The sequence below is a fragment of the Falco biarmicus genome, chromosome 4 (genome assembly GCF_023638135.1).
Source record: "Falco biarmicus isolate bFalBia1 chromosome 4, bFalBia1.pri, whole genome shotgun sequence".
NCBI lineage: Eukaryota > Metazoa > Chordata > Aves > Falconiformes > Falconidae > Falco > Falco biarmicus.
In genome coordinates, this window is record NC_079291.1 from 94,121,214 (window position 1) to 94,261,537 (window position 140,324).

The following is a 140,324-nucleotide window of genomic DNA, read 5'->3' on the forward strand; positions in this document are numbered from 1 at the left end:
GATCTTCAGTTTACCTGAAATTCTTTTCTCGATTCAATAGACACAAGTTGTATGACTGTTTTATACCCATTACTAAAAAGGAAATAGCTTGCAAGACATTTGCCTTCGATGGGGCTTGAATCTCTCTCATCTAGCTCATTTCTAAGGGGTATCTTTTGGCTAGATGAGTTGGGCTACAACAGGAAAATGAAGGTTTTATAGCCCCCAAGAGCTTTGATTCTTGTTCATAAATATGGCAGCAGCAACATTTAACATTTTCAATCAGTCATTTTCTTGGGAGCTAGGGAAGTGTTTATATATATATTCTCAGCCACTGCTGGTTCATTCAAGATTTTTCACAACGTGTATTATTCTCATGGGATAAGTAGCTGAATAAGTGGCCACAAGGCTTCTGAATTATCACCCCCATGCACAATACATTTTGTTTAAGTTATAACCACATAATTTAAACTGCTTACTTAAATTATAAAATATTCCCAACCCCAAACCCCATACATTTGCATTAAGTAACATTAATGCAGGACTGGCTTACACATTCCAAGTTTTTGTGGTTTCCCAATTAGTTCTCCAGTAATAGTATCACATTATCATAATTTTAAGGTGCTACAAATATGATATTCAAATTAGAGATCAAATTCCCTATATTATATGCCTCTTCCTCGAGGGCTTACCAACCAAACACAGAGTCAGCAAAGACAGAGATGTGCTAAAAATGTTTGCTTTTCATATTTGGTCCCTAGTTTCATAGCAGTAAACTGTGACTCTAAGAAATGCAGGTTATGAATAGCCCTTAGATGAACACTTCACAAGGTTATTCCTGAAGAGCAGGGGAACCTCTAGAAGCAATCTTTAATTACCAGAAGTTCTCAAGTGGTAAATTTTCAATAATTTCACTAATGTCGGCGTATACAACTGAGATTTGCTCAAATTCATTACTGGCTTACATACGATACCGATTACCCGTGCAAACTAACCCCCAGTGCAAAGCCTAAGTCAATGGAAACTGTGGAGTTTCATTTACTTTCAGACTGGAAATGAGATGCTGTGACACAGAGCCATACAAGTAAGCCTTCTTCACCTCAAGATTGGAGAATATTACTGAAACTTTCATCAAATGGAATAATGATTTCCATCTGTAACCTAATTCATCTAGTGCCTCTCCAAGTTCCTGGTAACTTGCTTTCAAGACACAGAATACTGTAAATGTTTGGATATTTTGGCTGCCCAAACTTTAAAAGAAAGAGAAAAGAGCTTGAATTACCATGTCAGCCCCAAATAGGATAGGTTGGGGTTTTCAAAAGATACGTAGCAAATCACTGAAATGAAATAGAATACTGCTGTATGCTAGAAAAATATACATATATTGGGTGATTAAAAACTCGAATGAAGAATCAAGCTGCACTCACAGCAGAGGTCATCTCAAAATGCCCCCAGTCATGCTCCAACATGTATGTGCTGCACAGGTGAAAAAGGAAAATGATATAATCCTTTCTGCAGAACCAGCACCCATCTCTGCAGTGAGATTTCTTGTACACAGAGGCAGTCAGCTCAAAATTCTAAGTAGCAACGTATCCAAACACCAAACTTCTTCCTCTGGACATTCCTCCCTTGCACCAAATTATTAAGTAACAAGTACCAGCCTCATCTGACAATCTTTAATCAAACTTAGCATTGGTTTAAAGATGGATTATGTATACAGGACATCAAAGAATGTCAGGGAATGAAAATTAACAACGACATTATTTTCTTGCAGTGGGTTTGAGAATAAGTTGTATTTAGAGAATATTTATGACTCTTATATAGCCACCTACTTTGCTCACACCTCAAAATAGCCCAGAAATATGAATGGATCAATATTAAAGATTATAAGAATGATTATGTGCTTTAATAAAACCACAGGAAACTAAATCTTCTAGATTTTTAGAAGGGCATCCAAATAAAGTGTTTTGTGTCCATAATCTAAAGTTAAAAAACATGGTGAAGTCTATAATAAAGTCAAGAGGAAAATGTCGGCAAAATTTCACACTGAAACTATTCCATTAAGCTCAGTTCCAGAAATGTATTTTTACTCTTATTTTTTTTCCTCAGATACACACATAATCTACAAACAGCCTAATGTTTCCCTATATATATATCTTCAGAATAACTGAAGAAAAATATCCATGCAAAATTAAAAGAAATGATAATGATACTTTAGAGGAAATTCCTTTTCTCTCCCTTAGAAAAAGAAGATTCAGCCCAACAGACTATGGAATTCAGGATCATACAGGCTCCTGCAGCTCCCCAAAGCATTAACAGCATCAGCCTCAAACCGTCTGGCACAAACACACAGCATTTTTAAGATGGCACAGTTTAAGGGGGGAAACAACTTTGCAAAAGTGCTGGTCTCTGAGAAAAACGCCATGGTTTCCCAGTGATATCTGAGTTTACAAGTTGTCAAAATACAGGTTCTACTACAAAATGATCTTTTCGATGGTTTGCCTGCCAAGTTCCCGCAAGTAGGTTTGAACTGGTCATTTCAAGACAGTCACGATAGACTTTGCCCCTGCAGACTCTCAAACACGTTTTTTTTAATTCAGTAGGCATACAGAGAAAAAAGAAAGCTTTTTTTTCCCCCTGACCTCTTGCTCCTTTTGCTTTTTATTATGTATTAATATTATCATTAAATACCAATCATTCCGGTTAACCTGTACATTGCGGGAAGCTAACCTGTATTTGAAACGTCAGTCAACAAATGGCATGGCTGATGCCACAAACCCATTACAGATAACTCATTACAAAGCTCCCTCCTTTCTTTGCTCTTAGGTGATGCGTTTCTACAAACCCCACCCAGGCTACCAGGTCCGTGTGGATCCACCACACCTTTCACCTTCTCAACGGAAACAGCGGCTGCATGAGAAGCGGGATCAGCAGCCCCAGGCGCTGCCAGCAGAAGCCCAGCACCGACGAGGACCATGAACCCCGCCTCTGCTACCAGTTAAGCAGGATGCCGGCTACATGCATCACCCTCTTCCCTGTCTGCACCAGGACCAGAGATGACTCCTGCGGGAAACTCAGCAGCTGAAGGACCAGGTGCTCACTGCTCGGATAATTATTTTGTAGCTGTCACAACTGGCTGTTAACACTTCTCTCCTGGCCTTCCAGCCCTGTGTACAGTTGACTGCACTGTTTTATTCTCTTAGATGTAATTTTTTTTTCTTCCAGTTGATTCCTGGTGCATGGTTCTCCATGGTGGGAAATACCAGTTCTTGGAGGGCTGTATATACAATGCTCTTTTAAGATTCAGAAAGCCTCCCCTGATGGCTGCATGATATTTGAAGATTGTATGAAAACACATATAAGATGAAAACCAGCATGCACCTTTTTTTTACATTCAGTTTATCTCAAGGTCAGGGAGATTTTGCAGGTGATTCTCTTATGGAGAATCTTTTCATCAGCTCACATGCCTAAACAGGGGACCTAAAACATTCGGCCCCACAATGTCCCATTCTATTCCCTGTGCAATCAGTAGCACTGCTAATATCAAGGCAATCACTTGTGTATTTAATATTGAACTCAGGGTTAATTTTTTGTCAGGTAGCAGACTGAAATGACATGGTAGTTATTAGCCAGCTCCAAGAGTGAGTTATGGATGTGAAAAACAAAAACAAAAAATCAGATAGAAAAAGAAGATTCGGAAAACTAATGATTCTGAACAAAATTAATACCAGCCAACCCACAAAATACAGAATATTTGCTTTGCTGTTTTTCCAGCATTTTCCACACAGACTTGCATGAATAAGTCAAACTGACAGCTGCAAGTTGTCAGCCGGAAGGAGATCATCGACTTTTGATAGATCCTCTGTAATCAACAGGTTTAGGGTTGGGGTTTTTTTTAAACATGAAGAAATATTGGCTCCAGTTGCTTTTCAGTATAACTCAAGCATCTTTCAGTTTGGTCGTATAAGAAGGTTTAGCAAATTCAACGCTCAGGCAGTGACGGTTTTCTGCAATGCCCCAACATAATGTCATTAAGTGCTCAACAATGACTTTAAATAAGTAGCTTTTGGAAGTTATATGTCTTTGAAGTTTCATTAATTAGTCATATCATCGGGAATGTATGGCTAAAGTAAATTACAGTGTTTAAAATACCTACTCTTTCAATGTGAAAAATGAAAGGATCCAGCTACCTTGTCTTTATACTAATGAAGATATTATTAATTGGTTTAGCAAAAACATAGATCTAACCATAATGTGCAACAGTTATTAAAGATAATTAACTACAGATCATTGGTTTGAAACATCTAGTCCAAAATGATTTCTGAAGGGCACATTATTCTATGAGATAAAATAATTAAATTTCTAACAGCTGCATAAGACAACTGTGGCATATCTAGTGTTTTAATTTCTTTTGTTCTATCCTCATGGTACTCCTCTGTTTTAGATTTTGAAAATGCTACCAGTGTTTCACCGTGAACAGTCTGTACAGCATGTTAGACTGAAATATTTCATGTCTGAGGAAAAATGATGATTGAAAGAAAAGGATTAAAAATGACAGCACAGCTAATAATACACACACGCATGTGTGCACGTGCACACACACATAAAGTCAGCTACTTCTCTTCGAAGGAGAAAAGGAGACGATAGGAATCAAACAAAGCAGAGGGTTAAATATGTTTCCATTCTAACATTAGCTACACAAGTCCTGCTCAAACTAAAACAGAATATCTGCAAATTAAAGAAAATCTCAGAGATGAAGCAATGCCAAATACTTGTAGATTAATTAATAATGGAATCGTACACAGCCACATAAAATTAAGCAAGTACAGTAAAAAAAAAAAAAAAGAAAGGGTGGGGGGGAGCAACTGAGGAGCTGGAACAGAAGTCTGTTTATTAAAACCCATATGTTCCAGGTCCAGAATTTCCGAGCTTGTGTCTGCTTCAGTACCGTTCCCAAAAATGTTTTTGTGGTCAGTATTTATTATACATGCCAGTACTGGGTTCATCATCAATTTCTTGATCTTTTTTTTTTGGTAACAGTAAACCTACAAATGCTTTCAATAGCCTAGATCTGCATTAATTAGAGCGCTGTTTGCTTACAGCATTAGATTTCTCCCCATGTTTTGTAAGAAAATTTGTGTCCCAAAATATTCCTCATTTGCAGCAAATTTAGCTGCTTCAGCAGAGAGTGAGATTTAGACAGGAAAGGCAGGGAGGCAGGAAATAACACAGTTCAGTCAAGATTAGGTGTGTTGCTCGCTAATGTTGATTTAGTGAAAGAAAGACTGAAAAAAAGGTATTACCCAGTGCCCCAGAATTCATACAGTGCAAACAACAACAGTAAGATTTAGTATTTTGTTTGGTTTGATATTCCATATTTGACTTCTATTGTAAGAATATTATTTATTGGGATTAACTAGTTCCTCTGTGGCTTCAAAGGGGGAAAAGAATTAAGAGGAGCTTGGTCTTTAAAAATAATTTTTTTAAAAAAGTCTCTAAAACAGTGGACAAACAGTGGCACCATTTACCTCAACTCCTACACATTACCCTTATCTGGGGTAAGAGCTGCAATACCTCTATAAATATCATTTGGAGTAAAAGGGACCTAGAAGGGTTACCAGTGGTATATATATATATAAAAAGAATAATTAGACCACGTAATTTTAAAATACAGGTACTTGGAGGCTCATTAGGACATTTTGGGTGTTCCTTGCCACGAGGAACAATCCTGTCCTGCAAATGCTTACGGAGAGATGAAACTCGTGCGTTACTCCTGGTAGTTTTGGGGTCTTCTTTAAGGGACCACCCATACCAGAGAAATAAGAAACAACAGAATAGTCTCTGGGGCCAGGTCGCCTCGCCTTCTGTCCCTTGTCAGCATGGGGGCTACGCAAATGCTGCAGAATGCTCCCAAAACAGGGACAGCAGCATTTTCTACTCATTTGTGCTGGTGGCTGGTGTAAGGGAAAGCACAGGAAAATGGGGCAGGACGTCCCTCCCCACGTGGTGGTCGGACCAGGCAAAAGCAAGCGTGGAACACAGAGATGCAGGTGCCCAGAACACCCGAGGGTGGGAGGGTGCAGAGACCTGCCTGTGCTGCCCGTTGCTGCAGATCTCCTGCTTCCACCCCAGAAATACACTTCCTTCTGAATATCTTGTGTTGTGAGTTTTTTTTAATTAAAGAGTCCCAGACTAACACATTTTCCAGTGATCTTAGTTAAAAAGCCTACTGAGGATTTTGGAAGAAAATGTTACTGCAAAAAGGAAGACTTTCTTGGCAGGGTCCCCTCTCGCTCTCATGGCGGCACTGTGGTGTGAGGCATGCTTCTGCAATATTAGCTGACCTATTTGTTGATGTATTTCAGGTAGCCAGATGTCCTGGTACTTTAGGAATTCAGAAGAAAATTATATTCCACTGTTTGTCCCAGTTTCGGCGCAATCAGCCAGCTGGCTATCCACTGTTCCCTTCCAGTCCTCCCTCCCCCACCAAAAGCCTCCAGGTCACTTGGTGACCCACAGCACATCCCTCCCTACCTTCGAAGATGAACCTGGGGTCCAGCTACATCTGTGCTGAGGCCTCTTGTTGTGTGTCTGGCACACAATGAATGCGAGGCGCTCCAAATGTCAGCGCATGCCAGCTGATGCACATTGAGATTTGGAGCATCACAGATTTCATTGCACAAACAAATGCTCGAGAACTTGACAGGGGAGTTACCGTCTTTGCAAGGGAAGGAAAACTTGCCAGGGGTGATTTAGCTACAGGTTAGGAGAGCGCTGAGGAGAGGAGTAATGAGGAAGGCTGACCAGGCACTGGGTGTGTGGGAGGACACGTACACCAGCAAGCAGCCTGCAGCCAGGTAGATCTCCTGTCTCACCCTGCAGAGGCTCCAGCTTTCTGGCATTCCTGTCACCAGAGGAAGAAGTGTCCCAGTCCTACTTTCAGCTGCCAAAATGTTCTACCCATGTGAGTTCACCCAGCTAATGATGCACTGTGCCTTGCAACCACAGACATCTCATCTACGCCTAAGCGTGATGGCAAAATTCAAAAGATTTTCCTTGACAATTATTTCCTTCATCAGGAAAACTATTTGCTCAGGCTAAATGACGCATGTCTTAAAAGAAGCCACCAGCCCAGCACATCCCAATAAAATTCATGCTGTCCTCTGCTAGCTCTTATACCTTACAGCCTTTCCATCATTGTCCTTCAGACCACCACTCCTAGCCCACACATCCGCCTGCTGCTTCCACATGGTTTGGCTGTTGGGATCTGCAATCCCAGGGTAGCAGCATGGCCCCAGAGCCTCTGCTTGCCAGGGGAGCCTCTCAGTGCCTAGGGTGGTGGGGTGAGCAGTGTGGGGAACATAGCCTTGGCTTTCTTCAGGGCTAGTAGTCTCCCAGCACCCGTTCTTATGAGCAGAGCACAGGGTTTGGCAGAGCTGTGTGTTTTGCATTTTAACGTAAAGCTCCATCCTGCTCCAAGGTACCACCTTGGGAGACCAGAGGGAAGCAGTGATGAGGATGGGAGGTTGCTTGGTGAAATGGTCTGGACTTCAAGCAGGGCTTAGCCCCTCTTGTCTCTCCACTGCTTCCTCTGCCAGGGGGTTAAATTAAGGAAAATATGGTCTGGCAAGAGTGAAGCCCTGTTTTCTGCAAAGGAAAGGAACAGCTGCTGAATACCTGGGACAGCAAATGTCAACGGGGCTCCATTAGTGTTCATTCAGCTAAAGGGCTGGATTTCCCTTCCCCCAAGTTCTATAATTCTAATTTCACTGACTGCAGTGATTCCACTAGTCTAATTAGGCCCCCAGATAATAGTCAAAGTACTTATTATGTTATCTTTTCACTGATTTTATATTATACACATTTGTCTGTTAAATATGATGATTCGATTTCCCAGATATACAAACTTCAGTTGGCAACCCACTTAAAAATCACAAGCTACCTGCCGCTGGTCTGGTATGTTCTCTATTTACAGCAAGCCCGAATGTTTGCTTTATGCTGTCAAGGAAGAGAAACTGTTTAGAAAAAAAAATAATAAAAATAATTGAACATCAGCCACTGAACCAGCAGGAACGCAAAATATTTCCATGAAAGGGAATCCAACAGGACCAGCGATCTGTAGGGTAACTATTCTCAGTGTGAGGAGGAAAAAGGAGCCAAGTGCAGAAGCCAGGCTTGTTTCCTTTCTCCTCCTAGCGTGTCCCATCCCAGTACGTTCTGAAAGCAGGGTACATGAAGTTCCTAGGCACGGCCATACTATTCCACCCCCTGCCGGGAAGCTATTTATTTTAACAGCCACAGAATCTTTTCATTGTGTTCTTGGTCTAAACAGCCGGCTGTGCATGTGAGAGAGGTACAGCTGCTCTTTTACTGGGAACTGTGGGAGCAAGAGAGGAGGTGTCAGGAAGGAGCAACGCGCCCCGGTGCTCTGCCCTCCTCCCGTTGCCTCCGCCAACCAGATATAAACAAAGTTACTAAAACAAAGGAACAACATCGAGTTCCTAGGTTGAAAATAGCCCTACACTCATTCAAGAAAAATCCCCCTTCTAGCTAGCAGCCGCGCTTGGGTCACTGATGGGTGGCACTGCTGCTGCTGCGGGGGCTCCACTTCCCCAAGGCAGCTGAGCATCTCCCTCCGACCCCGTGTCACGCGGCTTTCCCACATTTGGTGCCTAAACCCTCTTTCCAAAACAGTTCCTGATGTCCCTGGTTTCTGCACTGTTGCTGGAGGGTTATCCTGCAGTATGCTTGTGTTACAGGGATTCTGAGTTGTGGCAACTTGAGAATCGGTTACTGCTAGGAAAAAAAAAAAAAAATTAACAAAAAGTAGCAGCAGCCCATGGGAAAATCAACACTTTCTCCCTCAGCGATCACAAGTGCTGCCTTGCCCACCCACCAGCAGACCTGCAGGTATTATTACACCTTTCTGATTAAAGCAAAGATACCACAGTCCCCCTGCCCAAAATTTAAATTTACATTGTGCATTTTTCACTGGTTAGGACTGAAGGAAAAAATGCATTGGTTCACTGTTTTTTCAGAGATGTTATTCTTCCCCTTGTGCTTAAGACAGGTTAGGGTAAGATCTCTTTTCCCCCTATCTGTCATTCAGTGGCTTATTGTTGGGTGCAGTTTTAAGAAATGTTTGTCATTTATTCACAGAGCCACAGTGGCACGCCTGTTTCCAAAACTGCATGTTGCACCTCTGATCAGATGTTGTTCCTAACGCAGGTGGGTTTAGCTCCCAGAAATAAACAGGGTTTCAAGAGCCCAGGTGCGAGGGATGGCTGCTGCCCGTGGCATCCCCTGGCATCTGTGGGTGCCCAAGCCACCCCTGCCCCCTCTGGGCACCATCCCCACTGGTACAGAGCACGTTCACAGAGCCAGTTTGCCCAAGGAGTTTGTCATGGGCCATTGGGGAGGAGAAAGAGATGTTTGCATATGTGTTGCATGATCTCAGACTGCCATAAAAGATGTTACTTAAAAGCCTGAAAGATACTATTTATTTTAAATTGAAAGAAAACAAAGCAAACATCACTTAACCGTGTCTGTTTTCCCGGTATCCCCCTAGACTTGCCAAGGGACCCTGGAACTACGGCAGGCATTTTATCTTTCCCTCTTCTAAATAGCAAGTTAAAAATTAACTGCTTCGTCTTCACATTGCTCACTCCTTAAGTAGTTTAAACTTACTTTTAACTGTTACACGCCAACAAAACAGGTTGCTTAATTGATTTGACCTTTCACAGTATTTTTTAATTTTCAATCTTAGTTTCATTGTTCCATCTGGCACTTTAAAACGGCATCTGGTTAACTGTACTTAACCAGCTGATCACTGTACAGTTATTTTTAAATGTAATGTATGCTTAAACAGATGTTATTTTTATAGATGTAGATCTAAACTGCACTTGTATACGTGCTATGTCTGCATAAGCTCTTTCTGCAATTCAAATGTTGACACCAAAAATTACAAGCCAGAATGCTTATGAACTTCACTATTATGTTACTGCACTTTTTTGCAGCTTGTTAGGTAAACATCAATTCAGTTCTTTTTTCTCTGTTCATTGCACATAAATAAAACATTAACGTTTAGTTTATAAAGTGATGAACATTTTGCTGTGTTGGATTTAGCTTTATAAATACAACTGCTGTCAGCAAGAAAAAAGGATTTATTGAATAAATAATAAGAAAGCTAGAGGAAAATGAAAGTATATATATTATGCAAAACACGGTGTCTGTCCACAGGTCACATAAGGGTCTTCTGACACATAGACATCCCGTGTGAGAATATTTAATAACAGTGCATTTTTGCAAGATATAGTTAGTCTCCTGAAGCAAGAGCAGATTGGTAAAATGCAGTACAACACTGATAGCTGTAATTGAGAGCAGTAACTGGGGGCTCCATTTTTAACATTGTATAGTGGAAAGCTTGAGTTCAAAGGTCCTCTGAAGTCAGGAGAAGGGACAAAAATGTAGAGTAAGATATAACTAGTCTAACAGAACTAGCATTGGCAAGCTATTACATTTCTATTTCTATTTCAATTTCTAAAATATTTCTACAATAATTACTTAATTTTACAGAATTTTGCCTGATTTTACAGTTTCAAGTTAATTTATCTGTATTCACTAAGATTAAGCCCTCATTCTTCCAAGCACCCTGCTGAAATTAGCATTAATTACCAAGGTTTGGGCAGAGGCTAGCCCACAGTACATATTTTCCCCACTCATTTAATGTTTATGGCTTGCTTAGTAAATTAGAGGGTTTGAATCCATGTGCTCATTAGATAGGTTGGGGAAGCACAAAACATAATATACAAGCACCCGATCTTGAAAACCCAGCTCGATTTTGAGAACAGCAAATAGAAAGTTTTCCAGCCAGGACACTGGTGGTTTGTTGTTGGTTTTTTTCCAGGAGAATAAGGAGTTCTGCAATATCTAATATATTTTCTCCAAAAGAACTTAAAATGCAATATTAAAAAGGATTTGTGCAATATGCAAGGGCGTCTGTTACTTTGCACAAAAGAAGTGGTCGCGGTGCTGAGTATTTCACAGACAACTTTTAAGTATCATTCTCAAGGTTAAAAATTGCTGTTATACATAATACCTCAGTAATTGATAGACATTTTCTCTCTCCAGAGCCCATTTTCTGTGAAAAACACCACATAACATCTGTTCATAAACAGTCCTTCTGTGAGAACACTGACACAGGTCTTGAGCTTCTACTGGCTCAATTCCCCTGCCATACACAGATGGCACGAGGTATTTATACAGCTGAATTCTTTGTAATACAAGCTCAACTATATCTTCAGGTAAGACTATGGGCAAACATGTGCTTATACTTTTCCACTGACTTACCTCAAGTCATTTAAACCGTTCCCTCTGACACAAAGACAAATTGTATCGTACCGTTATGCAAGTGTTTTGTCTCAAAATCACCTTCAGCAATCAGCACTGAGCTCTGCAGAGATAAGGACATTTTGGGACACACAAAACCCGCCAAGTTTCATGTTAATGAGCTAACGGTTATATTAAGATTCAAGACTCAGGGCTATTCTTCTTGATTTTGATGGATGCATTTTCCTTTTATGGAAAATATTTGGTTTGATGGTGTAGTACCACCTTCTTTTGCATGCAAAATGTTAAATAAAGAGACAAACTCTGGCATTAAACTTCTATGTACATAGCAATGGAGCGTGTAGGTTAGCCACAGTTTTCTATATGCTGTGATGGTTATTCCCTCTAAGCAATTCTGAGTGAATAACACTTTATAATGCATTCAGAAATCGCTTTCCTATTTATCTCCATGAAATTATGGAAGGCTTGAGTTGACTTGTGAAGAAATCTAGGTACCATGACACCATCTGCCAGACGACATCCTAGTCCTACGCACACATATGCCCATGCTTTGACTGTGGTCTGTATACACTTAAGAAATAAAGCATATACGTAGAGATTTGCAAGGTGAGAGCCTTGAAAATCAGACGCTCCAGAACCAAGGACAGCCTGTCAGTGTTTTGAAGTGTTGGGGAAAAAAAGTAAATTTTGGCCAAGATTTCAAACGCGCTTAATTGAATCTCCTTCAATTGTTCTTTCCATACCTCGACCCCTAGCAAGTTACTGAAGTCCACATTGGAGATTTAAGAGAATATCGCCTACATAAAAGCATGGGGAAAAAAAATCAGAATTCTTGACAAAAGAACCCTTTAATGAGGATACATACTGCTAAAACTTTGAAAAAGAGAGATATATTTTAGGTCATCCTTTCAAGCAGAAGTAGTATATACCTGCAGGGGGCTGGCAACCAACAGCTTAAACTATACATGGATTCTTATTTTACCTATGGAACATTTAATAAAAAGGGTTTTTTTTCTGGGAACCACTCATCCTGCGGAATAAATCAAAATTCCCTGTTCAGGGAAGGTATGGGATGTGTTTCAAATAAGCTACATTTGTGTGCCAGTTGGGTGACCCCATGACGGTGGGCCACGTCATGCACTGCCAGGGTGAAGCGCTGGCCCTAGTGAAAAGCAACAAAACTGCTGTTGTGTGTAATGGGACTGGGGAACCCTCCAACTGGCACAACGTGCCTCCACTCTTCCCAGAGCTCCACCGGCAGTTACGTCTCCCTGGGCATTTTGAAATTCTGGAGGGGAAGCTGGGTTTGTACCTTGGCACTCACAGCTACAGCATCTAGACAGATAGACAGGTTTAACGGGGAAAGAGGCAGGGGACAAAAAACAGTTTAAGATTCTAAGAGTAGCAGTTAAAACAATAAAAGAAATCTGGTTCTGTTTTCAGCGGCACCACAGGCTGCCCACCTGGGACAGGCTTGTCACCAAATCGCACTGTATTTCTTTGGTCGCTCTCCATAAGCAGGAATATTGCTAAGGCTTCCTGGTCTCAGGAAGATGTTAAATAAGCCCATTTGTGTTTGTGATGTGCTTAAATACTATAGCCATCAAAAAGTCAATAAACAGCATGTCCTCACTAAATATCTTTGTAATACCCTTTTTAAATTTGGTGGCTTCTCAGTTAACACTTGCTTTTTTTAAGCTGTGAGAAAAATACATTTAAACACAGATAAGTTTAAAGAAAGATTATGTGGAAATGGATGCTACTTGCCTTTTTCCTGCTTTATTATGTAAGAATTAAGTCAGAATGATACCAAATGCATCATTCAATTTAAATATCGTGCTTGCTTATGGCCTGTATTATGATCTGATGCATTGTAAGCAATGTCTTGACACAGTATATGGGATGAATACAACTCAGTGTATCAAACACCGGCTGTACTAAATCCACAGTAATACTTCCTTTTTGTAAGTTCTTTATGCTCCAGTAGTTTTCATTTTTATGATAAGTATGAACCAAACCATCTCAGAATATGTTCCACCAAGTGCTTGTTCTTTTGCAAGAATCAGTCACATAATATTTATCAATTAAGACTTGTAGAATAAATAATTTTGAGAATAATTTTATAACACTGATATTAAGAAAACACAATTCTCCAAATAAAAATTGGACCTGCTTCTCTTAGCACTGAGTTGTTCTAATTTTTTGTTCCCTCTGAATTTTCCTTCCTGCTACCAAGTATTATTTTACTCAAATGGTGTCGCAACTGCACTTAATGCACATCATAACGATCATGTCTTTAGCTTTTTTCTTTTGAAGTTCTTTTTAATTACAAAATAATATCCTGTTTGAAGAACACAGCTTTGATATCTCCCTCTGCATGTAGTAATTATAAACTTGTTCTCATTCTCAATATATTTTGCATGTTGTTTGCTTATTTTATTTTCCTAATTTTTTGGTTTTAAATACAGGAAACAACTTGGGTGACAAGAGGTCTTGATTGCGGATCACGTGGGAAGCAGAAGCCCATTTCAGAGCCCTGATGTCCACAGCCAGGACCCGGTAGTCATCGACTCTCAGTAGGATAAAAAGCCTGGACCAGATATTTGAGAAAAAGATCAGTGGCTGGGACGTAACTGTGGGAGCCAAGAAAGCCAGCCTGGTCCATCAGTCCCACTGCATCAATCTATCGACTGGACTGCATTATAACTAGCAGAGTGAAAACCCAGCAAGAGATGTTTCCAAAGCTAACCCAAAACTTAACGAAAAAGAGTGATTTACATCCCTCTCTCATCAGCATCTGAAAAGCAATTGGCAATCTCTATGCTTCATATGTCCAAAACTGAGAGATTTAAGTTATTCACATTTGCTAGCATCTTTGGGACTTCTCAAAAAAGATGTTTCACAAATGAAAGCTATTACGACATCCAACAACATGCAACAAAACCATACGTTTTTAGGCAATGCAAATTAACAGAACTGCCACACTCGTATTGAAATCTGCTGAATAATTTTACTGAGAAGTGAAGTTATCTGCAGATATCTTCTCAGATCACAAGATACCAGCTCCTGCCCTCAGACCTTTGCATCACAGCCAGAAATGCTGGCGATGCTCTGCAAGACCTCCTTGGTAGACTGGAAGCAAGCACATGAGCACAGAAGGGTTAAAAGAGTGAGGTCTTAGGGAGGTCTGGGCAAAACTTATTTTAGTTTGGATTTAGACCAGAATTTGCCATTTGAATAACCCTAACATATACATGACAGAGTATAATGTATGTCCTTTTTCTGAGCCGGTTTACATAACTGCCTCTGTAGACTACGGTCCAACAGCAGTGCCTTTCGGGAATTTCACTGTGGTCAGTAAGATCTTTGTTTTAATAAAACTGCAGAGCAAAATATAGCTTTTACTGGCTGTAAAATATTAAGTGGGAAATACAGTGTTGGGAAATAAGAGCCACGTATTGAAAAGGGGTGGTGTTTTTTTAATAAAGCTTCTATACAATCATAAGGCACTGGAAGAGTTTGATCCTTTCCCCTTTATGTATGCACACACGCTCTGATGTAGAGGAGAAATGTTAAGCTTAATGAGTGCTGCAGACCCTGCAGGAATGTCTCATATGTAAGGGGGGGGGGGGGGGAGATGACTTAAATATGTGAGCTAGAAAGATTTCATGCGTATATAGTTAGTCATATAGTTAAGTGTTTGTAAGATCACCCCGGAGATTGAAGCCACTCTAGGACAAGGACCTCATCTTCATACTGGCGTCTAATGCACCTAGCACACTGTTAGTGCTATAATAAATAATAATAATATGTTAGCATTAGGTGAGCATCTCTCGCATGATCAATTTCCTGCTGTTGCAGGAGGGTGAATGTTGGTGGACTTTGATCCTTCCGAGATTTTATGTTTCTATCATAAGAGAATCATAGCACATAAGCACATTTTTTACTAATGCAGTAAGTAAGGTGGCAATATATATTGCACTGACATTAAATGAATATTAAAAAGGATTGAAACCATTTCCACATCATGAGGGAAAAAACCTCCAAGAATTAGATATACAGTAGCTATTCAACAAAGATACCACTTTTAACCTTCTTCATAGATTAAAAAAGTCAAATCCATTAGAAAGAAAATCTGGTGTTAGAGGTATACACTAAAGTATCTTAAAATATAATTGTTGTTTCTGTTTTGCCTGCTTTCAGCTCTCCCTCTTTTCCTCTCGTACACAAACACCCCAGCACACACACCGCACCGCTTTTCTGCTCCCCACTCTCTCATCTTGTTGTAACATCTCAGTAATGTGTTAGAGTACAAATCCTAAATGCACAAGGACTTAGTCTGAAGAAAAAAGTGAGATACAGCACTTTTGTGTATAAATAATAAAGACAGATGTTTCAAAGAGGGATATATGTGGCAAAGCATCTTCTTTCTTGGAGGGCATCAGTTTTGTGTGCATTGCACACTTGTAATTTACCGTGGTTTCATATTTTTGTAACATCTCAACACAGTCATATATTAAATAAGAGATTTCAAACCAGACTGAACAGCCCTCTTTTTACCCCTGTTTTGTTGCATCTTGCCAATTCAATCTTTTATTATGTTTTCTGTCATAATATTACTCTTGTCCTTAGAAAACATGTATTTATTCCCACTTGGAATATAGTGTAACTACTGTAAAGCACTGCTCAAAAGATGACTGCAAATTCTGTCTGAGAATAGAAAACTTGAACTCTTCTATTATCCAAATATTTTTCAAAGATTTCGCTTTTGTATGGATGTCTATTGCTGACACACATAATGAGATCATGGGAAAAGCCACACAGCTGACCTGAACTTTTGGGTATAGAAGTATAAAACTATGAGATCTAATAAACCCAGTGCATGACCCCGTGCAGTTCTTGGACTTAAAGAACTACAATGCTATTGTGAGAGGAATGCAAGCCTACGTATTTTTTCCTCTAGCATGGCAGAGTTCAGATGTATTATATTTACAGTTGTCAATAAATGTAACGATAGGGCGTGAAGCATATAGACATCTCCGGTCTCCAGCCTCACCAAGAGAATATCCCGACACCTTCTTGTCACACACAAGGCAGATATTATTTTTATGCACCAAACAGTAGGCAGGATGCAGCAACAGACTGACTCTGTGCTACCACAGTGTGTCTGAGAGGCTGTCAGCACATACTTTGCCTACTTAACGTAGCTCTTTCAAGTAATATAAAAATACGTTGGGCTTCGTTTTCCCACCTAGCTCTTGATATACCGGGCTAGTAAACAGGGAGCCAAAGTTTGGTGCATCATTTGAAAAATAGCTTATACATCAAAATGCTGCTCTAGGAGACAGCGGTTACATGTCTCAGCTGTTGAGCTCAGCATACAAGACCAGTTATTATATTTAAGGGAAACTGTTAAGATCTCCTAAAGATTATAAACTACTGTTAATTAACCCCCGCGGATCCCATCAACACTGGAACAGGCATGCCTAAATGAAAGGCATCGCTGTATATAAGCTGGAAGCTGTGGCAATCAGAACTTTAGCATATAAGTATATAGGACTAACTTTGTTCTCTGAGACTTGAGGATTATTTTGGTATTTAGGGTTTAAGCAAGGACATCAGAAGAGCACTAAACTCTGAGGGAAATGCAGAAGACTATTACTGCTTGAAAACTAGAGTCTTTCAAATGCACATAGAGAGAAAAGTCCTTTCCCCTGATCCTACAAGTGATATTAACTTCGAAAGGATGCATTCGCATTGTAAGAATAAAATCAAGCACCAAACCTTAGTATAAATGGCAACAATCTAAGGCACAACTATTCCAGTAAGACTGAAAGGAGTTTTTATTATGTTAATTCTTAAGGATTTTTTTTTTTATGGTTTTGTTCTTCTCTCATTTTTTATATTCCATTATTTTTGTATTTGACTATAAAGAGTGAGTTAACAGTTGGTAATACAGACATGTTATGGTATAATAATAAATAATATATATAATGATGAAGTGTTTCTTTCTTTTAAATTCTTACCCCTGTATACCTGGCTTCAATTAAATAAATGTTGGAGAGTCAGATAACAAAATATAAATACCTGCCTAAATTATAAGTTATATATTATTTTTAAATAATGGAAAATTTTTCTCAGCCCTGTGTTAGCTAGTAGCTATACTCAGCTTTGGAACATTGTTTATTCTTTACTAACGAATCATCCTTCATGGTCTTTCAAAAGTTCCTGGCATTTCACTAGTTTACACATTGATTGAATACTGTTCCCAGAACTGCTAGTGGCACTGTGCCAAATGCTGTGATAATCAGCTGGAAGATTTATTCCAGTTGAGGAGTGTTATAAACATAAGGATTCATAAGGCTCAGCATTGAAAATGAACACTGATGCCTTCTTTGAGATGGCTGAAAACTTTCTGTGAGCCTTCAATAAGGCGCAGTGATAGTCTTTACAATCTCCTTCTATATACAGGCTTTGTTTTTTAAAACATATTAATTTACCTCCATTTGATGTAAATATTAATAACCATCAGAGGTTTTAAAAAATTGAAATATAATTTTACAGTGGTGCATGCAGAGCAAATTGTACATGAAAAAACCTTAAGAAAATTCATGGATCAACTACTGTGCATGGGATCAGACACATTTGCTGCAACAGGATATATTATTATACTGGTAGATGGGTGGAGAAAGGATACAAAGGAAGCTGAAAAAATTCAAAGGGAAGCAGCTGGCAGGTAAATGCACTGAGCCAGAAAGAAATAATAAGGAGAAAAGCAGTGAGTGGAAAACGGAAAGGGTAGTAATTTCTTAAATAAAGAAACAAGAAGTAGAGAGAAATGTAAGCTACAGACAGAAACACTGAAAAAACACAGAACAGCAAAGATTCCTAGTTAGAAAGAAGGAAATGCAGTTTGCTTACTGGACTAACTGTAACAGTAAACTAATACTGCAGAGACTGAAAGGACTCCACTGAAAAGACTATTGGCTCAATTGAGAACCAGTGAAACCATACAGCATGACTGAATGGCATGTCCAATGTCTACAAGGCTAAAAAGAGCTTACAGAAATTAAAAGTAGTAGTAAAATGAATGAAGCAACTTCATTGCTTTGTATGGCTGCTGCAGTCAGTGAAATGATGCTGACATCAGCTTAGGTCACTGTAATTATCAGAGCCAAGATATGAAAAACTTGTAATTATGGGTGTCCAATTTGATGCATCTGAGAGGCGCCTTATGGTCTTCCAAATTTCATTGCCAAAAAAAAAGACATCACTTTTCTTAGTGTATGCAGCTGCGAAAAAAAACCCTAGCCCTTGATGATCAATTCCTCAACACCATCTTCAAAACTCTTTTGGGAAGCACACTCTTGAGCCCCCCGCACCTTATAAAAACATCGCCTCTTGCACGTGTGTTCACAGTCACCCATACACCGAACATTCAGATAACAGTGCGTTGAATTCAACCTTCAAGCAGTCATTAGGGCCTTCTGCACGACAGGCATCTTTACGTATTTGGTCATACAAAGTTTATTAGTACTACTCAAGGGTAACAATTACCTAATAAGGACTTCAGAGTCTTGGATGAGCATCCCATGATAATGCTTTCAGAAATGTGATGAAATAGTAATATAAACCTACTCTCTATTAAATGTTAAATGCAATAGATTGAGCTCCACAAATATTACATTAGACTTAATTTAGTAAAAAAAAAAAGAAGTTGACAGTGGGGAAGTTTTCAGGAACCTCTACTTTCTAACAGGAAAAGTTATTGCTTTTTTTATGCCTTGACTTAGAAACAGGTAGCAATGTAGTATTTCATCAATTGGTAGAACAGAGGTGTCACCAATACTTAAAATATCAGAAGCATGCCACAACACAACCTTCATCTCCAAACCCCTTGATATATACTGTACATCTTCACAAAGTGAAACCAAGGTACAATATTCACGATGAAAGCCTTATGTAGGAACTTGTGATTTCGTCTTTATTGCATGGGACATTTTCACCCAACAAGGCAATTTTGGGTGGTCAGTGGCTCTCTACAGCAATGCTGGAGACAGGGGAATTGGGTGTTTTAGTGGTTATTTATGCAAGAAAAACTGATGTTTCACAAGAGCTAACAGAAGCATACATTTTGAAATCTGCCAAAATATTACGCAGCATAGAGAACCAGAAAATACCCCAATAGAGGACCTCAGTATTTTAATCAGTGCACATTTTGACTTGTTTGAAGAAATAACACATAAGCAAAGACTTGGGTGTTCTGACTGGGTATGTCTAGATGTTTGCTGCAAGAAGGGCAACTGAAGAGAGAATGATGAGACGTGAAATACAATGTTTGTAAGAAAATAGTTTCTTGGCAATATTTCATCTTCTCTTTAACATGATTGCTATCAGAATGAATTAGTGTTTTGCCTTTCAAAAAAGAGCAAAACATTTTTTTTAGAAAAAAAAGACCCTCACCTCCTTAGTCCACTTTGCAAAGGAGGTTTGGATGCAGCCCTCTTACTGAGCACTCCCAAGCCACTGAGATTCTGTTATTTTATTGTTATAAATAAGGCTGTAATGAGAACAGGAAATAGTAAAACAACAGTCCATTCCTTAACAGTGATTTGAAGGAGAGAGAAACAGTGAGAAGACAACTAATTTTCACAAGAACCTATGTCATTTTGTGGATTTGCTCAGATGCCAAAGTGTCGTAAACCTTGGTAACACACAGACAAAGACTGAAGATGAATGACAAAACCCCAGGCTCTTTCCAGTGGGGTTACCACAAAGAGGCCAAAAAATAGGAGGGAAATTAGACATGTTTATGTGTCAAAAATAATCATTCTTGCGTATCTGCTTGCTGCTGTGTTGATGAGGACCACTTTGAAAGCCCTGTAGACATATAAATGTGGCCAAAAACATGGGCTAAAAAATGTTGCATCACTTCTCATGTCTCTGCCTGGAATCTCATGGTTATTCCCCATCCCCTTTGAAGTATGGATCCCAGAACAGGTTGTATTGCTCTGTTACTGGTCTTGACACTGCAAATGGGACGAGACCACTTCTATTATTTCATATTCCTCTTTCTCTACTTTGCATTAGTGCTTTTTTCTCCCCATTTGCATACTTTATGGAAAGCACTGCTGAAGACTTACTTCTGGGCTGCTAGTCTAATATATACATTAAAATAGGGAGGGGTGAATATGATTTCTATTGTTACAGAACATGGATGAGGAACTCTGGATTAGGGGCCAGTTGGGGAAGAAGAGAAGAGGGAAGAAATCTCTTGCACGGTAACCTCCTCTGCATGAAGGAAAAATTACAAAGAACAAGACTGAAATCACTCATAGAGACTTCATGCTACAAATTAAAAATCCACTTATGCTTTAGGCAGCGCCGTGATGGTTCATTTGAGTGGCAAGAGCTTCAATAGCAGCTTCAAGTTGTGTTAACAAGGAGCCACTTGGTAAAGGAAAGTTTGGGGTGCCCAGAGCCTGCTACCTGTCATGCAGTCAGGGACTGTACAGACACAAGGCAGACACCATTTGTTACCAAACCTTTCTCAGAAATACAATTTTTAACTTTAAAGTAAGCATATCTACCATTACCATACTTGACAATTATACTGATAATCAGGTATCGGTTACCTAAGGTTATACTTTTACCAAGGAGCCTTCAAACTGAAATGAGTAACACCCAATCATTACCCCCCAAAAATATGATGACACAGTTATGTCTGAAACTCCCAGTCTGCATTTGGTTTCACATTTAAAATATTGATTGTATCAGAGAGAGAGGAACTGTCAATGTCAACAAGAAGATCATTCAGCAAATGTGATCTCCAGAACAGAACAATACAAACAGATTTATGTTTTTTGATGCCAGAAAAGGGGTATTAGATTCTATTTGCATCGCTTATGTAATTTATTAATTTAATTCTGCTAGAGTACAGCACAGTGCATGTATTGATGTTATTCAGTGCTTTGTTAGGAAACAGATCAGAAACTATTTGAAGATCCTTAGCAAACATTCACAGGTCATTATACTTGAAGATGATAGATATTTTTTAAATACTTCCTATTTGAAGTATAGTAAACTAGGAATGCCAAGTTTATCAATATGCCCTTAGTTTAAAAGGTAAAGTGGGATGAAGCTTTCAGTAAAGAATGTACCATAGATACAGAAAACACAATACTCTCCAGTTCTTCCTCTGCAATTGTGCTTAAAGGTAGCTGAAAGGCTTAACAGCTCCTGAAAATAAATACTTTTTTTTTTTCACTGAATCAAATGGTTTAATACATATTATAAAAAGGCTTTCTTGCTATCATTTACAAATTCATGAAATATGACATTCTAAATTAAAGGCTAAGACTACTCTGTTTCTAAATGAGAGTGTGCAAATACCCATCCTGATGGCTCCCAGCCCATAGGTAATGCTGCATGGGGTAGATGGCTTCCTGGACCCTTATTCCATCACACAGCACATTGTGGCCTGAGACTTTAATTCTACCTCCTCTGCAGCTGGAAAGGTCAATGTTCTTACCTCTCAACCCTTCTCTCATTTCTTTTCACATTTCTGCAGAGATTGCCACAGAAGGGGGAACAGTCTGATTTCTGTGTTTTGTTCAGTCTCGTCCCCAGTTTATCTTTTGGGCAAAATAGCGTACATATTAAAAGGGAGTCGGATCAGGTAAGGCAAGTTCATATCTTGATAAAAACACAGGGGGTTTGGGTTTTGTTTTGAACAAACCAAGGCTATCTGGCAGGTATTCTTGATGTCTGAACAGCAACTGTTCCTGTTCCAAAAGCATCCTTGCTGGGATGAAATAGCCTGTTATTTAGCTACCTATAGTCAAAGTACAGGCTCATAAGATTTTTTGGCTTTGCAGCATTTTGAAAGAGTGGAGCTGGGACCTCCATACAAAACCAAAACCACAACGATCCAGAGGACAACTCTAGTCATATCTGAAAGGTGCTGTCCTTCCCCTCTAGTAATACTCCTGTATTTTCCAAACTGACATTTCGCTAAATAATCCTGTCCATGCAGCGAGAGCAGCAGTTTCCACGGGAGGTGAAGGACGCGTATTGCTGAGAGCAATTGTGAGTTGCTAGCCTACAAGGACCGTGCATCTGACAATCAATCCATAAACATTGGAGAGAGCATGCAAAATTGGACCCTTTAAGTTATTTCCCCACATTTCAAGTCTACTTGACAACAAATCTGAAAGTCAACTGTAATTTTAATCATCTGGTAATGTTTTATGTTAGCCAATTACAGGGCTCCGAGAGATTAGCTGAATGTTTCATGTCTGATAAATCTGTGACTGGGACTAATTCACTGGACCCTTCTCTAACCTGCGTTAGGTATAAATGAGTAGAGCTTCACTAAAATCAATCGAGCTGTATCCAGTTATACTGTCACAGAAATTGGTGCTATAGACTTAGGATAATTTTCCTAATAAAAATAAATTTTAACCAGTGGATTTTTGACTCGTACTTGTAATCTAATATTTCAGGCAATATACAGACCTACTAAATCATCCGTTTTGCCCGCATGCATTCCAGATGAGCTTTGCTTTTTACATCTCTTACCTACGAGCAAGAATGCTCGTGAAACAACCCATAATTCAATTATAAGTACCTCTAGAAACCTTCTAATTATATGTTAGGCAGGTCAGAAATGAAATAGCCATGCTACCCTTTAGTCTGGGCTAACAGACTTGAAACGGTGAAAAGAAAAGTTCATCTGTTCATTAAGAGGCCAATTGTGACACAGTTAAGGGCTTCAGCAAGCTGTTTTGTTGAGATCTGAATATCCGTGAAACAAGCCCCTCCAAAGCTGGAAGTTTAGCGAGTCTTGCCTTTCAGCCAGTGCATCAGCAAAGAATGGGGAGCTAGTCTGGAGAGGAGGTACCGTTCATTAGTCATTTGTTTTCTCTCACGCTAAATTCAGTTGCAGGAGTTCACAGGATCGGGATGAAAAAAACTACAGGTACTTAAAGGTGCTATTCTTTTCTTTGAGAATTCTGCTCTGGTCTTAATTAAATCTCCCATAGGATTGCAGGGCTTTAAAAAAAAAAATCATACAAAACAAGAATGTGTCCATCAGGCAGGTTTTTCTAAGCTTTGACAGCTCTAAATGCAGGCAGCTGCAATACAAGCTTGTCCTCAAATCCTTGACAATGACCTTAACCTCAGGGTGAAAGATAATGTAGTTGCTATGCTCATTCCGTGCAGAGTGTCTACTGATCAGAGGCTTGTGGCAAAATATGTATATTTTTTTCTTATGATATAGACTATTGTTCACTGGCAACTCAAGTGATACCGCAACATTATCTCTATGACAGTTTATTTTTTTATTTATTTTTAAATGGGAAGGAATGGCACAAATTCAGAAATTCAGGCAGACTTCCACTTCAACAGCTAGACAAATGACTTTGTAATGCCTTCCAAATTAACCCTTCCGCAGCCACATGGCTGAACATGAAAAGAAAAATTAAGCAAAGAAACAATGTAATCCCAAGTGCCTTTACAAGAGAGTTCACGCAGACACCTACACCAACAACGGGGAGATTTCCCACGTGAAGTGTTTCCTATTACACTTAGCCCGGTGTTATTTAAAAGCCACATCCTCCAGTGCTGAAAATTGTCACTTCGCTGACTTCCTCAGAGTAAAGACAATTTACACCCTCAGGATCCACCTGAAACTGAGAGTCTGCCTTCACTATTTAAAGGCAGATACATTTTGAAGAGGGACAGCCACGTAGGAACACTGTAAGCCAAGGTGCCTACCTTGAACTTAAATGACAATGGACAATTCCTCCAGTAAAACTTCAATACAATTATTATTAACATTATTGGTTTGTTGTTGTTGGTTTTTTAATTGAGATTTCAATACTAGATTAAACAGGTTAGGAACAGCTATGGGAACACGTGCTGATGTACTGGGGGGGTATGGTTGCCCCAGTGCTGCCAGTGGGAAGGATGCGCTCAGCGCTGGGCTCGGGGGCAGCGGCACTGCCTGCTCTGCAGCGATCCTCGGCTCTGCTCTGCGCTGACAGAACATATGGACAGTTTAGCTGCTAAATATCAAAGCCTTTGATTCAAGTGCAAACCACAATTTCTGTCAGTGTATAACCTGGCTAGATTTTGAAGGTTTTCACAATAAAAGGCACGTTATGACATAAAGGCTGTACCCTCACCAACCTTCAAGTCCCTGTTCTGAAGTCTGGGCATAGCAGACCTGTTCAAAAAGAGCAGCACGATCGCACTGCTTGCAAATATTTCTCATAGGAGCATACAAAAATAGTAATTTCAAGTGACACTTGTTAAGCACAGTATTTCTCACAAAGAGGAAAATCTTTTTCCAAAGGCATTCTGAACAAAAACAGGAAGAGACATGGATAGCACAGAATGCACTTACGCTACACATACCTTTTGGTGGGTGTGCACTCTGTGAACATGTCTCTTCTTATTCAAAGAGCTGGGTTTTTTTACATTACATTAGTCAGCTAAGAAATTAAGGGGGGGGGGGGGGGGGGCAGAAATAATTTTCATGTGGGAGCCAAAACTAAATAATTTAATGCTTAAAGGAAAACATGAAAAGAAAATTCTTTTGGATTTCATTAAATATTTTACCATAGGAAGAATTTCGACTTGAGACGCTTAAAATATATTAAAATGAAAGGAAGCTAAATTGGCCTTGAAAACCTATGTAAGATTTCTTGTAAATAACTAGGGTTTTGTTATATAAAAACCTAAGAGTATATTAAAATGGTCAAAAATCATTTATCATTTTTGAGCAAGATGTGTATAGGGGTTTCATTGCTTTCATACAGAGGAGTATTTTGGCTAAAATCAGTCCAACCGGACTTTAGTACCAGTGGGATTCTGATGATCAACCAGATACTACCATAATCTTTGAATCACAAATGATTGCCAGAGACTATAAAATACTTGGTCAAACCCAGTAACTTGAGTTTGATGTTACAAATAAGAAGTATTCCAAGATGTGGCTGTTTCTTTTCTTATGAGGAGGCGGAGGCAGAGACACAGTTAGTGTGTGGGGAAACTTTGTGTACAAGCTTTCGAAGTTTTGTGAGAAACTGGTCCAGTAACAAAATTGTTACCCATAACTGCAAGTGCTAGTGTGTAGTATTAATTATTTTTACCTATTCCCTTCTCTTGGTTATCAGTACCTACTGAGAAAAAGACTGTCCTTGCCAACATGAAAGGAAAAAATTGAAGATCCAGTCCTGGTCTTCACTCGCTTTCTGTCCACACCTACTTCAGATGAGTAATGTCACACAGATCGGTACTGCCCGTCTATGGGATCTGACCCTTTGATTAAAATAATCCTGCAGAAAGCTATAGCTCCTCTTTTCTCCAACGGCTTGTGCTTTTCCATGCCATCTTTCCACTTCAAAAGTATGTTTCTGCTTTTTCAAAGATGTTATTTGTTTGTGGTTGCTATTTTGTTCATTTGGAATGATTTCGTTAGAACATGGCTTACTACATCCTACCAAAATATTACAATCCCTGTGTTCCATTAAATTCTCTCCCAATCAATTAAAGATTTTGTGGTTTATTTTTATCTTTTTTCTATTAAATTTAAATCTCAGATTAAAATAGGAGGAAAAATAGAATAGAAACAGATACCAACTTACAACTAGAAAGGTGTATTGAGAATGTGTTACCATGATATTGTCAGACATTTATAAACTTCTCCCAGTGAACTTTGAATTACCCTGGTCCTTTCATATTTTCCAGTTAACATACATACATCTGCTCTGCCATGTAATCAACTGATTGTTACACAAGCATTTGCTAAAGCTATGACAAACTCAGATTTATGAGGTCAAAAAGTTCAAACTTAATCCATTCAATAGCTGCAATTTATCGTCTGATGATAATTGTATACACAAACATTGTAATGATTTAGATGACATAGTGTAAAGATGAAATCCGTTTATTTTAAAAGGGTTTCTAACCCCTAAAATACGTTGCCATGAACACCTTTCTAGGTCTGCTTTTAACAACATAGTTATTATTGTTTTATTGATCAGGATTTTATTACTGATTTGACACTTATATTTCACACTAATCGAAAAAGGTGTAATTTTTCTACAAGAATAAGACTGTAATTAATTATATCATTATTGTGTTTTCAATTCCTTCAATTTAAAGGGGTCTAGAAAAGAGTGCTTAATTTATCATACATGTATTATAAGGAATATGTAAACCTCTTTAAACAGACAGAGAGCATGATCCTTTTGGAGATGATGGGATATGACATAGGCACTATATTTATAGATCCTTACCTCTATAGTGACCTGATTTTATAGTGACAGCTATTGTGGAATAGGATAGTAAATTAGCAACTTCGAAATCTTGGGTATCTAAAACTATTACTATTCATTACTTTTATAACAGTTATTAGTGACCATTCTCTAAGACTTTCAGCAGATAAAAAAAACCCAACCTGCAGAGAGCAGAAAATGGTATGGCAGAACAGTGTTATATATATTATATCATATGTGTAATTTTATAGATGTATTTATATACACCCATACCCTCAGTTCACAAATTTAGGAAACAATTGCCACAAATGGGCAGCAGCTATATTCATCTATTTCTTCTAAACATAAACCATGTTAGTGACTGTAAATTTCAGAGAGACTCTAAAACAAGTAGTTAAATGTGAAATTTAAATTGATCTTTGGTTTACTGCCATTGATTTTGTCAATTTTCTAAACGTAACAGTGTTCACCACTGGGAACAGAAACCTGTATATATATCAGCAAAATTTATGCTTTCAACCAACATAAACTTCACAGGAGGAATGACTGTCCTTGCTGTATAAAATAAAATGCATGTGAAGTGAAGGATTTTCTTCTCTAATTAGATACTGGGGGTTTTTTTTAACATCATGTTAGTAAATTTACCACATAAATTTAAATGCTATTAGCAATATTACTTGCCCATATTCAGTTCAGTTTCCTTACTATAGATTTTCACAAGTAGTTTGCGATAATGGCATTAACCCATGAGCTTAATTCACACATACAAAACCCACTATCAATACTCACAGAAACATGCCTGTAAAATGTTTTATAAAAATGTCAGCATAAGCATAACCTATGCTGGCAGGTACTTGTATAACTCTAATGCTAATTATTGTTTTCCCAATTAAAATACAGTAGATTTACGTTCTCATACTGTAGTACCCACTTAAACCGTGAGTCCCCAAACATTGTGCCTATATGCAACTTTCACTTGTGAGCGGGGGTTGATAAAACTCATGTAAAAGAAAATATCCTGCATTTTCCAGGCTGCTTCTCTGAGTGACAAGTGTGGGATTTTGCTCACTGATGTAGCCGAAGTGCTGTTTCAGTTAACATTAGGAGCCCGCCCTCATCAAACCCCGCTTCATCAGTTAGGGAAAATAGCACAACTGCCGTAGAAAGGCATCCTGAGTGTATTTATTTCCTTAGGATTCAAATGAAACCACTCATGAACTTGTTTCATGGACATTAAACATGGAGGGATGGGGGAAGAAAACATACAATCTATTTTAAAACATTAAGTGAAATAAAATCAATGCCTGAGCTCATTTTGTGTTAATAGTCTTCAAACGCCTTCATTGTTTCACTGTTCTTAAGCAACGCTCAAGACAGACACATGTATGAGGCTTTATATCACCAGCCTCAAAAGGAACTTCTTTTTTTTTGCCAGTATGGTGTCTGATAAGATATTAGTACACAAAAACATTTGCCTTAAAAGATAACATCAGTTATCTTAGTATTTTAATTCACTTGGTGGCAAAATGATGCCCCTCATATTAACATATCCGTTACATATGCACGTTCAGTCAATTAACAGAAAAGCACACTTCTTTCCTTGAAAAGTGGTTTTTAATATAAGCCTTAGTGTGTTTTAAGAGCGTCGTGAGCCAGCCTGCAAAACAAGCACGAGAAGGGAGCAAGGAACCAGTAACACTTTCTGTTGCCCATATGCACACGACCATGTGAGGAGCCTCCAAGGAGGGGACAGCAGTCAGAGCCCCTGCTCATCGCTGCACCCCTACAACTGCTCCAGGGACACAGACCAAGCACCTCACCTGGGGAGCCAGCAGCACTCCCCCCTGACCCCCACTCAGAGCTATACCAGTTCCTCCTGAGGATGGAGTGGCAAGTGTTTTTTCCCTAAAAATGCGAGAGGAGGTGGAGGGAGGCTGGTGTTGCCTCCCTGTGCTGGAGATGATGGTCAAGCGGGACATCCCAGTGCTGCCCAAGTGTGACCTGTCCCATGTGTCCCACCTCCCTCAACACTCACCAGCCACCATGCCAAGGATCTGACAAGCTTCAGGGGAGGGGTCTGGGGCGCAGTTCCCCCAGGGGATGTTTCCCGGGTGTAGCTCATTAGCAGAGAGGGGGTTTTGCCAGTGCCAGCTTGCAGCATGACTCACTGCTCTGCTCTCCTGCAAACTGAAGCACTGACTCTATGAAATGACTTGCAAACAAATGCTCACAGGTATGATAATAAATCAAATGCAATTCCATACTATATCTAGCAAGGGGAGACTTTACTGTGCCACTGACAGTGCCTGAGCCACTGTCCTTGCAGTGTTCACCCTGGGATCATGCATGGAAATAGCACCATCAAGGCTAGGTCAGCTCTTGGCATCTGCAGAAGCAGAACTTGCTCTTCACAGCCAGAAGCTTTATGCCTCCTGCATTAGGCAGGAGGTGAGAAGGATTTTCAGGGTTATAATGCTTTAAACTCCTGCTTCCATTGCATGTAGGTACTCAAGTCCATTACTGAATGTAATTTACAGATTACCCCAAACATGGTACTTTTCCCACCTCTGGCCGTGCATCAAAGGCAAACAACACAGCTCCATCCAACCCAGCCTTTGGATAAGGGTTGCTTTTGCAAACATAATTAAAAAAAATATATATAGTTTAAAACTTCTCAAAGCAGAAAGCACCTTATGATGCAGCTAGGTACAAAACATTCATTCGGTCCCATCAAAGGGGCAGAGAACAAAGTCCCCCAGATAAAGACACTTGTGTTTGTGTCCCTTGAGAGACCAACAGACAATACCATTATCTCGGATTCATTCTGGGTGGGCTGCCACTGCCTCTCCTGCGCCTCTTGATACACATGCTTCCCTTGAACACAAACCCACCCACTTGCATGCTTTACACGGTGGCTGCTAGCAGAGCCTGTCTTCCTCCAGCTCTTCGATCTCTGTGTTTCAGAACGGACGGTTACAATGCAACGAGAAGATAAACAAGCTATAATATCTTGTTTTTACTGCTGAACTCATGTTATCAGCAGTGACTTTGACATTTGGTGGGAGCTCTCGTTTTCATACACTCTAGTTCTATTGTGCTTTTTCTGATAAGAAACCTCAGTAACAGAAGTGTACATCTGAGAATGACAAGAAAAACCTACTTTCACAGCAGCCTGACTGCATTCCCACTTCCAGCAGTGCTACAGCAGCTCAGGAGCTGCTTCCCGTTTGCATCGGAAACTGGGAGGATCAGGGTCAGTCTTCCAGTATCTGAATAAAGTCAGTTTGAAGAATTTGGCAGATAACACTGCTGATAGTTTTCTTTTTACTAAAGCAAAATTAATCTACTTGAGTTATTTTCTAAGGAAAAATGTAGAATTTATCTGATTGGATAAAAACCTCTTCTCACCTGCTCTGCAGTGCATGTGGTCACCTTTGGCTTCAAAAGCACCGTGCTCATCCTAACAGCTAAATGCTAATTTTAAATACATACAAGTCCCTCCACTTTGAGCAAGCATGAGGCAGTGAGACCATAGCCCTGATTTCTGCAGCAGTGGGAGCAAGATGGAAATCAAACCCTCAGTGGAAAGAGCCTGCACCGCTCCTGTTTTCTTCTCTCCCGCCCTCCAGCTATTTCAAGAAATTGTTTTCTAAAGATTTGCCAGCAAGTTACTGTCTCACTTCCTACATCCCACATCACCACAGGCAGGTGAAAATCACCTTCCCTACTGTGGGCAGTATTCTGGGGACTCAGGTGGAGCATCAAGCATCTGCCACCAAAGTAAACGAGGCATCCTGGAGCTCTGGCAGCCTACGTAACAGCAGCAAAGGGGTTCTCTTTCGGCCAGCTTGTTGTATTAGAGGCAGGGGTGAAGGCTTCATCCCTGGGTGCCAGGTTTGTTCTGAAACTGGGTGCAGCAGTGAGCACCCAGCAAGGCACCCAGGGGAGAGATGCAGTGTGACCTTGGGGTCACGAGCTGCCAAGGGATGCCCTGCCTGGTGGCACACAGGCCACCTCTCACCGGGCAAGCCAGAAGGGACGAAGGATTTGAGGTGGCAGTGGGGCTGGGGCATTCCCCACGCACGCCAGGGCAGGCAGGGTGCTGAGCTCTGCTTTCTCCTGGCTCACAGGTACAAATCACAGCTGCTCGGCCCCTTTTTTTTTTTCATCCTCTCCTCCCTGGAGGGTTGTGTGATGAGGTCAATTTGCGCTGTGCTTACCTGGAACTTATGTTAGCAGAAGGGAAAACGCCAATTACTTATATTTAAAAATAGACTGAGAGAACATGCTTTGCTCTGGTTTTGTGTTGTGGGTTGTTGTTTTTTTTTCCCCTTGCTGATTGCCTGCTGGTACTTATGGCTGAGAGAAAAATCAAAACACCATCACTGATTAGGCATCAAGGCTTGTTTTTGTTTGGGTAGCAATCTAGAGGCAGACTGAGATGCTATCTGGTGACAAAGGGAAAGTACACCCCACCTCACCCCAGGCACGAGGCATGCTGCTTCCTCCCTTTATAAGCAAGACTTCTAAAAGCAAAAAGTTGAGTTTAACAAATCTTACCATTTTACGAGAGCGGTCTCGCATACTCTAGCCCACAGATTTCCCCTGTGCCAATGAAGACTTGTGCCCTTAGTGCAATAAAAAAGAATGAAACAGAGCCCACAGCATTGCAGCCACCTGTTAGGCAGCTCTTCATGGTGAAGTAACCTTCACTTGTCTGAAGAGAGACCAAAATGCCTCAAAGCTACTTTACAAAACACAGAAGTGACCGTGTCATTGGCTACAGGTGAGCAAACAAAGAGAATTTAAAAACATCCAACAATTCATCTCAAAGTTTGACTTTGATGAGAGAAGAACCCTTCGTTCATACGAAGGATGTCGCGCCTGCCTGGGGAATAGGTGCTCAGAGAACACAGCTCAGCCTCTTGGTTCGTATTCATTGGAAACCCTTTGGACTTCAAACACTTGAGCTATTAGAAGTGGGTGCCTCTGAGGCAAATCTAGCTCCCTTTTCATTTTGTTGTAGCTTTTGAAGCACATTTGAATAGTTCAGTTTTCCAGCAGTCAGAGAGGAGTGCTAGGACAGAGCCATGCTTGCTAAGTTATCACCACGTCTTCAGATATATTTTAGGGTAACAGAAATTTTAGGAGGGAATTCATAGCTATAAGACAGACTTATGGGCTTTGTAGCCAGTGTCTTAGGGTTATTAAAATATGCTTTGTTATCTTCACACATGGTAGCAGCTTTACAAATTATTCTTATGGATAGGATTCCTCATTTTAATGTCTGAAAAGCCCTAAAGTTAGATGACACTTTGATTGCTGCTTTCACTGGGTAACACTAACAATATCTCTGCTTCTCAGGAAAATGAATTTCCCCATATTTTTGCCAAACTAACCATTGCAGACATGAAAGGCAACAACAGAATCTCTCTTTTTCAAAACTTGCCCAGGGAAAAACCCTGGACTTGCTGTGCATCCACCAAACACGAAGAGAATTACTATCCAAAGGCAGTGAATGAAACTGTACAGAAGACCCAGAAAATAAATCTTTTAAAGTTTTAAGATACCTTCTGGAGATGTTTGTGCTCTGTCTTTACCCAGCCTGTTCAGGGTGTAGAAGAACAAAAAGAGTGAACAGATGCATCCTTGCCCTTCTGACTCAGGAGAGAATTAAAAGCTCCATTATTAAGGACTGAACTGGCATCTCGCAACATTTCTTGAGATGTAAGGAATGTCTGCAATGCTCTTGAGCCAGCAACAGGGGATGGAAATGCAAGTGTGCACCTTGGGCCACTGCAGAGATTATTAGGAACACTGTGACAGCGCTTCACTCGCTGCAGCAGTGCTGGCTTATCGGTACGGGGGGAAGGAAGAGGGAGAAATAAGGGATCTGCCCCCAGGGACCAGCGATGCGTTGCACACAGCAGGGTGGGAGTGAAAGTGGCATTTCCATCGCTGCTGCCAGTGGCACACGTGACCTCTACAGGGCATAGGGACAGACGTATCTCCTGGGTCAGAATCACAGAGCACCCAACCGCGAACCCAACAGCCTGTCTGGTCTTAAGGGATTTCAAAATATAGGGAAAATAGTTTGGGGATTGCTTCCCCCCGGCCCCCCAATCTTTTCTTTGTGAAAATTCAGTGGGAACATCAGCACACATGTGCAGACACATGGACTATGGGTGATTTTTACAAGTCCTTTTCAAATGTTTTTGTGTTGCAGTGGCTATTTGATGCTTGTATTGACTCTTTTGGAAATTCTGGCCATTCAGGAAAAAAGAAAAAAAAATGTAAGGCTTTTGGGAGACAGAACTGCAAGTGTATTAGTATCTATAATAGATCCTGAAGAACTTAGCATGCCAAAAATCAGGTATAACACTTCAGACGGGTATGATGGTGGATTTTTAATGCATAGAAAATGTTTTTTCTTAGCATAATAGGAACAAATGACTTTGTAGCACATAAAGGGATTAGTTGAAAAGTGTTTGTAAAGTGGCTGATACAGATGTTTCATTAGTACTCATACAGGACATCACTAAAGTCAAACTCGATTTTTCCAGACACTTGCAGAGCAAGTGTAAATTTAGACAATAAGTAAGCTACTCTCAATACATTATGGAGTGCCTAAGCACCGGACAGAGCTGACAGGTGCATGTGTATATTGGATGATTTCAAGAGATAAAAGCACATGTTTGGGGGTTTGGTTTGAGGCATAGTTTCCACAGGATGAGATCTTTGATACCCATTATTTGTTTTGCTCTTGGCAAGCTAGAGAGGTTTCAAGCATGATAAGAATTGTTAGTTTACTCTGTTAAAACATTTACTTAACATTAGCAATACAGAGTGCTACTTGCAGGCTGTTTCTAATACAAAAGTGCATGGCATTTCCTGTAAGAACTGTATGTTTCATTTGGCTCTTTACACAAACAAATATAATCAAAAAAATTATTTAGCTGGTTATCTACACATCTGTCAGTATTAATAATGCAGGACACTGTATTTAGGTCCAGCCTACACCAGGACCAGAGCAAGTCCTGACACATGAAACCCCCTTCAATATTCCACGAGCCTGGGTCTTGGTTGCACCACAGAGAGCAGTGGGGTTGTTGGTGGGTTTCCGTGGGTTGGTTGTTTTGTGGTTTTGTTTGGTGGTAGTTTTTGTTTCAAATTCTTATTAACTAGCTGCCTTTTATTAAAAAAAAAACCACCTTAATTTATGGATTTTATTAGAATATATTTATCCAAGTTGTTATAGCAATGGTACATTAGAAATCAAATGAAATATTTGTTGGCCTGACAAAATTAATTGTTGCCTAGGGTCTGGAACAAACACAACATTAGAGATAACATGCCACTAATATGGCTTGTTTGAAGTAACAATACTGTATCAATTAAATTGGGGCTAAGCTACACAGCCTTCCTAAGCTATTTAGCTGATGCTTGGGGATGTGAAACTTTACAATCTATGTCAGAGGAAAATGGTTGGACTTGCTGTGCTAATGAGTAGCTGGAATTTACCATTTTCTGTAGTACACTTTCTTGCCCAGTGTTTTGTACTGTTGCATCTCTCTTGAACTGGGAACATGAATAGTATTTCTGTGCCTCCCATAGCAACAGCATTAATGGAGTCTGTTTCTTTTTTCTTTTTCTTTTTTTTTTCCAGGTAGATAGTGGAGTAAATAAAATTATGACTGAACTTGAGATAAGCATATGTCACAGTATTCCAACATTCAGGCATCAAACTCATGGGAAAGGCTGGAGCTACAGAGTTGCAGGCCATTGCCTAAAGCCCTTGTTTTAGGATTCCCCATCCTGTCTCCAGTTTTAGCTTAGAAGTAAAAATTTGTTGTAGGGTGATCTCCGGGCTAAGGGATACAGAAAGACTGATATTCAGCTCTGCAAAGAGAAAACAAAGGCCAGGACAGCCCTCTTTTGGAGGGACTTAGTCGGTGTATTAGTCTTGGCACAGATCTTTGGAGAGGAATTAGTTTCGTCTCTAGTATGGGACATAAATATCTCCATAAGGACCATCACAAACACAACACATAGATGCTACTTTTAAGCCTTCACACTCAATATAATCCCAAAGTATGAGAACAAACCTAAGTCCCAAAATTTGCAAAGCAAATTGTGCTTCTCAGGTGAAGCATCCAGAAAGCTCATGGCACAGGGGAAGTCAGATCTCCCTGGTGGAGTCCCCAGCCCAGCTGTGTGAATGCGGCACCTAGAAGATAACAGCCACCAGATCAGTGCACTACTAGTCCTATGTCTATCCAGGTAAAATCCTGCCCTAAAGCATACCTCTGAGGTAGCAAGCAAATGCAGACTACTCTGCCCTTATCAAACTGGTCTGCAGCAGCAGGTCCTCACCATGCATGTGTGATACAGAACTGAGACTTCAAGCAAAGCCACCAAGGCCTGGGAGGCTTCACACACTTTCCAAGCTCAGTAAGTCATCACAGTGGCTCCACAATCGCCCCAGGAAAAAGACAAAGTGGACAGGAATGCAGTGCCCGGAGATGCCCCTTATCTGCACCCCCTGCTCTCCAACTGTGCTGCTGCGCTTCTGCTCTGTGTGACAGGAGGAGCTGGCAGAGTAAGCCACATCTACAGAAGAGCACGTTTCAGTGAAAGTCCCACTTTCCCTGAGTTTTAACCCTTGGTCCTGTGGAGCAAAGGCGTATATGTGACCCACATTCTTGTTACAGTGTGTTATCTTAGATGACTCTGACAGATGTTGACACGAGATGCATTTTGATATGAAAGCACCAAGGCTGTTATCTGCTGCCCAGAGAGAACACCTCTTACTTGCAAAATGCTTCTTTTTATCAGCCATAACAGGGTACAGCTGAGCCTTGTGAAGGAACGGACTTTTTAAAACATATGCATTCAAAATCAGAAATTAGCTGTTAGAAAAAGACCAGCACACATAGTATAAATTACTCTGGCCCACAAGTATGGCTAAAAAAAATATAAAAATAAAAATAAAAATTGCAGAGTTGTGGTACACAATTACATTTCATCAAGTCCTAGGAAAGTGCATGTTTCATCTGGATTATGTTGTATATGGCCAATTTTCCATACAGCTGTATTTACAGCATAATGTAGTCACTGAATGCAGCTATGATACCATATAGAAACCTTTAATAAGACACCATAACTTTCGTGTCCATCCACCAGGAATGTGCTGCCAGGAGATATCATATTTACAATATAAAAGGGGACGTATTTTAGATTTGTCCCAATTAACCTTGTAACGAGATGTATTGGAGTGCTTATTAATGACAGTAATGAGATGCAGACAAGACAATGTATAAAACATCATTGGCATATAAATTAAATTCATATACACAGATACCTTTATGCACTGGACATGAAGGGAAATTATTAAGAGGCAATTTTGTAGGAAAAAAAGGCTAATTAGAAAAAAATTCAATACTTTTCCTAGCTCGTATCCATCAACGTTGGCAAACCTGTTTACCCACTGACTGAGGAACTGCTCCCACTGCTTTTACTGTGTAAGTTAGAAAACAAATTTTATGATGGTTCTCTTGAAAGTATTTGCTCTAAACAGCTACATATCCATTATCCTTTTACTATATATTGTTCTGTTGTTTCATTTGCTTTTTACAGGGATGCACAACTCAAAAATAAAACACCTTTTCCGTCTTTTGAAAGTTACTCTAGATTTAAGTTTATTTCTCATTGACAAGTTACAATCACCTTATTCACAAAGATGCCACATTTAGATTTTATAAGGCAGCATAAAGGCCCCAATCCCCGGCATGAAAACTAACTTACACGCTCAAATTGATGTGGGAATTGCTCACTTAGAATCTGTAGATCTACTCATGTGCGTGAACTTATTCACCCACCCAAGTGCTTCGTTGAACTATGGCCCAGCTTTCCTGTTCTACCATCACATATCTTCATTAAAGTTATGGCTAAATCTCACCCAACTTGGGAAAATTTAAGGTGTGCCATTAGCAAAATAGAGACTTTAAAATTATTGTCATGACCAGCAATAACAACAAACTGATTACCATGCTGAGCTTTATAATAGCATTTCACTTCCTTTTCGTTATTAGAATTATAATAAACAGATAAATTACATCCACACATACACAAACAGCTATGTAAGCATGGCTGAAAAAGTCAGAAAATCACTTTATCAGAGGAGTGATTGGATATCAAAGGATACTAGAAATTATGTACAGTAAAAGTAATAGCTCATGCATGACTTATAGTGATCAAGAGAGGCAGGAGGCAAAGGAATAAAGCTTCAGATACCTCAGAGTTGTTCATATTATTGCAATCGTATCCTGCCGTGTTACTTATTACTTCTTTAAAAATACTAAATGAAGGGAAAGTATTTTTTTTTCCAGTGTTGTTTAACTCTGAATACCACCACACCTCCCAAATAACTTTAATGTCCTCTATTTTAAAAAAAAATTAGTTGGGAAAGGAGGAGGAATGAAGCCAGAGGGAACAAAGAATGAGCAGGAGGAGGAGGGGAAGGTGGCAAAAGCCTCCGAAGGACTTATCGCAGTGAATAAGATGAGTTGCAGAGGTGGTGAAGGACAGACCTGCAAAGCCCCAGAGCCTGTCCCCTGCCTCGCCTCCCCACAGTGCTGCCTGGGGCTGTGCAGAGGGAGGGGACAGTGCTACCCACTGCCCAGGGATGTGACATCACTCCTGCCGAAATGAGATGGGGCGGCTGCTACTGCTTGCTCACTCATTCAGCCAGCACTGTTGAGGTCAGGATTGCTCAGCACCGCGGAATCAGCCCCTAGAGGAGGTTTCCCTCGGGATCTGTACAACGGCTGGCAGAAGGGCCCCCAGACACTGATGTGAAACAGCCATTGTCCCAACGAGTCTGTAATCCAAACGGACAAACTATGGAAGGGGCCACCCTAGAGCCCCGTGGAAGGCAAAAGGTCGAGTCTCCTGGGTCAGCAGACTAGAGAAAGTCACACATCTGCACTTGTACCGAGACGGAATTAAGCTAAACTCATACAAATTCAGGATTTCCCCCCTAATGCAACAGCTTCTGGTCAGCACAGATTTGGAAATCAGGGCTGTGTAGGGATATGAGCCCAGTTCCCAAAAACTCTTATCTCAGACTGGTGCCTCCTTTCCAAACTGCTGTGGAGTTTTTGGAGTCTACAAAACTTAGCACATGACCGGGAAAGGCTCAGTATCACCACGCACTGCTTGTCTCAAGTTCACCCTTTGAGTCACCAGAGACAGGTTTAGTGAAAGCTACCTGGGTTTTACACTCCTAGAAGATTTTACTGCTCATTCACTTAGGGCTTTAAATATGATGTCTGCTGTGCACAGTGTCTTAACTTCTCCTTTGTATTATGTAATATTGCACTAGTGAAATGATAAATGCAAAGCAAGGAATGGCTGAATGACCTAAGCACTGGGTTGGGACTTCCAGGAGCCGCAGGACACTATCTCAGCAGGGTCAAGCCAGTTCTTCTCCCTCAAATAATTTAAACCCCACAAACTACTACTTGGCATCTTTCACACAGGTTTTTAGAACAGACAGTGAAATCTCCTACCTTTTTTTTTTTTTTGTAGGAGAAAAATTTATCTTAGTGTTCTTGCTTCAAGTGTCACAGCCATACATTATTTTGCAGAAAGTTGTGGGTTTCCCTTTATCTGGACTGCTACACACCTGCACTTGGCACCTTGATATACAGCAGTCAAGAGCCTGGCCTTGTGCTGAGAATCAAGCGGGCACTAGCATCTACTGATATTTCCCTACCTGTATACTTTGGGTTTAGAAATTTCACTTAGTTTCAACTCCTTTCAACAGAAAGCTCTGTTTACCATCACTACCTCCTCTTAAGACGTAGTTATGACTGAAAACAGGAGACCCAGTAAAGCAGTATACTTGCAACTGATATATTAAATACCAGGAGATGGGCAGCATCAGGAATGAAAGTATATGTTTCATAAATTCTATTTTATAATTCAGGGATTTGTTTGTTCTTTACTTGCTTTTGAAAATCACCACTACTAGGTGAACCAAGCATGAAAATCTTGCTACTGAACAACAAAAAAAGGTAAATTAGTTACCGAGTTTCCATTGCCAAGGGCAACACGTTCAACAGAGGATATGATAATGACAGACGAATCCTCACTAAATTCTCTCTCTACAAAATAAGCACACAATGTCTTAGATATTTTCATTCATGCTCGAGTCACCTTCCTTCCACAGCAGCTGCTTGCAGCTCTGTCAGTGAACGCCAATAGAGGTACGGTTTCCTGTCATTAATATGACAGAATCTCCCCAATTTTCAGCTGACAGCACTGGATTTTTATGGCTGTTCATGCCTTTTTCTTTCCTGCTCCTCCTTTGTATTTATTTTTTCCCTGGGAATTTTGTTCTCTTCCTTTCTCTGTTTCCCTTATTACTGTCCCTTGAGCCAACACAGATTTCTACACCTTCTACATCCCCTTTTCACCTTTCATAGAGGCTGTTTTTTTGTTCCAGACAACAATAGAAATGAAGCAATGACAGCACAAGGTGACTTCATTTAGTCCAGTGTCCTTCAAATAGATCCAAAACACAATCTGGTGATGAGCAACACAATCCCAGCACTAAGTAAAAAGAAAGGATTGGTCTGGTAGGATGGGACCCATTCCTGAGTATTTAAAAGCCTAGCAGGAGAGCAAGTTTGTGGACCATGGGGTAGTGGGTCCTTTGGGAAGACCTGATCTTCCACAAAGAGAGAAGCTCAGGTAATTCCTAACTGCACCCACAAAAGGAGATTTCTGCTGTCAGCCCATGCTGACAGCGATTCAGCATGATGTTATCGGCCAAAACCTGTTAGCCATTGCATGCATGAAGGGACCATACATTTAACCTATCTCCATACCTTTGCTTGGGATGGAAAAGCCCTGAAGCTGCTTATTAGCCTGGCCTGGGGACCTGCCAGAACCACACCGACTGAGGTCCTTGCACAGACACAGCTCCCGTTGCCTTTCTCACAAGTGCATCCCCAGCTGCAGCCATGCCCGCACATCGCAATGACTCACTGTACTCCAAGGTGCAAATCCAACTTCCCCTTTCAGTTAAGCAAGCATGTTCCTAACAAAGCCATCAAATCCATCAAAACACTCACTAATTATTAGGAAATAAAACTGTGGTCCATGCTTCCAGGTTTCTGAAACTACCAGCAGCCAATAAGCAATATCTAGTAGGAAGTGCATGAAAGTACCTTTATTAACATCCTTTTTTATTCCTTCATCGAATTAATTTTGTTTAGAAAGAATATTTCTCCTTATTTTCTTTTGCCAGATAAGCCCAGAACTGAGGAGCTTTTGTAACAAGGGCTAGCAAACAATGTAGAGCATTGGAAAGAAACCATGTTTAGACAGGCAAACCGTGGATAACAGTGATATTGTGTGTCAGGCAAGAGAAAGGAGGGACTGCAAACTAATAATGACAGGGCTATTTATTACTGAATAACCAGCCTCTAATTTTAGAAACATAAGATCTCCTATTTTCTATTGTTAATTTTAATTAGTATTTTCCCTAAATAGTCTCCCCTTTCCTATATGCTATTTATACAATTGCAAAGAAAATATAAAATACATGCAATGTTAGCAGAAAGGCAACAAAACATGCTGTAAGCAGTATGTTAGCTGTGCATTGTCTGGAGCAGGGAAAATCTAGGGAATTATTTTGTCTTTTGCAACATTCTTGTTTCCTTATAGAGAAAATATTCTGCCTATAGTATCCCACCATATTCCCACATCCCACCACATCAGCGCATCCCATAGACACAGAGTTGCAAGCTGTACACTGAACCCTGTAAACAGAGTGAAACAAGTAAATGTGTCTGTGAAGAGCAGCATCTAGCAGCTGGAGGAATACAGTCCTGAACTGGGTTCTCTCTCTTTAAAATGCTTTTTAGTTGTTTCGGTTTTTTTGTTTTGTTTTGGTGGGGTTTTTTGTTGGGTTTTTTTTCCTTACAAGGCTGACAAAACACTCAGCAATGGCTCAGAAGCTGGTGTGCTGCAAGATAACCTGTCTTGCTGTTTCCTTGCACTTCCCTCATCTGCTGTAACCACTTGTTTCTTGATATAAGTAGGCGAGAAGTCTGTGATTTAGTGTGCAGGGCCCTTCAGCTGCGCCCTTGCACTCACACAGCAAAGGGCATTTGGGAAAGGATTATTTTCATCATGGGCACACAAGGGTCCCTTACCCGTGGTGTGCCTAACCATGCTATTCAGAATGATGCTGTATTTCTCTTTCCTTTTCCTGTAAGATGGCACAAAACTTTCCATCTAACAAGAAAGCCAGACAATCATAAGAAAGAAGGCAGATTTAGATTAGATATTAGGAAGAAATTCTTCCCTGTGAGGGTGGCGAGGCGCTGGCACAGGCTGCCCAGAGCAGCTGTGGGTGCCCCATCCCTGGCAGTGCCCAAGGCCAGGTTGGACATGGCTTGGAGCAGCCAGGGCTGGTGGAAGGTGTCCCTGCCCAGGGCAGGGGTCTAGGACCAGGACCATCTTGAAGGTCCCTTCCAACCCAAACTGTTTTGTGATTTTATAAATAGCTGTACTGGGCAAAGGTCTTTCTCACCCTGGGCCCTGCCTCCACGAGCAGACACAAGCAGATGCCTGGGCAGGAGTGTAATGCAGGTCAAGCTTGTACAAAACTTCCCCCCATTAAATACTTAGCTCCTCTTTTCTTAGTCATAGAATCATAGAATGGTTTGGGTTGGAAGGGATCTTAAGATCACCTAGTTCCAACCCCACTGGCATGGGCAGGAGTCATGTGTGATTCCTTTCTGTTTAGTAACACCCTGTGGATTCCAGTTCCAAGAACTTGTCCGGTCTCCACCAGGAAACCCTTAGCATTAAAGGTGTTCTTCTGCAAGGAGCTTCTCATATACAAAAACCTACATTTTTTGTGTGTGAACTCAGATCCTGCTAAATTAATTTGATATTCACCTATCATGCATTTGAGATCAGATTTTCTTTTGACTACAGCAACACATTTTCTATGAACTCTCCAAAAGTACCAATGCCCTCGCTGTTATTGGTGCTAACTTCAAGCCAAAATAAAGGAAAATAGAGGAAACAGAGCTGGCAAATCTAAAGGTGAACACAAATAAGTGCAGTCTGGCCTCTCCTCCTTTCCTTTTGAGACTGACCTATACTAGTAAATTTTTTAAAGAAATAGGTAAGTGATGCTGCAGGATTTAGGTGCCTCTCCCCACCTCACACATTTCCATAGGGAGTACATGCATGACACTTAATACTATCAGAGCTTATAAATAGGTATGGGAAAGGTGAATTTGGTTCCCAACACAGGTGCTCTGAAAAGAGGGACCACCTAAAACCAAATTATACAGTTCCATGTAAAATGCTGCCTGTTTCTGGAAAGAATCCAAGCTCAAATATTTAAATTTAGAGCATCTCCAAGTCTTATAAATGCATATCCCAGGAGGGGAAAATAAATAAGTAAATAGAACCTGTAAGAATGGTGTTGATTTCAGCATAAAACACTCCCTGGGCTGCTCCAAGCTCCAGGACGCCCCTGCCTGCCTGCGCTCCTGAGGGTTTGCAGGAGAGCATTTCCCACCGCCAGGACCAACTGCAGTTGGCTGCTCGTCCTGAAGTGGCAAGAAAGCAGAGAAAGGCAGTACATCATGGGATGTTTTCCCCTTGGGCAGGGCTGAAACTCGTGTAAGGACTCAAGCGCCTTCCTTCATTGACAGACTCGCTTCAGCAGTCGCCAAAACTGCACTGCTTCTCTGTGAGAGCTGGCAAAAACCAGCTGAATATTCAGTTTCTGTTGTGTTGAGCCATGATCCTCTACAAACTATTGGTGCCAAGTTTTAAGCAGCTCCATGTGCAGCGTTTTGTAAATCACTTCCAGATATGCAAATAGCATCATTAAAGCATTTGCATATACCCCTACGTTTCTACTTCAGGTCCATATGCCCAGGCTGTAGAAGAGGGCAGAAAATAACGCCGCAGCATGGCACAAGGCAGGTACGTGAGTGGAGGGTAGGGAGCAGTGGGAGCAGGGAGGTGCAGATCATCTCTGGCTGCCCTGTGACAGCTGCTTCAGGAGCCTCCGGGAGCTAAAACCTATTCTGCAAAGGAGTAAAATGCAAAACGTACCCTCTCTGCCCTACGCAAAGAGTAACTGGCATGAGTAAATGGTGTGTGACATCTCCAGTGGCGGGGGACCTATCCAGAGACATGCACAAAGGTCTTTTACCAACTCAATGCACTGACTTTAATACTCTCCCACTCTACAAGACTTTGTAGCATCAAGGCTTCCTCGGCTACGTAAAACATAGCACAGAAACTTCAGAAATGAATTTGTACTAAAGGTGCAAACCACCCATCAGCAACCTAAAGAGTCGTTGCAGGGCTAGAGGCCGTAAGAACCTCTGAGGAAATGAACAAACTAGGGTGGCTTAGCTTTCAGAAAACAAGTCAAACAGGGCATAGGAAAGCAGCCTTCAAACACATAAAAAGCTGCTGGAAAGAAGCAGGGAGGAATCTATTTTCCATGCCCATGGCAGACAGGAGAAGCAGTAATGGGACTAAATTGCAGCAGTAAAGATTAAGGTTAAATATTAAGGAAAATTACTGAATGATGAGGCTAGTGAAGCACTAGAATAGACTGCTTGGGGAGGATGGAGAGTCTCTGTCATCAGAGGTCTTAAAGAATAGGTTAGACAAGTGTCTGTCAGATGTGACAGAGGTGGTCTAGCCTTAAGGTGGAGAGGTGGGGAAGATGGGCCCTTAGGACCAATACCTGTCCTGCAGCCTGGGGAAATAGGCAACATGATATGAATCATATCTATGCATGCTCACAATCTACGAAGATGTTTTCAAAAACATTTTAAAACTAGTATAAAAGATAGTCAAAATTGTAGCCCTCTTGGAAACAAACTTCATGTGTTTGTACTTGTAGTGCTCTGCTAATTGTTTCACAGCCCTGGGTTTGGTTGCACTGGGTCAGGGTTTTGTATCTTCAGTTGTGCTCTGATGAAATCCTTGGGATTCCTCAAAGCTCTAAAGAGTCAATTTTGAAAGATTCCAGTATCTAGCAGGAACATTTTCATTATTATTTTTCCTAAAAGGAAAAGCATCAGGAAAAGAAATTATTTCAATGCCCAAATATAACAGGGGAAATACTTTTTTTAAAAGAAATCATGTTTCCCTCAATCATCTTTAATAAATGCCAGTTACATAATTCATTTACTGAAGTCATAAAATAGAAAACCAAGATGAAACTGTCCAATTATTTATTGAAAAACTATCTCTCAGTCCAGCTCTACACTGAAATGTATATACCGATCCTGTAAACCCTTCAACACATGCCGAAGTCCATAATAACCTTGATTAGCTGGTGATAATGCCCCATTCCTAAACCTCCTGTAACGTGCATACCTGATAAAATAAAATGGCCAAAGCCACTATGCAGAAAAAGCAAAACAAACTGCACTGCACATGTTAATAAAGAAAATAAATTAAATACTTTTTTCAGCTTCTTATTCTCCCAGGATGCAGAGCTGTTACAGAACTGAGTATTACTAGCCATATTTTTGAAGGATAAACCAAGCCTGTGCAGCTCACCCCATCCCACACAAGGAATCTGAGTCTGGAGAAGAGGCTGTCAGAGATTTTGGATGTGTTTTAATTCAATGAGAATTTTCCATCCACTTCCATGAAGCCAAGTTTTCTCCCCAGATCTGCTGTTGCTCCAACAAGTGAGGCGTGCTGTCATGTGGCTTCCCTTACTCAGACATACAGACCTAACACAGATGAGTCTATTTATGGATGATTAGAAATAAGTCTACAGAACAGAGTCCTAGAGAAAAGTACAAGAGCGCTTTGCCAGTGCAACCAGGTGTAGACCGGAATCTGGGAGGGGGGACCTGTGCTGCAGAATTAAGCACTTTGCAGGATGGCGTCTGAGTTAACAGTCTGAAACAGTTTCAGACCAAGGATCAAATAAACCTAAGCAGGCTAGCGGAGCTGATTTGTGGCTTGGACATTCATGTGGAAAAGACTGTCAGGTTTAGCAAGATGCTCATTAAATAACGGCGACCAGCGTAGCTTCTGCAGACCACCTCCCCTGCCTCTGCAGAAAGGACTGAACACGTGTTGGTTCCTTTACACAAAACCACATGCTTTTATTGTCCAGTTCAGCACCTGAACTGGTAAAATATAACAAACAAAATTTACACCGCTAACTTTATAAACAAATCTCTAAACCTCGGCCAGAGAACACCCCGCCGGGAGCACTGCTGCCCGCGTGCACTCCTTCGCGCCAGCCCAGTGAAGAAAACGCACCTTTCGCTGCCTTGCGGTAAAGAACATCTTCAGCAGCTCAGCTCAAAAACAGACCACTGCCCTCCGAATCATAAACCCACAAGATGAAGATACCAACCCACTACCACGCGGCAGTATTTCTACCCAGAAGGCGCACTCCACAGAAAGGCACATTTTTCTTGTCCTAAGAGTTCGAGAGAATGGGAAGGTGCATGAAGCGATAACAAGGCTAAAGAGATAAGGCTGAATTCTGGAAGCAGGGATTTCAGAGAGGTGGGCGTCCCCCTCCACCATCCCTGCAACGACAGGGAAAGGTGCAGAGCCCTGCCGCAGACCTGGGATGCCCTCCCTTTTTAACCAGAGTGAAATATTTAAATAAGGCCATAGCAAAAAGGCATCGTGAAAAAAGCAGGACACTAATTCCTGAGCAAAAATAGATAATACATAATGAAAGGTACCGGATCGTCAAAGATTTTAAATGCCTAATGCCCCAAATTCTTTGTGTGCCATGTCCTATATGACAGGTTCAATATGACACATCCCTGCAGGCCAACACAATCTTCTGCCTGCACTAACAGGTCTAGTGGATAGCAAAAGGATTTATGATTGGCCTTTTAAAAGAAAACACGATTCAGATTACTCATCTAAGAGCACTAGTTATGCAAGTTTCTGTGTCAAAAGAGTTTCTGAAGAAAGAGTGATCTGTGAAAACAACATTATAATTTGTTCTCCAATTAAAGTAACTGTAGGAATAGGCATGTTCTCTAAGAGTTGGGGTTTGGTAGGAAACATGGTCAACTAGCAGAAGACTTGGCTGTGGAGGTCTGACCGAGCCATTCCAGAGCTTGTGTATGTGTGTAAATAGCCCAAGTGGAACTCAGACACGTCCAGACTCAATGACCGGTCAACACTCAAAGCCTGAGGTACTTGCTAGGGCTTGGCAAGGAGACACATCAGTGTCCTTCTGGTTTTAAAAGCAGCAGCAGATTGTTGTGCGTAGAACAGCACCACGGCTGCCTGCGGGAGGAGCTGGGGGGGCTGGATCTCCCTGGTGGGACAGGAGGGAAGGCAGGAGTACGTGCCTTGTATCTGGCCACAGTGTGGACCAGCTTTGGCGTTGAGTTGTTAAGCTTGCCTTTCGTTGGAGAGGCCCAGGGAAAGACAACAAAAATGGGTCTTTGAGAGCGGTAAAAAAAAGGTGATAAAAATGAACTGCATGAATCACTGAAGACCACGCAGAAAAAGATACCAGAACAGGTGGTGGCCATCCAAAGCTATGGAAAGATGAATTTCCAGCATGGTAAAAAGTGCTAACGGAAGCATAACTACACCAGGAAAAGCATCTTATTAGTAACATATTTTTTTAGAACAACCCTAATTTTAAAAAAGCAGTGTTCAGCAATGCTGCAAACACCTCGAAAGTTTAAAAGGATGGATTCCTCTTAGTCTCCATACCCATACATTACCATATCATTTACCACAGAATAAAGACCCATCAGTTTAATTATACAGCTAAAGACAGGTGGTTGTTGTTGTTTTCTTTGATGATGGTGCACTGCAACAATAAACAGGTCTGTTATTTTTAAATTAGCATATGGGTTCTTTCTTTGATGATACAACATCTGTGGTTAGAGTGTATGTTGAACTGGAGAAAATACCTCCTGGAAACATCTCCACAGACTCAAGATTTCAAATTTAGAACAACAAAAGCTCCACTTGAATCCCCTGTTGTTGGAAGGAACAGCAATTAATTATTAAAAAAGGAACCAAAACATTACCATCAATCCTGCTGACAAGAGGTGCTGGTGGTTACAGTGGACAGGGACAATTATGCACATATCACAGGGCTACAGACAACTTCTGAATTACAATTACACCAAGAAACTCACTGCAAATATCACAGATGAATACCACTGAAAAACATTATCAGGACTGGCTTGAAACATATGTTGCATTAGTGCCGAGGGAAAATAAAGCATACACCAACTTCAGAAGAGATGCCTGTCCAAGCAAATTCTTATATGTTAAAAAATTCTGCATTCTGTAGCCTGTGCAAAGAAATTTCCCCACCCCCAAAAAAGATTGTACTGCATGAACTATTTTTACAACTCAAAGTGTCCATTTTGGAATTTTTCAAGTGCAAGTAGACAAAATGCACACTTGCAGGTTTTTTTCTGATGATGCTAGTCATGACCATGCTGATGAATGCATCAAAAGGGGATGACCAAAGGGTCCTTGCAACATGTGCTGCACCATGAACAAGCATTACTGCTGCAGATGGGCTGCCTTGGCCTGCCCATCATCTGCATCGTTCTCAGGCTATCTCACTGGCAATGGCATTTGCAGAGGATTCTCTTCATTCAAGCCCACTGAGAAATGGGGAGATAGAAGGAAAAAACAACCAAGGCAGTGAAATTATAAACCAACTGGAAACCCTTCCCATCCTTTGAGGCTGACTCTGAAATAAGACACTGCTTGATATTTTAATATTAATATTTTAATATCAAGCAGGATAAAGCTCCTGAGTATTTGCTATAATAAGTTAAATTGTCTTTAGTAAGAAGTAAAGGACGTAGTAAACTCAAATCGAGAGTACTTGTAAGACCAGTCAAAATGACCTGGCCCTTCTTTGTGTTAACAAAACCCTGGGTGAACAGAAAAATGACTAAAGCACCATCTGTACACAGGAAATGGGGAAGAAAGATAGAGCAATAAAATTGGAAGGCGATAATTAAAGAGACGTGAAGAAATCCTATAACTATAGATTCAAAGATGGAAAATTCAGCAAACTTCAATAGTTGGCATTTTTTATTCTCAGTCCAGGTTTCCTTCCATCAGTGGATCTCAAAGCAGTTTACAAATATTAGCTGATGAAATTTGTTCTTCTGCCAAGTTCCCATTGACAAAAATCACATCTGTTAATGCAACCAAGTACTGGAATAGAGTTTAGTCATGAAGATTTGAAAAGCTTTTGGATGTTCAGCTTCAAAATGTTGTCTCCAAAATTCCCCAGAGTAGCTGACCTGGGAAAGGAAGGCTTGCAGGCTGCTCTTAAAAGGTACACGTTCCACCTGCAGGGACTTTGTATCAATCCTGCAGTGTCCCAGTAAAATATTGAAGTACTGATCATTGAAAATAACTCACATACAATAGCCTAAGCCTAGCGGTCCTTTAATTCAGTTCTTACTAATCAGATACAAAATAGTTCACCTTGTGATTACGGAATGCTTTAGGTTAGCTGGTCAGCTCCTCACCTGCTGTGAATTGCTATCCTCATAGTGATTTCAACAGAGCGCTAATACTTTATTCCAGTTGAATATCAGGACAAATATCACTTCTGAATGTCTCCAACTACAGAATTTTGGTCTCACAGCACACACAATTTAACACTCACTCTTTCACCAAACTGTTTTAGATAGCCGGTGTTAAAGCAAAAAAAGGATACGATATAGCCTGAAGTGGCATAATAGTATTCTGTGATTATGCTATCCTGACATCATTTACCACTTTTACTACAACCTCTTTTTTCCATGCTCCCATTCTTCCAGAAAATAAAATCTATAATATGTAATAATTTAGAATTAATATCTTGATTCCCTAGATCCTTTAATGAATTCAAATGCACCTAGGGAATCTAACCAAAGACATCTGTTCATGAATAGTGAGAATTATTACCAAGTCCTGGTGGAGACGGCAAGATGCCATCTCTTCCCGAAGTACCTCCCAGCTGAGAAATCAACTGTCTCCTGGCTGAGTTTTCTTGTGTCAAGGTTTTACCATGTTATGTCTCTTGGGATTACTTACTAACAGGAGCTCCCTCCCAAACTTTTACAGCCTCCAGAAAGAAGGAAGATGAGCCTAGCATTTTTTTGTTGTCCAACTACACATGCATGCTACCTTTATCATATAAAATAATGATGGCCTCAATTAATACTAATTACTACTCCAAAGTTTCACAAATCCCTTTTTAATCATCTTTGGGTTTAACTGATTTACCCTAAACCCCTCTGACTGCCAAAAAATTAACATTTCATTAGACAAATCATAACCTACTCCCTATTCTCCAAAATCCAACCCATCTGGAAATATTCTACCTCATCAAATGTCAGACTTGCACAGTATAATGGAAAACTATTTTTATTTAAAAACCACACATACATACACATAGCGAGTGTGATGTATCTATACTTAAAGATGCAGATCTAGAAATATCACCACACCCACCTCCCACCCACCACTCACTACACTCCAGAAGATGTCCAGTGTCTTCACCAGTTACCATTTTACTTCTTCCTCGTCTTTGCAAATCTTCTCTCTCCCTTCCAAACATCCATCACAGATTAATTTACCTCTACTGTCAGAAATGTAAACCATCAGCAGCTTGTTATATTGAAGAGGTTAAATGAAACTTTTGACATGACTTGTGTTTAAAATCCATCTTTAGCTGATGGCATGTCATCAGCTAGAAAATGTGTAATCAGGAGAGCAGACCTGAAAGTCTGAAAAGTCAGAGAATGCAAAGTTCTGCTGGAGGTTTTTCTTTCCCTTCCCTTTTTTCTTTTTTTTTTTTTTTTTAAATTTAACAAGTTCTAAAATATATTTTCTATTTTTGGCTTCAAGTGTGGCTATGGTCTGAACAGTGATTGTGTAAAAATGGCACCTTCCTACTCAAAAGATCTGCTCCCTGTATGCATTCTGAGGGGAAAAAAAAGAGCTGCTTCAGAAAAACCATGGACCTGATCTCTGGCTAATCAAGGTATGGGAATTCAACGTCACCTCAAGACCTGTCCGGTGGGTTTCCTGCTTTCTAATTGGTTAGGCCCACATAAGTAATAAACATATAGATGCATATGTTTTAATCTTTCTCTAAATTTTCGTTTTGTCTTTTATTTCTATTTTTTTCCTTTTTACAAGTTCCTGTTGCGCAGCTGTCAGCAACGCATCTGGTGGTACATGGCAGGATGGGCCGATTGTAGCACAGGTCCGTGCCTCGTTCACACACTTCCAGCGTGACATGCCAGTGTGAGGAGTCTCTCCGCGTGCCTTCCAGCGCTAAGAGCACTCAGACTCACACAGCTACAGGGATTTTACCTAAATTCTGCTTAGGATCTTGTTACTCGAGCATGCGTCTTGGCTGTGCCTTTATGACACAAATGCCCGTCTCAGATCAGTCTTATTGAAAAAAGATTAAAGCACAAATTTCACTGAGCTTCTCTTTACCTTCAGTTGGTGGTCCAAACAGCAAAACATGACCCCCTAACACCCCCTGCCCTTCTGCAGGAGCTTGCAACACCCTTCTGCCTTCCTCATGCCGGTAATATCATATGTGGTGAAAGATGCTTTATCCATGGCCCTGCAGATCCACAGAGGCCAATATATCTGCTATATCCTTAGTGTGCAAAGCTGCTTCGTTTAGTTCAGCCCACAACAGTTCTTATTAAGACACTGAGGACCTCGATAGCCAGCAGTAGGATAAGTATATAGTCTCCCCTTTACAAGACATGGGCTCCGCATGCCTCCCTGCAAGCTTTCTAATGAATCAGTGAGACACAGCAACCACAGGACCCCGACAGACCAATGCGATTCCCAAACTCCAACCATCGTTCGACTCTTGCGCCGCTTCCTCCCGACCCCACTGATTCACAGCTGCATCACCTCCAATTCATCCCTTTACCTGTGAAGCACAGATTAAGGATGCTCAGCCCTTGTTTGATATTATACACAAGTTCTGATACGTTTGGTGTTTTTCGTGCTTTCTGACTCACTTTTATCCATAGCGCTTTCACTCCCCACTAAATTATCCCAACACATTTCATTAAAATATCCCATCATCAGTCATATTATTCTCCACTTTGTACCTTCTTTTACCTCATGGAGATTGATTAAATCAGCATGATGGTAGCTGAGCAGTGTTTTGGACTCAGTGTGACCACATCTGATTTGTTCAGAAAGGATTTTCCTTTCTCTGGATGCCAGAGGGGTGCAACTTGATGTTGACTTATTAGTGCCTTTTCTATTTAGAAAATCAGCTACTGAAATTGTTCCAGATTAGTTTGTTTAATCAAAAGCACCAGATAAAATTAACACAATATTGACAGAAAGAGAACTTTAAACTCTGCAGCTGTACCAGTATTAGGTGCTCCAAGGTAATTCTTACAGTCTCGTTGCAACTTGTGGCAAACTTAAGGTAATAATACCTTAAATTTATACAGCCGTTGTTCTCCAGAACTATCCAAAGACACTTCAGTGACTATATATAGTCATTACTTCACCTACCACCAAACTGCGGCTACCTTAGGGATGGAACAAAACACTCACTTTCAGCTCTCTGCATCTTTTAAAAAGTGATTGGAAAGGAAAAAGAAATTCGCTATAGTTTCAGGTGAGCAGCTAAGTACACAGGGGGCTGATCTCCAGCAGAACGCTCGCCCCAGTCCTGGTCAGAGTTTCCATACTTAGCTAGATGTCCCAAGTGCCTGGGATTGTTGTTTTCTGTGTACATAAAATACCAGAGTTGTCTCTCTTGGTGGAGACGTCTCAACCTGCAGCAAATCCATGAGGTGAGGATAGTGCCCAGAGGGCTAAATTACACCACAAAACCCTGAGAATGAAAGTCTTTTCCATCTCGTCAGTCCACAAAGCCGTGGCTTCCTGATATCTGCAATTCCAAGTTTTCTGTGTGTTCAGTTATTTTCATGATAATTTGCACCAGAATTTGAGCCTTTCACTGTGTGCTTGTCACTAACTGCCTTGCTGATAAAAGTGGGAAGATTTCATCTTGTTCCTAAGTCCCCGCTTGCAAAAATACCTCTTTTTCTGCATGCAAACAGCAGAATTTGTTGAGTGAGAAGCCTTATTTCTACATGTGCTCTCTCTCTCCCGCCCGCCACAGTCCCTACATGGCTACTCGGTTTCTTGGCTACAGCAGCCACCAGCAAGTTAACAACATGTCCCCCTACATGCCTGGCGAGGATCCACGACGTATCTGCTAGCCCATTCTCTTGCTCGAGAAATGCTAAATAGCATTGCTGGCATTTACATGTCTCTCATCACTGCAATGCCATCGGCCCAAACATTCCTCCTTTCCTTCCCATCGGATACCGAAGAGGCGATAGCACCCGAGGATTGTCGTGCCTCTGGTTCACGTGGTAATTCAAGCCTCAGGCTTGCATGACCACGCTTGCTGGAAGCCTATTTCTGGAGATGGTGATTTGCAGAGTGGACAGACCCATGGCAAAAATATTGGCCATGCCGTGATTTACAGCACTTGTAACTGGTAATCTGCCACAAGAAACTGCTTCAGCCGTATGGTCTCTCTCCAGAAATAAACGAACTGCACTAGCTAAATGCTGTTGCTGGGCATAGCGGAAGCATTTACCCGCTGGAGAAATGCAATGTGCTCCGGGACACAGCAAGAAGCCTGGGATCAGATGATCCAGCTGTGTGTAACGGGTGCTGTGGTGTCACCCTGAGCAGGTCTTTGTAAAATCTCCAGCTTCTTTTGTCTCCCCACAACCCAAAGGTCTTGCCGACTGAGCCTTCACCCAGCCCGGATGCGTGCAGGCAGGGGAGCTGGAGCAAGGCTGACGCCAGCCTTTTGTGGTTGGGCTGAACCAGAGAACAGCACACTCAGGGCATCTTTCCCCACAACCGAGGCACATGCAATTAGATGACAGCAACAATATTACAGCACTGGGAAAGTGCTTGCTTCAGAACTCCCGTACCTGTTGGAGCAAAATCGCCATGGGGTGTTTACAAATGGTTCATCAAAGCAGAGCCCTCAGCCTGCACACAGTACCCTTCGGAGGCACCGCTCGCACCAGTTCAGGAGATCGCTGCGTTCGTAACGCGCTATTTTCACGCTTCGTGTTCTGTGGAGGGCAGGGGGTGGCACCAGACAATGGTGGCATTCAGTCCCATGGAGGTGCTACAAACGTGTCGGGGCACCAGGCGCTGGCACGCTGTGAGAGCGAGTGTTACGAGTGTCACGGGAGGGCTAGCTCTACCTCCAGACAGAGCGAGACCTGTATGATTAACTCTTAAAGGCAGGCTGCATTGTGCTCAAAGATAATTTTCCTCTGGCATTGATTTGAGGTGCAATTTGAAATTCATGACAATCTATGTAAATGTGCTTGTGACACTGACGAGACACACAGCGCGGATTATGCGTGACATCTTAAGAGCACACAGATTTTTTCATAAATACTCATACAATGTCTGCCTTTTAGACATCCTGGACGTACTCTGTTCTCAGGTTACATCCATCACATTTAAAATAACTCCCATGATTATATCAATACAAAAGAATTTAGTTTGGCCTCTAATTCTATCTGCAGATTTAATAATCTTCTCCATGTAAATGTAACAGAGAATAAGAAATACAAGGGTCACAGGTACTGATCATCCGTCTTTTAAACTGGGAAGTATAAGCGGAAATGGAAACAGTGAGGAGGGGGAAGGAAACACTGGGAAAAGGAGGATGCAGGCAGCTCCCCCTCCTCACCGCTGCTTTCCTCAGCCTGAATTTTCCCTGTGCCTTGACAAGATTGCTTGACCACAAACAAGACAGTAGTGATATCCTGCTATTTCTTTTTGAATTTACATGTATTCCTTAACACAGTATGGCCTTCCAAATGTCAGTGACGCATCCATAAGGAGTTAGGGACAGGCACTGGTTTCCTAAGGCAGACAGCGCTGACACCATGGATAACCTTAAAGGGGTTAAATTCAAAGCGAGTTACAGAAAGAGGCTCTTTCATGAGTGAGATAAATATGACTAATGTAGTTTTACTAGAGACAGTTAAAAATAAAACCTTAAAGAAAAACATGCATTCATTTTACACGGCAGACACTATTATTTCTACATATTTCAGATTCATTTGCAAGTTAGGAAAATTGTGACTGAAAAAAAAAAATGTTAGCATTCACATTTACAAGCAGAAATTCTACTGTGTTGAGTCATAAACTGCCCCCTTGCCTCAGCTATATTACGCTCCGGAGTTAAATCTATTCTTGAGCTTTTTCTTCACCTCATTTAGCAGCGGGTATATCTTCTGGATTAATTAGAGCAATCCTCTCATTCAATAACAGTCAATTGTTTTCTGTTCAACCATTATGCATAATTGTTTTCTTTGATCCATACAAATGCCGGCTATTTTTCATGCTTAATTAAACCGGCCGCCACTCCCGCGCGGCGGGGCGCGGGGCGCTGCGCGGGATGTGCTGCGCGGGATGTGCTGCGCGGGGTGCGCAGCGGGCGCGCAGAAATGCCGCGGCGGGGCCGGCCCTGTACCGCTCAGCGCGGCCGGCAGAGGGCAGCCGAGCAGGAATAATCCCGACCGAGCGCCGAGGCTCGCCGCAGGTACATCTCACAGCAAACTGTTGGCCTCAAAAGCTTTTATTTTATATTTTTTTCCTCCCTCCCTTTCCTACCCCTCCCCTACCCCCCACCTCACCCCCCGCCTTCCTGACAAGCGTATCCCTGGCAGGCCAGCCCACTGCTTACTTAACCAGCTGCCTGCTCCTGGATAGGAGGTACTGCTCTGCCCACCTGACTGAGGAGATGTTGAAGAGAAAGGTCTACTGGAGGGAAAAAAAAAACCCAACAAAAAACCCCCAAACAACAACAACAACAAAAATCCCCCAAACCACCAAAAAAAAACCAACCCAAACCGCAACACCCACTCCTCCACCACCACCCCCCAAATCCAAACAAACATAGTGGTAACTGGTGTCTGCACAACCTTCCAGTCTCACTGCGTGATCTAGTTCTAAAAAACTGGCAGAAATAAAGTTGTGCTTTTTATCTCCAAATCACAACAACGATCAAAGGGGGATGTATTTTTTGCAGTGGAAGAACTGCTAGTTAAATCCTCACAAGAGGGCGAAGAGCTAGGGCTCCCCGTGCACACAAAGATCAATGCTTCTGTGACTATTCTTCGTAAGGTTACACATGCATATGTTTCTATAGACATTTATAAACACAAACATACTTCTAAAAATATACGTACACATACAAAACTTCTTAATCCTACTTACTAAATAGAAATCTAATTCCTTAAAGTTTTTATATGCTTACATGTACTTTTATAGGTCTTTTGAATGGAAAATTACTTTTTAAAATAGGATTTCAGCCATCAGAAATTGATGTGATGTGCACAAAGGCAAAATAACCCTAAAGCATCATCTTAGGGAAAACCATTCAGACCAAACCAAGAAAGTTACAGGGATCGAACGGAAAGGCGTGCTCTGAACCACGGTGGATGTTCAGCACAGTTAGGAGTAGCCAGCATGTCTGCCAACCTGTTTTACTTTAGCGGGATGATTGCTTATAAAGGTTCCTTACTGCTCCACATTCAGCTTTAAAAGAAACAAACAAACAAACAAACAAACAAAAAACCCCAAACAACCAAAACCAAAACCACAAACTTGCTTTAAGGAACCAAACCCATTAGTTAAGAGTGCAAACCTTGGCCAAAGCGATCACTTCAGGCTACACGTTTCACTCCCGCCCCACAGCAGTTTCCATCTGCTGATGGGTCTGGAGAGCACGGGAATGACAACGGGGATGCTGTTGGATCTGCCTGCTCTGAGAGGCTGGATCCTGCTCCCCATAGCCAAAGATGCAGAGCAGGGCCGGGATGTGTCCCATGTCCCACAGCCCTGGTTTGTGTGCAGCCTCAGAAAATAGCCTCCACTGCTCCCCAGGCTTCTGGCCCTTTGGTTTCACCACACCAGTTGTTCAGCCTTCCAATGCCGGTTCTTGGCTCTGCTCGGGCTGTGTTTAAAGGCACTAAGGGCTTCCTGGGTACAAAAAAAAGACCTCACCTCCAACCCTGCTTTAAAGCATCACCTGCAGGGATGGGTGGGTAAATCAAGGCAATTCACAACCTCCCTGGCACACGGTGCCATCCCACCATACCCCTCCACACCTGCAGGAATGGAGACGAGCCACCATCACCCCTCTAACACCAGCCATGGGGCTGAGGCCCTGCTCTCACAATACCACAAAGTTATTTCAAATTTTGATCAATTTTGGAGGGGAAATCTACTCGGTTTAGGGTTTTTTACAGGTTCTGCGTGAGGTGCACCCCTCTATATCAACTCACAGAGGATGGTGGCTGTTTTCTTTTGTCCTTTTCACAGAAACCTCTCAGTAGCAGACAAAGCTACTGTCGAAAGAATGTTTTTACAGCAGTGGAAATAATCAGTGCAAGGCTAGTTTTTAAAACCTGCTCCTAAAGTGCTTGGAACATTAAACAATTATTTATGAACACTTGAAACATTAGCTGTTCCACTTGAAACCATTGGCAGGGCTTTAATAACAGCCCAAGCAATGCTCTGGAAGCAACACCAAGGACTCTCATTAGTCACAAACCCTTTATTTCATTTTTAAAGCCTCTGTTGCCGTGCACCAAAATTAAAAGGTTTATCACTATGATTAAAACAAAATCTCATCACCAGCATGAGCATCTATTCCCTTCAATGCTTCACAGAGACATTCCCCTTACTTTTTGACTGTTAGGCCTGCCTTTCCTTTCCTCTGCTTCTTCCTAAAAGAAGTTATTCCTGCAGAAAGCTTGACTAGGGCACTGTCTGCCCTCCCAGGATTCAGGCGGATTTTCACATCAAGGAGGCCAATTGACACCAGGTTAAATGGATTTCCTAATCAGGATTGAAAACTCTTTGATAATGCAAGTACTCTAAACTTGTGCTATTTATTAAAAAATAAAAAAAAATAATAAAAAAAAATATCTGGTAAGAGAAGGAAAGGGGAATTCAATGACAGAGATTTCTCAATGACAGGAAAGACCACATTCACTGAAGTTTGCAGGTGTGCTTTTGTTCCTGCAGTCTGCTTTTCCCAGGGAACCAAAAGCATTCAACCTTTTTGATTTAATTTATTAGCATCAAGATGTCCCAGCCCAAAGCAGAATCCCATTACGTGGGGCACAGCACAGGCACACAGCGTTCTGTCCCCAGGGTGGTACTTTAAGGAGAAAGGAAAGGAAGAGGCTTGCCCATTTTGCAGCGAGGAAAGCACAGTACAGAGGGCTGAGACCCAGGGGCGGACATGGGTACCTGTTCCCTGGAAGGAAAACCCAATCCTTCAGCAAGCTACTTGTACTCCTGGTCTGGTACTTCCAAGCCAAACAATCCAGCAGCCTTCCAGTATCCAGCAGCCTAAACTTGCCCTACGCAAAGACCTGAGGAGGGAGATGTTTCACAACCCCCTTTTAAATTTAAAACACATTTTTAGTTAAACCATTCTTGTCCAGGGTGCTAGAAAGCTCTGACCCTCCTCGTGGCTTGGGAGGACACCAGCCAGCATCGCTCAGCCATAGCCACTTGCCATTCTTCATGTTGTGGTTATGATGCTGCTCACAATTCTGTTTGGGGTTTTTGTTTGGGTTTTTTTTTTTTTTTTTTCACAGAGAGGGATGGAGTCAGGTGGAGGGGAGAAAGGTGTTTGCCACCTTGCCAGCGGTGCTGTTGGCCCTGTGGTTAGGGAGTCAAGCAGTGGTCACTTGACCACGTGTGCTAAAACCAAGGCTAACAAAAAAGTCACATTCAGCTGGGTCCACAGAAAAGCAGGCAGCATGGTGTTAAGAAATAACTGAGGCAGAAAAAGCAGCATAAAGAATCTGAAAGACATGAATGCCTGGGGAAATGCAGATTTTGGGGAATCTGTGAGTAAACAGGCATATGACTGACTGAGCCAAAATATATACAGGATTTCACAATATTTAAATCATGTATCTTTGTGTTCTTAAAAATAAATTAAAACTATACCAATGCTTACACATGGGGAACTGACGCATGGTGGGTGCTGCTAAACCTGCAGCCGATGGCCTCATCCTGCAGCCTCCACACAGCCCCCCAGGAGGCCGAACCACTGACACCGGTGGGAGCAAAGGCAAACCAGTTGTGAGATGTTTTAAACTCCCAACGAAGCACCCCAGCAGCATTTGAGAATCACACAACAGAACACGCATTATCTGCTGTGGACCCCTGTGCCCTCTTTGTAAGATGGCTGTTAACTTGCAGAAGTTCCTGTGGCAAAGGAGCGGAAAAACGATTTGATCATATTCAGTGATATTGCTAAGAGCAACAGGGAAAGACATTTGAAAAAGTGGCTTGCAGTCATTTATATACCTCTTTCCACATGTTAACCATTTTTACTTTCAATAACCATGCATCAGTGCTCTTGCTGCATTACCTTATAACTCCTTTTCTTCTTTATGGTCCTTTGTGGACACATTTTCACCTGCTTAAATCTCTGCATATCTACTAGGGGGAAAAAATGTGAGGCATACACACAGGTACTCTGTCCTAAGTTATAAATATATTAGGGACATACAAATGTCATCACAACCCTCAAATGCAGCTTTGCCGGCTCCTGGTACAGAAACACATTGTGACTTGCTAGAAGTGCACCAGCCAGAATCTGGGAATGTTTCTAGGACTGGTGCTCCTCTCTCATCCAAGCAATTTGTTACTCAGGGTGTGCTGATCTTATTAAAAGAGCTATTCTTTCCTTTATGACTGTTTGCAGCTATGCTACTTTTCCCTAAAGAGATGTAAAGCCCGCTTTGTCCATGTTGACAAAGTGAGAGTAACCTTGCTGCAGCTCTGGAGTCAAAACCCTGGACTCACCAGGCTGCCATCAACTGTGTAAAGCAACTTCTGAAAATTTACCAGAATAAGTTTGGCCACATAGGCTGAGAGCAATATTCCTGTAAACCATGAATTTGCAACCAAAAGACAGAAAGCTACCCATGTTTCCTCCCCCTTCCCAGCTGAGGTCCATTCACTCCTCTCTAAACTCCTCTGTCATCTCCTGGAGGTGTTGGCCCCAGCTTATCTTCTTCTTCCCTGATATCACTATGTAAATAACAGAAGTCTCTGCAAAACCTCTCAGACCCTGAGTCACCTGCGATTATTCTTGCTGACTTGGAAGAGATTTTAAACCCTTCCAGAGCAATATTTTCAGTTGGCACTTGGCTAGAACCTGTGATCATTGTGTCCAGGAGGGCTCAGCACCTGGAAAGACGGGCTCTTGGGAGTCGGGCTGTAACTGCCACACCTGGAGATGCTGGCCTCAGCTCTTGTGCTGATCCCTACTCCAGCTTTAGACATGGATAAGAAAATTGATGAGTCTGAAATAGGTTCAGATTGAAAAGGCAGGTTGCAGCTCGCGTAGGAGTCTTCCCAGGTGCCTCTCAGCTCCCTGGTATGTAGATCTTACACAAGGCAGTTCTGAGTTTAAAGATAATCCTCTGAGCAAGGCTAACAGCATGCACACTCCATTTTCATGGTGTCTCTCTGTGGTGGCATTAGTCACACACTCACACTGGGCAGAAACATCACTTCAGATTTCAGCAGGATATTGGGGAAACACACTGCAACAAGGGGCTGGATGCTTTAGCATTTTCTGTATCCTTTCCGATACAATTCTTGCAAGCAGATGGAGCTGGGAAATCCTTGCATTTAAGAGCAGTCCAGTAAGGACAGATGAGATCCATGAAGATGTGGTCAAAGATGTTGGGTACAGCTTTGGTAAAGCACCAACACAGCAGCCAGAACTTTCTCCTGTCCACTCATTTTGTGTGTCCTTAACGACTGCCTTTAGGAAAACCTTCTACTGAAGGGATGGACTGAAAATGCATAGGAGCAAATGCAGCAAACAACTTTATCAACGATTTAATTTGCAGTCCAGAAATACCAAAGAGCTTTGCAAAGTGTTAACACAATCTTAGGCCCAGGGAACTTACCCCTTAGAACTGAAAGTATATGGAAAACAAAAGGAATGAATAAGATGCTTAGGGTGAAGATGTGTAGAATAAATTAAAATTAATCTACCATATTTTAGGGCACTGAGCTCTAGCTGTGGTTCATCTCTTTCCCAGCCATTGAGCAAGTTGTAACTTACTAGTTCTTTATGAAGGAGACAAGACCATTACATTACTACATACGTTTGAGAAATCAAAATATCACCAGCATATGAAGTAGTTGGATTTCCAGTTATGAAACATGCATTTGACTGGAGGCTGAATAAAGGTTAAAAACTCAGAAATAATATTGTTCCTGCAACTTTTGCAAAAATCTTTGAGAGATGAATTTAGCAATATGTGGCTTTTAATGGTGTTACATTAAACAGCAGGATTTCCATATGGCGTGAATCTGCTGAATTGTATCAAAGATGGAGATTTTGTTCCAAATTTCTATGGCATTCTGTGATTGTGTCATTAGATACCCGCAAGCCTTTGCTACAATGAAGAGTACAGAATGTGCCAAGTAAAACAATCTTGAGTGTGCCTTCCAAGGGAAAATACTGAGACTAGCGTTTAAAATTTCCTAGCCCCATTTTCTTTGAAACACAGCGAGTTCTTTTTGTTAGAAAAGGGTTAAATGGAAATGTGTCATTTTCATAATAATAATGTGTTTTATATTGAAATTTGTTCTTTGCGTCTTTTCTTTTCAGTATAAGTGTTGGTGTGTATGAGTGATATGAGGATAAGTTTGTGAGGGCAATTACCCATTATTGTTGAGTAGCTGAGTAGTCCCCTGAGCAAACTCATGCATAATTTGTTTGTTCATAAGATACTGTAGAGCTGAGGCTGCAGTATCTTCTGTGCCCCAGCTTATGGGAAAATGGAAGCTTTTCCCACTACTCTGCATTTCTTACCCTATTGTTTGAACTCTGATCATCCTTCTTACCCCTCTATTATGGGCACCTTCGCTGAATAGGAATCGCATATCAACTGGGTTAAGGTCAGAAATACATCATATAAAAGGGGAAAGAGTGAATTTCTTTTACAAGATTCATTATGATAATCATGTCCAAACACATTATTAGAAGCATTAAAGAAATCCTTTTCTAATTTATTTTTGTGCCTCTTACTATCCGCATATCCCTGTTATCTAAGAGAAACAGTGTGGTCTGCAAAGTTGAGGTTACAAACGTGCAATGGTCTTGGGATAGACAGGACTGGCTTGAGATACAACTTCAATGTTAAATAATTTTCCACTTTTTAAAAAACTCTAATCTTTCCTTACACGGTTTTCTCCCCTTACAGTTCTCTCTTCCCTTATCTGTAAGAGGACTTGCCCTTTTCCTCAGGTAGCAGCATCCCTATTACCTCTTTCCCGCACACACACCAGCGCAGTGATTTCTTGCCTTACTGATCAGCTCCGCTGTAGCTTCACCCTGGAGAAGCCCCACAATCTAAAAGTTGCTGTCTGCAGACCTTCTCCTCTAAAAAACTGCACACGTTGAACATCATGCAGTATGGGCAATGCATTTGGTTATTAGAATTACTGTAATAGGAGCGTGAGCATTTCACAATGATTCATATGCACACTAAGGCGACCGTATGCCTTGATTTCTGAGGGGTTTCCTCCCACCTTTTTTGTTTCCAATCCAAGGCAGTTCTGTGCTATACCACAAGGAGGTAGGCAGGCTGATAAACAAGGTATCTCTATCAGGAGATACAGGTATCTGTATCAAGACATCATTTTCTTACATGAGTTAATATTTACTCTTACTCAGAAAACACTTATTTTTGCATGGGGGTTCACATATTTTTTATCAGTAGTAGCTCAGAAGCTGAAGGCAGTGCCAGAAGCAGGAACAGGGATGTAGCAAAGCGCGTGTCTATTTTGTAAGACTGGCTTTCTATTTTATGGAAACTTTTGTTTTAAGATACAGACGTTTAAAGGGTTTCCACCAATATTGTCAAGAGGTTACATATAAGAAACATACCAATAATTCTTTGAGTACATGGCAATATTTCTGTAACTGATTTGGGGCAAGATTTTCACAAGAGATGAGCTTTACAAAACCTGCAGAGAAGCTGCCCCTAGTTTTGTCCTTCCACAGGAGCAGTACCAGGCCAGCACAGACCGTTAGACAATCTCAGCGTTATATTTTCATGTTTGGACAAAGCATTGTCATCTGGAATAAATGATAGTTCTGTTCCACCTGCACCCAGCACATGTTTTTTAATGACAAAATGCTTCTTTCTGAAAGTAGCGGTAAAAATAGGAGGGTGAAGCATTAATTGATACCTGGAGATCAAAAATAAATATTTTTTTTCATGAGACAACTATTTGAGGAAGAGCCTTATTTCTTCTTTAGATGCTTTCCATGTATTCTCTCCTGTTGGTAAAGTAGGTAAGAATTTAGTTGAAGTATCATTGTAGGCTAGCTCTAATGTCATTTGCATCAAGGCTTAATGCTTCAGTCTGGAAGAGATGCTACTCCAAAACATGTGCAGCTGGCTCTGTGTAGCTCTCCTTGGAGAACCAGTGTAAGGCATTTGTCAAAGCAGCCCCCAAACTCACTTACACCTGAGCAGAATGAACTGAACATTCAACATCATAACTCCATAAAAGGAAGAAAGAAAAACCCCAAAGTGCCTGAATTCAGTTATCAGCCTCTGCTTGTCACTTGTGGGGGTAGGGTAGATGCCTTCATTCTAGCTCCACAGAAACTAAATACTCCAAGAAGTTCCAATGCAGGACTCTCAGACTCGTTTTTTTCCTGATGAAGTTTCAAAATAAATACATTTGGGTTCCAGGCTGATTTAAATGACAAAGCTAGTTATTAATTTTGGTACAAACTTCGGATGAAGCCTCCAAGACTTTATGACACCTTCCTTCACACGTGGAACACTGCCACCAGTGCTTTTATCTCCTTTTTTGCTCTGGCTGATGTTATTAGTATCAGAAATGCTGTTTGGATGGAAAGAGGAAATGGAGATACAGCTAATTTCTTAAAAGGTGGGGCCATTAATCCTGTCAGAGGAATATCTGGATCGTAAGGAATTAGATACTCTCAATCTGGTAGCTGTTAGTTACAGATGAGCCTAAGCACTTTCTCCAAAGCCAGTCCCCATCACTGCAAAGCCCTCAGGTTTGTGGAAAGGATAAAAAAAAAAGAAGCCCTGGGAATACATGGCACACTCGGTGCTGGTGCAAGAGCAGCCTATCCCGGAGAAGACATTTTTACCACCATGAACAGGGAGGGAACTAGTTAAGAAAACAGCAGATTTAGGAACCTGATATATTTGGAGAAAACCATCAGCAGTAGCATGATCTGGGGGCAGGGCAGCCAGTCTGCGACCCCAGAGGAACTGGGCTGCTTGTGAAGAACTGCCTCTCTTGGAGATCTGCTTCACCAGGTGGCAATGGGCTGCCAATATCAAATATAAACATAGCTATGGGTCAGCAAATATTTATAAAATGCATTGGTTACTTACAATGAGGCCACTTGTGCCAAAAAACTAAGAGATCCATTGAGATCAAGAGCAAGAAACAGAGAAGTGGTGGGACAAACAGGCCTTAAATGGAGAATTAAATACTGAGAAAATGGACATTTTTGCCCAGCAGCCTCTGGTGACCCTAAAGACGATTCTGGAAGGGACTGATGTGCTCTTCAAACAGAGCAAGTCTGAAAGAGCTGTACTGCACTTCGTATTTCCTGAGCCCATGGCTCTCTAGGTCTTTGTATTGCTTGCATCGCCAAAATTTAGCGGCAATAAGAACAAACCCTGAGGTGCATTAAACCTTCCCTGCTCCTGTTCATTGCCTTGGTATCTTTTCTTTTCACTCTCACACAGCTTTAATTTAAACAAATAAAATGCCCAACAGCCTGAAAACAGATACGGCACTAATTATAATAGTCCTAGAGTTGCTATAGGTTGTTTTTTCCTAGTTAGATCACAACATATGATCACTGTCTCTTTTACAGATGGGGAAAATACAGTGATTTGCCCAGGTCACTCACCACGCAAATGGCAGAACAAGAAAATGACCCCGTATTTTCAAAGCCCTTAGCTGGTAGTTGGTACTCACGATGCCACATCTTGGCTCTAAATCATTATTTGTTACTTGAATTTTTAGTCTATTTTAGTATATTAATGTATCTTTACCACTGTGAATCCAAAAAAGTGAAAGGAACATGCTTCAAAAGATGTACCAGGGAGACTTGATACTGGGGAAAAGAAAAATATTTAGATCATATTATACAAAGTCATATCTAAAGACTAGAAATTTCTGTGCTATGGCTGTGCAGGCTAAACAGCAACAGGAACAACCTGCCATCTAAGATACTATATCTGAAAACTTGAAAGTAGTTCTTGATGTCCAAGTCAGTTCTATTCCTCAGCAAGAACTCATAAGAGCTGAGAGGACACTGGGGAATCACTTGGAAAATATGACCTGCAGTTAAGCCCTTGATCAATCAGTGTAGTGAAAGGAGCGGTATCACTCTTCGGAAGTTAATTAGACACTAAGAGTAATACTCTAGAAAGCTTTGAGAGCAGATTGTGTAAAGACAGCTCCCCATATAAATCATTACTATACCTCAACTCTGAATTTCCATTAATTATTAAAGCTTTCTAGGCAAGCTAAGCAGATATTCTAAGATGCATATTTCAGAAATTTCCACATGTTAAAAATTAAGTATTGTTGAACAAGCTGGGCCAGGCAATGAGAGCCTTTGGAGGCCTCCATCGCAATGTACTCATGTCACTCACATCTCCCAGGGCTGCGCTGGGCTCCCTGCTGACGCATGGCGCAGCCCCGGACCCAGCCAGCTCCCTCCCTGCATTCACCGCCCTACCCAACTCGTGAGTTTTGGTTTCTTTTCCATGTATTTGGGACAGACCTGGTGATACACATGTATTTGAGGATGTTCTGAAGCACTCCTGGGTCCTTCAGCACACTTTGTGTCAGCAGGGGTTTAGATCATGACCCAAACTAAAGGAGATGGGTGTGCAATAAAGGACTGGGAAGAGGGAGGCTGTGGAGAGCAGCCTGCGTGAAGGACCAGGGCCTGGCTGGCTGATAGGAATGAAGCTCTTCCCCTCATCCTACAAGTTCGCCTGTGATGCTTTCCTTGGTTTTGTGATCAGACATGGAAAGAAACAGATCTGGACCAAAGATGTAATTTGAACGAACCTTCCTGGCATTCTCAAATATCAAGAGAAGTCAGACTTCACTGACCCTTGGCTTTATTTTGGAGTTTAATTTGAAACAGAAGTCCACTAAAGTACTTTTGTTTGGGATGACTGCATTAAACCCCCTCTAATTCCAACTTCCCAATAAAGTACTGGGAGCAGGGGTCTTGTTGCTGTTTTTAATTAGATTAAATATTTTCAGTATTCCCAGCTTAGACTAAGAAAAGTGCAGCTTAAAATATTCTGAAATAGATCTACATCAAAGGTAGATATTTCTCATACTCCTGCAGTAAAACAAAAGAAGAAAAGCAAGGGATCTTATTTAGTCATTGCAAAAATGTAGGAAGGTAATCCGCTTCCCCCCCCCCTCCCCCCTTCTATTCTGTAGGATTTGGGTTTGGTTTTTTTACATTAAATACAAGAGTTGGCTTTATTTGTAAATAACATGTAGCCTTGTCCTCTTGTTGGAACAGACAAAACAGAAAAAGATTAGCAATGAAAATGTTCAAAGGAATTGGAGGGAATGGCAGACTTTAGATTTGCATGCAAAGCTTTCAATGTGATGAAATGTACCCAAATAAAGTGTCTCAATTTTCGATTATTCAAATCAAAGATAAATCAAGATACTGCAATATTTTTGGACACTCAAGACTGAGCTGTTTATTTATTCATTTTCTTTCTTTACTGCCTTTGTCCCCTGAGAAACCTAACAACTGAAATATAGCAACAGTGCAGAATATTTATCGGAGAAGACAAGCACTTAACAGGATTGCAGAATTCCAGGTTCTCAAGAAGAAAAAGCAATAGGCATTAAAACAAAAGCTGCTGGTACCATACCACTTTTTAGTGTAACAGATAAAAGACATCTTTTGCTTTCAAGAAGAAAACTAAGCATAGCTGAATAAGAGTATTAGGCTGCTTTTCATCCAAACTGCACAGCAGAAAGACACCTTTGCAAAAATACACAAATCCTATGTTTTACCACCTAGGTAATATTTGAAAATACAGTCACTATTGGATTAGCTGAGAACTAATGACTGTTTAAGTAGCAAGCCAGTTGAGAAAATGGAGCAGCCATGGTGAGTGGTTTGAAACATCTTAGGCAATGACATCAACAGTATGTTCAATTGCAATTTTGACAAGGCTATTGGTGCTTTACAACTAAACCAAGATAAAGATAAAGGGCTGACCACTCCCCAGAAGTCAGTGGATATCATCTGGTCAGAGAGATGCTGCTCAATGTGAGAACCACAGCTAAAGGAGCAGCGTGGGGCCAGGCTGGCTGGGTAGCCCTTGGCGGGGGGAGACAGCAGAGGGTGAAGTCTCAAGAAGGTCTCCATGCTGGGACCTCACAGATGAGCAGTTCTCTTCAAAGACTTCACTCACATTGGGCAGATTTTTTCAAAATGGCCACACACCTCCTGCTCCTCACATTTCCAGCAAAGTGTGCGCAGTGTTTGAAAAACTCTTTGAAGCCCTGCCCCTGGGCTTTCCATGGTGGAACAAGCTGCTTTGCACAAATCCTTGTCTAAACTGAAGACACAGCCTGAACTAAAAATTAGTAGCTTCAATTATATCATCACCTGGCATATTAATGAATGAGGGAGTAGAAATAAGGTTGCCTCAGCAACCTCAGTTCTGGCATTGCTTAATATCAGAGTACTTGGCTAAGCAACCAGAATAATTTTCTTTTACTACCAAGTGGGTTTCTTGGACAGATCTAGAGAGCACATTGCCTTCATACGCTACTAGGAGCAAGGATACAAACATAAGTATCTTACTTCCACAACCTCGGCAGACTTAGAAAGGGTCACCCCTGCTCTAGATCAAGGTTGCCCACAGTGGAAAGCAGCACATCCAAAGTGCTGCCTGAGCTTGCACCAGGGCAAGTTGTTCCCCAGAATAGCTCGAAAGCACATTTCCACTCTGCTCTTGCCCTTCCTTGGTTTGTCTCACCATGACCTAACTGAACTTTGTAGAGCACTAGCGCAGGCTTAGACTAGAAGACAGAAGTTGAAACTCCAGGGCAAGTTTTAGCCTCCTTTGTATCACTTGTTAGGACTGATGACAATTTATTATCTTTGTTCAGGTCTCGGTCTGATTGCAGATATAATTCTACTCTATTCTCATCTGCATGCTTTCTATATATAGCACTACTATTATTTTTTTTCCCTCCCTTCCAGCAACTTTGACAAATCCTTTTCAAGCTCAGGATGGAAAGAAAAGCTGTCTTCAAAACAAAACAGGAAAAAAAAGCCTGTTTCAAATAAAAATATGAATTTGATACTATTTCACCTGTGATACACCTTCCCCACCCTCCTCCAGCCTGTTACACGTTTGAAAGAATTTGATACTTAAAAATACAATGAATACATACAAATAACTTTAAACCCCATGATTGTTTTTGAAGTATCATGCTACATCGAACCAGACAATTCTCCTCTTTCATCTGCAGTCCGGGGAACTGCACTTTTCCCCTGAAATTCTATAGCATTTGAAAAGAAATGGTCCCAGTTTAGAGTGATAGAGCTCCAAACAGTTCTTGTGTTTTCCATTAATTTTCAGTTGTATTGGTATTCTGTTCCAATTAGTCTCTGTTAGTGCTTCAAAGCTCTATCTTATCTGCAGATAACATCAAAGATGAGAGCTTCCAGTTTTAAATTTGGTTTGCAGTTGTTTTAAAGATAAAGGCATCATTTGTGAATAGCTGATCAAATAGAATAAATACTTCTTTGTTTTGGCTCCAAAAAGGCCAGAAAACTACTTTTCTTTTTGAAGTTCAATTTCATTTAGACATCAGACCTTATTTTCAGGGTGCTGAACTCCCAGAGCTCACATTGACTTCTGTTGCTGTTGTTTGTGCTCAGACAGGAACTATATTTCTTCTTCCACAAAAGTTTGGGTCTTAACAATTTTTGCTCATGTCACTGGTCCAAAATAGACCTTTATGAAGCATCTTATAGAAGTATTAACAAGGAAGATCCCAAGTAACTCCCATAACTACCAACCTATCGATTCCTTTAGGATGAGTTCTTAATCTCTCCTGTTAGACGTGTTTTACTCCAGCTAGAGGCTAACAATCATTCACATGAAGGTTGTCCTGAGTTTTTTTGTAGCCCAGGGAAACCCTACCTAGTTCACAAAGTTGTTCTTTTCTCTCTGCTGCTGCCTTCTCTCTGGCCTGACAAGGATTTAAAGAAAAGCAAACTCAGCAAAAGATCAAGAAACTCATTTCAGTAGTGGATAGCTAAGAACAGTAGTGCTGAGTTCAAGGCAGCTATAAGCTCCCTTGACGTCTTCCCAAAATAAGGTAGAGATCTAATTTTTTCTTATGAGTAATGCAGACAAAACCCCTCCTTTCTAGCTCTACTCAGCACCTCCCAGAAGGTGACCATATTTCAACCACTGTAGGGAAGCAGCTTACTTAAAAGCATGAAGGAAAAACACTTAAATCAGTTTTCTCTCTGTTTTAAAAGCGCAGGGCTTTCAGTGACATCTTAGCTGTGATAGTGCTGCTTAGGGAGGGGCCAGCAGGCTTTGCCAGTCAGCAAAGGAGTCCATAAGTGCCCAGATTCCACTTCATTAAAAAATACTTGCCACTGGCTTTTAGCATATGACAGAAGACGTAGCAAGTCACTGTTGCACCTACCTGGCTTGAAAATAACATTAAAGACGGAGTGATCTGGCTGTCAGCAGTCCCCGTATGCACTCTGCACTTGGTGAAAACAGGAGGGATTTTTCTCTGTGGCCCTACATATGTACCTACACACACAGATGTGTCATACTGATATTCAGGAAGCTGTCCCTGAATTTATCAAACCACAGAGAACCAGAGATTAAAGGTACTCATGGATTCCTGTAAAGGAACAAACTGGGGGCAGATGTGTCATCCATGAAAGTGCCGTTTGGGAAACATAAAGCTTCATTTCTTCATACTCCAAATGCCTATATTACAGACAAGTGATTTCCACAAGAATCCTGCAAACATCCACCAGCCCCAGCCCAACAGGTTGGAGCTAACTTTAGAGACCAGGATGAGAGTTCAGAACAATCTTCACGAATGGAGGAAAGAGTACAGAGAAGATTGGGATGAAGTTCAGGAGGCACAGCTGCACAATCCTATACTTACATAGGAATAATCAGTTGCATTAATAAAACAAACAAACAAACCAAAAAAACCCAAACAAACAAACAAACAGACCCACCAACTGGCTACGTTGCTATACTGCAGAACAAAATCTGGGGAACAGGACAGATTATACACAAGTCAGCAATTTCAGTCTGTCATGAAAAAGACAAACATCATACTGGGATGTATAAGCAGGAAGAAAGCTGGTAAAACGTGCCACTAACCTCACTGCTCTGTCCACGAGGGCAAAGTCTTAGGAGGAATGTGGCCAGTTTTGGACACCACATTACCAGAAAAGTAAAGCTCCAACAAATATCATAGGATTGACCATAGGCTAATGAATGCAATCTAAATGGAAATGTTGAAAAAAGCTGAAGGAGCATGTGATAATGTTCCTTTATCTGCTGAAGGGATTGTCACAAAGAGATAAGAAACAGTTTTGCCCAAGCACAGAAAGGACAAGAAGTAATGGGCTGAATCTACAGTGAAGGAAGAGTTCGGTTAGACACCAAGAAAAATCTGTGTTTGTTATCTGGATAGAAAAGTGCTGGTGGTGCTTGTCTGGAAAGGGCACGCACCTGGATCATGGGGCTTCAAGAACAGGTTGTCTGAGCATTGGCAAGCACACACAAGTTGATCCCGCACTGAGCTAAATGAGAAGTAAATGGTCTCCTGAAATTCTTTAAAATTCCTGTAAAAACATTCAGCTAGGAGCCTTGCAATAATCCAAGATAGCCAGTTTCTTGACAGTAGTAAAGAACTGTTGCAATGAAGATACAGCCTTAATTTTTTGCACCTGTTACGTAAAGTCCTGTTGTCATAAAAATCTTGTAACTACATTTGTTACACCTATCTGCCAAAGGATACATCCCCTCCATGAGATGGTCACGTTCCTGTCTTCCTTATACCAGTATACGTTGTGATATGGCAGCAGTTATTCAGCTTATTTTCCATTTCATCTTATCAAGCCTTTTCCAATTTTTGCTCTAATGCCCAAAAGGCTTTCCCATATTTCTCCAGAAAGGTCTCCTGTAGCAGGTGTCCCTTGGCCTGGAGGGGTCCACTCAAGGGACCTGTTTCACCCGCCTTTCCAAATGCTCCAAACTGAGCCTTTTAAAAGGGCAAATCATTCTGTAACTCACTATATATCAATCTTTTTAAAATTTATTTAAATGGTTAAGGTACTTCCCACCCAAATGGCAGGGCAATTCAGAAGCTTCTATAAAGGCAGCACACAGACGTAACCGAGAGCTTGGCCTGCGATGGACAAAATGTGAAACAACACGGGAGGATGTTCTGCTTGAAACCAGGATATACGGAGGCACACATAGCTCATATGTTACTGTAAAACCATTACAAAGCTTGGGCTTTAATTTTGACTGGAGCCTCCAAGAGGTTTCTGCTGGTAGGTGGAAAAATGCCCCAAAAGTGCTGCTGCATTCAGTGGCCCTTTCCCAGCTTGGATGGGGCTTTCATAGTTCCAGGGTTACAGACTGGGTCTTCCTCCCTTCCCCACCCCGGCACCACACTGTGATCCTCCTAACTTTATGTCACACTTACCCTTCATCATCTTCTCATAACAATGTCCCCATCATCACTTTTTAGCATAGACACCGAGTAACCTCCCTCCTGCCCTCTTGGAAGGTGAAAGACATGAAGCCTCTCTCTTTTCTTTACCGGTCAGTGGAAATACGGAGCATTCTTAATCTTACTGGTTTGTGCTTCCTCTACGTTATTAGTGACCTCTACACTAACCCACCTTCACAACCCTTTTCGAGCTGTTATGCCATCCTCCAGTCTAAGCATATTCCCAGCCATTCACCGACCTACAGTGGCACTGCGTGGGACAGTGAAACAAAGCTCTGTGTCTTCCCTTGCAGGACACAGAGTTATTGAAAAATTACCGAGCGCCTCTATGAGGCAAAGTGATGGGGAGTGAAATCCTACCGTCTGCTCAGAGCCTCTGCAGCATATAGATCATTTGTCAGTGCCAGTTTGAGGTAGTCTCTATAAACAGGCTGTTTTGAATTTGAAGCACTCACAGGACATGACGGTTAGGCTAAAAAAACCATGCATTTTACATGTAATCACCAGGATAATTTGGCTGTATATCGTGTTCCCACAACTTAATATTCTACCTACAGATGCATGATCAAGAAGAGATTCCTTAACTTTGACAGGGCACATCACATTATACTCACTTTATTATTGGAAATGAACACCCCAGGGTGCAAAAGGGAGCAAAGGCATAGTTTCATCAGGTTTTTTAATTTTTTTTTTTTAAATACATTTACTGCAGTGTGGGGTATTCCAAAGCTACAGAGCGCCACTTACCAGTGGACAAGTGGCTAAATTTTACCTGGATTGTGCAAGAAAGAAGTAACTGCTTTATCTAATGCTGTGCTGTGGAAAATGCTCACTGGAAAATTCAATTTTTAGGCACGCAGTTCATATCCTCAAGTAAAAAGTCACTTTAGGTAGTGAAATTTAATGTTATAAATGCTGTACCCATGAACATAACCCAAAACTCTCCTGGCTACATCTACCCATCCTCCCTTAGACCCAGGACAGGTTTGATTCTGGACTCCTGACCTGACATGAAGCACACAAGAAAACCTTGACAGTTTTGATGCTTGCTAGGACCAACAGTGAAGATTTTTTTTCCTCTGCTTTGATGGCTATTACAACCAATTAAAGTTTCCTATTCTCCAACTCTGCAAGGACTTGAGTGCACTCCCAGCTGAGCAGACCAGAAAAATATACTTTCAAATCTCAACAAGCACTTGTTACACTACATTTATCTGGCAACTGATTGATATGACATCTATTTTGGCATTATGATTTTTTTTTTAAATCCTCCATATAAATGCCCTATTTCACAATCTGGAAGGAAAAGGAACAAGTGATGGCCCATAGCTATTTAATAGCTATAAAATAAAACCTATAAAATAAAAGTGAAATGAATTATCAAACCATAAACTAAAGTTCGGTGTTTAAAATGGGCCATGGCTTTAAAAATTCAATTACAGCTTTAATAGAAAGAAGTTTACTCAATATTTTAATGACCTTATCTCATAATGTTTTTTTCCTCCTTTGCAAAGCCTGGCATTACCGAGGATGCATGGCAAGCCTGCCTTTCCTCTAACTACTTTAAGATTGATTTGGAAACAGAAATATTGATGCATTTATCCAAAATAACTTAATTAAATGAGGCAAAAAATAGCACTCAGGAACATGTCTCAGTAGAAAACTGGAGTTGGTCGAGATTAAGAAAGGTTACATTTAATGTTCCCGGATTGAAAACAACAGGACCATTAACTGAATGCCATCAATGGAGAATACTCCGAATAGGAAAGTTATTTAATGTTTTCCTAACTCACTGGTGGGCTATTTCCTGCGGTTCAGGTTAGGTAACTCCTGCAGATTTGCATGCTGCCGACATGTATAAGGGTCCTGCAGGGCATCTCAGCTGAGAACAGCAGATGAAGAGATCATCTCGGAACAGTAACCTGCAGTATCTCTGTTGAAGCACAGATACAAAGTTAGGTTTGTGTTTGCTTGGTTTTGTCAAATTGGTATTGCCGTGCTTTGGGGGACACTTTTAGCAATGGGCTGCCAGCAATGCTGGTTTCCTGGAGGCTGAGTCTAGACTCAGTGCTAGCTCCTGCTGGTTTCAAGGAGAGCTTAAGTGAGAAAAACCCCTAAGGACAAGACTTCAGGGGCTGTTATTTTGAGCAACAGCAGCTTTCAGGGCTGGGCTTTTGGAGGGGCTTTTCTTGTCTGTTTTACTTTCTTTGGGAGAAATGAGGATTTTTACAAAATTTCTAGAAGAACAGGGAGGGCGTGCCAAATGATCTAGAGAGAAAGAATTAGAACAAATTTTCTCCCTAGTTTGTTTTGGAAACAACCCATATCTTCACTTTAAACAGTGCTTCTGAAATGCACAGTAGCATCAAGTCCACAGATAGGTCTAGACTAGTCTGTGTGGAGCCCAGCTGATTTTATTAGAACCTATCAGGAGCTCTATAGCCTGCCCTGACACATCCAGCTGAAGAATCAGCACCACTGATAAATTTAAAGCATTGCAGGTCCAACAACATGCAAAAAATAGGTGTTTATGGGAGAAAGAGGGGAAATGCAGTTGAAAATACATGATTCTCAAAGCTGCATCGAAGAGGAATGGAACAAAGATCTTAAAATATTACCCCTAGATGTTTCCCCCCCTGTGGTTGCAATTATTCCCAAAGTGCCCTGCTTAAAATAGGTTTTCAAACCATGCAAGACTAATCATTGCAATTTGGAGATGTAAGTAGGCACTTACCATGCAATTCACAATTAGCTAAAGATGGTAGAAGAATCTCAGTCATGTTGGCACAGGAGATTTAAAAAAAAAAGAAAGAAAACATTTTTTTCTTGCAAGAATGACATGTGATGGGAGAGTAGAGGAAGATAATTGTCATAACAAAGGGAATATGTTATTATTTATTGGCCACACTTAAGCACTTGGATCTTGGATTATAGTATCTGGTGACAAATGCTGCTTGAAATTTTGTAAATATTGCTTAAAAGTAAGATAACTGAGTAATTCTGAATGTGCTCCGCAACCATACTTTCAAAATTCAGTTCTGGGAAGCAGAGTGACATTTTATTTTTGTCCTATAGAAAAAGTAAGATGCAACGTCTGAGCCCCCTAAAATCTTGTTCTCTTTAGGCTTCACCCTACTCCCTATTGCTCATGAGAGCAATATTGCTGGCAACTATGGCAAGAGAGTTTTTAAAGCCAATTAACAACCTTAAATGTTTAGTGCCTTCAAGGTACGGGGTGGCGCAGACTGTCCCCCTGCCCCTGGTGCTGCTGACTGCCGAGCCCCCCCAGCACCAAGGCTGTCCCCCCCGAGAGCACCAGCCTCGCCACCACGGAGGTACTGGCTGTTCCTGCCTGCAGACCTGCCCTCCTGGGTGACGATGGATTACACCCTCCCAAGATCAGGAGGGTCACAGCACTCAGCTCCCCACAGGATTAGACCATTTCTTTGCCGAAGTGGCAGCTGTAAATAGACGTTTAGGCTCTAATTTCTACACCCTTCAGTATTTTAACTTATGTCTAAGCACAAACATTGAGACATTTATCTGATTTGTTGCTATTAATTTCCTGGTTTCCTTTTTATTTTCTTCCTCCTCTTGCAGATTCAGTGGGTTGTGAACTGCAGTAATAACTTTTCAAACCAATTTTTCTTTTTGTAAAGCTTTTGATTTTTTTCTATCACTCCACTAGTGCTGGGATGCTGATTACCTACCAAGCTCTAGAAGTGCATGCAAACAAAATGGGGAAGAAAAAAAAAAACAACAAAAACACCCTCAGCAATAAGTTGGCTGATTCCTGCAGCAAGACAAATCTAGCACCACACAGCAGGCAGGCAGTGAGTGCACTGCTCATCCTTTCGATTTTGTCAGTGTATGGGGATGCTGGACATCAACACACAGCGAGGGATTCGGCCGAAAGCACTCCTTCTTGGTGCCTGAACCCTGCTGCTTTCACCCTCGGTTGGAAGATACAGGTAAAAATAGAGAAATGCTTTAGCTAAGTGGATTCAGTGAAAATATAAAGCAGTCAGAAGAAGCCCGGACAGCCTAATCTTATTCTTAGCAGGCAATGGAAGTAAACCACAGTGTACGGGCTGATAGCTACTGTATACATAATACCCTCAGGTACTGTAACTTGCATGCGATTCTTCGCATTACAGCAAATAAATTGTCACAAGTGGCAGTAAAGATATTATTTTTTTATACACTTTGTTCAAGTTGCCTTTATAAATATTTATCGTTATTTACATAATTATACCTCTCTGACAGCAGGCTTTACAGCAACTTTGAACCACAATAAACAGGCAGACTGGATGCCTCCTTTTTAGCCAGACCGTATCTATTGTATGTGCTATATGTACATCTATTACCAGCATGCTATAAGCGTATCACTCATTCATTCCATAATGTAATTTATAGTTACATTAGAAAAGAATCCATCTACAAACAGCAACTATGTAATATTGATAAAGCATTTAGGAACAGAACATAAATCTAACAACTCAGATACTGCATAGTACCAATAATCTGCAGAAAAATATGTGTCTGTGTAAGTAAGCACAATTTATTATAGTAGGAACCTAACAGAGAAGATATTTCTCTGTCAGAAACTTTCTTTAGAAGAACTTGACATCCCAAAATTCTTTTCTCCCCCACAGATGTCAGAAGCAGAGACAGACAAGGTAAAAATCAAACCAGAAGAAAGTTCTGAACATGACAAGCAAAATATTTCTTGGCTGAAGAAAGGTAAGTTACATTACCGAGTTATTAGTTACTGATATTTCTTGTTTATTAATTTTTTTTGAAGAAAAAATCATAAGAATATCTTATGGGCTTAAATATGATGAGGAATTTCTGCCACACAAATTCCATAGCCTGACTTCTGCGAAACATGGACGTACATTTGCTTACCGTGCAGAAAGGCCTAAATTACCAAATTTTAAAGGAACCTGAAAGCCCATTTTTCTAATATCCTTGCATTCCTAAGGAATTTTATTTGACCTGAACTATAAGCCACTAAGAGGTAAGCCACTAAGATCATCATCTTAATTCTGACAAAAAGTTTTTAGCTCAGGCTATTACTGAATTGGATTAATATGCGTTTGGTCTTCTCAAACAGAAGTAAAGATCAACCCTGAATCTTTAGATTTGGCAGTGTGTTATCTGAAAATAAAGTAGTGCCAGTTGTCAGTGGTTTATGAAATATAGGCTCTCAGAAGTAGAGAAATTAAACAAGCATAGGGGACCTTTCCAGTTTTAAAGGCTGAAAATGACAGGTATTGTGTGTTTCATTTGCATGAAATACTGGTATTTCAAATGCTACATTCTATTTGTTAAACTATTTCAGAAGAAACAGACGCACAATTATAAATGTTTTCTTATCGCACATCCCTGTACACATAAAGAAGGTTCTTAGGATACATATCTTGCTGAAAAAATTGATGTGCCAAGTTAGTATATAGCTTACTACATCTTTATGTACATTTGTTAGTCACAGCAGAGTCACTTCATTGTATTTCATACACACGCAAGAACAACATGAATTAAATAGTGTCTCAAAGCAGAGACTTTCAAGACACACATAATACCCACTAAATATCTGTGATTAGGTGCAAATTATGTTTTTTAATGAGAACAGTTACATTCCAATACTAACAAAAGTATTTGGGGAAGACTCAACAAGTGACCTCATATTTTGAAAACATTAACAGGGTAGGTATTGAGGAAAAGGCTCATTTATAGCCACTACTATGTCATCTGTGAAATGTGCATCACTATTTTAAGCTCATGCAGTTAATTGTACGTTAGATCTTTTAGTTGCGAGGGAGTCTGCAATAAAGTAAGCCTAAATTAACGTCTCTGCCTTGCAGTCTTCATTGATTATGCAGCAATTCCGTAGGCTGAAAAGTTGCACGTTCGAGCAGAGCTGACTGGCCAACATGCAGGCTGTTTGGCTGGACACCCAAAATCCTCTGCTCAAAAGGGGTCAGCTAACTTCAGTAAAAACTGTGCAGGCAGAAGATTCCCAGTGTGAGCATCACAGAGAGCAATACAGCTAAGTGGGATCTGTGGCTGGTCCTACAAGATAGCATTGCACACAGCAAACGCATAAGGGAACTGAATATTTATTCCATCAGAAGAGAGTAGAGCACAAGAGATCTGCAACTTTACAAAAAGGGTATAAAGGTACAGAGGACTTTAACTGGTCCATGTCTCTGAGCAGGATAGGACTGATGGCATGGGCCCTCAGGGTCCTATGTGGTTATTCATCCTCTGGTCCCCACCTACTCCAGTAGCCAGGTGGCATCTCTCCCACCTGCACCTTCCCAAGTGCCTTCCACTTGGTGATGCTAACCCAGTGTTTTAGTTCTCCACTTCCTAAGGAGAGACACCACCCAGACTTTCTAGATCATTAGTAAGATTTTGATTGTTCTGTACCATGAGGAGCTGTAACCTCTTTCAGAAAGAGCCAAACATTGTTATTGGCAGCTCTTTTCTCTGAAGTGCCACAGGGCAGAATTGGGCCTTGAAGGTCTCGTACAGCAGCTGAATCAATAAACAGCTGAATGCGTCTCAGAAGGAAAGCAAATCTTCCTTGAGATAAAAATATGGATATTATTTTATCTTATGTTGAAGTTTGCTTTTTGACAATTTTGTGACTGTTTCTTTGCTTTAAGCACTTCTGTGATACACAGTGGATTTTTAGAATACGGTGAACCAAATAGTCTGGAGCTTACCTAACTGGAGCATAGAAGCTGAACTTCTACGTTTAAATGTTTTAAAAATACCTCACATATAGATTTCAGGCATTCCAATAAACAATGAATTATGGAGAACAGACTTGTACTGTTTTCGTAAGAAGACTATATGTTCTTTTAGCATCCAGTGTTAAAGAAAAGCTATTTTTATTCATGGTTTTGTATTGATTATTTGTTCCTTCTAAAAGAAACAATCATGAACCACATGATATCAGAAATAAACAAAAAATATAGACTAGGCTGTGGCTTTAGTATCTTTCCTAGACTTCATTTTTCTCCTAATGTTTTGCAAATAGCTCATGGACTGGTAGTGCAGTGGGTCAGCATCAAAATAAGATATCTATTGCTTTTTTGTGGGTTTTCAACATTAGAAGCTGTTTAATCAGGGGAGGGGGAGGGGGCATTTTAAATCTGGCTGCCAGTTATTTATCTTCTACTTTTTTTGGAAGAAGATATTTTCCTTCTACCTTGAAGCCTAAAAGCAGAAATCAAAGCCTCAGTCTAAGGGAAAACTTCTTCCACAAAGCAAAACAGAAACCAAACCAGCCTTGTGAAAAGCATTACAGAAGAACATTAGGCTGTGCATATAGGATTGTATCAGCAGGAAGAGCATAAATGGCCCTGCTTATGTCTCCACCTCTCAGTAACTCTCATGCAGCCGCTGCTGCACTCCCGCACCCCTGCCATGAGGGCACCAGAAGCTTGATGGGAGTTAGAGATGACACAGGGGGGAAAAAAAACCCCAAAAAAACCCAAAACATTGCACATGCCAGCACAGTCTTGGAAAGAATCATCTACATAATCATGACCCTAGACTGTATGCCAGCACAGTCTTGAAGAGAAACATCTACATAATCATGACTCTAGACTGTATTTTCTAAATGGACAATGGCACACTTGCCCTCTCCTTTTATTTTTTGCTTATCCTACAAGCTTTTTTTTTTTTTTTTTTTTTTTTTTGTGAAGGGTCCAAGGTCCTCCACAGCACCTAGCAGACTGTAGAACTACAATGAAATAATAATAATAAAAATGTAAACAGGGAAGCAGAGTAGTGAATGCATGCCCTAGGTTTGCTAGACTTTAAGAAAGTCCTAAACCACCTCTGTACCTCCCAAGGCACTTAGCACTTCAGTGTAGATGTCACAACATGAGAGACTCCCTGGGTTGAGACTGCGAATGAGGATGGTGAAATGATCACAGTCCTACCCCAAGGTGCCTCAGGGTGAAGAGTATATACCAGTAATCTTGTCTCACAGAGTGGCATGTTCCTCAGGAGCATTATTTCTAAAGATCACACAACAGATGAGAAAAACTGTGTTTGGAGGGTATGCATCAGACCATCATGTGCAAATCCACCAGGATCGGTATGAATGAGCACTGAGAAAAGGCAATTCTGGTTGTCTGACCTCAGCACTGATGAGAACCAACTCAAGGAAAGCCTAGGACATATGAGTAAAGCAAGAAAATTACTCCTATTTTGTGTAGGAGTGGAGGCAGTTATCTCTGCTTGCTCCTTTCTATGGAGAAGAGCTGGTCGTTGGAGATGGAAAAGAGTTTTGGATGAAGGCAGAGAGTTCCCCATGCCAATGCCTACAAAACAACAGGTCAGAGCGAAATACGGGTTCATTTGCAAAGAAACACTTGCAAAGTGATCTGCATTTCTGCCCTGAAAAACTAAATCACGAATTCTCAGCGCACACATTATCCCCATTTATACACATTTTGCCCTGACATGCACAACACAAATGACAAGGTATATAAAATATGAATATGCATGTATAAGAGAAACTGATATAACCTGAAGGTAACATTAAAGAAATGTCCTCTGCATGGGCCTGTGTCCTCACCTGATTTGTGCACCCACAAGGTGTGCAACAAGCGGATCATCACACTCCAAGCAAGAAACAGCTCTGCGGGCTCCTAATCAATCACAGTTGTTAGACAGTCCTGTGAAATCTGGAAGCTACATAAGACATGCCTCTAGAAATGCAGTACGCAAGGATGAGTAACACTCCCAGGAGCTGACTCAGGGATGCTCCCACCTTGCACAGCACAGCCACGACCACAGAGCTGCTTCTTCCACATGGACTGGTGGGTTTTTTTCCACCATGGTGGTGATTTAATGCCAGATTAGCAGCCATCTGGTGGGAAGGAAGGTCAAAGCAGAGCTAAATTCACACCAGCCTCAGCATGTGGCTTTTGGAGTTCCTTACAAACAAATCTCTTGGTATCACTTGATGATTACAGCCATATGGATATGTGGGAGCAGGCAGGAGCTTATCTGACTGACATAAAGCTGTAAAAGGTGACACTGATTTTGCACAGGGACCAGCAGTGGTCTGCTCACTATTTCTGCATCCACTGCAAATGCAAGGGAAAATGTGTGAGGGCCTCAGACCGCCCTCCTATGGTTTCATCCAAAACTGGCCACAGCAGCCCAGGAACACAGAGCCAAGCTGCACAGAAATGAAATTTCATTTCAGGATATTTTCACACAAAGCCCTCCTGTTTTATGCTGCCCAGCTGTGTACACAAATGCCCTCCATATATAACTTCCAGTGAAAAGTTAATGAAATGGCTTCCTTGCTCGCCTGCCAAAAATATAACTGAAATTCTAATCTCAAGACTTTCTCCAAAATAGCCCCTTTCTGCACTAAAATTCTCATAAATCAGAAACATTTTTGTCTAAAATAAGCCTGTTTTCATTGTCTTGCAAATAGTAAAGGGTCTAGCCCCAATTTCTTTAATCGGCAGCTCTAGCCAGCAGATTTTTGCTGTAGGGTGAAATTCAGCCCTGTACTGAGGGTCAGTACAAGGTCAGCACTTAAACCATAAAATAGGGCTTAAGTAGTAAATAGAGCCTCTGTTCAGGATTATATTTCACCCCTTAAAAGGACTAGAGTTCATATGAAAAGGGAGATTTACTCATATCATAGACCTGGCTGTAGTGACATTATTCACATTCAAATAATATCTTATCCCATGAGTAATCCCATTGGGTGAGATTGTGCCACAATTCTTAGTGGTACATCCCAGAAATCCAAATATAGGAGCAGGCTATTTCTAACTGCACCACACCAAAGCATCCCTCCTCTGGTCCTGGGGTTAATAGCAAGACCTTCCTATACCGCAGCACTCAGAAATGCCTTTTCCCCAGCACGTCCCTCTTGCTGGTTACTCAGGGGCTTTAAGAGACTTTTACAAGCAGCAGTAAAGCAGGAAGGACATAACGCCATGAGACTCTTGCAGAAGGAGAGTTGTCCTGGAGACACTTGGAAATTTCCCAGTTCTTTCACAACCTTCCAGCTCTTTACCTGGTTTGCAGAGGCTGGAACGAAAGTACAAGGCTTGTACTTTTGTGGAGATTATTCTCAGCAGAGCATTCTGATCTGGCTTGCTATCCCTGCATTTAGGGAGCTAAATGACATATTTAGAATTTCTTTCTAAAGACTCAGAAGTCACTGCATACAATTTTACATTCACGCTTGGACACTTGTTTCCTGAATTGTGCTGACTTGGGTCCAGAAGCTTTTTTCACTCTTCTTCCAGCCTGAATTAAGTCATTGGATTGAAAAGCTTTATAGAAGACTGATAGTAAAGAAATACCTCTCAGTTTCATGTCACAGAAAATGCCAAATGCTTATAAGATGAATGCTATAATCTAAGCAGACTGTTTCCAGATAAGAACACCACACACAAAAAAAGCACATTTAAAAACTGATGACAAGGATCCCAGGGGGCTCAAATTCCTGGAAGATGCCTTGTCAGCTTCAGGACTATGACCAAATGAATTAATCAAGACAACCCTTCCTTTAAGTTGTAAAACAGCAGATTTAAAGACTCTCTTCCAATGGAAAGGGAGTATATGAAATCTGCAATGGTCCTGGCTCACCACTCCTAATTATAGTTTTATAAACTGAGTGGTCCTTGATCTTTGAACTGGAGGGTCCTTGGAGATGGAAGACTTTGAATACTGCCACAAAAGTGTAATGAATGTACTGTAAAGGCAGTGGTACTTCTCTGGGTGGACAGGGTTAAGTTTAAACTCACACTCCTATGCTGGATGTTGACTGGAAAAATAGTAGTGAAGATTTATAGATTTATTTAGGTTTGATTGCCTTCAGTAAATTTGTTCCACAAAGAAGAGAAAAAGTCCATTTAATTCAGCTGCCAATGCTGGGGAAGACCTGAAGATGGTGTTTCGTTCACCCCTGGGAGTTTTCCAAACCAATTCTGTTCTTTGCCATATTTGGCTGTGTCAGTAGAAGAAAACATGCAATAATAATATAGACATGTATTAGTTGTTGATTTTCTCAGCAACATACACGTTTAGAGCCGAATCCAGGTATCCAAGGGTCTCCATAGTGCTTCCTACTGAACACAGCAAACTGTGGTGCACGGAAAATCTTAGTCTAAGGGTCAGTGTCAAAGTGACAAGTAATTCCATTAAAGCAAGGGTTGCATTGGCTTGCTTGTCCCAGTATGTTTGGGACACACACCTGTAATCATCTTAGGGCATCAATGAGGCAAGAGGAATAAAGCAATGTGTCTCATTTTTACCACTCCAATTCATAGAGAGAAAGGTCAGTTGCCAAAGTGGTCTCCTAGATCTAAGACCGTACAAGCCAGAAAGATGTCCGTACTAAACAGAATGAAGAAAACTGGATGTTAAAGAAAATTCAGTCTTAAAATGATAAGTATTTCAGAAGCTTTATAGTTTTTAGTGCTTGATTTTGTAACTGCTTCTATTAGAGGTGTTGTTGGCTTTAGATTTCAATACATGCACCACTGTCACAGGGTGGGTTGCTTCAAGGTGGAAGTGGAGCCCAATGCTGGGGTTTTTTTAGTCAACTTTACCCTGAAAGCTCAAAAAAATTTGTATTCCTTCTAATCTAGAGTAGTAATATAAATGTCCTCAGGGTTTTTCCTGGGGGGAGACAGTAAGAACTTTGAATCTAATTGAGTATTAGATATCTAAAAGCTGTGAAAAACAGGCATTTCAAACCTATTAATGAGCATTTAGTTCATTTATAGAACTCGATTCCTTGATAGAAATTCCATCAAAACAAGCACTCTGCAGGCCTGCTTTACTTTTACCCTGAGCCGGAGGGCAGGATAATCATGGATGTGAGCAGTTCAGTGCCAGTTTTCAGATGTTTTATAGGTCTGCAAGATTATACACAGATATGTAGAGCCAGACTGACACGCATACAGAGGTGTAATAAAATCCTTACTGTTGGAGGGGTTCAATGAAATATTTAAAGATAATTAGATTACGAAAAAAATCGGCCTCCCTTCATCTCATTGAAAATTTGCAATCATTCTTCAAAATACAACAGCTTCTAAGTGCTCAAAACAAAATGCAGTGGATGGGCTAAATCCGGGGCATGCTGGTTGTCTATTGCTTATGAAAGATATTACAGGAAAAATTGAGAGAAAGACCAGAAGTGGAATTAGTTTAAATATTCATTGTTAACTGAAATTCAAAGGAATTATTTTTCCATCTATTTTTTAAATAAGTACTTAGAACTAAATCCAAATGGAAAGATACTTAGGCATCAAGAGTGACTGCTCTAAGTGTCCAATAATAAAATACTGGACATAAAACCCTTATCAGAAGAGCTTAACGATTAATGAGTAGTTCTGTGACTTCAGGTCTGCGCTGAGAGCACATGATTGTATGAGAGGACTCAAATCCACACCTTCCAGAAGAAAACTCTCATCCCCAGCTATCAGATACTCTACATAATATCATGGGTTTGGAGATTCCCAAGTGTCTGTGTCTGGATGGACTACTTAAAGCTCATTGCTCCAGAGAGGAAAGAATGCCACAGCCTGGCAGGTGGGACACCTGCATGAAGGGCAGGAATTGGCTCTGGTGCCTGCTAGAGACACTATTCAACTATCCACTGAAAAGTGGGAAACCTGTGACAGGTAATCTCACCACACTGCTGAGAGCAGACAGAGAGGGATCTGAGCCTGGGCCATGCCCCATCCACCAGCTGCTCTCACCAGCAGGGATTTCACTCACATCGGTGGGAAAGGACCAGAGCATCTCCTCTGGGTCTGCCTCAGGAGTGCTGGTTGGCAGAGGTTCCCAACGCAAGTGGAACAGCCATAAGTACGTCAGGATGGTCCTTCTCTCCATTCCCTCCAGTATTTTTCCTACTTTAATTCCTCTTGTTTCCTCAACTCTCCCATCAGCTTATTGCTCCCAGTTACACAATCCCCTGCATGTGCTGCACAGAAGGTTGAATCTGGGACTATGGTGCTTGCTGGGCAGAAGAGCACCTTCTGCAAAAGCACCTTCAAGCAAAAATTAGGTACTGACGCTCTGTGTCAACAAAGTTTCTTAATAGCTGAAATAGTTCTTTCTACAACTGAGATTCATCTCTTTGAAGCAAATTGCACAAGGCCCCTTTACCACCTAAGTGACGTTAAAGTGTTACAGAGATCTTTGCTATCCCCCTAAACTAAATTAATTTTTATTTCTAGGAGTCGCACAGTCTCTTAGGGTCTCCTGATTATATAGTCTCATTCTAATTTCAGTCTTTAATCTGAATAAACATGTTAGAAAAACACAGACACAATTAACTTAATCATAAATTCAGATGGATTGTTTATTATCTGTCTACTTAATGTGCTTATGATTGCAGCAGTTAAACATGATAATGTTTTCTTTTCTCACACATAAATGAATATACACAGTACAGAAATATATGCGGGAAGAAAAACTTCTGCCTGAATACATCAGTAGGCTCCAGAGATAGAGAAGTAGACGCATTGCCCGCTGTGGTGCTCTACAGAAAAACATGAGCATTGCTGTGATGGTGTTGAGACATTCAAGAACTGATTACTGACAAATGATGTTCTTCTGGCTGAAATATGCCTACATGCAGTTTCAAAAGAAAGTGTTGTTGCAGCAAAGATGCAGATAGGAACACTAATTGGCTATACGACTGCACTCGTGATTTGAAAGCAGAAGTGTACGTTTTGGGTAAATAAGATCACTTGAGTTCTTCAGATACAGTTCAATATCTTCCTACTGAAGCAAATTAATCAGACATCAGAGGTACAGAGAAGAGTTTTCTGCTGTGTGATCTTCATAAGGGAGCTGTCTTAAAAAGGGGTTAAACCCATCTAACACCAAATTATCTGGTTTGTTACACGTCCATGGCAACTAACACGTGTCAAAATGCTATCACATATCCACAAATGCTTCTATGCCAAAATTAAAGTTGGAAAATGATCCTTCCTCTTCCCACAGCATATTGAGAGTAAATAATTATTTCAAGCGTGCATTCAGTTAAATTAATGATTATTACTCAGATTTACTTTTCTCTGTCATTAGACTAATTTTTTAATGGCCACATAGTACACCACGATGAAGTTATATTTGGCTTGGGAATATTTAAGTTTTAGCTAATCTAAAAACACACAATACTCCCCCCTCCCCCAACAAGAATCATTTATTATCTTTGCAACCTCGCTCTTGGTTCTCAGATAAAGCAGCCCCAGCCACATGTTCTCAGTATGTATCACTAAAGCTAAATTCAAACCGGTATTTCCTATCTCTAGCCTTCCTATGGTTTCTGACTTCTGTGTGTTGACAGTGAAGAGAAAATGGTCTTCGAGGCTAACTTAACTCTCTTAACCCATGCTGCATGCTGGCTCTTTGCATGACACTCCCTTTTGCTAAATAGACTTTAGAAATAAGTTGAGAGGAGTCTTAGAAAAACAGAGCGCATCCTCGGGTAATGACAGTTTTGCAGGGCTGCTCCATGTAACACACTTCCATCAGATGCTGTTCTTTCAGCTTTTCACCTTGTGAGCTGCACTCACCCCACACACTCATTGAGTCAGTAGCCAATACTGAACTAACTCACAGTTTCTTCCTTGGTGGTTAGCAGAAGTCTAATACACCAGGCAAGTCGCACTGTTACACCTATAGCAGTTCTGAACGCCACTCAGACAAAGCTGAAGTTTAATGCCTTTTAAGATTGTCGTATAGACATATCACCTGTGTTGACTGCTGGTCCTAAACTGACATCATGGCCTATAAATCAGTCAGTATTCCTGACTGACAAATGCCCACTCTAACAGTACATGGGCAAAGGGGAAGATAAAAGAATGGAAACTCCAAAGTCAATTCAAGTCTTTTTGCTCTCAGTTTGCTTCTTTCTCAACTTTCCTCATTTATAAATACTACAAAACCAAGTAAAATTCTATGATAAACTTTTTTTCCTGGTTAAAAGAAAAAGATGTTATATGTTACTGGAATTTTAAATCTCTGAAATCCATACTTATATTCCAGGAGTAGGCAAAACAATAGAAGTGATGGTGAGAGGCAGGAGAAGTCAAAAGAACCATAGGATGAAGCAGTTGTGGCACATGGTAGTCATTCTGGTTAGACAAAGCTGTGACCAAATGTATTGGCTGCAGATATTTTAAAAAATATTACTGCTATTATAAAACAAGACATTAAAAATATATATATATCTAGCATAAAGTATTTGAAATGTACCCATTTGAGTCTCCAGACAAGCTATGATTTTTTTTTCCTAGTTTGTTTATGACCTAAATAAATAAATAGGCTATGAGCTTCGGGTAGGTGTTCACTTGATCACACTCTTGGTCCCCAACCTCACAATCAGTCCTGTTCCATCAGGGATAGTAATCACTAAGCAAAGGCAGTCCAAAGAGCAGTGGAAGCTTCCTCAGCTGTCACTTGGAGGGAATCACCAATGGTTGTGGGAGGATAGTACAGTCTCCATGCCTTAAATTTTTTCATGAAAAATAAATACAATATAAAACTAAGCAGCAGTTTTTACAGTATGACACAGCAGTATTACTTGCATTAGGCCAATTTACCACTTATGATAGCAGTAATAGCACTGAAAGCCAATAAAAGCGGTCTGTTCGTTCAGAGATTGGCTTTTATGGCTTATTCTAAATATTATCAAGTGAATCAAAAGCTGTCATTATAGTGTCTAAAAAGCCTTCGTACCTTGTAAGCAAACAGTGTGACTTTGACAAATAATCATTAATATGCCTGTGTGAGACCAGGGCTAAAAGAGAAAGAAAAAGGAAAACCCAATATTTCACTTTACATAAATCATTAAGATCATTTCAGTTAAATTTCATACAAAATAAAACAGTTTTATATGTAAAATGCTATAGTTTTCCCAAGTAGTTTTTTTTTAATCTGTGAACATTTTCATAAAACAAAAACTTGCCAGATAACTGAGCAATAAATGATTGAACTATAATGATATTGTCTTATCAGCTTTGGGAAAAACAAATGATGCGAGTGCCGAGGTAGCGGCTTTTGGGCCAGCACCTAACATTTCCTTGCTCCCACCCTGCCTGCCAGAAGCCCCACAAGCATAGCACCGCTCCCCCTCTTCTTGCTTCACAACGGAAGGTATGTTCCTATAGAGCTAGGAAGGTGTAACTTGATTTACCTTCTGGCTCATACCTGGCCAGTTACTTTTGCAAGAAGCTCATGGGAGAAGAGCCAAGGCTCTGGCATCTCTCAGCTGCACTCCACCCACCTCGTGCCTGCTGGGATGTGAAGACGAGTGTGCAGAGAGAGACCTGTGCTCTCTCTTGGATGCGGGGAACATGTTGGGTATATGGGATTTCCTCTTCCTGGTATTCCCTGCTGCCACCCAGCAATACCAGGGCAAGTCCTCTTCAAGACTGCACAGTCCATCACTACCGTTTGCCATTTTCTAGTCTTTGAACACCTCGAATGGCACTGCCCAGTGTGCAGTCACCAGCACCATTTCAGGATGAAGATTTGGGCTTACCACTGTCTGCCTAAGACAATTACTAGCAACGTGGCAGTGATGTACATGTAACTCCCTGACGTGGCTGAGTTTGAGAAAAAGATGGTGGCAAAGAGACAGACAGGAGAAGACACTCTTACTCTGGCCCTTGCACTATCAACATCAGTGTCCAACATTGCTTCTTCGTGTATTCCTGCTGCATAATCTGCTACATCTCACAGATGAGCTACTCCAGGCGACACCTTGCACACCCAGGTAGCCCCGCTGGCCCTATAGAAGTGCCCTCATCTGTTTCAGATTCCGGTGGGTAGGCATTACCTGGGCTATCTGGAAACAGGGTAAGAAGGACAAAGTGAAAACACAGCAGGAGCTTCAGGACATCAGGTGGAATGAGACACCACAAGCGTGGGAAGGGTGAACACAACACCACAGAAGAGGGTAGGTACTGGGGAGGCTGGGTGTGGACTGCACAACAGTTCTACCTGTATAATCAAGGCTTTTCTCAATTAAAGGGTTTGGACTGCTAAAGCATTAACTGGACTAAGTAAAATCTTAGCTGCACACACACAGTATGCCCCTTCTGCTCATTGAAAAATTTTTCAGTGCAATGACAGCAAGAGGATTTGGGAGTCCCAGTTATTCTCAGCACCCTACAAGGACTCTGGCTGCCGGTTTGGGGGCCACAGTGCTGCCTCAGCCCCCAGGTGAGCTGCAGCGACCCCTCAGCCATGCTGCCAGACACCCAGGCTCAGGACTGAAGACCAGGGTATGCAACTGAGGCAAAAGCTTGGGACAAACTGAGTGCCTTGGGCCAGGCATGGCCACCTGTCAGGGCTCGTGCATCAGGTACAAGCCCTGGGCAGTTGGCTCAAGCACTCATGCTCCCGCAGCAAGTGCTGTGGCTCAGGGAGTTTTCTTGCCTCTTGCTATTTACGGTGTTTGGGGCCCCACTGGAATGGCAAGCTAGCGTGCTTGCCGTTGATGGCGTTATGTGATATGTTGTGCAGCTGCACGGAGTGCATGGGCTAGCAGAAACATGTGGTGCTGCACTGCCAGGGGAATTATTCCCCCAACACAGACCTTTAAGGGCCACGTGTGTTTTGCAGGCAATTTATGTGAGCAGAAAGCCAACAGACCTCCTATTCCAAGCTTCTAATTTCTTTAGCCAATTTTTTTTTCCATAGATTAAAAAAACTCTCCAGAAACAGTACATTAACACTAAGGTAGAAAGATCCCAGGTAGAAACTGATACACCAGGTTTTGCCTAAGGTACCCTAAAGCATGGTAGGAAACCTTTTAGGATCTTCTACATGCTTGCATTTATCCAAGAAAAGGTGCATGCAAATTTATACACCTACACCAAATAGAGCTGCTTCCTTAATATAACTCCTACTGAATTATGGTTTTGATTAATTCAACCCAAGGAGTGAAAGCATAGGTTAGAGCTGGTTCATTTGCTCACAAGAATCAAAGGACTTCAGTCCATTTGAATCTCCTCTTTCAGACAGCATCTAAGTAACTACCAAGCTCCCTCCTAGAACCAGTAGACAAAATGAACATCAGCTTTTCTGTGCCCAGGCATAAACTGGTCAACAACCAAGACCTAGAGAACATAAGCCACTCACTGAAGTTAATGCCAGCGTTGTTCTTCCATTCCCACCACCAATATTTTGCAGCACTGATTTCAGTCCCGAGCATTCCTATAAAATGGTAAGAAAAGATTTTAATCACACAAAGGTTCAAGTGGTTTGGAGTGTTTGCTTTTCGTGTCATGGGTCCGCAATGCATGTATTCATCACATTCGGTTTTCCTGTATTATTTTTCCCAGGGGTTCAATCCCCCCATACTTTAGCCCCACCTTCACCTCTGTGTCACACACAAGTTCTTTATTATTGCTGAAGAAAGTCAGAGCACAGGACCCTGCGGAATGCTGTGCAACCTGAAACAACCTATGAAACACTGACAAAAAGCAAATGTTGGATATGATTCTTTTGACCAAGATTCCAAAGGCAAAGTTGCTAGAATTACTTATATGCTTGAAGTTAGGCTTGTGCTTAGACATGTTGCAGAGTCTGCCTCTGATTGAAGAGGAAGATGAAGAACGCCTTGGCCTATATTAGATGCTATATCTTGGGTATGGTGTTGCCCTGTTTCTAATTGCTAGTGTAGCCAAGAAACTGTATCCTTCCCTCCACTTGAGACCACCTGCAGAAATACATTTTTCCCCTCAAAGTTTGCACAAGAGCCCCAAACTCGACTTTAATATAATACATATTTTCTTTTTTCCCCCCTCCTCTCTAATGAGATGCATTGATATTTTTTACCTGCGTGTACTATGTTTTGTTAATGGGAAGTGTTTCAAGCACTGTGTGGTAATGGACTGTGGGATATGGGATTATGTATTTATTAATCTCAAGAGTGCTGTGTAGACTGTACCAGTGTTACAAGCAGACTGGCAGAACAGGGATTGAATTCTGGCAGGAGATCTCTTCAAAGCTCACCCGTTAGGCTGCATTTGGCTCTGCTTTAAAACTTTATGCTGAGCTATAGCTGTTTTGGTCAACTGTGCTACAGACAGGCTGCCCTGAGCACTCTGCTCTGGGTCAGTCAAGTCAAAACTAGGGTGACCTGGTGGCCAAGGAGATGTGCTTTGAGCAGCTGACCACTATGGTTTGTTGCATAGTGTAGAAAATGTTGCTACATCTGGAGATAACAGTAAAGAGCTTTAGTCATGGTGTGTTTCCACTGACAGAAAAAAGCTCTTTCCACCCATGGAGATTGTATTTATACACAGTGATGTCTAAGTCTAGTTATACGTGAGTTTGCACCAGCACGCTACAGCCAAATACACCCTCACCACCTCTCCTGCCGCGATAGGTTGGCCTAGATTTTTCAGTGTGGTAGCTTTTAGAGAAATGAAAATAATTTTTTGCACAACTGAAGGACTGTCATTTTAAGATAAAAAAGCCCGCTTTATCCCCTGAGGGAAAGTTGGAGAATGTTTCATGGATTTGCCCTTTGTAATATTCTGGTTTGTCTGCAGCAAGGGGAGGAAATAAAAACTAATGGAAAGAGACATTTCTTCTTGGATGAAAACTGAATACTTCCAAGAATGCATTCTCAGACAGTACTCAAATACTTAGAAGAAACAATTGCTAGGTCAAATGATTCACGATGTCCAGCTCTACTCAGGCACTTCATATTTATTTTTCCTAATCAGCTAAAAACTATGACAAATTTTTACTTTTCATTTGAGACTCTCAAATCCTTTTCACCCATAAACCACTAAAACAGCCTATTTGCTTCATGAAAGTGATTAATGGGAGTGGAGGTGAAACAACTACTTAAGACATGTGAAAATAATTCTTTCCTAGGTTTGGTCATCGGGACAGGAACATACTCTACAGCAAACCAAGTGAAAGCTCAGCCCAGAGCCTTTTCTAACTTCAGAACAGTTCAGATCTCAGCTTTGGAGGCTTGTTTCATCTTCCCCTATGCTACCACTTATCTTAAGGAATGGAGACATGCTACAGATAGAGACAGGAACAAAGCAAACCTTTGTACCCAATGATCAATTAGATACACATAATACTTAGATATTCTAAATACCCAGCTTTCTGGGTAGCTGAGAGCCTTGACTGTGGTTGCCAGTGCCCAGCACTTCTTAATGAATAAAAGCTCTGTATGTTTCCAAGAAAATAAACAGAAGTAATTGTAGCACCCAAAATTGGTAGCTGTAGGTGAGGTAAAGATCACAAAGGACTGCCATTGATTTTGACGACAGAAAGGTTGAGCCCTTAATGAAAAGGCCAGTACTGAATTATTAGAATCTGGCTTTCTGTGATTCTTAGACTTACTTTCTAGTATTTGTTTTATTGCTCTTCCAATTCTCTTCCAAAAAAAACCAAATGGCAGCACCTTCTTTTTTGGCCTGTGATAACATCGTTTGTGCAATGCCAGCCTGTTCAAAATCTTCCATTTAATTTTATAAGCTCTGGACTATGGCCCTAGAATTGGTTTTAAAACAACCAAATACAACACTTTTGAGACAGCAGATACTAACAACCTTCTACATAAGTTTTAAGAGGTCTCTTTCCAGTACTGGCCACACTGATCTCCTATCTGTGTCCCTCTGGAATGCAGGTTGCGTGTAAAATTAGAATCACACCCTGTAAGAACCCCTGAATTCTCCATTCCCTTTGACTGCCAAGAAGGTGACAGCAGTCGTCACCAGCCAGGTACAACACTGGAGTTATTGATATGGAACTTGCCTTGGAATGGATATAAATTTAACCTAAAATTTCAACTACTTTCTTCATCTACATTGTCCCTTATATACATCATAAAAAAAATCCTTATTTGCCCTATGGTGAAGACTACATGAACTATGGCTGGATGAGGAGTCTATTTACTTTGTCTAAGTAAGGCAAGCTTTCCCACATCCAATGACTATTGGAATTAATTTGTGATCTTTTCAGCTTCTAATACATATTAATTTGCAATATACAAAACCATTCAAATAAATAATTGTACAGACTGAATAAAAAAGCAATTTAAACTTTTCCCCCCCTAACTGGAGACACTTTTTACAAATAGTTCTTTTAAGTAGTCTTAATAGTATCTCTTTAATATTGCCATTAAAATTCACCAGAGTTCAAGAGCAGAGCAAATTTACATCTGTTAAAATAATGGAATTGACACTGATATTACATCATTGCTATTTTAAATAATCATTCTTCATAATTCTAACCTACTTGCTTTAAGTTGCAAATAAAGGGCTCGTTCCTACTTTCATCAAAGTCGATGGTAAAGCTCCCTTTGGCTTTCAGGAAGCAGCACCTAGCTTCATAGACGGGGGCCTCTGGTGATATGCAGTGGGGTTCGACTGCGTTCACTAATGCAGCAAAGAATAAATCCCTCCAAGAGAAAAATTACTGAGGACTGTTCCATGAGCTCCAGTCAGACTGGGTAATTGTACTGGACTAGCCTGTTCCAAAAAATATCACAAGACTCTATAGGCTACACTCAGTTCCAGGGTAGTTATAGTTCTTCTGCTTAGCTTCACAAGAAAGCAACGGTACAGAAGTGGTTTTTGCTGTTCTAGCGCAACTTTGTGGATTTCCTTCTTTAGTATTTTGGAAGAGATTGTTGGGATAGAAGCATAATGGCAACTCTCACAAATTCATCTGCTCTTGGGAGAACATTAGAAGTTTCACTGAAAATGCATAACTGTTCTTCTATGAAGAATTCAAACTGAACCTAAAGGAATTAAAAAGATACAAACCACACAACTAGAAAGCCACCTAGAAAGTGAATCGATATAGTCCTCTCATTTACAGAGGAAAACAAAGCAAGGATTTTTAAGAAATATAGAGGATAAGGCTTATAACTAAGACTATTTGAAACTGGAGGGAAAAAAAATGCTTTTTACTATCCATTTAACACTTAGAGGAACCAAGTTTCATACCTAGCTATTCGTAGGCTGCCTTCGGGTTCTTCAGAAAAAAAAATTCCATGTCCACACCACAGTTTCTCATCTGTAAAACTGCCATGATTCAGCTACTGACCCAGACCTCAGGTTTTCAGGGACAGAAGCGTTTCAGCTGTATCTGCACTGGGCATCTAGTCTGACAGATTTCTGGCCATGGCAGAAATCACCAGTCACTACGGTTAACCTTCTACTAATGCACTACTAAAATATGTCAAACATTTACTGACCAATAACCACCAGCTGAGTCTTAACCATAATTTTGCACTGCAGTACAGGGCCTGTTAGATGTTATCTGGGAGCCAGAGAACTTTATTAGCGCTGTCATAAAAGCTAAAGCAGAATCAATCCCTTGTTCCATCACCACTGACACTGCCTATTATAAATAAAATATCTATCAAACCATAGCAAATTTAGATCTTAACTGAAATGGCAACTGCTTTTGTGTCTTTAAGAGTAATTTGGTGGGTTTTTTTTAAAAAACACATAAGACAACAAAATTTAACCCTTTATTGTAAGGACAACCATAAATAAGCACCACCAAACTCAAGGAAGAAAAAAAAATTCCAGAAAAATCAAGATCTGAAGAACCTGCAGTGCAGATTCCTTTACTCCACTTGGAATTACTTACCCCATTACAAATCTCTACATGCTTTCACAGCAGGACGCTTGCCTTTGTGCTTATTTGGGAAAAGAAAAAAATCATAGCTTAGATGGTAGGGAAATATCTTCCAAGCAAGGATGATTAGGCAATGCTCTGCTTCAGGAAGCATTTCAAGCACTGTCACTTGATGGTGTCTAAGCAGAAATGAGAGGGAAAACACCCAAGGGATTAGCCTACAGAAATTTTCATGCCATGCAGGCTAGCTGAACTAGGAGGTGCCTTCCAGATGCATCATCTGCAATTCTTTTTGGCACCTTTCCTTGGCTTTAAAATACACTGTCTTCCCCCATGCCAGCAGCACTAACACAACATGATGTCTAGTGCAACTCAGCCTTCCGAATAATCTTAAATCACACAGCAAACAAGTGCTGTGTAATTAAATGAGTTAAAGACAGCTTTTGTAAGAAATTTACTTTTATGTGGCTTTCCAACCATGCTAATAGGAAGAAATAGTATACACCTGACATGGATGACCAGTTTTTGGCACAACTCTTCATCTCTAGGGAAGAAAGATATTCAAATATGTTTGGCTGTCCCTATTTAATCAAACATATATTATAGACTACTTCTATATTATAAATATAGAAATATATAATCTAGATTCTTCATTCCAATGCTAATCTTTTCTCTTCTAATGCTAAAACCTGCTTATCTGAAGATTCCATATAGCTGCAGAAATCTTCATGGGAAGAAATATGTTCTCATGTCATCTATTTTTGGCTTCCCATGCCGTGACAACGGAGGCTGGCCTGGTGTTTCTATATATGAATGCTTCTCAGGTAGCGGAGCAGCTACTGCAGATTGCCTGGCACCTGCTTGAGGATGAGGTGAACAGAAAGCAAAGAGAAAGTATTTTCGTTTCATCGAGAACATCTTGGCCAAGGCGTATTTGTAGAAGATAAAAAAAAAAAAGAGGAAAGTGTAAACCAATAAGGAATGAAATATTTTAATACTTTGGGAGCAGGAAATGCTAAAATCAATTCTGAACATGAACAGGTTTAAGACAAGAGGAACAAAAATGGCAGGTGTTGGGGAGAAATACCCTCTTCAGGATAAGTATTTTTAAAACCTGGTAGTTACATTTTGTTAGTTCTAATCTTCTTTTAATGAAGTAACTTCTGTAAAGGGAACATAAAAATATGGAACCTGAATGCCAATAGAAACATATTGTAAGTATGATACATCACCAACAAGTCTACCATTGCTGGGTTCAGAAAAAAAACTAATGGACTTTAAAGCATCTTCTCTTGCTTCCTAATATATTTTTGGAAGACCTAACTTTTTTAATAGAGCAGCTATTAAGAGAAAATAATTATGATTTGATTTTTAAGGGCCTGGATTTTCTCTTATATGTATCATTCTAACTGAGGAGTAATCCCATTCAAGCAAATGAGATGAGGTTGGTGTGAACGGATTTAAATGTGAACAGAAGCAGGCCCCAAGATATTTATGGATGGAATGAGTCATTCTTGTTCTGGTTGGATGATTACATCAGTGGAGAATTAGTCTATCATCATGTAGGGCCTGAGCCTCCTTTCTCTTATATCACCATACATCAGGAAATTGTGTAGAGTTCAGCATTCCACTAGCCTAAAACCAAACAGAATTGGAAAACCGAGCCCACAGCCCCAGACCCCTTTTACTAGTCGTGCATTGACTACAAAGAAGCTGCCCCTGTTTAAATCGGCACATTATCTGGTCTTCTCTCCCTTAGTCTGTTTACCTACCAAAACTTTCATATAAGTTATTTTAAGACACATTTCTCATTTAAACTGTTAGGTAACTGCGGTCATAAAAGATCACGTATCCTTTTCTGGCATCACATTGAAGTAATTTTTTTTCCATCACCTTCCAGTGACACATCTACAGAGATGGTAAGAAGAAATTGACTAGATAACGTGATTTTAAGTAGTCAAAATCCCCCTACACCAAACGCACTTCTGTGAGAAATCTTTAGCAGTTCAAGTCTGAGCATTTTGCAACAATTTCTGTGTCAAACAACTATGCCAGACCTGACAGTAGTATTCCATTTTTAGGCACACACTAGGTTTGGTGGTGCTAGAACAACATGTGATCCATCCATCTTATCTCTAAGAATAGGCGAAACCAGCTATTCAAGAAGCCAGCTCCGGGAATATTGTGGTGGGCTGCCGTGAGTGTCTAGAACAGATCATAGGAGGAGAAAAAAAAAACCCTGCTGGAATGTGTCCAGCAACCATTGGAGTTCCTGAAAAGTTTTTCCCTCATGGCAATGACTTTAAGGGTAATTAGAGGCAGAAAACCAAAATGGCAGCCTACAGATTTGCCAGACACCAGGTGTTTACCAGAAAATCTGTTCCCCAGCCAGATTGTCCCCGTTTTCAGTGGTTTCCATGGGCCTCTCCCCTACCAGACACTAGGCGGTCTGCCTTCCCTGTACATCTGCTCGCTTCTTGCTTCTGAGAAAGGGGAGGATTAAAACCACCTTCCAAGTGGAGAAAACCAAGTGTAGTTGCTTCTTGAATCCAGATCACCAACCCCAGAAACTGTCCAAGACCCACAATGATGTTTTACAGCAGCCTCTTTATGCTATAGGCACATACAGAGCATCGTGTTTTGCTGCTACCCTGTCCCTGGCCAGCCAAGGACACCGAGCTGCAGAGTACGGGATTTAAATAATTTCCAATGCAGTTTTATTTCCTACTACCACACTTGGTTCTTCAAGATATTCAAACACCAGGTACTGCAGGTATCATGGTATCACATTCATGTTATACTTTGCTAATACCACACAGAGTTTCTCTGTATTAAGTGGTGTATTTTATCTTTTCCCACCAATAAGAGACGTCTGTACCATAACATATCCCATAGGCAGCTTTTTTCAAATCCAAATGCCAAGGATATTTTTTTTTGAAAAAAGAAGATTATATATTTATTCAAAAATTAAATGAGATTAATAATTTTGAAAGTAATTTACAAATAGCAATCAGCCTTTGCAATGAAGGTCAAAAGAAAGAGGACACATTAGCAATTGAATATCTTCCCTCTCTTTAAAGTTTTAATACTGCATACCTGTTAATAATGGGAAATAGCCTTCTTCAAGAGTAGCATTTTCAAAAATTGGTAGGATCCTTTTGCTAATTTTAATCTTCTTTTAATAAAATAATTTGTTAAAAGGGATTATAAAAAAGCATGAAAATGGAATGCCAATAGAAATGTACTGCCTATACAATAAATAGTTAATGTATTTTCTAAATGAATGATTTAAAATAGCTATTAAAGTAAAGAGAATGAGCTTATGTTTCTAGTAATGACTTCTCTGCCTCAGAATGAAATCTGTAAATCCCTGATTGCAATTTCACATTCCAAAAGAACAAGCAGTCCTGGGACCAATGCTTATTGCCTTTATCATTAATACTAGCATACCCCATATGTGATTTTTATATCACTGGTTTGAATATTTAGATTTATACTTGCGTATGCTTTACATTTTAAATCTCATACAGCTATTCTGTCACAAAACTAAAGCTCTCCAACAAAGCTTTTTTTGTATGTACATGCATACATGTATACACAGACTTTCAGTATAACTACAATTTTATTCATAAGAGTGCATAATGATTCAGGCTGTGATTGTTAATAAAAATGCATTTCTAACCATCAAATTTGAGTCTATTATTCTAAGTTAATTGCATTTGCCCTAAAGAGACTTGCGACTGGCTGTCAGCCTATTTGTGTCAGTTCCATTTTATTCATCAGTCAATCTTGTCTCCTCTTTTTTCACATCCCATATATTGATCAAATAGATTTGTTAGCATGCCTCTGCAGCTTTAAAAAAGTTTTTGTTATTTGTCAGGTTTATTTGATTACTATATTAGTTTGCATGTTATCTTAATTGTTATTTCAACAGAAAATAAATGCCCTTTGATAGTCCCACAAGATTCCCATTAAATATAATCCATATAACAAGTCAGTGGATGGAGTGAATGTGGTAAGAAAATAAACACATTAAACCTGCTTTAAAAGGTGGTATTAATCTGCAGCTGTACTGCATTTGATCCAAAAGTCAGGAATAGAAATAAGTAGCGTGAAACAATTTTGATAAACATCAGTGCCATATCATTGCATATTATGCTATGTATAAAATACTTTAGGAAAAAGATGTGCGATATAAAATAAACTGAGGTCAGATCTGGAAGAGCGGGTTTTGTGGTTAACTGAAATGGAACGATATTATACATGGCTTTAGACACTAAAAATTAGGCTAGAGAGGCTGCAAGCAGAGGCAGGTGGAAATGCTCTGTTACATGGGACAAATTTTTGATAAGGAGAGAAAAGAGCTTTTAGGAAGGTATTTATTGGAGCAGAAGAGACACCTAAGCAGGTAGCTTCTTCCTCTGTAAAGGTACGGTATACTGTTTAATGAAATAAGAATTTAAGTAGATTTAAAAAATTGAAACAGCACCTTGTGCACATCAGTTACTCAGTTTTGGTAATGACTTCATGAAAACACAGGTTTTATCTCTATCTTCTCAAAAGGGAAGGTGAGGCAGCTGGTTTTTCCATGTGAAAGTCTCAGAAACCTAAGTCTAATACCTTCATCATCAGCAAGACTACAGAACTCTGCCTTCTGGCTTAACACTGGAGCTAGGATCTCCCCAGCTGGTACCTGAGTTTTAACAGTGTCAGAAACAAGCACTGTGGGAAATCAGCAATAACGTGCTTACCATCTCATTAAAAAAAAAAAAAAAGATTGAGAAATCCATGTGTCTTCAGATAGCCATTCAAGGCACAGAAACATTGTTTTAATAAAGATGCCACGAAACAATTTTGTGTTTTACCTGTGCTTAAAGACATTGACCAAACCCATAGCTTTCTGAAACTGAAATGTGGAATTTCCAGTTTTTTCAAGATTCTTGTGAAAAACAAAGTTCTTTCATTTCTTTGACCAGGATTAGTCTTTGTTTTATCTAACTTTAGTCATTAAAAGTTTGGATCCTGGTCTGGGTAATTCTCTGTATTTTGTCTGCAGCCAGCTGCAGGGGGATGGGGTAATAACAGGGACAGAACAAGTCTTCTAAAAAGAATTTTTTTCCTGGCTTAAACTCTTCTGTCAGGTTGGGATGACTTGCCAGCAGGACAGGCTTGTCTCTTCCATTGATTGCTGTAGGAACTTAGGCCAGGCTGAACATCTATCACACCAGCTACAGCTGGTATGGTCACCACCACCCCTAAGGGGACCTGTCTCATAGCAGGAGCATTTTTAAATGCCTGTTCTAGCTGCAGACACTTGAAGTACCCAATACCTAGATTATTGTTTTTCATTTGGAACCTCTTTAACAGTATTTCATACTAAAACACCACGTTAAAACTTCAGATGCCCTAAAATGAAGCTGAAATTTGCAGTTGTCCTAGAGCAGTTAGCAACACTCCTGCTATTCAGAAGCACACAGCATGATGATAGTTTCAAGCTAAACTGTTATGACCAGCTAGTATGGAATATAAACAGGAACAGATGAAAAGAATACAGCCTCAACATTTGAGACAACAAAGAAAGAGTGAAATGATTGCTACATAAAAGACATTTCAAAGACCTCCCAGAAAAGCAGGCATAAAAATCCCCAATAAAAAGGCTCAGCAAGAAAACTGTCACACCCCCTAATTCTCAGCAGACTTTAACAAGATGTTCGCATGAACCAGAGATTGTCTCCTTCCCCAGAAGACAAAAGGCACAGAAAACAATACTGTCTAGCATAGGATTAGGAGGCAAGAGGTAGATAAAAAGGATTCCTTAACCTTACGGTTAGAAACCCAAATCTCCAGCCAAAAGTGTAATCAGAAACAGACTGCAAACCTGTGTCACAATAATCGCAGCATCTTTCTTTATTCTTTGAAAACTGATACATTTTCTGAAGATCCTTTTTAAATGATTGCCACCCCAATAAATGTTTTGATGGCCATTTACAAGACAACGGCTGCTACCAAACCACAATTCAGCACACATGGCAATAGCCTTATTTCCCATTCTTTGTATTTCCACCATCTCCAACCAAGCAAAAACTGGATTACCAAAGCTCGCACCAACCTGCCAATAAACTGTACAACTAAAAGCAATGCTGTGCGCAATGCACTAGTCTTCTAACAAACGATCAGCTTACTGTGCCCTAAACCAGACACGTATGCAGATTCTTCATGCCAAACCTGGCACAAGCACGTGCTCTGATTGAAAATGAAACAACTTAGTTGTTATAACGAGCAACTTTAGATTTATTTAGTATTACTAATGCTTTTAAACAGAAGGCAGGGTACTGGCAAGAGTAGAAAACAGACTTGAAGGGGGAGGAAACCTACAGGCTGGAAAGAAGCTACAGTCTCCAAAGTTTGACCCTCCTGCTGTAGCTAACTAGTGACCATAAGCTGTAATAGCTGTAGAAGTTTTCTGCACAAAAATTTAAGGCTCTTTCTGAAGCTGAACAAGGCAACCACAAGACACTGACAACTGCATTTACAGGGCGTATATTAATGACATGACTCCAGCACCCAAGAAATCACATACAATTACAGACTACGCAGGTCCCCACTTTATAGGGGATTGAAGCACAGAAGAATTAAATGGTTAGTGCAAGCACTCAGTGAGGGACGGCCAGGATTTAAGCAGTCACCACCTCCAACAGGCAGTTGATGTTGCTGACCTTCCCCAGTCTTTCTGGTACCATCAGGATAGAAAAAAATCTATCTCTTTTCCTTCAGGAGCAGCACACTTGGAAACTACCACTCCATGCTCTTGTGCTCCTATTGTCTATTGGACCTTAAATTTCCTGCCTTAAGCTAATGTTCAGCGGTCTTGTTCCATGCAAGCTAGACACTACCTCAGAGCCGCCTCATTCTGTGGCGGATGAAATAATCCCTCTCTAAGTAAACTACTAGAAACCACTTAGAAAGAGGTTGGCAGAGATGCAACCTTAACCATTGTCATTTGTTATGGAAAGACATAAACAAATCACACTTCCCGAAAGAATCATGGCTTGAAATAAACACATGGAAAAAGGCATACGTTTCTGTTCTTTTTAGTAGAGCTTGGAGTGTAGAGCTTGGCTCAGACATACTTGTAGAATAAAAGGGAAAAAAGTAATCTACAGATTTCCAACTAAACTTTCTGGATCTCCGTCCAGGTGACAGCAAGTAATTCCCGACGTACATCCCCAAAGCACATAGCTAGCAGCATGCCGGACAGAGCAATACAGGGTGTGAATCACTGCAGAGCAGCCTGGTCTGCATGGTGGCATAAGCCAATTAACCTCTTCTCAGCCACACAGTGCCCCAGGGAATCCAGGTCTTGGTTGTGGTGTGGCATCAGACTCAGAAACCTTTGCCTACAAGCACACTGGTCCCCACGTCACAAGGAGCCTTGCTGCTGCCCTGCTGAAAGGCCAGCTGTGCTTGAATCAAGAGCCTGGCACCAGGACCATGGCACCCTGTCTGATGGCTGAAAATTATTTCCAGAACATATTTCCCCCATTTTATGAGCAAGCTGCCTTCTGGTTGCCACTATTACAAACACAACTTGAGATTTACAAGGTAGGCTAGTGTTTTTCAAAATTTGCATTTTGATCCAGATTTACCAAAAAACCTGCAGAACATTATTTCTTCAAACAACCCCTGTGGCACAAAACCCCACATCCAATGGGATCACAATGCCACCCAAGTATTCAGTCATTCAGATAAAACCTAGCTTTTCCCCTCCAAGCAGAGGGGAAATGCACAGTGCTACAGACACCGTGAAGTTTTCTGCTTTGCCACCATTACGGAGACACTCAGGTACCACAGTGGTGAAAGGCAGCGCAAAACCCTAATATACCTAAAAGCATGGGAAACATTGCTGTGCTGAAATAGAAAAATAAAGATGGGTGAGCTAAACTTAAGCCTCCACCATATCCTAAAGCCATAGTTTAGAAAACTAGACTGCATGTATTATAGCTGTTACATTTAAAAACTTATTCTGCTAGTTTCAAAAATTGAAAGTCCAGCATTTTCATATCTATCATTGGTAGGAACAGGGATGCAGCAAAGCACGCAGTTAATGAGGTCTGTATTCAGGTTCATTACCAGTGTTTTCCTCGGTTACAATTATTTTAATGAAGATTTCACCTAATTAAGATTTTCACGATTTGGCGTAGGAAGCAGATACAACACCTGATACAGTACACCCTGAAGCTAAACATTTCCATCAGTTTTAATGGGCATTAGGATGGTCCCTTCTGGACCGAGGCAGAGCCATTTCACTGGCCAGGTGCACGAAGACAACTCAGACATGAGGCTCCAAAAAGACACGGCAAAACCCATAAGCTTTACTTACTCAGAAACTCCGGGATGAACGCTGTGTTAGTCAGGCAGGATCCTTGGGCAGTCTCTACTCCTCTGAGCGAGACAAGTTGTGCTGACCATACAAAAACTGCTTGTGTCCCCTGGGGAAAAAAAAATATCTCAGTGAGGGGCCAGAGGATACTGGATCCTTAAAGGGAAGGGGTATCTCCCAGCTTCTATTAAGAGCTGCTTTTTTCCATGCTTCTGAGGTCAATTTGAGAACTAAGCCTCCAGCCTCAGCAGCCCAACTTTTCTCTGATAACACAGTTCTGAGGCATTTACAAAATGCTGTGGCTGTGTGGTATGACAAAGCCACCTCACCAGCTGAGGAGCTTGTCCTGCTTAGTGAAACCTTCTTCTGTCATTCTTATTTTCCAGAACTGGGAAGCCCCATTCTACAGCCCCTTGGAGGCTCAGGTAAGTCCCCCAGCTCCTCCCCACAGTACACAGCATCACACTTTTGCACCACTTCAGCAGTTGCCTTTCACACAAGAAAATGAGGTCAATTATTCCAATTCCATGGGGGATGTAAGCAATATTGATTTGCCCTAATATTAACTCATCATCTGTTACAGCCTTCAGGCCAGGTTTAAAATGAGACCATTATTCATATTAATGACTTAAAAAACATTTCAAAGTTTACTCAAAACAGCAGACCAAGAATAGAAGCACTTCGCAGTGGGCGAAGCCTACAAGCATGAAGATAATAAGCTCATAACCTCACTTATGAAAATTGAGTAAGAACCCCAAAAGGCTCCACCTGCAAGCCATGCAAAACTTGCTTCTTCAAATTCACAGAACCTCAGTAGGTTACTTTTGGATCAGACAACCCCCAGACCAACTCCCAGCCACCTTACAAGAGCTGATGATACCACACTTTACCTAGACACAGCCATGACATTGCCCTATTCCCCTTACCTGTATTTATCTATCGAAGAAGGAGGAAGGGCCATGGCCCCTCCCTTCCCAGCTGAGGATGTTTTCCTGAGTGAGGGTCCTCAAAACCATCTGACTCATACCACCTGAAAACCTTCAGAAGGGGAGATATGCCGATTTATCTGCTTCCTGCTCAGCCACAACAGAAGTGGGTAATGCTTATCTGCTCCCTTTACTTCTGATGATGACCCTTTATTGCAGAGTCCCAACTGGAGCCAACCAGAGAGACCCCCTCAGAGTTTGGCAGTGGCCTTCAGCAGTCCTCACCATGACCATTAATTGGGGTGTTGCTGATTAGAGGGTGAGAACACCAGGCTGTACAGCACCCACAGGCTAGACTCTTCCAGTAACAAAGAGCTGGCTGTGTCAGAGACCACATCATCTAAAAAAGTCCAGAAAGCACCATGGCCTACATTAAGACTTTTCTTAAGGGGGCACACAAGACCCTGTTGTTGCAAGCAAAAAGCCTGCACCCAACAGCTTTGCATCTATTGGTATTGCTAACACACATGATGCAAACTTTCTGTGCTGGTTAGAGGGCATGCTGCTGGGGCTTTGGTAGGCAAGGGCAAGGCAGCGTTAGTCTGCTCTGATAAAGCATGAAGAAGTAAATCATTCCGTGCAACTCAGAAGTCATTCAGATGGTACTTTTGGCATCCCCCCCCCCCCCCCCCCCCCCCAGCTTTTGTTCTGTCAGTCTGAAGAGAACAGCTCGTGTGATGTAATTTAGAATGGAGCTTTTTTAAAGCTTTCACTCAGGAAAAGCTTCAGGAGCTCTGGGGGTATAGCTTAGCTCCGAGAAATAGAAAGAAAGCAAGTTTGCATTGACAGCTTGATCCCAGAGAGAGGTGGCTGCCTGCTTGTCTAACAGGTCCTCTGGGTCTGGATGAGGCAGAGACAGAGGAGCAGTCATATTAAGTGAACGAGCGCTGCCAATGTTAAAGGAACAATTACCATTATTCTGCATAGTTCACTGTTTGCTACTGCTATTTCCTTCAATAAAGCCTCTTTTCACTTGCCAATTGGAGCTTGTCATGTAACAATATTTCTTATGCACAATACACATACTAAAATGCCCCTGTGTTTTTAATACATTTATAGTTGTTAACAATAGTGGTATAGTGACAGAAAAAATGTACTTGCTTTGAATACAGAATAGATTGAAAAAAAGAACAAACCAGAGGCCCTGCTCTGAAGGATTAATGGGGGTTAGGTTTTGCCTAATCTACGTTAAAGCCGTAACATCCATTTCACTGACACCCACTTTTTCGTCTCCAGGCCTGGGCTGTGACCTCCTTGCTTGGAAGGGGTTGCGCACCTGAGCCTCGAGCAAAAGCTTCAGTGAAAGTTTTGATGCGGGGAGGTGCTGAGGAGAGGACTAGGGTCTCCCCCTGCCCTGTGCCTGGGCAGCCCTGAGGGCGCTGGGCCAGGGGTGCTGCTCCAGGGCTTTGGCGAGCTCAAGGTGCTGCAGGTGGCCCCACCGACCCTTTGGTCCTTGTGCATGGTCCACAGACGGGTGGGAGTGTGCTGACCTACCAGCTAGCCTGGAAACCCCTGGTGTTCCCTGCTCGCAAAGGGCACCAGCACAATACCTCGAGAGTGGGGTTCCTTGCAAAGCAGGACAAACGGCCGGGCTAGAGAGAGGTTTGCATCTCACGGAGGCTGCAGGAGCTCTGCCGCTCTCCTCTGAAAGCTCGCACAAGGAAGATGTTGTGCTAGCGCTGCACTTGCCAACATTACAAAGCCAGGCAGACACGGCCACAGCAAAGGTGCCATGGTGAGAAGAAATTATGTGTTTGCGCTTCCAAGCAGGCTGAACCTAATATTTCATGCACCCAAATGAGCAAGCAGCTGTTTGGAAACCTTTGTAGCACAATCGTGAAGGAAACTTTCCTCTGCTATAAGATTCATGTACTCTGAGAACACTATTTTGCTCTAAACAAGTTAATATACACGGGAAAAGACATCCTGAGTGTTCCTGGACTCTCCTGCACTGTCCAGGAATAGTGATAGATTGCAAGTTTAAACACACCCTGCACAGCAAGAGAAGTGTATTTAATACTGTGAGCAGAACAGTTACCATGTTTGCCTTTGCCAGAGCCAGCAAGGCTACACTGTCCTAAAAATACTTATTAAGTAACAAAGAAATAGTGGATGTCACCTGTATGCCCCCACAATACAAGTCCTGCATCTTCAGTGTCCCCCAGGAAAAAAATGTTTTGTGAGAAGATGTATAGCATGATACATCTTCTGCTTCAGATATTGTTAATTGCTCAGTCTGTGACTGAGAAAACAAGCAAAGAAGCTCAGCGAAGGCTACCTTATTGGGGGGTGGTTTGGAGCCTGACCTGTTGAGCTCCCTGGAATTCTTTCCATTGACATCTGGTGATACTGGATCAGGCCCTTGCAGAGCTGAATAAATGGTTTCCCAGCACAGTCCAGCAAAGGCTGCTCAGCAGCATCTGGGGAGGTGCTCAGGTGGTAGTAAGATTAATAATGTTTGCTACAGAGGACAAGTCCAGCTCCCAGTTGTGTTCCAGTATGGCATGCAGATGAGAAAAAAAATGAAGTGTTTGGTAGGAATGTCTCTAGAAGATACAACACACAGATTACCACTCACTGCTAGATCTGAATAAAAGAAAAGCTTTTATAATATATTAGAAGACATGGGGTGGGGTGGGGTGGGGTGGTGTAGTCATATATTATCATGTAGCAATTTACCACAAATAAAACTTTAAGGACCATCTATGAGAAATGCTGCATCTTCTGTGATGTGCGGCTCTATTTGATGGTGTTTAAAATGTTTGGATATGTTTTAAGAATATATGTAGTTTTGATGGTGTTTCCCCCCAGCAAATCAACATGCTGACAGCCTCAGAGCTCCTCCAGCATTAACGCTGTGCAAGGATATCTTTGTGACCACCCCCGTGTGTAATAACCTGCTTTGGGAATACCCTCTTGGCACATACCCTCAGTGTCGTTCAGAAGGTGGCACAGTTGCCAAAGGGCTTGGGACAGGGAAGGAAGACACTGTGTCTTTTCATCGGACAGTTCACAAATTCTGCCCAGAGATCCCTCTGATATTTCAACTTCTCAGTAGATAGCACTTACGAAATCTGAAACTGAGAATCTTAAGTGCTTTGCAAATTTAACGATACAGAGTTTTACGTGGCAAAAAAATCTTTTGTAATAAACACAGTATTTTCTGTTTTACATTACCTATAAATTTTCCTAACTAAACAGAGTAATTGCACAAGCATGTCCATGGGTGAGACCTACCTTTAGTTACTGTGCCAGCATATTCAGTAAAGCCCTGTCCACTTCCGGCTACTCTGTTCTGGTTAGGATTTTGTTTCTGAAAATTGATCATATTGGCAGACAGTCTTAGTCTTGTTGATGAGGTGAGTAATTAACCATGAGAGGAGGGAAGGAAGACTGAATTAATGCCATGGTGCTGCCGAGGCAAGGAAAATAATGATGATGATTATAATAATAATAATAAGCGATTAAAATAGTAGTACAAATTCTAATACAATTGATAATAAAATGTTCAGGTTTTCTTTAATTGGAAAACAATACATACAATTCTGATAAGATAACGCATCAAAAATCTCCAGCTTCACCCTCTGCAGTGAGCAATAAAGAGAATTTGAGACTTTTGAGTTATCCCTGTGATACAAGAGGCAGCAGCCTGCCAGCACTGGGTGGGACCTGCCCCAGCACCCAGTGCAGGGTGTCCCTGCAGCCCCACCGGTGAGGTGGCCTCGGGGACACTGCATGGGTCTGTGCATCACCTGTCCCTGCAGCCCGGGAAGCGGACAGGGACTGGCATGGCCCTGTGGTGGCTGGGGTGACCTACTGACATTAATAAAATCAAATAGATGTTTACCCCTCCACTTAGAAGGGAAAGGACAGGGCTGTGCGCTTTCAGTTTGGGCTCAGTTTGAGACTTACTTGCTCTGAGTTTCTTTAATTATCCCTTATGGCAAAATGTCAGGAGAGTGCAGCCTTGAAACAGAAAGTAAGAAACAAAAGAAGATGGAAAGAAGACTTTAGTTTCCTTTACCAATGCTTTTTAGGGCTGCTTCATGTGATAGAGCTGCCACACCACCTACAAGATCCAAAAATCCAATCTGGAGCTTACATTCAACTTCAGAAATAGCCACTCCTTCTCGGAGACTCCCAGAGAGGATGATCTTCCAAGAGCTGTGCGAGTAACAGCAGGGTACTAGGATGCCCTGATCATAAACTGGAGGAAATTAATTCAAAACAGGCAAAAGGAAAAAAAAAATATTACCTATCAGTAAACAGTACATGAAACGCCAAGAGATCCCGCTGCTCTCTTACCAGCCCCAATTACTATCATGGATTTATTTCATGGAGGCTATTTCCTACAGTCACAAAAGCCAGGACAGAAATACAGACCTAAAAGAAAACTTGGTAGAAAAGAAAACAGTGGCGGAAGGAGTATTTGGAAGATCCAATCTAGAAACAGACCCTGGGGGCTCAGGCACTGCTCTCCGAGAGGATGCATGGCCGTACCCTGCACCCTGACTATTATGTTTTTGCTGCAGTTAACACTTGTTTCTGAAACTGTGAAGTTTCTGTGAAAATCTGGTGATTTATCTTGGTGCTTATCAGCTGAGGGCTCCTGAGACCCGGCGCCAAGCTCTGACACTAAGTGATGGGGAGCACAGGTCCCTGGGTAGGCAGCTCTAAACCATCCCGTGAACATGCAGCAAAAGCTTTTTTTTTTTTTGGTGAATGTTGCTGTTGTATTTGTTGAAAGCATGAATTATGTCCAGTCCCTAATGTGAATGACGATGTCTAATGCAATAGGGACATTTGAATAATACATAAAGATAGAATAATACATAAAACACATAAAACCCCTTTCATAGCGCTTGGTCCCCCGTCCTGCAAAGTCCATTACAACTCCAAAGTGTAAGTGAACAACATAAAAATCACACTGAAGCCTTCAATTCTTTTTTAAGCATTCTTAAAACCAGCTTTTTTTTCCTGCTTTACATCTTACTTTTTATAGTTAAAAGTAATTTTAAAGCAAAAAAGAACATAAACAATATACACTGACTCTTGACACTCCATTGCTTTTTTAAACTAGAATAATAAAAATTTGCAAATGAACAAAAGAGTGGGAGGAAGATATCTGATTTACAATGTTTTTGAGATAAAGAACACTATAAAAAAAGATCAATGTGAATAATAAAGCATTGTTAACTGAGTCATGACATTTCTATTCTCAGTGAAGATTTGAACAGTAGAGCTCTGCAAATGAGCACCTTGTGCCATTTTCAAAGTGGGAGGAAGACATATAATTATAATTTTTAAAGTGAAGAGAATTTTAAAAAATCTCTGTGAAAAAGTTTATTGAAAAACATATCGACATATCAATATGACATAAATTACTTTAATTTTATTAAACTAGGAGGGGGGAAAGCCTCTTTTTGAAGACTGGCTGCAGAAAGCATTCCTTGAAAAGAATTTTCTTTATTAAAAACTCTTTTGCTAAGATGAAACAGCACTGAATGTCAGCACTACCGTATATTTATTCTGTAACTCTTCCAACAGCTGAGATCTATAAAAGAAACATATTTTCAAAACAGTTTTAACCTCCATTGTCTTGATCATTCGTATTAACATTTTTCATGTCACCTATTGAAATCCCTTAAAGGAACCTTTTATTCAGTCAAAATTAATGAAGCCATTTTCTTAAACAGACTCCAAAAAGTAAAAGGGACATAATGTGCCGCATTTTATTTGACATACATTTTCTGCCATTTCACTTATTTGTGTGTTGAAAGCAAAACTTCGTATTTATGCTATCAAATCTGCAGAGAAAAGTGATTTTGAGAGCGAAAAGAACTAACTCTCCTCATGCTGTGTGTGTGCGATTTAAATCCACAGTGAAAATACAGCATTGATCAGATTACTCCAGTTGAGTCATTTAGTGCTTTGGCATTCCTGAAGTTAGGGCCCAGCTGTGAAATCACAGTTGGGGCCAAACTTTGCTGTTAGGTGAGTGCACATGGCTCCCATTTTCTTCAAAGGGAACGACACACATGGCCAATATTTAACTTTCACCTCTTCTATTCTTCAGCTAGCAAAGCCAGAACCGATGGACTATATGCAGGCAATTTCACAGAATTAAGAATATAATCAAGATTTCCCAGGACTTACTAGTATATTTGGGCTATATAATTCAATACACCTGAAAGTGTACCTGCTCAGCATATTCTGAAAATCAGGCCATCTCGAATGTCTTAGTTTAAGCAGGTAAAATCATAAATCATAAAAGGAGTATTTTGGCCATTGGATCCTTACAAACAGGGTGTAGGATACCTCTCCAAAATCCAAAGCTCCAGTTTCTGGGTTGCCTGAGATGCCCTGAAGACTTGGCACATCCCAACCGTTTTGGATACTGCATTTGCACACATATGTCCCCAGCCATTACCATTATGGGATGACTTGAAGCCAGTGCAGAGGCCTCTCTGCAGCAGCGGTCCCCTCCAGAAAGTCTAGATTCTGGTTCTGCAGATGCCCTGCGATGGACTGGCCTGCTGGGATGGCCCACGAGACCTTGAGGTGTAAGTGCCACAGAGAGAAAAAAGGATGCATCCCAAAATCTAGCTGCCCCATGGTATACGCAGATCTTTTTTTCAACTCAAGGTCAAGTGGAAAACTTTCCTACCATCCTTGCTGACTCTCCTCTTCACTTTCCCCCAACTCCATCTGTTCCTCACCCATCTCCTTCGTTCTGCACTCGCCTCCCTCTTCTTCCTGTGTCCATCTGTTCCCTCCTTCCTCAGCACAAGTTGGGGAAGGGAAGTAAATTCAGTCATTCACTGAACAGATTTCAAGATGAACCCCCTCCCTCTCCAGTTCTAACTTCATTCATCATGGTAAAAATTATAATGAATAGAGATGTTGAAGGTGAAAATTTATTAAGGATTGTGTTGCTTTCTTATATCAAAAGCAGTTAAAGCTGCATATAAACATTGGCTTCATTCATTTTTGTTAATATATGGTATAATTAGTGAGAAATATTAGTGGAAGTGCTTGCTACGCAGTCCATCAACACATGCCTGTCAGAGTTTAGGATCTGGGCCAAAATTTTTGCCAGTCCTGTGATAGATTTATAATAAGCCTATAGAAGGCTTTACAGTCAGCTGGGTCACTAATTCATGAAGTTAAAATGTATGCAATGAGGTCAAAAATTCACTATTGATAAAATAACCCCTCCCAGGATTGCACCATTAGTTTTGTTACTGCAACAGCAAAAAAAAGGTAAACCCAAAGCTCCTGTGAATTACCAGTCCATCATCATAAATCAGAAGAGAAGCACTTGCACAAGTTCATGATGTCATGTGAAGCCAAATATATATTTATAGCCTTGTGCACTGTTTCCTTATGACAGAAATAAGCAGTCTCTAGATCCCCTGTATCCTTATGCCTGAGCTCAGCGCAATGTAGTGGGCATGAAACCATGGAAGTACCCATGATACATCAGTCCAGAGCAGCTTGCTTCAGGTCATCTGTGATGCCCCCTCTCCCTCTGACCTCGCCCATGTGGGTAAGAGCAGTTCCCATGGAGTTTGCTCCATCTGCTGTAGGGATAGTCCCACACCCCCTCCTGCTTTGCTTCCCTAACCCTGGGGGAGAGAAGGAAGGAAGATTTAAGCCTTCAAGCCCTACACATGAAGTGGGTTGCCTGGCAAGGACAGCGGAGGTGGAGGAGCTCAGTAATCATGCGGGAACCTGCACTTGCCACCACAAGAACCTTGGCCATCCTGTCCACCACGATGGCAAAGACGTGGAGGTTGGAGCTTGGGCTGCAGTTTCCTCTGATGTCCTTTGCTGATGATTTAGGAACCTCTTCTAAGGTGTCTAGGGTGTTTGGGCATGGATGATACCTCACATTTCATCGCAGACCTCCCAGCCCTCAAATTTTCTGTACCAATCTGAAACAGGAACTTCTGTTTCCAGTGATCCTCTTCCCCTCTTTTCAGATGAAACTTTCTCTCAGCAATTTCTTTTATTTTTGGCTTCTTTTCCAGAAATGAGACAGAGGGTAACAGAAATAGTGTGCCATCCCAGTAACCTCCCCCTGCAAGGAAGCACACTTGCTTCTATTTGCCCCCAAAGCAACAACTCCTGAAGTCAACGGCTGTCACTAAGTGGCTGGGGGTGATAGATGTGCCAAACTACTTTATTTACATTATCCCTCTGCAATGTTGTTTTCTTCTTCCACCAAGACAGCTGCACCAGCTCCCTGCCTCTCCCAGCCCGCCCTGGGGTGACACCAAGCAGCGAGGACCATCCAGGTAAGCTGCTGGCCCAGCGCATGTGTCACATCGTGCAGATACTGCTGGCATCCCCTCCCATTGCTGCTGGCTCACAGACAATTACGTCCTTTAGACTGGCAAGGAAAAGTTATTTTGTTTTTCTTTTCACTTTTTCTTTTTTGAAACACAGCCATCTAACCTGGGTTTGGGTTTCATTTTACTATGAGTCTTTTCAAACCAAGTGAGTTCAGTTCAAGCCTTTATTCTTACAAGTTATGATCCATCAGGTCTGATGTAGCTCCGCCTGCTTCACCTCAGGACTGAATGGACATGGAACACAGCTCTTGCAGTGACGAGCATGTGATAGATTAAATAGACAGGTAGTGACGGCAGTTCATAGGATAACAAATGGCAGGAAAATCAGCCAGGCATTCCTTTGGTTCTTTTGCTGCACTGATACATGGAGACGTCTCACAGTAAAATCAAAGTTACACATCCTAAACTGGTAGAGTTTTCCATACGGTTCACCATTAAGCCCTGAGACTCCTTGCCACAGGGGTGTGAGGCAAAGGGCCACTACCAGGATGGGTTGGAAACAAATGCCACCAGAGAGTAGAGCAACAGGTTCCCTTGTCCTTTGCTCGTAGGGTGCATGTGAGCCCTGCATAGGGTGGTAGATTGGTTCTCCTCCTTCTATTTCAGTGACAACTCCCCTTAATCAGTTGCTCCAAACAGCTTTTTGGCATTACCTGTACTGCTGCAGTCCCCATCCAGCAGAACAGAGCGCCTCTTATCCTCCCATCCTTTGCCAAAAATGGGCTGAGAGCCCTCATATGCCACTATAGAAAAGCTAATTTTGAAAGAGTGCTAGGAAACTCCAGCCTCCTCTTCTCCAGGGCTGCAAGAGCCTGGTTTTTGCCTAAACCAATGAAGAGAAGTAGAGGTAGGGGACCTACCATAAGTGCCAGTCTTGGTATCACTGCTCCTTGCTGTTAACCAGAAGGATCTGGGGCTGGCATCAGTGGGAAGTAAGTGATTTGCTGTGTGCTTTCATTAATTTAGACACCATAGTCAGCCACCTGAATCACCCAACAAAACAAAACAACAGGGAAAAAAAAGAAATTTCATGTGAGTATTGAGACTCTATCTTTAATAAAAACATCTGTGAGTAATCCTGGTCTTCTACTGCGACAACCAAGGCAAGCCCCAGCTTCCCTGTATGAGGAAGAAAGTTGCTATTTCATAATACTATTTAAAAATGGTACATTGTGGGGGTTTACCTCTAGCTGTCTCTGCCTAACAGTCTAACACTGAATAATCTGAGCTTTCTTCATCATGATACACTTATTTTTCCCTTTTAAATCACTACAGTGGATGATTTCTACACATTAAAAACACAGATATTTGTGGATATCTGAAGCTGAACACAGGCTCTTAAAAGACAGTAACAAAGTTTGACCCTCTGCCCATCTTTAGTTGTAATTTAAGGGGTTTCTTAAATCCTCATTTAAAAGTAATCATAAATAATATCAGTTGTACATAATATATTTTTAAAGCCTATTTGGCTCCAGTTACTTGTTCCAAACTCTCAACCTCCTACTGTTCCACGCAGCAACAAACTATAAAGAAAAAATAAGTGCAAACCACTCTTTTTTTTTTTTTTATGCTGGTCTAGCATAATCTTTATTTCTTTAGACACTTTGTGCAAACATTAAATTGATAAAAGACATAATGTAGATGGACCCACAGCTGAACTGAAGGTAATTGCATAAAAATGAAATGGAGACCTATAATTGTACACTGCTTTAGCCTCTATCGCACTGTTTTCTGGAAGCAACGATCTCGCTTGTCATAGCAAGTTGCTTGTTATGGTGATTGCATGAAGGCTTGATCTAGCTGTACAAGACAAGTATAACATTACTGAAAGGGAGCTTTTCAAACTAAAAGTCTGACACTAGAATGTACTGTATTTTCAAAGATGTAGTATGCTTTAACAAACAGAAGAGTCCTTGAATGACAGCTTTTGTTACCCTTTTGTTTGATGGTGCTGTATTGAAAAATTCAGGTTATGTCTATGCCTTTCTATTTCTGGTTTTGATTTCTCTTCAACAGCACTTCAAGAATAAAAATTGACTCGAAGCATGAATAGTAGGAGTCGGTGGATACAGTAAATGTTAGTCTGGCATTTACTGATTACTTCCGTCTGATTTTTTTTGTCTCGTTTGTTGAGTGCTTAAATGCATTCTGTGGGCCATTGTATTGTTGCAGAAATGGGGAATTCAACAGATATTTTGCAGTTTAAAATATATCCTGTTTAAAGTTTTGGGGCAGTTTTGAAAGTGGAAAATGACAGAAATTGTCTTTCCTGCCTAGGCCTTTTCAATATGGTCTGTGTGCATTCAGCTGCTCAACCTGTGTGTAGCTCTCGGTCTGGACAAACAAGATCCATTTGTAAGGTTGGCACAGGTGGGACATGTGTCTTTTGGACTCGCAGAGCAATTATTATCCAATAAATCCAATGCGTAAGTGGGACATTGCTTCCTCCAGAGCTCTGCTACTTCAATTAGCACAACTTTTCCTGGAGACAGTATGTTATTGAATCAAAGTGCAGGAAAACTTATATATGTCATTGATTTATAAACACTGGAAAACAGTGGTTACTGTACATGCAAGTACATCCAAAATGCACAGATTTTCACCTTTTGGACTCAAAAGGCTGGCCAAGCAGTCATAAAGGAGGGAAAAAAGCTATATTACTTACTGTGGGGGGGAAACCATCAACAAATTATCACAGATGGGCAAAATCAGACACACTTTGCCCAGGATGCTGGTTTCCTATGACCAAGTGTACAATCTCTTGGCAAGCATCGCTGTGCTTTGCACTGCTGGTTCACACCCAAGCGAGCCACCACCTGTCCTGTCTTTCCCAAGTATCACTCGGGTCTTTCCTTCATCATAATGCTCACAAAACCTGACAATTATAGGTCTCTGAAACTCCTCTCTGTGCCACTGCAGTCTTACTATCTCTTGTCCACTTTTCTCTATCCCACCAGTTGCTCCCTGCCTAAGGCCAACCTGTAAACTCTCCAGGACAGGGAAAAAACACATTGCCTTCATCGTAGACTTTGTCATTACTACAAGTCCAAAATCAAGCCAAACCACATTTTTTAAAGCAGTCATTTAAAGTCCCTCAGCCTCTCCTCATAGATTAGATGCTCCAGACCCCTCACCAGCTTGGTGGCCTTCACTGGATGTGCTTGGTTGCTTGCTTCACTTCACCTTGGTTGCTTCACTGGACCAGTTAGACCTCAGAACCTTGCTTCCCCCAGTTTGGAGCCCAATAGTCCCAGTGGTTTTTCACCTAACTTGCAATCCACCCATCCCATCCATATTTCCTATATCCTTCTTTTGGCCATGAGGATACTATGGGACAAAACCGCAGTCTCATCAAGGCTTCACACTCTATCAGTCTTTTCTTGCCTTTTCTTTAATATGTCGGAGGTCAAAGGTACCTGAAAGACAAGAGATATGCAGGGTCTCTTTTCTGGCTCCTTGCAGCAGAGCACAGACTAACCGCTTCAGAGCACTTACTGTTCCTCTCAGAAAGTAATGTTTGCAAAACTGAGGTGTTTGTAAAGATTGATTTTCTGTATACAGCTCAAGAGCAAGCATACCACAAGATTTAAGTAAGATAAAAAGTGAGGCTGTGCTTGATGTGAGGTGCAGGAGTTAATCAGCTGTAGATAAGAATTGATGAGGTTTTATCATCCCAGCCACAGAGAGAATGACTGTGTTTCTTGGCCTCTTGATCACTTTGGAGAGTAAGTGAAACTATCTATCAACCCATGTTTATCTGTGCCTGAGAAGTTCTTCAAGAATAAATTGAGCTCAGAATTCTTCTTAACCTTTCCCCTAGTTGGGTCTTAAAATTAAGCTCTCCCTCTGGTTTTTGAGTTGCCTCTCTGGCACGCTGACAGCATGTGAAATATCCCATCTTCTAGTTGACTTCCAGGCCAACAACACAAGTGTGGATGGAGTTATGAAATAATGAATCTGGACATTAAACAGAGACCATCTGGCTTGCTTCGCTGCAAGATTATGAGCCATGGCGAGCTGGCACATCTGCATCTAGGTACCACCTACACACACATTGTTGGCTGTAGATTCAGGGAAATAGAGCTGCTGTTGAAAAATAACAAGATAATTGTTTTGCCTTCTTTTATATCATGAATTGAAGTTAGGATATCATGCTGGAAATAGATGTCAACTGAGGCAATAGTTCTATTCTCTCTCCTAACCTGATCCCACCCAGTGGAAGTGAATTATTGCTGAGCCTGTCAGTCCACTGGGTTTAAGAGAAAACCTCAGAATGCAAGTTCACAAATACTTCTACTATGAATAAACTTCACTGGCTAAGGAGATTGAAATCATTAGGTAAGTAGGGTTAGGCCTTGGAAGTAAACAGCTGCAGGTTTGAAAATTCTACATATGTTATTCTTTCAGATCTCTGTCTTAGTATCACAAACAAGTCTTTTTTTTTTTTCCTAATCCCACCAGATAATCAGCTTACAAATGAAAAACATACAGACGAAAAGCCTATGAAAGGTATTGTTATGAGTTCTGTCGCAGAATTCAGCATCACAGACACTTCATCAAAGGGTACCAAAAATGAGAAGAAATTGTCAGATGTGAGCACATCATCCATCGCTTCCCTGGAGAAATGCAGAGAATTCACTTACATTGAAGATGACGCATCAGTACATCAGAGAGACAGTGACGGTATGTTTTATAAAACAGATCACATTTATGCTGATTTCTAAATAATGCCCATTGCAAAAGCACTACGTGTATCTAACTTGAAATAAATGCTTATATACTGAACAGGAGGCTCAAGAACATAGCCAAAAGCATCATTAAGTTGCCCTGCAGACATTTTTGTGGTAGATGAGAATCTGTAGAAGATGATCTTAAATTGCCAGTGATATTAAAGTCATAGAAGAGAAGTTTAGAGCTTATTGTGCAACAGAGCCCTTGAACTTTTCTAATGAGTGTTTGCACAGAGGTACTGGTGTCAGTATTAGATAAACAGAGTAACTCACATGGACACATTTAAAAGCATCTTTACTGCACATCACAGGCTCTGTGTTGAAACATTACTTTGTTATTAAAATCTTGTGCTTTTTGTGCTCTCTTTTTCCCAGATGAAACTCTAAAAATCATATCTATTCTCTCCAGATTACATAAGCACCATTATGGTTAACACATTCAGGAAAAAAATTGTTACTAGAAAACAGATTTTTGGAGAGAAAAAAAATTTGAAAGATCCTTCATTGATATATAGTTTTGAATTTCACCTCTCATGTCTATGTACAAGAAGGAAATTTCATAAACATATCTAAAGACAATAGACTTAATTACACCAATAGCAGAGATGGTTGCTTTTGCTGTCAGCACTGCAGCAGCTGCTGTGGTGGCTGAACAGATGCTGTGTTTGGTGGTCAGCATAATCTATGGACTTGTATAGGCAGTTCTTGTATGGACCGTTACATCCAGCCCTGCCGTTCTGCTGACCCATCACCAAATCCTTCCTCTGCTGACTACACCACAAAACTCACGTGGGTCAGGATGAGGAGCTCTCTTCACACTCTGCCCTGTGGCTGCAGCAAACTGTCTGTGATGACTGGCCCAGGCGGATACACGTGGATAGGGCTCCCGGGTAGGTTGGTGTGCTCTGCATTTTGAAAAAGCCTATTTGAAAACAAAGCTTTATGAAAGGCAGTTACAAACAAAAATTGCAGCAGAAGCCAAATATTTTAAGTGCATTTTCACAAATGAACATTGCTAAAACATAATCTGCACTGGGGCTAATAATCCAAGCTGCTTTACCTTTTCCAAAAAGGAGCTGATCCTTTTTATTGTGTAAAAGCACAAGTTAAAGGGCTGAATATCTATATTTTATTTTTTTTAAGAGTTTCAGAGCCAACAGTATAACCAAGTGTTAAGGAACAGAATGGGTTGTGAACACTCACTACAGACCAAGGGGCCTGACTCCCACTAATCTAAATAATATAACACCCTTGATTTTAATGGAATTATGCTGAGAACCAGCTATTCCCAGTTATTCTGGTGGATGTGAAAAAAACGGCTTCTGTGAAGCATTGTTTAAGTTTCTTATGCGTGCCTTTTGCAATAATGGATTAGTATGTTATATCCAATGGAGCTGGCATCTAGCATGTGCATCATTTCACAGTTCCTAAATTAAGATTTCTAAATACAGATCAACACAATAAACTGCCCTGCTCTCCAGGAACCAATACCATCATGTTGTATCACTGATCCTGTAATACAAGGGATGACTCTGATACATCTATCAGAATAAATTTCATTTCAGTAAAGGATCTGAAGTATTTATTGCATTTAGAGAACTTGTCTCCTAGTCCAGACGCTGTCTATTTTCTGAGTTTGCTGACTATCTGATCAGGCCCCTCAGTCATTACTGGCACACAGGTGTGTACCATGTGATGTAAATAACAGATTTCATACTCCTTAAAAAAGCTAAAAGTGAAGGAAATTAACAAAAAAAAACCCCAATCTGTGCTCAATTAATAATGTTAAGGGCTGGATGGAAGCCAAGGAAACCAAAGGACGCCAGATTTGTGGTTGTCTCTGCATACTCTGCTCACTACTCTGACAAGATACTGCTTATTCCACATACGCCAGGCCAAATCCTGTTCACGGGTACGTGGAGAACCTCTGAAGGCACAGCAATAGCCAAGGAAATCAGCGATTACGTTGTCCCCTGGGCTCAGAGAGGCTCAGAACCAAAGCCCGTGGATCTCGCCGAGGGTCACCACGGTGGCTTCAGCCAGCATTCGAGCCATGTTTCCTCAGGGCATCACCACCATGAGCAGAGGTGATGCCCTAAGATGACAGCCACAAAACAAGAGCAGGAAAATTTAGAGATGAGACAGGCTAACGACATTATCAGAAGTTCTTCTTTTGTACTAATTAATCTACTAATGTAGAGAATGAAAGCTGAGGTCGTTGTTCTCACTGAGATAAATGCTGTTTCACAAACAGCAGGGAAAACAGAGGAGAAAACAGGAGATTGCATCTTCTTTTATGCAGTTTGTGGGTAATTTATTTTCAAATATATAAATGAATGCATAGGAATGGATGTTTAATTGCTAATATCTATTATTTATATACATTACCCCACTTAAAACAGGACAAAAAAGCCTCACACATGCAAATTTTTTGAAATGTCTTACATCCATTATCACAGTTCATGGTGTGTGCTCTGATGGGAATTTAAAAGCATCTTTACTGCACATCACAGGCTCTGTGCTGAAACATTACTTTATTATTAAAATCTTGTGCTTTTTGTGTGCTCTCTTTCCTGGATGAAACCCTAAGAATCATATCTATTCTCTCCAGATTACATAAGCACCATTATGGTTAACACATTCAGGAAAAAAACTTGTTATTAAAAAACAGATCTTTGGAGAGAAGAAAAAAAATTGAAAGATCCTTAATTGATATATAATTTTGAATTTCACCTCTCACATCTATGTATAGGAAGGAAATTTCATAAACATAACATATCTAAAAAGAATAGTCTTAATTACTCCAAGGACTACTGGGTAAAATGATTACATTTTCTACAGAGTAAATTTCATACAATTAAATGCAGCAGTGTCACCTTATAAAATGTTTCAATTTTATAATTATTTCAGTTCATTTAGTCAGAAAAAAATATAAGCATGAATTTACTAAGTATCACCAAAATCTAGTCATCCTTATTCTACAGAACTGACTTAGAAGTTAGTTGTGCTTGTCTGAACTTAAATAGATCTTGACATATTTAAATAAGTATTAAAATTGATAACATTGGTGATGATATGCTATTTAGAAAGAAGCTCAATCACATGCTATTTATTCTTGCTACCTGCTTTAAGTGACTTTTTTTTTTAAAAAAGAAGCTGGAATTATTTTTTATTTTGTTTTTCATCAAGAAAGCTTTCTTAAAAAGAGAAAAAAAAAAAAAAAAAAAAAAAGCATAATTCTGAAAAGTTCCTGGCAGTGAACTTTATGTTACGTGAGATAGAAAATGCCACAACAGAACCAATGCAGTTGCATGAGTTCACAGTTAGTCATCCTAGGGCAAGAAATGTGGTTATAACCATATGCTTTCCTGAAAGAACCAATGAAAAGGCATTCATATTGTTGAAGGCATTTTTCCTTTCCAAAAACAAGGAGAGGGAAAAAAAAATTGAAAGGTCTGGGTCTTTGCGCTCCAACTGGATTCACACAGTCAGAATCTCACACCTGCTCCGAGCCCTGCCGCAGCCGGAGGCAGCCGCCCCAGATGCTGCGGTTTGCACGGCGCGGAGTTAAGGAGTTGATTTCTGAGGGGAACAAATATAACACCAAGTTTTTGTCACGGTGACCAAGTTTTCAGGAATATTCACTGGCTCCAGACACACATGCTAGATGATACTATTTAGCAAACTTTTGTCTCCTTACAAAAAATTAAGAAGTTGGAAAACGAAGAGGCAAGAAACCCGTGTTGGTGGGGAAGTGGAAGGACCCTGGGCTGAGAATCGATCAGCACACTGCCCTCTACCAGCGCCGTTCTCCAAGCCTCGCTTTTCCTCCCTGCCTTTGGTGAGGCAATCTAGCTGTCATTAAAGATTCTAACTGAAAAAGACTACTTATAGAAATCGAACTATAAGCAGACAAATTTCCCCCCCATGTCTGGGGATTTGGTCTTGTTCATAAGATCATTATCCAGACGCCGTATCAGATTCACGCACCTGGGATGCACAAACCCATCCATCCAGCCTGACCATGTGGAAAAGGAAAGGGAAAACAACCTGCAGAGCCCGAGGGCCTGATCCGCTCACCAGAAAATCTTTGGGTGTTCAGACAGTGACTTCCGACAAGGTTCGATTCAGACCGCGCCAGACTTACAGCACAGAAAGGATTCAGTTCTGAACTCTTCATCTGCAGGCAAAACCACACCTGAAAACTGGGGTATTTTTAGGGCTGAGGTTGTTTTTAGGCTGGTGTTGGTTTTTCTTTTACCTTCCTAGAAAGACAGGAGTGGCCTGATGACTTCCATCTTTAATTGTAAACTCTTTGGAAAAAGAAAATAAGCTCCAGTGTGCTGTGCGTAGGTCAGGCAGCACGTGCGGCACCACAAAGCAGCAGTACCTCCCGACTCCTGCAAGGCTGCAAACGCCACAGAGCAGCCCTGCTGCATGAGCCGCACTCCTGTGCTGAAATGTGTAGCCCCAGCTCTTTAAGATTATAGAATCTTGGAGTCATTTAGGTGGGAAAAAACCTTTAAGATCATCAAGTCCAACTGTAAGGTTGGTTCAGAGGACTGCTTCCTCTGAACTTCACTGCCACAGAATATTTTCATTCAAATTATTTTCATGCCGCTGGTTTTTTCCACAACAAACAACATCATAGAAATTAAATCCTTTCGTTTGACTCTATGGAAGTAGTTCTCCTCAAGGTATTTTTAACCTACCCTGTGTGCTGCCTTGCATCTCATGTCTGTGTAGTCACACTAGCCTAAACCCGGGTAACAAAGCACGCCCTGTTTCTTACGTCTTGCTGCTTTTCCTTTCTCTTAGATGAATGCGCGACACTTATCCTGGCCTGCTTGTTCTGCCAGTTTTGGGACTTTCTTATAATGCTGCCTGATACCTGTGAACATTGGCTGACAGATACCTGTTGTCCATCCAATAGATACTACCAGACCTCTGACGAAGACCACGCCAACAACGACTGCAACTGTGACTGTGACATTGATTGCAGCCTTTTTGAGTCCTGCCATGAGACTGGTGAATGCCTGGAACTTGCCATGGAGATTTCTGAAGTCTGCTATCGCTAATAGGAAAATGACAAAATTCCTCAACGCTACCTGACAGTAAACTGACAGAGTACGAAGGAGTTTGTTTTGATTTTTTTTTAAGGATAACAAAACCCAGATTGTTTACCAACCAGGACTATGTGCATCGTGCTGCTCCCACCCTGGGAGTCCATGTATCTGTACCATTCTGGTTGTACGGTTTCACAAATTGCTGAAACCAATAAATGCAAAAAGAAAGGGTCTTCTCCTTTGCCATAGACGACAACAGAATTCCTAAGTGCCAAGCATGCTCGATGCTTTACCACTGTCAATCCAAGGCTTTTATAAACCTCTAATTGCTTTAAACACGGATTTCCCCATTCATAAACACAGGACAAATTAGGACATTATTTTAGGACTAATATATATTAGTTCATCTTCCTAATGGGTTCATACCTAAACATGTATTACACATTGTTGGTTATTATTAATAATGTATGATATAGCATCATTTTATAATTAAAAATTTATTTATTCAATCTCTTAAAACACACTTATATGCTCAGTTTAGGTAGAAAAGAAAATTAAATGAATTAGAAACCATGCTAGCAGTAATTACAGCAAATGTCTCTAAAAATCTCCAGTGAAATTTGTAGAGGAAGCATTTTAACAGGGTAGTGCAATTCGACAGTGTATTAATGTGCGTGCCTATGGTTATGTAATAACAGGTTATGCCTATTGTTCATTAGTTATAGGAAAGGGCTCCTTAAGTGTAATTAGCCTAAATGGGAATTTACTGCACACTTTCAGAGGAGAAATACCCCGTGGATAGCCAGTAACTCCTTTGCCTGATTTTCATTTGTAAGATTTCTGCAAGCAGCAGAATATTGCCACCTATTCTAGTGGAAACAGGCATCCCCACCTCTGCACAAAAGATTACAAAATGACAGTATCTATCCTGGTTGTGCTTTCAAACTCCCTCTATCTCTTTTCTGATGGCAGGTCTGATTAATAAAAAGGAAATACATATCGCACATTACACATATGACAACAAAAGCATGTAAACTCAGCTGCCTGAGGGTGCAGAACGCACGCGTTAAGTACAGAGGAAAATACAGAGTTGCTTGCTCACATTAGATATTTATAGACTAACACCAAAGACAGTGTTTGCTTTGTATAGACTGTACAACTTCTCCTCAAAACCCCACTGATCTCAGTGCAGAAGTGCCAGGGGAATCCCAAACAAGAATCCTGGACAAGATGCTGGACAATCCATTGCTGGAAAATGCATTGCTGAAATCACTGATGCCACTTCTTTAATAACCTGAGTTTTACATCTGTCGTCCTGACACATTAATATGTAATGGAAACAAAAAATTCATGTGAATTTTCTTCCCCCACCCCCCACCCCCCCCCCCTACTGGAAAATTCATGTTTTCAAGAAATCAGAAAGTAAGAAGTAGGTAATGATCTTTGTGCAGGTATCTTACAAAGCTTAGAGACCTAAGGACAACAGACCTTAGAAATGCAGTAAGCAGCCCAGCATACCTTGTTTCTGTGCCCCTTCCAGGACATCTGTGAGGAAGAAAAGAGGATTGCTCATTTTAATTGCAACATCATGTTGTGACTTGTAACCACCTAAAAGAACAAAGTCATTAGTCTTTAATTGCCACACCTGCATTAGCCTGCCAGCCGGGCTGGACCCAAACCCCAAAGCACTAACCATCGCCATCCAGGAGGCACTAGTTTTGCTCACCCTGGGCTGGGCATACTGAGTGTTCATGCTCCAGTGTGTGCCCTCCCACAGGTAAAGCATTTAAGAGTCAGAAAAGGGGAAAACTTGCCCCACATACCATTTCTTAGAGAAGCACTAGTAGAGATGCGCACTGGCAGTCCTTGCTCTTGATGCTGGAGTGCAAAAGGGGAGTTTTCACCTGCGCTGGCTGGAAGGAGCCCAGGAGAGGAAACCAGAGGGTGGCAGGAGAGGAAACCAGAGGGTGGCATACCCCAGAATGCTGCCAGTGAGGGACATTGGTCTTGCAAGCCAGGATGTCTTGTTCCAGCTCTGAACCTGCCGGGTAATGCACATTGTAATTGACCATACTAGGATCACCCATGGCAAGTGAGGTCTCTATGCATCAGTTGTGGAGCTGAATTAAGGATTGCTGGCACATTTTTTTTTTCCAACTCTATTCCTAGGAATCATTATTCAAAAAAGCGCTTTTTTTTGTTTGTTTGTTTGTTTTTTTCCATGTTGTAACCCCTAAGTTGGCAAACTGAGGTCATGTCTACTGCAGGGCGTGGGTAAGGCCAAAGACAGAATCACAATGATCACGGCCACAGCCATGGCTAGACAGGATGTCCCAGCAGCTTGAACTGCGTCACACTGTGGGATATACTGAGAGCTGCTGTTGTAGTGAATGGTGGTGTTTTAATTAATGCAGAAATATCTCCTTGCTTAAAGTGTACAATGGCACATTGCTCGGTTTCCTGTTTTAAGAAGTAGATCTTTAGAGGCCTTCTGTACGAGCAATGAAACCTCGAAAAATGTGTTATTTCATACAACACAGTAGAAGCAGCAGCTTAGGATGACATTGTTTTCCATCATAAAATTGTTAATTGCAACATTGTATTTTCATGACACACAGGAATCCTTTTCATACATTGACACCAGAGAAAGTAAGTCAGAATTTTCCAGTAGCTATTCCAGAAACTGGGTTTCTCTTTGCATAGCCATCCTATTCCCACATCAAATTGACTTCCTAAGCCAGAGAAATACCTGTTTATCAGATCTGAACACAGGTAGACATTCCAGTGAAACAGAAATATTTGGAACAATTCAAGGCTGTCTCTGTATTTTTTATTTACTGGGAAGAAAGGTCTGAGTGCATGAGTAGGAGGCGTTTGGGTGGATGGCTGTTCTGAACATGTTGGACTCAGCTGTGCTCCCAGAGAGATGTCAGCTCCACAGCATGTGAAACCAGCTCCTCAGAACAACAAATAGAAGTTCCCACTTTGCAAATGGGAACATCGCTCCGACACGACGCCTCTCCTCAGCACCATAAATGCACTGACAGATTGTTGGGGGAAGAGAGAGACAGAGATAATAACGAAGAGCTATATTGCTGCCTTCCACACGAAGGGACCATGGGATGCTCTCTAAGGATCTCCTCTTGGAAATGACCCGGCAGTCTCATCCTTGAGAGGAAAATATCTTTTCACCTACTTTCACTGCGTTCTTGGGACACAATACGAATTAGGATGTAAACTCTTCACAGCAGAAATTTTCATTTGCTGTATCTCGTACTGCACACAGAAGACTGAACGTGAAAGGCCACAGGGTGCTTCCAAAAGGTTAAAGACCAGTTATCTGAAAGGAAATGAAATTCTCTTACTGAACATGAGCACTTCTATAATGTCATTCTGGTGCCTTACTCTCCATGTACACTACAAGTTCCTTTAGCTATGGGGCTAAAAAACCCTAGCCCATGTACACCCCCAAATACAAGGATGGAGCACATTGTATGATCTCCTTTGACTTTCTTCTGCTTCCTAGAGCATTTTGATCATTTGTACTCTCTTAAGCAATCACAACCAGAATGACCAACATCCAAATGTCAAGACAACGCACAACTCTGCCTTAATTCCAGTGCTGCTTAGGGATTCAGGCTGACTGCTACAGCTGAGCTCTAGAAGACTTTGGTTCTCAGGAAGAAAAAAAACAAACAGGAACAATTAAGATGTTCACAATTGTATTTCTTCCATTGTTATGCTTGTACAATATCAAAAACTGTTGAATAGTGTTGGTCTAAGAATGTATGTATCTATTAAATTTTTCTTTTAGTTAAATGAAATGGGTGGTTCCAGTGCTTTAACCTTCATCTACGTCAAGCTATATTTTAGGCCTCTTAAATGCAAGGTAAGTCTCCTATTATGCAAGAAAATAAGTTTACCAAACAGACCGGGATTTCCAGGCACTCTTCCACTATAATTCATAGTAACTAAGTATTAAACATGATTAATAATCTATCATTCCTGTGGTTAAAGAAAAAAAAAGGGGGGTGGGGAGGTGGTTACTATTGAGAAACTGCACTTTCTCTTAGCAGACTTCATATAATTGCACAATGGAACAATTCTATGGAATTCATTATTCTGTTGGTAACAATCTAGATTTCCTTAACATTGCACATGAACAGGAATCATTGCCATCTGATGCATGTTCCATGGCCTGTGCAAAATGAGTTGGTGGGTGCAAGCCAATTCATAATGGATGTGTGCCCATATCACAAAAAACACCATTATAATTGGTACCCTTAGGAAAAATGCCAAGGTCTGAGTGTAAACAGAGCACTTTCTGTCCCAAGAGCAAGTTCTTCTGTGGTCAGAGTTGAAGCAGAATAGAAAGAGCAATGCTGAACTGCATCTGCTGCCTCTGTAAAGGGCTTCACTCTCCTGAGGTAGCAGCTGGCATCTCAGATCCTCTTTAACATAAGGAGAAAATTCATTCTTAAGGGACACAGTATTGTGCCTCTTCCCCCCACAGCCATCAAAGTCATCATGGAGGTTGCACAAGCATAAAATGAAACAGAGCCAGTCATCATTACAGAATGCAATTTGTCCTATCCCTAAGTGTATCCAGGGGAAAAAAAATCTATTGTCACTGAATAAAAAGTGTATATTCATCAATCCCCATTTGAAATCTAAGAAATCTACAAATCAGAAAATGCTGAAAGTCACTGACTTACCATCTCCTAGTGACTTCCAGCGGTGAGCCACCATTCTCCTTTATTGAAGGGGGACTGCGGACTTCCAACACGCCAAGTCACAGGCCACGAACGTACCTTGCTTGTAAAAGAAAAAGCAAAAGAAGATGTCTCATGGACAGTCTGTTGATGGCCTGCCTGAGCACAGCAGTTTAAGTGACAAAGTAATATTGGGAAAGTCTGATTGCTTATTGGATAAACTTGCAGCTGAAGCAGTCATTCATGTGCTTGTGCCACGGTATATTAAAATGACCATGGTACAAAAAGAGAGAGAGGAAAAAAACCACTTTATACAAGCACACAAGAAAATCACCATCAATATCATTAAAATGCAGACTCTATTTATATTGCCAGTTTTGCCATGGTTTCTGCAAGGTAAAAAATACTGCCAGAGAACAGTGAAGAAAATATTATTGGATCAACTGTATAAAAAGCATGAGTGATTCCATTAGCAATCACAGTTGAGAAAAGACATGATTTAAATCAAATCTAAATATGATAAGATTATACAGCTGAGGTGACATGTCCATTTTAGAAAACACACAGGGCCGGGACAGAAGAAACAAAACAAAAGTAGAATTTCAGTTTTATGCTGTAAAACATGTTCCATCTTACACAGCATTTAAAAATCTGATGGAAGCACCCTGTTAGCTCCTCTACTTTTATACTCTACTTGTTCTAGGTACATGACCTAGTGTGCAGTTAATTTACAGGGACACCCTTTGTTCGTCTTTATTGCAGCATATTTGCATCCTTCATCTGCTCAGAGAGTCAATGTGCCTCCCCACGTGGTACAGCCATCACACACACACAAACTCTTCTACTCAGGAAACAGGAAAGCTGCCCACAGTTCCAGCTCCTAAAATCTTCTGGGGTGTTGTAAATGTGTCCTTGCTCCACGTGGAGGGTGAGGTAAAATGTGCTGAGGGTCGGCGTTAAATTGGACAGTCAATTGTTTAAAATAACAGGATCGGGTTTTCTAATCCGTTCTCTTTTGACACAGGAGAGCTCACCCTGCACTTCATGAAGCTTTTCCTCAAAAAACATAGCCAGAAAAATCTCTCTCCAAGAAGCATTTTTTGGATAGTACAGTGTCCAACAAAGTCTGCTCTATCTTTATATAAGAAGAGAGAGGTAAAGGATTAAGAAACAGAGAGACGGGGCTGCTTTGGGTAATGTAACTGATAGCAGTTGTTCCTAGCTCGTGATCTCCGATTGCTCCCTGGAACAGTTTTCTCCTGTCAAGGTAATCTTTGTGATTTCTGATGCACCAGAGGCAAACGAGCCATGGTATGAAAGCAAGACAAGCATCAGCGGGCCTTTGCCCCAGCTCCTGGAGATTTCTGCTTCCTCATGCGCTGCCCACTCATGTCCTAGTTTGCATCCAGATGGTCTCCGAAATAAGTTTCATTTCTAAGGGTTTTCAACACAGTTCAAAATCAGGAGTGGAGAAGGACATGCATCAATATTCATCTTCTGAAAGATATAATCAAATATTAATCTATTTTAAACCCCTTGATTTTACTATGCATTTCAATTTTTCCTATAAACTATAACCCATACACGCTATAAAGTCATCACGGAGAGGGGAAGCTGGAAAAATCCAGCTACCTTTCCAAATGGAAATCAGAAGATATATTTTTAGCTACATTAAGCCAACTGCATGCAGCTCTGCACACTTATGTAATTCCAACATAAAAATAATCCATAATATTCCAGAGGAACAAATCCAATTCTTAGTCATATAAATTTTCATATAAGTCCATCAAAACCCATTCCAAAAATGTCTCCGTCTCTCTGAGCGCTAGAGTTGGAACAAAAGAGCGAGTTCTTTAAAATGCCTTTGGAGCTTCCAGGGATGTTAAATCTAATTGCCCTTAGCATAGCACTGATCCACAAAGGTTTAAGTCATGGAAAATGTATTTTACCTTTATACAAGATATACTACGCAAAGTTTATCATGGCATAGTAAAGTCAGATCTAACTTACTTCATGCAGATTTCAGACGAAAGAAATTAACCTTTGATGCCTCACTTGGACTAACCAGGACAGAAAAATGTGTCTTCTCATTGCAGACGCACACTATCAAATTAAGTTACATGACACAGTGCAATATGATATGATAAAATATCGATTTGTGCACCTGAGTGTGTATGTGTACATAGAAATCCCTGTTTAGACTCGCAGGTTTTTATAGCAATGACTCTATGTTCCAAGAAGCAAGAAAGGATGGAGAGCTGGCAAAGATTGTGACAGAAATCTTCTTAAGACAAAGTCAGGACCAACATTATATGTTAATACCTTTAGAAGCTGCATAATTATCAGAGCTAAGGTTGAGCAGGAGTTTTCCACGAAAAAGGTTCATGACAGAGTGATCACTTGCTAAAGCAGACCCTGCAACATCACAGGCAAGGTAGCATTGGGAACTGCTCATTTCCCTGGAGGAGCTCCATGGGGCTTTGGCAGCCTGCGGGAAGAAGAAAGACCCAGGGACTTGCCTGGGAACCTGGGAAGTCCTTGATATTTAGGTCAATTATCTGCTCCATTTTATTAAAATACAAAATAAGTGCTAGAACAGAAACCTTCCGTTTTTTCCCAGAATTAGTTTTCTTTGATGATCCTTCTAAGTGAGTTCTTCCGTTTTTCAACATCTATCTGACCTCATGTTTTTCACCAAACTCCAGCATCCCTGGTACAATAAAACCCCCTATCTTTGCCTGCAATGGCTCTGTCACAACCAGTGTTTTATGGGCATGGGAGGAGACTATGTCTGACCCAGAGAGCTTCTAATTTTAAAGGCAAAGGAGAGAGAAATACAAGGCTGTACATTCTGCAAACAGGAAAGCAAAACAAAGGGACCAAGGGTGGGTTTTTTCCTCCGAGAACTGTATTTTTCAGCTAGAAACCTGATCTGCAGCGAGGGGGGCCAAGGGACAAGCCGTGTTTATAGCACAGCCAAGGACGCTGTTCCCTCAGTTCAGTCCCCCAGTGCACTCAATGCTCCCAAGCTGCATCTGCTCTATAAAGGCCCAAGAAAACTTAAGCAGCCTTAAAAAAAAAAAAAATTTGCAATGGCACGTCTTCTTAACCAGCATCATGGAAAAGTCACGCTGCTCTGCATATAGCCTTCAGGATTGTGTCTGTAACACTTGAAATCCTGCCCAAGTCTGGCTTCGCTCGCACTAACAGGTACTCTATGTGCTTCTGCATCTTTTCCTACAAGCAAATGTTGCAACTTTCCTATTGCGACAGCTGTAATAGGCATTCACTTTACTCTGTTTTTCCTTAACACTCCTGATTCCTTTTATATCTAGTTGGGAATACACTCAAGCGCTAATGGCACTTGTTCAGCCATCCAGAGAAGGCGCAGCATCGCCTTTCTAGCTATTTGTATTTCTTCATTTTGGAAATCTGAACTTTGCCGAGATCCAAATGCCTGATATTTAACATAGATCCATCCCTCTTAAGGTCAGAAGGCACCATTTAAATTATCTGGCAACACGAGATCGGCATCTACTTGGAGAAAGGAGGTTTTAAATCAGTCATTCCTTCCTCTTACTTCTGTTTGGGCAGTAAGAGGATTCCAGGTGCCAGATAATTAAGTCACCACTGACAGATGAGACAGGTGATAGACCTGCATCCATATGCTATCACTTCTAGTTTGGTAACCTCAAGGGATGTGGCTCACACTGCATGATAGTCATCTACAGCTGCTGGTGTTTGCTAATCGGCCAGCACAGGCTCCTTCTGCCACTGCCTGATGGAAAAGTCCTGAGGGGTTGAGCAGAAATGTAGTTTTTAAGGCTCCAAAAACATCATTTCATGGAAAAGGACCTGCTTTGGGGTTTCAAACCGTAAGCGCTTTCTACTGTCAGCCCTATGGCATGGTTCAAGGCATAGGGAACAGCATCAGTGCAGTCCTGCACAACGGCAAAGAGCCTGAAATGCCTCGCAAGCCACTTCCAAGTCTTTGAATCCATGTGTGAAAAATGGCTTGAATGGTATAAGAAGAAATGGCATTAATAAACCCTATAAACCCCTTGGTAAGGCAAAGCAAGGAGAGCTGCAGGGGAGCTAAGGGAGAGCGGCAACAGCCAAAAAAAATCAGAAACTCCTTCAGCAAAACAGGGAGAGAGACATACCACCACCCAGGCAGGTCTGACATAAGGGTTTTGAACAGGAGCCTTCAAAGTTTTATTACTAGGCTCCTTTTTGTAAGGCAGGGCACAGCAAATACTCCATTTAAGGCTTCTGTGGAGTAGAACCAGAAATATCCAGCCTTGCAAATACCCTCACCAGCCAAGTGCGGAGCCGAGACATGCAAAATGAGCGCCCGTCAGCTCGGTGCCAGCACAACAGAAGGCAGAAGTGCTTCAAGGAACTTGTGACAGGTTCTCTGGATGCACCAATTCGAGACGGGCCAATGCCTGCTCAAAATGTGCAAACTCTCACACTCCTTGGCATGACCGTGAAGCCAAAATGCACATTTTTTAAAAGGATTCAGAGAAAACACGACCAAAGGGACAGGAATGCAGAAGAATTTGGCAATGGGAAGCAGATGCTTCCTAGGGAGGAGACAGGACTTAGTTTGAAAAAGGTTTGAGGGAAACTTTATATATAGCAATGAAGTTGGTGAAGTCTATTTTATTGCAGAATATCCGATTTACAGGGAGGACTGTACCCTGAATGGGCACACCTAGGAAAACAACTCTGTGAAGGTTCACTCAGGGGAGTGAGGTAACTTCAGTGGTATAAATATCGGTGCCCTGGCTTACCTACAGCAGCCGCTGCTGACAGCCGCTGCAGCCATCCATCACGGCACGGGTTACCCAGCTTTTGTCACTCACTGCACTCTAACAGCCCCTCTGAAGCCCTGGGGGTGACGTACCAGGGACTCCTACGGCGAGAGGGTGAGCTGCTGTGCAGGGCTGGAGACGGAGAACAAGAGGGGAACAAAATGCACGTAAGGCGCAGAAGTACAGAGAGTCAAGGGGAACTCCAGAGTGGCTGGCAAGAAAGAGAAGCATGACCGTCAGTTTTGAGGAGGCAGGTGGTACAGTCCAGGCTTGCTCCTGGCTAGCAGGGTATAGTTTTTTGCTGATCTTTATCTGAGAACTGTGATGGTGCCAAGCGCTGGAACGGAAAGAAAATGAAGGGCAGGCTGACTTGTGATGGATGGAGTTACTGACCTAAAAGAAAGGGAACAGCAGGTTTGAAGGGAAGGGACCCAGGACAGAGTAGAAAGTCCTACAAGAGAAAGAAGAGAAAGAACATCTGTATTCTCCTTTGTTGCACTAAAAAAAAAGGGCTTGGCTCCATCCAAAGGGATCTTACTTTCCTTTCTTCTCATAGGCAAGTATGAAATACATTATTCCAAATGGACCCAAATGGACCTCAGTTACATCTTGAGCTGAGCCTTTGCATCCTTCAGTTAAAAAAACAAACAAACAAAAAAAAAAAAAAACAACCCACAACCCAAAACCTTACACTTCTGGTTCTCTGAGCTTCACTCCCTTTCATACTGGTGTTAATTTTATTTTTCAGGCTGAACAAGATCACTCCTCATTCACATCTTAGGGCCTCCTCATAAAATTAACCTGGGAAAGCAAGACAATTGGACTGAAATTTTTTGGACTTGCCTTGGCTTTGGAACACTCCTAAAAATCTCATGTTTCCTTGGAATAACTCCCCCTTTGACCAAACTAAACCTGCTGTATTTCCACTCAGTGTCACAAGATCGTACCTCCCTCCAGCGGGACCAGAGAGTTTCCTTCCTATAAAGCTGGGTTTAACGGCCAGCTGCACTCCCGAGGCTTCAGCAACAGCCTGCAGCCTCCAGCACACCACATGCCAGAAACCAGCATCTACACGGGCTCACAAAGGCTGTAAAACATCTTGTGCAGAGTGGGGGGAAAAAAAAAAAAGCCAAATGCCAAAGAGCTTTGCCAAACACTTTCTGCCTTGTTTGCACCCATGCCAAATGCTTTGCAGTTTTTTTGCAAGGGGCATCAGAAAGCCACCCCGCAGCAGCCCCAGGAAGCAGGACAACCTTCAGAGAAGGTCTGGGGCAGAACTCGTGCCACCAAGGGACTGCAGTAGTTTTGAGATGTCTGCAGAGGGATTAGGCTGTTTGATGCCCTGGGGGAGAAAACTTTCATCTCAGGCACATTAATTCCAGTCCTGCCACAGAATCTACTTGCAACCCTGCTGACACACACCAGACTCCTGCCTCAGTTTCCCCGTCCAGAAAAAATGTTAGTGTGTGCTTCACACAGCTGTCTTGACATCCACTTCTGAATCACATAATTTGGAAAACAAGAAGCAGAGAAACAGGAAAATAGAGGACATGAGCTATCATCTTTTTGGAGAGGACAAGCTTCTGCAGTGGTTTGGCATTGCTGCCCACACTGTCCTGTAGGGACCTATGAGACAAACTCTTCTCCACACCTAACAAGAATCTTTGGCTTCAAGCGAAGAAGCTTTTCCCAATCTGGGATGTAGGAAGAGGGCCTTACAGGTAAGAAGTTTCTTTTTGCCCGGAAGAAACAAAGCTTGGAGAGAAAGTGAACCGGGTGAGAGCTGACTTAGGCTGTGCCCTTTGCTTCTTTGAAAGGAGCTGAGAGGAGCTGCATTCGCCTGCTGCAGGGAGAGAAGAGACAGTTTTAAGCCCAGAAATTTTTAAGCAGTAGAGAAAAGCCAGTGTCCTGGTTGGGGTGGATGATCAGCAGCTTACAACGTAGGAAGGCAACAATAACACAAGAGAATTGCTGGGAGAAGGCACAGACAGGGATACAGGATACTCTGGGCTTCAGGCAGCCAGCCTTTAATTCCTAACTTTGATGCAGTTTTATTATTTCTCTATATAACCATTTGTTTAACCAACCTCAAACCTCCAACTCTTAGTTCCCCTTCCAACACAACTGAAATACTCAGTTTTCAAGGGGAAACACAAAGCACAAAGGTATTGTCATATCTCAGAGCAACCTTAGTGTCCCCTCCAAAAGCACAGGCAAAGGCGGGTCCCAAACCACTGCCCTCACAGCTCTGCCTAAATCTGTCCTTTGCAAAGGACAGCTGATGCTGACTTAAATACAGCTGTGCCTTATCCTTGGCTCCTGCAAGCTGGCATCCACATGCTGAAGTAAGGGTCCCTGCTAACAGCTGCCATGGGAGGACCCAGTCCTCCCCATCCGAAGAAGTTGCAGAGGATGCACCAGCATCCTGAGGGCACAGGATGGATGCTCCCGGCCACCCCACAACTGAAGGGAGATCCCTCCCCAGCACTTGCCCTCATCCCGCACATCATCTCCCTCTCTCTGTGCAGGCACCAGTGCAGAACCTGCCCCCGTAATGAGATCCGGGACCGTTGCTTCTGACATGGGGCTGACTTTTGTCAAAACCTATCATTACAACTCTGTTTCCCCACTGTTTTGAACCTTCTTACGTACAACATTGAAGCCTCAGATTTGTCAAAACATGCAAAGGTGCTGCCAGAGGCTGTGCAACTCATTTTAGTCCCTTTACAAAGCCATTTTAAAGAAAGAAACAACATGTCAGGGCGATGCCAACAACTGACTGTACCAACAAGGAGAGATTTGACGTACTTCTCTATGCTGCAGTGACTGTTATAATAAAAGACAGCAGTGCATTAGTGAAAGATTTATGCTAGTATTTCAACAATGGAAAACATGAGCTTTGCTGTATTCTCATTCACACCGAGACAGGCAGCGAGGGCATGTCATGTAACACTATTTCCAGGAATGATGTTACAATTGAAGAAATGCTGATTTGCTGGTACAGTAAGACAATTCCTGGAAGCAGGACAGACCCTTGTATTATTATCACTGCAGAGGGAGAATTTGACTGTACAGGGGAGGGATGGCTCTCCTCCTGAAGGGTAGGAAGAAAAGGTGAGCCAGAAAGCCTGGGAGAGCTGCTGCTCCGCCATGGCCCCCTCTGCGTGGCAGCAGCCTCCCTGGCACCGTCAGAGCCCTCCATGCCAGCAAGCACAAGTGCCAGCTAATTGAATTTGCTAATGATACATTCTCTCAAAACCCTTCGCGCTGCACCCACCATTTTGTGCTTGCAATTAAATTACAAGGAAGAGAAAGAAAAAAAAATGCCATGTGGTGTCATTTGACATTTAGATGTCAAAGTAACTGATTGACAGGGAAAAATCAACAGTGAAAGGCCCGTTCCTGCCAAAGCTGGCGAGGAGGTTGCCAGCGGCATTGGGAAGAGCAGGATCAGGGCCCTCGCAGGCCAACGGGATGAGGCAAGGAGGTGGGAGAGCGGAGAAGCAAGCCCCGTGCCAGTATACCCTGACCCTGAGAGATGCTGGAAGAGGGAATCAGCCATCCTTTTTCATCAGCATCCTTCTCCATCCCCCATCCTCCAGCACGGGGGCTTGGGACCCATGGAGGGAGGGAGGGAGGAGACCCCAGCACCTTCATGGGAAGGTTGTTCTGTGCAGAGCCTGGGAACATGTCCCAATGTCCCACTTTGTCAGGGGTTTTGACATCTTGGTGGTTTTTTCTGCCCCTGTTCAGGATAAAGAAAGCAGGGATTTAAAAAAAAAATCACTTCTGAGCTGGTCATTAGGAAAAAAGAAGAGTTAAAGCAAGTCACTCATTTTGATAATTTCGAAATCTTTCCTTCAATTTTTTACATTACAGAATTTTTATTGTTTTATCCTAAAGAATAAACTAACGAAAATTTCAAAGCAAAGAGGAAAATTTTAAATGTCAAAATCTGGACAGTTTTCATAATTTAAAGAAGTTTTTTTACCCAAAACCTTTTCAAACTGAAGAGATTCAGCACAACAGACTCCATCCTGCAAAAAGCCTCAGCAGCGGTAAATATGACATTTTTCCAATGGGATTAAATGTTCATGCCCAAATTCCTGGTGAGCCGAAGGAGGGAGACCCGCCTCAGGATCCATGACATGGGAAGGGGACTGTGGAGCTGGAGCTGGTTCTGCACAGACGTGCACCCCCACAGGTTCACCCCTGCAGCCTCCATCAGCATCTCTGTGTGGTCCAGGAGTGCAAATACAGCTCCAACCACAGGCCTCTGGTTTGAGAAAGGGAAAAGAGAGAAAGTTAAAATAAATAAACAAAAAAAAAAGAGGAATTGCAGTTGCATCTTTTCTCTTTTACAGACCTCATGTGGAGGTTGGGTAAATATGTGAGATTTTGGGTCACCCGCTGCAGGCAGCCCTGGATCCACCCACACGATGCTCAGCTAATAGAGGCGTGTGAAGGAACAAATTCCTATAAAAGGGGAGTATTGATAATACAAAATTAAAAGTGCTCTCTCCCTCAAGCTCACTTACACACTGTCTATAGCACACAGGGTACATCAGTGAGCTTCCTTGCCTGCCTCCACCCCTGCCTGCAGCAGCAGTCTCCCACAGATCCCATGGGAACCAGTGCCACAGGTTTTGGTGGGCTCCAGCTCAGCCCCCCACATACCAGCACTGGGCAGACAGTGGGCACTGGCACTTGTGCGTTCCAATTGAATAGACGAGGTATGTACATGGAGTTAAAAATAAAGCTTTGGGGCTTTTTTTCCTTCTCCTAGATGCAGGTGGGGCTATAAAACCCTGTTAGTATGAGTCAGAGAGCCAGACTTGGCAAAGCTTGGCTTGCCACTTTAAAAACAGAGCACTAATTAAATCAAGTAACAACAAGGAAAAAAAAAAAAACACAACTCTTTTTTTCCAATAACTAATCCAGCCTGAAATGAATTAAAAATATTTTACCTGGACTCTATTCATGTACAGAATAAAGCAAAAAAAATGCCTGAAAAAGAAAAAAAATTGTTTGGCAAAACCCTAATGCAAATTGCTCTAGCATGAAAGTGCAGACTTTTTAAAGCAGTTTAGATAGATTTAATCACAAAGTTGAAAACCTCCTTCTTCTCTGAGGAGAGGCCAAATGAATAGCCCTCACTTGGGTGTTGTTTGTAGGGAAGAGAGGATGGGACCATCAGAGTCATTCTGAATATCCCATTACAAACTGCTAACAGGCAGAAGTGTATCCTTTATCTTCCGATGTATTTTTTACATCATATTGCCACTCTAAGAGAGGATGTGAGGGCGCTCATTAAGGTGATGTTATGGCCAAAGTTTAGGCTTTGGGCTGGTCCTGTATCCCTTGCCCGGAGATCTGCCATTGCTCATAGGCCCTCGCTGGGCAATGCCACTTTCTGCCCCAGAACTGTCCCTGACACAGCGATGCTGAGCTGCTTCTTGTAGCACATCTATGGCACAACCGACCTGAAAGATTTGAGTAGCCATTACAGCGATTTCATTCACCCATGTTCCTGCTTCGTGCAAACAGTTCAGGAAAATTAGATCCATTTTGAATCCACATCAATGCGGAAAAATGTTCATACTTCCAGTACTCCACAGTTCCTTGGCACTATCCTTACAGATCTTCTTCCAGTTTTTTTTTTTCTTTTAATCATATGTTGTTTATAAAAAAAAAAAAAAATCTTCAGAAATGTTAGTATCAGTAAGACAGAGAAAATTAGTGCGAAAAACATTCAGTAAAAATACTGGAATGTGGTGGGAAGTAATCTATTTTTAAAAAGCAGCTAATTCCTCCTGAGCATGCCACACTTGCAGAACTAGTCAGCAACAGTCAGGCTTCATGCAGGGGTCATGGGATAAACTTATACGGCTTGCGTTGTGCAGGACATCCGATCGGCTTGTCACGGGATTCACTTGCCTGTAAAATTACTTGGGGCAGAATGATGCACAAATCCAGCTCACTGTACATGACAGTCATGCCATTAACTCCAATAGGAATCTGCTCGCCTGAATAAAACAAGAAAGGCTTGCCGGGGAATTTCTATCAGCACAGTGAGCAGTAATAGAGTGTACAGCCTGCAGTTATTCATTCTGGAGATTTATTTTTATTGGGAGCTATTTACAGAAGTATCTGCAGCTGCACGTTTGCGGATGCTCAGGCCAGCCTGGACCACAGCGTGTTTCCCCAGGTGTGATCCTGAGCACAGCAGAGGCGCGCTGGCTCCTCTCCCCGCCGCTATCGGCTGCAGCCGGTGCTCTGCCTGCCGTGTGCCGGCTTACACCTGTACCCAGATCTGCCATTACCTTCAGGCACAAATTTGGCTGCCAAATGAAGGTGATGTCTGGTCCACTTGGCTGGCTGGGTGGAGAACACACCATGTGCCACGTCTGCATTACCCTTGAAGCCTACGCATAAAGCCCATTAATGGTCATTAAAATTCCCGGCTGGCATCGGAAGGAAAATAGACATTGATTGGTATGCAGGGGAGTTCAGGGGGAGGGAGGAGGCACTGGGGAATTGTGCAGCTCCTGCTTAGGCTCCCAGCCTGCTGTGGGGGTGTTTGGATGGGTCAAACCTGGTCTGGGTACCACTCACCAAAGCATGGGACCAAGCACAGCAGCACCGATGGGCACGATGCCGAGCCCCATTATAGCTTGTCCTTGCGCTGTCCCAAGCACCTCATGTGAATGTGGCTCCATGATATTTCTGCAAGGAACAGAAAACTGAAGGACTATGCCTGAAATTACCTGGGAAAAGCAGTGCTGCTTGAGACTTACCAAGTCCCATGCCTTGCATCTTTTCATTGAAGGTATCTTTGGGTTTTTTCAGAGCGCTCATTTAAATTACATTTAATAAGATAGGCATGTCAGATTTTGTTTACAGAAGTTTACTGTTCAAGTCAGTTGGGAAAATAAAAATCCATCGACTGTGGCTTTTAAACAATAAGAACGCAGATATTTTTTTTATGAGTGCTTTATCTCACTGCAGACAGAAACATCACTGACTATCACTGTTGTTTACAGTTAAAGGCACAGCTCCTACCGCCTTACCACACATAGAATATTCCCATGGCAATCAACGGAAGTTTAGCATAAAAAGCAAAATATACTCCATCATGTTGTCTCTCTATATAGTAAATGCTAATTTCTTGCCAACTATAAACTTGAAAATTCCTTGCAGTACATTGCAACACAAACCTATTCTCAGTGCGTAATTTAGATATTCAAGATGTGTACATTCCCAGCGGAGAGTCATTTGTGTGTGTGAGTATATGTATAGAAGAAATGAAATGTTAATGACTTCTCCATCTATGTTTCTATATTTGTTAGCTTTTCCTACTAGTTTTCTTCTGCCCTTCAGAGTGCTAATTGTGCCTGTAAAAGTCCAGGAAATTTGTGTCATAAATAGTTTCTGCCTATTATAGCCAATGAAACACATACTGAGACAAATATATGGGATTGAATCACAAGTTATTTCACTGAAGTCAATGGGGTTACTCTGCATTTTGATTTCGATTTGGCAAAGCATGTGGTCTAAAGTTGATCTTGGAGACGGGAATAAAATTAAGCACATGCATACATACTTGTCTGGGGCTTTTTTTTTTTAAATTGATTCCATACAAGGAGCAGAATTTAGCTAAATATATTAAATACAGTTTCCTTCTGATTTTCATCACTGTAGATAATAGCTTGTATTAGGGAAAATGTACCATAAATATCACATATTTGCCAGAGAATGGGCAAATAGGAAATACTGATGCTGTGCTTGAATCAGCAGTAGTGCTAATTTTGATGGCCAGGTTATTGCTTTGTGGCCATTAATTTTGCTGGTAGGTTGGAAAATAATATGCTTTTCTGTGTTATTTGATTAATTTTGTATTCATGAGAAAAAAAAAATCGTTTGGTTTTTCAGGTGCTCAGCAGTACTACCATTTCTTCACCATTGCCTGTTCTCCAGTATTTTGGCTGTGTCACTCTCTTTGGTGGGTATATTCCACCCTTAAAACTAAGTTGCCTTTTTTTTTTTTTTTTTTTTTTAATGTGGCACAGAATTGTGTGCATGTGTGTTTTTAAACAAGGGCACCTGCATAAAAAATGTCTATCCTCATTAGATCCATTTTCTCAATTAAATTCAAGTTTCTATGTCCAAAAGGCATAAATCTGGGTATCGATTTAGTCATAAAATAATGAAACTCCCAGCAGTCTTCTAAACCCATTTTACTTGGATGAGCGTATAAGCTTTTAAAATATCAAGTTATTCCAGTATTTAATACACGTAACTGCTTCCAGAGGTCTGAAGGCAATAAGGCATATCTTCCCCACTCCATTTGAAGCGCTACAGTTAGAGCTAGCCAGCCCCTTGCCTTAAAACTACTGGTTTTAAGGCTTTTGACAATTTTATTCAGTGTGAGTTTGATACTTTCTCAACAGGGGCTATATCACCCGAAGCCAAAATCAATAACCTATCAAATCAAAGCTCTATAAAATACCAATGGGCTCTTGGTGTTTTGCTCCCATAAATACAATTCAGCTTAACTCTACGCTTCCAAAACAGGCTGATTCTACTTTTACTGGCCTATTCCAACAAGTTGACTGTATCGTCAGCACATACTTCCAAAAAGCTTTTTAAGCAACAAATATGAACTATTCCTTGTAAAGAATCACAACCAGTTCACTTACCTGTACTCAGGGGACAGCTGTGAATCTGGTTTTTTTTTCAAATGGGATAGTATTTTGCTGTGCTGGTGCATCCTTTACCTTATTCATAGGTAAAGGACATACCTGGCTGAGCAAGTATAACCTCTGAGTGGAGACAGCAGGAATCTGGGTAAATAATTAAAGTTTTGTAGTCCTATTTCAGGTTAAAATGGATTTTATAGTGCATAGATCAGTGTTGGTAAACAAAAAAGCTTTAAGGTACGCTGGCTCTTACTCAGCCCTGTCTACACTCAGGGCAGTTTGAAAATACAGAAAGAATAGTAAATGGAAGGAAATTTCAAAGAAATGCCTGTGTGTTTTATTTGCATCTTTTCCACCTCGCACGTACATGCTGAAGTTGCTGCTTGATGAAACAGAATCTCACAGAGATGAGCATTTTATGAGAGAAGAAATGTTCTCTTCCCCTGCAAAGTTAAGTGTAACAGTGCAAGGAGTAACTTCCCTGGCTAAATCAAAACAAATTCCACATGCAGTGTTTTTGCCTAGCTGGCAGAGTTTAGCAAACAAACCCGACCTGCATAATACAACAAACAATCTTCCAATAACTAGGAGGTATGTTTCAAATTCAGGGGGTTGCGAGGTGTTTGAAGTGCTGATGCAAGCTGTGGTTCCTTTCCTTTCCTTGCTTGCCTTTAGCACCAGAAAGCTCAGCTCACTGCCATGATTTGCACTGCTACACAGCTGGAGCAAAGGACCCTTACTGCTGGCTGTTTTCAAATTATTTCCAAAGAACTGAACTGTCAGGCTTCCCTGAAATTGCAAGCACAGAAAACTGGAGTAACGCGATGATGACTTATACTCTAAACACAAGTATTTGGATTATTAATAAATATGAAATACAATTACTCCTAGCAGTTTCTTATGTACAGTCTAAATATAGTCTTGAGGTCAGCATGTAAAAAAAAGTAAGGTGTGGCCACATTTCCAATGTGGTTGTGTATCATAAATCATAATTAATGCCCAAAACTTTAATTCAAATCAGTGTCTTTTGATTCTGCCACTCCTCTCTGATTAACTCTTCTGCCATAAATACAGTGAAGTAGTTGTTAATTTTTTTCTCTGGACAGCATTTACATAGCTCCCTTAAAGCAAACATCACACGAACTTATTTATGTATTGGTCTCTCTGGTGTCCTCCAAAAAACCAGTTCTCTAATACTACGTTATTCCAGACGGGTCTTTATATTCTGTTCTACAAATCTGTAAGCACATTTGCTTTGACACTTATAAAAATAGACGTTAGAGTGATTGTTCTGACCCAGTAATA

General features: G+C 41.2%; 1 protein-coding gene across 1 annotated transcript; it reads left to right on the forward strand.

Annotated features, from left to right (window-relative positions):
- The first annotated feature begins 52,682 nt into the window (after positions 1-52,682).
- On the forward strand, positions 52,683-121,076 carry MDFIC2 (MyoD family inhibitor domain containing 2). The gene is made up of 4 exons (XM_056335097.1): positions 52,683-52,965; positions 110,870-110,938; positions 115,457-115,678; positions 120,544-121,076. Exons 1-4 carry the CDS (start codon positions 52,683-52,685, stop codon positions 120,801-120,803), a joined length of 834 nt encoding a protein of 277 aa, XP_056191072.1. The 3' UTR covers positions 120,804-121,076.
- Positions 121,077-140,324: the final 19,248 nt, after the last annotated feature.

What these genes read in the sequence shown, in the direction of transcription:
- MDFIC2 (XM_056335097.1), top strand. Translation starts at nt 52,683, where the DNA reads ATGGGGTGTTTACAAATGGTTCATCAAAGCAGAGCCCTCAGCCTGCAC. An exon ending in AAGCAGCGAGGACCATCCAG is followed by an intron (nt 110,939 to 115,456) that starts GTAAGCTGCTGG and finishes TAATCCCACCAG; the next exon opens with ATAATCAGCTTACAAATGAA. An exon ending in ACATCAGAGAGACAGTGACG is followed by an intron (nt 115,679 to 120,543) that starts GTATGTTTTATA and finishes CCTTTCTCTTAG; the next exon opens with ATGAATGCGCGACACTTATC.